Source organism: Pieris napi, chromosome 2 (genome assembly GCF_905475465.1).
Source record: "Pieris napi chromosome 2, ilPieNapi1.2, whole genome shotgun sequence".
Taxonomy (NCBI): Eukaryota; Metazoa; Arthropoda; class Insecta; order Lepidoptera; family Pieridae; genus Pieris; species Pieris napi.
Window position 1 is genome coordinate 1,173,698 of NC_062235.1, and position 144,179 is coordinate 1,317,876.

General features: G+C 33.8%; 12 protein-coding genes and 1 long non-coding RNA gene across 32 annotated transcripts in view; 4 read left to right on the forward strand and 9 right to left on the reverse strand.

The window, feature by feature from the left end:
• Nucleotides 1–7,028: 7,028 nt before the first annotated feature.
• Nucleotides 7,029–10,234, reverse strand: LOC125060503 (allergen Tha p 1-like). Its single transcript, XM_047665460.1, has 3 exons — nt 10,144–10,234; nt 8,830–9,024; nt 7,029–7,358 (listed from the first exon to the last, which is right to left on the reverse strand). Exons 2-3 carry the CDS (start codon nt 9,017–9,019, stop codon nt 7,174–7,176), a joined length of 375 nt encoding a protein of 124 aa, XP_047521416.1. The 5' UTR covers nt 9,020–9,024; nt 10,144–10,234; the 3' UTR covers nt 7,029–7,173.
• A 1,529-nt stretch (nt 10,235–11,763) lies between these two features.
• Nucleotides 11,764–13,697, reverse strand: LOC125060506 (allergen Tha p 1-like). Of its 2 annotated transcripts, none has more exons than XM_047665472.1 (3): nt 13,646–13,697; nt 13,052–13,238; nt 11,764–12,035 (listed from the first exon to the last, which is right to left on the reverse strand). In XM_047665472.1, the coding sequence occupies exons 2-3, from the start codon at nt 13,230–13,232 to the stop codon at nt 11,854–11,856; spliced, it is 363 nt and encodes a 120-aa protein (XP_047521428.1). In that variant the 5' UTR covers nt 13,233–13,238; nt 13,646–13,697; the 3' UTR covers nt 11,764–11,853. The 2 variants fall into 2 exon arrangements, with proteins under 2 accessions (XP_047521428.1, XP_047521436.1); XM_047665480.1 differs by having other exon boundaries at nt 13,642–13,664.
• Nucleotides 13,698–16,075: 2,378 nt separating this feature from the next.
• Nucleotides 16,076–19,100, reverse strand: LOC125060482 (allergen Tha p 1-like). 2 transcript variants are annotated; one of them, XM_047665427.1, is made up of 3 exons: nt 18,973–19,100; nt 17,579–17,777; nt 16,076–16,315 (listed from the first exon to the last, which is right to left on the reverse strand). In XM_047665427.1, the coding sequence occupies exons 2-3, from the start codon at nt 17,766–17,768 to the stop codon at nt 16,122–16,124; spliced, it is 384 nt and encodes a 127-aa protein (XP_047521383.1). In that variant the 5' UTR covers nt 17,769–17,777; nt 18,973–19,100; the 3' UTR covers nt 16,076–16,121. The 2 variants fall into 2 exon arrangements, with proteins under 2 accessions (XP_047521383.1, XP_047521388.1); XM_047665432.1 differs by having other exon boundaries at nt 18,969–19,099.
• Nucleotides 19,101–23,177: 4,077 nt separating this feature from the next.
• LOC125060593 (allergen Tha p 1-like) lies at nt 23,178–25,082 on the reverse strand. The gene is made up of 3 exons (XM_047665538.1): nt 24,947–25,082; nt 24,590–24,780; nt 23,178–23,448 (listed from the first exon to the last, which is right to left on the reverse strand). Exons 2-3 carry the CDS (start codon nt 24,777–24,779, stop codon nt 23,258–23,260), a joined length of 381 nt encoding a protein of 126 aa, XP_047521494.1. The 5' UTR covers nt 24,780; nt 24,947–25,082; the 3' UTR covers nt 23,178–23,257.
• Nucleotides 25,083–33,659: 8,577 nt separating this feature from the next.
• On the forward strand, nt 33,660–36,621 carry LOC125060474 (ejaculatory bulb-specific protein 3-like). Of its 2 annotated transcripts, XM_047665396.1 has the most exons (4): nt 33,660–33,715; nt 34,643–34,859; nt 35,733–35,859; nt 36,446–36,621. In XM_047665396.1, exons 2-4 carry the CDS (start codon nt 34,652–34,654, stop codon nt 36,525–36,527), a joined length of 417 nt encoding a protein of 138 aa, XP_047521352.1. In that variant the 5' UTR covers nt 33,660–33,715; nt 34,643–34,651; the 3' UTR covers nt 36,528–36,621. The 2 variants fall into 2 exon arrangements, with proteins under 2 accessions (XP_047521352.1, XP_047521342.1); XM_047665386.1 differs by lacking the exon at nt 33,660–33,715 and having other exon boundaries at nt 34,628–34,859.
• A 108-nt stretch (nt 36,622–36,729) lies between these two features.
• On the reverse strand, nt 36,730–40,112 carry LOC125060522. The gene is made up of 3 exons (XM_047665490.1): nt 39,620–40,112; nt 38,829–38,955; nt 36,730–37,700 (listed from the first exon to the last, which is right to left on the reverse strand). Exons 1-3 carry the CDS (start codon nt 39,909–39,911, stop codon nt 37,532–37,534), a joined length of 588 nt encoding a protein of 195 aa, XP_047521446.1. The 5' UTR covers nt 39,912–40,112; the 3' UTR covers nt 36,730–37,531.
• Nucleotides 40,113–42,310: 2,198 nt separating this feature from the next.
• Nucleotides 42,311–53,311, reverse strand: LOC125057873 (glutamyl-tRNA(Gln) amidotransferase subunit B, mitochondrial). 4 transcript variants are annotated; one of them, XM_047661809.1, is made up of 5 exons: nt 53,255–53,311; nt 45,071–45,247; nt 44,586–44,738; nt 43,381–43,553; nt 42,311–42,968 (listed from the first exon to the last, which is right to left on the reverse strand). In XM_047661809.1, exons 1-5 carry the CDS (start codon nt 53,294–53,296, stop codon nt 42,320–42,322), a joined length of 1,194 nt encoding a protein of 397 aa, XP_047517765.1. In that variant the 5' UTR covers nt 53,297–53,311; the 3' UTR covers nt 42,311–42,319. The 4 variants fall into 4 exon arrangements, with proteins under 4 accessions (XP_047517765.1, XP_047517782.1, XP_047517774.1 ...); XM_047661826.1 differs by lacking the exon at nt 53,255–53,311 and adding an exon at nt 46,446–46,815 and having other exon boundaries at nt 45,060–45,247; XM_047661818.1 differs by lacking the exon at nt 53,255–53,311 and adding an exon at nt 46,446–46,814.
• Nucleotides 53,312–71,588: 18,277 nt separating this feature from the next.
• On the forward strand, nt 71,589–72,920 carry LOC125063011. Its single transcript, XR_007119447.1, has 3 exons — nt 71,589–71,610; nt 71,799–72,046; nt 72,806–72,920. It is a non-coding gene; the product is annotated as an uncharacterized LOC125063011 (long non-coding RNA).
• LOC125063010 lies at nt 72,914–75,929 on the reverse strand. 2 transcript variants are annotated; one of them, XM_047669201.1, is made up of 2 exons: nt 75,731–75,929; nt 72,914–74,385 (listed from the first exon to the last, which is right to left on the reverse strand). In XM_047669201.1, the coding sequence occupies exon 2, from the start codon at nt 74,299–74,301 to the stop codon at nt 72,940–72,942; it is 1,362 nt and encodes a 453-aa protein (XP_047525157.1). In that variant the 5' UTR covers nt 74,302–74,385; nt 75,731–75,929; the 3' UTR covers nt 72,914–72,939. The 2 variants fall into 2 exon arrangements, with proteins under 2 accessions (XP_047525157.1, XP_047525156.1); XM_047669200.1 differs by lacking the exon at nt 75,731–75,929 and adding an exon at nt 74,895–74,949.
• A 9,151-nt stretch (nt 75,930–85,080) lies between these two features.
• LOC125058572 (putative glycerol kinase 5) lies at nt 85,081–93,251 on the reverse strand. Its single transcript, XM_047662684.1, has 11 exons — nt 92,792–93,251; nt 92,052–92,145; nt 91,793–91,962; nt 90,830–90,919; nt 90,241–90,355; nt 89,120–89,322; nt 88,496–88,727; nt 88,130–88,224; nt 87,337–87,500; nt 86,129–86,262; nt 85,081–85,697 (listed from the first exon to the last, which is right to left on the reverse strand). The coding sequence occupies exons 1-11, from the start codon at nt 92,891–92,893 to the stop codon at nt 85,474–85,476; spliced, it is 1,623 nt and encodes a 540-aa protein (XP_047518640.1). The 5' UTR covers nt 92,894–93,251; the 3' UTR covers nt 85,081–85,473.
• A 247-nt stretch (nt 93,252–93,498) lies between these two features.
• Nucleotides 93,499–114,838, forward strand: LOC125058529 (CREB-regulated transcription coactivator 1-like). Of its 8 annotated transcripts, XM_047662621.1 has the most exons (15): nt 93,499–93,733; nt 94,129–94,293; nt 94,991–95,169; nt 99,855–100,009; nt 101,677–101,776; nt 102,652–102,826; nt 103,040–103,189; nt 103,856–103,903; nt 105,904–106,005; nt 107,258–107,353; nt 109,358–109,366; nt 110,408–110,476; nt 111,733–111,828; nt 112,416–112,581; nt 114,218–114,838. In XM_047662621.1, exons 1-15 carry the CDS (start codon nt 93,620–93,622, stop codon nt 114,382–114,384), a joined length of 1,791 nt encoding a protein of 596 aa, XP_047518577.1. In that variant the 5' UTR covers nt 93,499–93,619; the 3' UTR covers nt 114,385–114,838. The 8 variants fall into 8 exon arrangements, with proteins under 8 accessions (XP_047518577.1, XP_047518585.1, XP_047518592.1 ...); XM_047662629.1 differs by lacking the exon at nt 109,358–109,366; XM_047662636.1 differs by lacking the exon at nt 103,856–103,903.
• Nucleotides 114,839–119,338: 4,500 nt separating this feature from the next.
• On the forward strand, nt 119,339–121,972 carry LOC125063077 (myb-like protein X). Its single transcript, XM_047669318.1, has 4 exons — nt 119,339–119,457; nt 119,681–119,747; nt 119,851–119,934; nt 120,069–121,972. Exons 1-4 carry the CDS (start codon nt 119,375–119,377, stop codon nt 121,848–121,850), a joined length of 2,016 nt encoding a protein of 671 aa, XP_047525274.1. The 5' UTR covers nt 119,339–119,374; the 3' UTR covers nt 121,851–121,972.
• A 1,093-nt stretch (nt 121,973–123,065) lies between these two features.
• Nucleotides 123,066–144,179, reverse strand: part of LOC125055947 (titin) — a 31,759-nt gene continuing 10,645 nt past the window's right edge. The window contains exons 3-5 of one of the 6 annotated variants that reach the window (XM_047658749.1): nt 130,141–132,578; nt 128,215–129,927; nt 123,066–127,605 (exon numbers count right to left, since the gene is read on the reverse strand). In XM_047658749.1, coding sequence (XP_047514705.1) covers nt 123,311–127,605; nt 128,215–129,927; nt 130,141–132,578 — 8,446 coding nt within the window. In that variant the 3' untranslated portion in view covers nt 123,066–123,310. Of the gene's footprint in view, nt 129,928–130,140; nt 132,579–132,932; nt 133,053–144,179 lie in introns of those variants that run through there. The other 5 variants (XM_047658731.1, XM_047658721.1, XM_047658739.1 and 2 more) reach the window with 5 other exon arrangements.

Sequence of the window (144,179 nt, forward strand, 5' to 3'; positions counted from 1 at the left end):
GAAGTTAGTTGGACTTTGAACCTCTCAAATGTGTAAATGGTTATCCATTATCATATCTATAATATTATAGTAAACAATTAACATCGATTTAAATGGTTATGGGATGGAATCAAGTTGGATTTTTAAGGCCAACCGAACCGATTTTTTTTCCTGACCAGAGCTCTTACTCTGCAACTTCCAATAGGGATAACCACCGATCCTGATTCCAATGAGTTTTTGAAGGTTGTGAAAACAGCGGTAGTATTGACAGAACTACATCAGACTTGCATTCAAAGAGGGCGCTGTATTGCTGTTATAACACCAAGTTACAGGGTAAGGGTGCTGTGAATGAACCAAGAAACTCAAGGTTATAGGCAATAACATGACGTTTAAGCAATAATTTCAAAAATATGAAATAACAGGAAATACAGCCTGAACGCTCATTGTTTTGTAATTTTTGCTGTGATTCATATCTTTGAATTCGTAATTAACACAGTTTTATTGTATTAATTAATAATTGAATTACTGTAGTTAGTGACGTTGATGACAGCACAGGGAATTCACACAAATCATTGTACGTCACAATGTACTTAGATTGAATAAAAATAATTTGAACCATATTATTGACTTAGGGTCCAAGAAAAGAGCGTATCAATTATTAAAAGGCCGGCAACGCACTCGCGAACCCTCTGGCATTCAGTGTCCATGGGCGGCGGGCTTTGCAATTGGGCTAAGACCTGTTGCATCCCCCAAGTTTTCTTCCCTGCATACACGCATAGAATCTCATATCAATGATCGGGACAATTACGGGCCACTGTCTCCTTAATAAACATCTTTTTGTCCTAAGGGCAACAGACAGCCATGTGCAGAAGCTCTTTCAGCTCAAGGGAATCAGTCACCGTAGACCTGGAATGCGAGGCTGTGGCTAAACAACGTGCAGAAATCCTCGGTGCAGTGATGTCGCTCCGTGAAGCCTATGAAGTGCCCAGGAGGCTTCTGTGCTTCTGAAAGGAGCTAGGCTGGCTAAATTAGCCAGGACGCACAACGGACCAATTATGAGTCTAAAAGCGGAAACTGTGTCCACCAACCTATAATGCACAGAGAAAACTCCACGCCCAGTCGGCATTCATATGCAATACTTACACCGTAATTCTTTGCCTTCCGGTGTGCATTGCGCTTGTTCCAAAGTGCAAAGTATATAAGGAACCAGTAATCTTCGGTTACTTAAAATGTCGCGTAAATTTACACCATCGTATTTGTTGTTATATGTCTCGGGTCGGGCACAAACATATGCCAGGAAACATAGTAGAATTATATATTTCATTCTGAAAATAATAAATGATGAAACACTGTTCTCAACTTTGCGACAATAATTATAGAGTGGTATATGATATTTACAAAGGAGAAATATAGTAATAATAGTTTTTAAAAGTTATTTTTTGTTTGTCCAGGGATCCTAAAGTTATAACACATTTCGCGGTTTTAATAATAAAACATAATTTTTAATTAGCTCTAGAAGGTTGAATTATTCAACTATAATTGAATATACGTTAATTGGTGATTTAAAATAAAAATATGAACAATTATCTTGAAAAACATCCATTGTATATATAATATTATTGTTAAAGATATTTTTGTTTTACTCGATTTATGTTATCTAACATTAAATCACTTTTCGGGCTGGTGCCCGCGACTTCGTCTGCGCAGGATTAAAATTATATTAGTGCAAATGATGTAGCGTTAAGGACATACTCGTATTTTATCTACTTTAAATACCAGAACTCACTTATTATATATATTTACTATTTTGGCTATAATGGCTTACACATAAGATATATACTGTAACGGACTTGAAGAACTATTTAAAATAAATATTTCCATCCTACATTACATATGTGTAACTCTAGCGGATTTGGCAGGGCACGCCAGTATGGCTCGCAGATGGTAAATTTTTTCCTACTTACTTGATATTTTGGACAATTCACACAATATCTTAATAAATAGTAGCCTATGCTATATTATCGTAAAGTTTTATTAAAATCCATTCAGTAGTTTATACGTGAAAGAGTAACAAACATCCATCCATACTTACAAAGTGTCGCGTTTGTTATATTAGTAGGATTTTAGTTAATAATTAGAAGCGTAAACAATACGTAAGCAATCGTCGCACACTTGAAGCCAAAATGGGCCCTTTAGTTTTTACCACACTCATAAATTGTAATCTAACATTCTCGTTTCCGATAATGTCCAATAACATAAGTGTCATTTAGATTTATAATCCCTTTGATAAGCCAAGTTAGTTTTTTGTTAGCATCGCAACCCCACTATCCCCAATGTTAGTTATAAGCTCATCTTTCAAATAATTAAAGTTAGTTGTTATCGAGCTTCAAACAAAATGTTTCATTTAAGATATATCTGAGTATATCCGTACGAAAACCGCCACCAATTTAACTCACGCCTAAACCTAATATAATACTTGTAAATTTCGAATATGCAGATATTTTTCTATTGCCTTTTCAAAGGTGGCCAATTCAAACTTGCATTTAGATAATGGTTGATAATTTCTATAAACTATTATTGTTGGACACTAAATACACAAGTTATCTACGTACCTCAGATTTTTTCTTTAGCAATTAAAAATGATTCCAATCCCTTTCAATGCAACGCACAAAATACTTATCCCGAACAAGGCCAAATCCTATTTATAATAAATAGTGAAGCCAAACCTGTTCCCATTACAAGAAAGGAAAAATTTTCAAGACGCTTACTGCGTCAGCCATTTGTCTACCCTTCAAGGTTTCTTGGAATTTCGTTCGGAAAAATATGTATTAAGGAAATGTCATCTAACATAATTCGTAATTACGCCATCAAAATAATCTTGATGAATTTTATAAGTTATTAATAGTGAAGTTTTAATAATTGTGATCGGTGTATGAAATAATTTAACTCAATAATATCTACAAATATATATTTCATTATACTTTAAATAATGGCAGTTGTCATACTACTAAATAATTAGTAAACATTATGCAACTTAAATATAAAATAAAATATAAAATAAAATAACATACTAAAATTAAGAGAGATGGAAGATAAAACTCTTCTTAACTCAGCGTCCGACTTTCATCCCTGAGGTCGTCGCTTCGATTCCCAGCTGTTCACCAATGGACTTTTTTGCTTTGTGCGCATTTAACATTCGCTCGAACGGTGAAGGAAAACATCGTGAGGAAACCGGCTTGCCTTAGACTCGGTTGTAACGCGACTGACTTATTTGTTTTTTATCCTTAATAAGAAATAATAAATGAAACCCTCTTCACAATAAATAATATGTTCTTGCCTGCTACGAATTTCTTCATCTAGAGACTCTTGGTTGTTTAAATATGCTTTCATTTATTTATTAACACTTCGTTGCAGGAACATAATACAATTGACATAATTCTATGAAAAAGCCATTGGCCTTATCGCTTTCGAGCGATCTCTTCTAGGCAACCACTGTAAAAAAAAATTTAGATAAGATAAGCAAGAAGTGCAAAAATACATATTTAAAATACATAATGAAATGTTTCTCACTTTTATATTATTTTAATGGAAAAGTAATTATTTATTTAATCTGACTAAATTAATATATTCGAAGCGTGTCGAACCTTATCTTTGTCTTAAAAACGTAATGGAATGTTAACTTGAACTACAGACCGAAGCGGAATCTTATTGATCAAATCTCACTTAAAACTAGTTTCAACGGATCGACGCGGACGCTTAAAATACATTCTTGTAAAGTGGCTTGAGTAGCAATCTGATTACAAATGAAGTTTCAGGTGAATTTAGATCTGGAAATATGGAGACTCCCTTTTTTACACTATTATTCATTCATATGCAAAAAATATAACGCCTGATACTAGGCATATAATATACGAATTATAGAAGTAACGTTATAAAAATAATCGTGGTTGGTGATTTGTCGGACTTGTGTTATTGTCTATACGAAGGATTTTTTTTAAACGGTTTTATTTAGCTCACCCCGTTTGTTTTATTCTTGGGTCAAATTTAGTAATTCAAATTTCACCCTCTTCCTGTCAACCGATTGATCTGAAATTTTGTATACACTTTGGATTTTGGTGACAATACAATAAACTAAATAAATAAAATAAAAATAACTAAATATTATAAAATATATATTATAGATATATATATATATAACATTATATTAAAAAACTGTATCTATTTTATTAATTAAATATATATTATAGAATTGATTTATTTATATAAACTAACGGGCAAGGAACCTTGCAATAATGAAGCACTAAATGAATTAAACAGAATGCGAAATAAAAACTAAAAACTAGAAAATAAAAATAGGTAAAAAAACTTTTTAAGTTAAACGGTTTTATGTTAAACATACATTGCAATGTTTAAGATAAATGTACTAAAAACCAAAAAATAATAAAATAGATACAGTCGTGGGAATTATAAACATATGCATAGACTAGACTAAAATAAAACCGTAGGGCACGTCAATTGTCTACAATCGTTGATTAAAATGTTTGTTTTGTAATGTTACACTATAATTAGGCAGTTGTTCAACCGACAACGATGGACGTGTGATAAGTAGGGCTAGAATGTGGAAACAAGCTAGCAAACTCGATTATAAGCGAGTTTTAGGGTTTCATAGTGGTGAGCGAGTAGTACTTTTATCATATGTTTTGTCAATTAAAGACAAACTACGAGCAGTGAAACGATTCCTCGCCAGCCGCGCAGTGTGAATGTCCAACGATAAACTAGTTGAAACATCTCTTTTATTTACATGGAGTGTATAACTATTGGAATTTCCATGAGCAAGAAAATAGTAAGTAATTTCCTGACCGTCTGCGGGCCAACTGCCTATTTTAACGACGAATTAAACGATTCTTCTATCTCACATTAAGTCGATAATTTGTAGACAATTGACGTGCCCCACGGTTTTATTTTAGTCTAGTCTATGCATATGTTTATAATTCCCACGACTGTATCTATTTTATTATTTTTTGGTTTTTAGTACATTTATCTTAAACATTGCAATGTATGTTTAACATAAAACCGTTTAACTTAAAAAGTTTTTTTACCTATTTTTATTTAATAGAAGCAAACAGGCTCATCTGTTGTTAAGTGATACCATCGCCCACTCTCATTGCCAGAGGGCTTGCGTCCGTTGCCGACATAGCCTTGATTTACCTTTGCTTTTTTTTTTTAAATTAATTGCTTAAACACGTAATTCGAATTCAAATGTTATTTATTCATCTAGGTACAATTTTGCCACTTATGCATGTCAAATTTACGACATCTCACTATCGTTATTTATCATCATCTATGTATTCTTGAACTGTGCAATATGCTTTTTTTTATTATGGTTTCCTACTATGGTGAATGTGGTAAATCACAGAACAGATTTTTATTTTTTTTACTTATGTAACTTTAATGACGTTGTGGTTTATGACATTTTCCTTTGAATAATTGTAATGTAAAGGGAGGGCAAAACTTGCTGAGTTTCTTGCCCGTTCTTCTCAGAACAAGGCCTCCTGGTAGTTTTGCGAACGGAAGGCGTAGTCCTGCTCTTTCGTGAATTTTGTAAACGTTGTTGACATTCATAAGCATGCTCTAAGAAGCATCTAAATTGAATAAACGTATTTTGATTTTGATTTGATTTTTGATTTTATATCAGCGCCCCTAAGAATGAGAAATGTCCATTTTTGTGATGTTTGTCATTTTATTCACTAAAATTATGAATTTCAACTATCCATTAGTATTATAATACATTTTGTTAAAATTTTGGCTGTTTTCAGTAGCGTAACTATACCATCTGGGGCCCGTGGCAAATTCTTTTAATGGGGCCCCATCAGTAAAAATCGTCACGTTGTACTCAGTTAAATTTTTGTAAACTTCGAGATTTTCAGCGTACTCAATTACACGTTGTTTATGTCCCACTAATGGCCATAGGCCTCCTCTCTTAGGCGAGAAGGAATGGTCAGTAGTCTCCACGCTAGCCCAATGCGTATTGGAGACTTCACATTTATCCATAGAACATAATATCTCTTGGGCAGGGGCCATCTAGGGTCAGGGGCCCGTGGTATTTTGCCAGTACTGCAGTAGTAATATTGTTACGCCACTGGCTGTTTGTAAATTAAGTTGTCATCCATTTAGTGGACAGCAAACTACTTCACAATTGTAAAATATTCCACTTGCTTGAAGTTAACTAAACAAATTGAGATTGTAAATCTTATGAGATAACACTTTTAACTTTTTGTATAACCACGTAAACGTTGAGCCACAAAAACTGATTTCGAACGTCATTCACACAAAACTAACAAATATTAATTCACACAACTAGAATCATCTTTATATTTTATTTGACGTTCAAAAGTGCAATTTTAGGTGGTCTAATTGAATTATGATATAATGTAAATATAGTTTAAAAAAACTATATTTATTTTTTAGTTTAATTTTTTTAATTTTTTTCATTTTTTTTTTCGGATTATTGCATTGTCATCGATCTTTGACAGGTGCGCAAAGTTTGAATTAAATGTGTCCGTTAAAAGTGGGTCAAAATCGAGTCCGAAGGAGTCAGTTACATGCATACATACATACATACAGGTGAAGCTAATATAAAGCGTGTAATAATGACGCTGGACCGGGCACGTGACAAGATATAGCAGGTTGAAATAAAGAAAAATAATTACAGAATGGCAACCACGCGATGGAAAAAGGAAAAGAGGAAGACAGAGCAAGAGATAGGCAGACGATATAAAGAGAATAGGAGGCACAACTTGGAGAAGAAGAGCTAACATCAGAAAAGAATGGAAACAGCTGGAAGAGGCCTATGTGTCACAGAACACGCTGCCTATCTAAAACGGGTCAAGTGACGTATTGGATTAAGTTTGAAATAGTATTAGAATTAAGTTTTTTTTATGTAACTTAAATAAGTGTTATTATATTGTACTGGCTGTCAGCAATAAAGGCTTAATAATAATAATAATAATTGAAATAAATGACTTGACTTGACTTGAATAAAATAAATATATGTCTGAAAGTTTATTACGAAAAAAATTAATTTGCTAATTTAGTGATAATATTTGGTTGTAAACTCGAACTGATTACATTTAAAATAAGTTATAAGGAACATAATTTCTATGCCGTTATTAATACAATAATTTAGTGATTAAATTAATTTTTCTTCAACTCCTTTTCGTATTTAGAAGAGAAGGCATTCTTTGGGTCGTATTTAGCCTTTATCTTGTCCCAGTAAGCTGGCTCTTCATTTATCACCTTGGCCATTACTCTGTTAGAGTTATTCTTTTGGAATTCCGTGCACTTGGCACAGTCTTCTTGAAGCGCCTCCTTGATATGTACTGAAAAAAAATATTGGTTGTTTGTAAAGTAGGTTTACGATCGAGATGTTTACGTGATAACGTCTTATATAAGGATAGGTGATATAAGTTTTTGGGAAGTAAGGAATTAATGAAGATAACAATTTTTTCAAATTTTAAATTACATCTATCGTTTTATTCACACTTTTGATGATAAATTTAATCTCCATTCGTTTGTATGCCGCTAGAGTGAGAGAGACGGAAGATCGGTCCACTCACTCGAACGCTATGCCAGCCTCCGCACGTGAGGATTCCGCGTGACAAGTTTCACGGAATGACTGGCAGCGCTCGAGATGAGACGGGAGATCGGTCCGTCTCTCTCTCGTTATACCTGCGATCGAGCTCGTGAGGTTTTGGTGTGACACAAGTTTCTGAACATGTCACCCGACTAAAACGATTTTAAAGACGTTATCACGTCAAAAATCATAATGATATACTCTCTTCTCAAATTTTTACTGTTTTCCAAACTACTATTATATATATGTGTCAAAATAAATACAGCCAGACTTATCAGTAGTCTTTAAGAGATTGCAAAGCAAATTCGCTTAACTACAAGACAAGAGACAACAGAAGACAAGAGCAGACAACAAACGCGGCTCTGACAAAAGCTTCATAGCCCCAATGTCACACCCCAAACACAGAATGTACCATGACTTATACGAACTAATGGTTCAGCAATGTCAAGTAAGAAACAAAAATGAAACCGTTTTGTTGCGACACCAGCCTTGCCATTCTGTAACTCACTTTTCGCACTCACACATCGGTTTTCACAGCGGCGGACGCGCTCAAATCAGTCGTGAAGCAGTCATTTTATGATTTGGCATTCTGATAAGGAGGGAGTTTATAGTTTATTGTCTTGAATGAAATCTTATCAAAATAGTATAGATAATCGAAGATGAATTGAACCGCTACACTCTTAATAATGTTGCGTCTGTGAAATTGTGTTTACGCTGTGATGAAAAGAGATGGATAAATAATTAAAATGGCACAATTGAAGTGATTAAATTTTAAAGGCAGATAAGCCGAAATAATATTAAAAGAAAACATCTATATTACGCGACGATTATTATGAAAAACAATGAGAACTTGGAGAAACTGATCGTGATTGGTAACACAGAAAGCAACGAAGGCGGTTCACCAACCAGATGGACCGATCAAGTGAAAGACTCATCGTTCTAAAAACTGGAGAAAATAAGAGAAGCTCTGGACAGAAACCGGCATATATATATAGGCAAGTAGGTGATCAGCCTCCAGTGCCTGACAAACGCCGTCGAGTTTTTGTGTCTAAATCATGTCGGTTTCCTCACGATGTTTTCCTTCACCCTTAGAGCGAATATGAAATGATTGACATGAATGACAGCCGGGGATCGAACCTACGTCCTCAGGTATGAGGGTCGCACGCTGAAGCCAATAGGCCAACTCTGCTCTTATGTATGCTGCCTTAAATACTTACTTTTTAGTTCCTTTGCATCTGGAGTACATTTTCCTTCATCAGTGATACATTTGAGGTAAGGCATAAGAAGGCGTCGGTTGCTGAGAATTTCGTCCAGGTTGACGTTGTCAAACTTGTTTGTGTATTGCTCGGGACGGGCGGACACCATAACAGCAGCGGACACCAAACATAGTAGGATCTGGAGCTTCATTGTTACTGTAAACAAACTAAGGTTTACATACTTCTAGTTCTTTGAGAGAATTTTTATCATAGACAAACAGTGATGTGTCAGGCTTGCCAGCATAAACTAGAGATGTACTAGTAATATGAGTTGGTAAACTAGGGTTAATTTTTTCTATTTCAACAAGTCTGTTAGTTATGGTTTAATACGTATTTTTTTGCACTTTGATATTCCCTAGATCGCTTATAAAATGAAGTCTGACTATGCAACGAAATTACTACATTATACTATACCCGTTAATATTATGATTGAATATAATGAACACATTATTGAACCAAAATCTCCATGCAAACCGAATAATGAAAAAATATAGAAATTATATTCAAGTTTCACTCTTTATTCTTGGTCTTACCAGCCACATCCAGGTATCATCAATGGTGATAATAAGCGGTTCGACCGTCAGTGAGTAATTTATATCATTGAAACCAAATTATGGAATTAAAACAATGAATAAATTTAGTTTTTGAGGAGCAAGGAAAATAGTAATCCTATTTAGCACAGTAACACAATATTGAGTTTGTGATATTTCATATACTATATATATACTATACTATACCACTCAATTTAATATATATATATATATATATATATATATATACTAGCTGACCGGCAAACGTTTGTTTTGCCATGTATATTATTCTAGGAATTTTTTTTTTAGGTCAAAAAAAATAACTATCTACAATAATAAAAAAATAGGGGTCGATCGTAGAGGGTAGATGAAAATTAAGGGTTATATGTATTTTTATATGCTGTATCATAACAAAATATAAAACATTTTTTTTGTCTATAAATTAAAAAATAAAATTTGGGAGATAGTAGGCGATTCTCAGACTTACTGAATATGCATAAACATTTCATAGGAATCGGTTGAGCCGTTTCGGAGAAGTATGGAAACGAACATTGTGACACGAGAATTTTATATATTAGAAGATATTAGTGTCAGGTTTCAAGCGTTCAGAAACAACACAAATTGTATGACTGAGCTATATGGGCCTAGAATACTAATTTTAAATAATTTGTAATGTCCTAGAATCTTTCGAATTATAAATCAGATAGATTAGAAGAGAGACTAGAATTAATAATAGGCAACTTACCGTTTATTAATCACACTTACACTCAGCTGAAATTTAGACACATATCATTTTATATTTACTTAAATTTGAACAAAAAAGCCAAAATTTTACTAAATTACTAATAAAATATCAATTAACATTTTTTGTATGCAGTTTACTGACCATATCCGTACTTGATGAGAATCAAGGTTCAGTTTATAATGACTTTGTACACTACTTTGGCTGCGTCAAATTATTTTCATTTCTTCTTCTAATAAATCACGCGGTCTTGATCGCTATGCAGTAGTAATATTAGAAGGGGCAGATGTGATACGCTTCACGATGTTTCGCCATCGTTATGGCTGTGTAATTTTTTACAGACATTAAGTATTTATAAAAAATTTAAATTTCTATTTTTTGTTTGTGAAACTTATGTTTACGTTAATTGTCACACATTTTAGATGTAAGATTTTGTAAAATAATTAGGAGATTAAGTACTGTGTGTGATGTCGTAAGCTTAATAACTAAATAAATATGTATTTGCGTGTTGTTCCCACGAGAATGTAAGTGCGTGCTCTTATTTCACCATGCCTCCTGCTGATAGAGGACAAATATTTTCTTTTAAATTTATTTTATTATTGTTTATGACTTAGGATGTCATGTGGAACATGGTGTAATGGTTGCAGCTCCTTACCAACGTTGTGTAAAACAAAAAACTTGGCGATTAAATAGAGTGGCGGAGAGTTTATTGTCAGTTCTTCTCTTCCGTTCTACGCACTTGATTGGAGAACTGGCAGTAAATGTAAAATTAGAAGCATTACTGATAAGGAGGGAGCTTGTAGTTTATTGTTTATCAGAATGCCAAATCATAAAATGACTGCTTCACGACTGATCTGAGCGCGACCGCCGCTGCGAAAACCGCTGTGTGAGATCGAAAAGTGAGTTACAGAGTCGCAAGGCTGTTCGCAATATATTCAAGATAAGAATGCTTGGAAACATGCTAGTCCTGCTTCATAGGACAATCGTAGAGCCTGGACAAAATCAAATTGGTTGCTGATTTTTTGCTTTAACATATTTTTGTAATTTTTTTTTTTAATTTATAGTGCTACAAATGTAATTATTTTATTGTATCTCACACACTGTTTTGTTGTGTTTTTTTAAATATTTTTATTACTCTTTAATGTTAATATTCTACGGTTTCGATATTTGTAAATATGTGAGGAACATGTATACTAACTTTTTTAGTATAGTAGTTTATTCTAAGAGTACATTGTCTTCACATATAATTATTTAACAAATGTAACAAAATATTGTAAACCTATTTTAAAAGAGTAAGTGTGGAGTTTTGTGCCCATTCTTCTCCACACGAAACTACCTTTTGGAAGGGGCAACTAGAATCTTCTTTGTATTTTTTTGACGTTCAAAAGTGCCATTTTAGATGGTCTAACTGAAATAAATGATTTGACTTTGACACTTCTCCATATTTGTGTCAAAGACAAGCCTTTAAGCAAGTTCCTTTAGTGCAGTGCGAGCGAATGATAATTGAGCAGAGATAAAAATCTACTGCACACAATACCTTGTGGCTGAGAAACAGTTTTAACTACACCTGGAGGTGTTGAGGTGATCTAGGGTTTAAAAAGGTTTTAAATTAAAACACATATATATTATATATATTTGTATTACCTTGTATTACCTTGTATTACCTTGTATTACCTATTACCTATTACCAATTACATTACTGCTTGTACTGCATTACTGTTTGTACTGTTTCTCGTATTTTGGCGCGTACTTGTTATCTGGGTCGTATTTGGCTTTAAGCTTCTGCCAAAACTCAGCTTCTTTGTTGATTACGTGTGATAACACCCGTCCCGAACCTTTCTTTTGATTTTCCGTACATTTCTGGCAGTCGTTGTCTAACGCCTCAGTCAGGTGTCCTGTAAAAAAAAATTATTTACTTAATTGTGTAAACTCCAAAGCTACAATTATTTCTTTGAGTCTTTTCGATAGTTTTTAAAGCATTAAGCCTACTACCCCTACTATAATTATTGTTTCGCCGGGATCAAAGTTCGAATTCAGTATATTCAGCTTATACACCTTGCCTTGAATTTTTATTTTATGTTCAAACATCATACACGTTATAAAGGATACACGCGTAATGACATGAAAACTTAAAAAGGCAGCGCTAACCAGATCCATGCAACTTCCTCACAAATGAGTAGCCCGCAATACCGCAGCACACAACGCAGGAGAGGTCTCTTTGTATCGAAGTAGTCGCATGGATCCGCCAAGCATCCGCGAGTATACAACGTAAATGCAAAAATATCAATCATGTAGGAATATAACAAGGCAAAAGAAAATAATAATAGCAATGCTAAAACATTTCATCAAACCCAGTAATTACACGCTTTATATTAGCTTCACCTGTATGTATGTATGTATGTATGTATGTAACCGACTCCTTCGGACTCGATTTTGACCCACTTTAAACGGACAGATTTTATTCAAATTTTGCGCACCTGTCACAGATCGATGACAATGCAATAATCCGAAAAAAAATAAAATAAAAATACAAATAAATAATAGTTTAAAAAAACTAAAAAACACGCTTTTAAAGCACATCAAACTAAAAAGTGAAAAATAATTCCTAATTTAGGCTGAAAATGGTAATGAACAAAAAATACTGGTATTATTGTGAAAAAGCGTGGGGCGCTCTGTGCCATATTTTTCGTCTATAGAGCAACCCATTTTTTAGTTTTTTTTAACTATTATTTATTTTTCATCAAAGATTTAAGGAAAATGAACTGATGCACATCGCTATTTCCCGGTCAAGTTCGCAATCAATGAAAAACTAAAAATGCATTCGTTTCAGGTTCAATGCACTAGTTGGGCCCCTGACTAGTGGTATAATTTATTTTATTTTCGCCTTATTCAAAGATAGTTATAACCTCACCCTTTAGCTCCTTTCCGTCAGCTGAGCACTTCCCTTCGTCTAATATACACTTCATGTATGGCATCAGAAGCCGCCTGTTGCTCAAGATCTCATCCAAATTGATGTTGTCATAGCGATCTGTGTACGTTTCGGCTACGGCCAATGCGACAAAGGCGAACAGGCAAACACACGTTGTCTTCATTTTACTATACAACAGAAATAATAATGAAATACATTATTTAATTTCGTCGAAGCATATCTGAATTGAATTTCACAAGTAAAACCTTAATGATTGCAAGAGATGAAATCTGTTAAGCAAAACGGTATGTCGTAATGTATTAAAACATTCTCGTGACAATTCAAAGTTTTCCCTTAAAGCGTAGAGTATTATTCAGGCGACTTAGCAAGAACTATGTTTCTTCCCGGGTAAGAAGTATCAGCCGGGGAGGATATCTGAGTCTAAGGAAGAATAAGGCCGGCTTCGCAGTTTCTAGGTAAAAGTGAACCGCGTTTAGGTTAGAATTCAGCCCTAACATTGGTAAAGTCCTCAGTGAGCGTAAAAGGGGTTGCCTTCGGTAAATTCTTCCGTTTGCTTTTGAGAAAATATAAACCTACCTACTTGTTTACTCACAAGTTAAAAATCCGAGACTGAATTAGTATTGTGCATAGATCTTTATATATTGCTTACTTACATGTAAACAACGTAATAAAAACAATGCTTCCATATTATTTTGGTGCTTTTTAGGTAATTTTTAGTAATTCATGGTCAAAGCATACATCATGCTTATAACTTAATATTTTAACGTGATAAACATTGTAATCAGGGCAGTTTTAATTTAATACTCATTCGAATGTAAATGTGTTACAATCAGCGTAATACGAATGACTTATAAAAACTATCCTTTGGCTACAACTTATGAGTAGTTCGCGATCCTATAATATTGAGTTTCAAACCGCAAAATAGTTGCGATATCAGCGCTTCGGATATTGAGGGAACTTTTTAGTATTGATTTATTTATTAATACTTACATGACAGAAATATAGTATAGTTGAAATTATTAAATAAAAAGATGGTGACTGGCGGCTTATCGCTTTCGAGTGATCTCTTCCAGGCAACCACTGTGAGAAAAATTAAAATTACATAAGGTGAGCGCTTGAAGTGCAAAACTACATAGGACTTATTATATTTATACAATATTAAACAATAAAAAATGACAAAAATGGCTTAACTTATTATTATGATAATTTAAAAAAATCAGTAGCGTCTGTGTCTCAGATTTCTGTATTTGTTTCATGATCATTTGTTAATTTAATAGGCAAGTAGACTTCGTACCACCGTGATCACATTATGTTATGATTTGTAAGTATTGTAAAGATATTAAATAAATTGTCATTTGTCATTCAACTGACATTGAAATTTATTCGAGTAATTGTTGTTACAAATTAGAATTGTTTTTCCGGTTTTTTTTTAATTTATCCCAAAATTAATTCATGTACACAAACATGTAATACAAATTTAGACGTTTTTTGTTACATCATTAGTGATAATTCCTATTAATATATTCACATGAAATTGTTTTAATAAAGCACCGGATCCTATTATTACGCTTAAACGTCACGCCAGCTTAATCTCGTAATTACATCAATTAATCTAAACTAAGTTTAATGTTTAGTTTTAATGATTTTAGTCATGTCAGTTTACACAGTTTAGCGGGAATTTTTCAATTACAAACACAATACTAAGGAATTTTTAAGCAATTCAGTTTGTAAGTTATTTCCAACCATACCGAATTAATAGAAGAGAAATTTAATATTGTTTGATCTAAATTAATAATTATCAGTTTCAACATAAATCAAACAAAGTTATTATTTGAACTATTTTAGTATATTCTGATGCTATTTGGAAAAGATCGCTCTCTCTTTAAAGTAGTATAATTTCAATAGCAATGACAAGAAACCTTTTTAAAAGAGTATCTCTGTTTGTAGTATCCTTCCTCTAAATGAATGGAGATTACGCCAAGCTAAAAGGTAATAACTTATTTATATAGGAAGCGTTATCTATTAAATGAAAAAAAAAACAATCTTCAAACTAAACTTTATATAGTTACTAGCTGACCCGACAAACGTTTGTTTTGCCATGTATATTATTTCTAGGAAACATTTTTTTTAGTTCAATAAAAATAACTATCTACAATAATAAAAAATAGGGGTCGATTGTAGAAGGGTGAAAATTAGGGTTTGTATGTATTTTTGTATGCTGTGGCATAAAAAAAATAAAAAGAAAAAAAAAATCTTAACAATAAAAAACAAAAATTGGGGTGGACACCCCTTATCACTTAGGGGTTGGAAATATAAATAATAGGCGATTCTCACTTACTAAATATGCATGAAAAAATTCATAAGAATCGGTCGAGCCATTTCGCAGGAGTATGGGAACGAACATTGTGACACGAGAATTTTATCTTATATATTATATAGAGATACATTATTCTAAGATATATTAGGTTTAAAGACATTTATTTTCTCATTACAGACAATGGTCACTTACATGAGACTTATAGACTAAAAATACAATTTATCACGTCGTGTTTAAGCGTCAAGGATCAATCATCGAAGTATAACTTGGGTGGACTGTCATTTGCGTAGGTAATTAGGATCATTCAGAAGATGGTCTTTTAGTTTAAGTTTAAATATTGCCAGGCTGTCTGCACTTTTTATATTTTGTGGTAGTCTATTGTACCGCAGCACTCCCCCAACGCTCAATGTTTTTCTACCGTTATTAGTTCTAAACTTCGGTATAATAAGATTGTGGGGGCGTCGTGAAGTGCGCTTCTGAATTTGGCTTATTTTAGTGAAAGTAATGTTAGTGTGTATAATGTATATGGTCATTTAGAATTTTGTAGATTAATAAGCTGGTATTGCTATAAGACACAGACTAGAAAAGACTTATTGTGATTCAGCAATTCAGTTTGCACTATATCTTGATCTACAATAATATATAACTCACTATTACCAAACGTTTAGATTAAAAATGAAACGAGAAAATAATATGAAATCAACACCTTTAATTTGAATAAATTAACATTTCGATTTAATGAGCAGCTACTGTGCGTAAGTCCGCTTCGTACTTGAGCACGAACTTGTGTTCTGGGTCATATTTGGCCTTCAGCTGGTCCCAGTAGGCGGCTTGCTTGTTGATCAGATGTCCAATCACGCGCCTGGTTCCGGACTTCTGTGTGTCGGTACATTTAGCGCAGTTCTCTTCTAATGCTTCCCTGATATGGGCTATAAAAATATATATACGTAAGCGACTACAACACTTATTATGACTCTGAAATTGATTATAAATTATTGTATAGTATACAGGTTAAATACAATAATTTATGAAACTGAAATTTGACGGACTGAAATTGGCTAGGCAAATATGGATTATATTTATTGACATATTAAATTAAATATAAAATACGTTTCATTAAATAAGCATCTCGGTGAAGGTCGTTGTATATCGGTAGTAATACTTATGCGAACCTAATGAATTGTTTTTAATTAGAAGTTTAATATGGTACATACACATTTATTTTAAAAAAAATTAAAGCCTACGGGACGCCCATTAGTGAGTGCGTTGCCGGCCCTTGAGGGAGGAGTATACTATTTTTTTAAAGGAGGTCATCCCAGGGACCAGCAAAAGAAAATTTCTTGTGAAGAAGACTGTGGAAAACTTCCAGCCATCAAGGTGATGCGGATGAAATGTGGAGTTATAGAATCAATCATCAAATAAGAATAAAAATATTACATATTAGCTATTTTGTCTTCTAACAAATAATATTATTTATAAGATTATTTTTCATCATTCTGGATCAATTTTCTTTTGTTTTCCTACCAGCCTTCAAATACAACGCATTACTAGCTAGAAAAAGTTTGATAAAATTATTCAGAAGAAAATTCTGGTACGAGAATTAATATAGCACTTGTTGGATATCAAAGTAAAACATTGAATATTAAATGTGTTTTACAATTGTTTCCTTGTACTGCAGGTCAAGATCAAGTCTCGTATTTACTCCATAACATACTGTTCCGCGAAACTTGTTTACTATATGTCCTTTAATGATTTCTAACGAGCTACTTTGAGAGCGCTTGAGTACTCCCTAACGTTATCTAAAGACGAAACCCAAATTGCCTTCGTAAACTTGCAATAACATGGACAAACACTTAATTGCAATCAAAATTTCGAGTTAAGCATGCAGGTTCCACGGCTCAGGAGTTGGCTTTCTAAAAGAGTACAGACTAGTTTGTCCGCCTTTTTTATGTAATAGGAGGCAAACACGGACACTCACATTGCCAGAAGGCTCGCAAGTGCGTTGCCGGCCTTTTAAGAATTAACCTTGTTAAGAATTGGAAGGACCCTAAGTCAAATTGGTTCGGAAATACTTCAGTGGGCAGCTGGTTCCACTCTCAGTTGTGGAACGACGGAGGTCGACGTGATACGGGTGGAATTTCGTATTTTGTCTCGAAGTCACCTACTCTCGATTCAAAGGCAAACATCACTACCTTTCAATTCCTTTCCATCAGGTGAGCACTTGCCCAGTTCCAGGATGCACTTGAGGTATGGAATTAGAAGTCTCTCATTGTCGAGGATCTGGTCGAGATCCACGCTGTCGTACTTGTCAGTGTAGGTGCTATCGGGACGTGCCGATACAGCCACAACGGCGAACAGGGCGAATACAATGAAAGTCCTCATGTTGAAATTCTGAAAGAAGAAATTTGTTAATTTCTGTTTTGTTCGGTTACATAGTGTATGATTTATTTAATTAAAAATATGTCATACACCACGGAGCTTTCCAGTCACCCATAGACAATAGTGGCTATTCCCCAAACAACTTTTAAACTACGTTTTGTTGAAAAATTCAAAATTCTAGTCTTGAATATTGAATACACTTGAATCGCGTAGTAAACACACTATCTTGACGCTAGTTATTGGAAGTTATAAGTATAGAATAAATATCCAATACGACTATGAGATATGATGGAGAGGGCGCAACGATAGTACTGCGAAACAATAAACCAGATACCCTTATTTAGTTAGGTAGAATTTGGTTTCTTTTTTTTAATTCAAAGTGGCGTTATGTTATAAGCTAAATAATAATGTTACACAGAAGGATAAATACATAAGAAAGAAGTGGCTATTTGATACCTTATTCGTTTCTTGCATCTTCATAGGACATAATATGGACAAAGTTCTTCATTTTAAATAGTTACAATACAAGTTTTTTTTTGTTATCTTAATATATATAAATTACGTGTCACGCTATGGACTCCTAAACTACCGAACCGATTTCATTCAAATTTGCACACCGTGTGCTGTTTGATCTAACTCAAAAGATAGAATAGCTTACATCTCAATTTATACCCGCAATATTATTTTATTGCAAAATATTTGTTTATTATTTGATAGTGACAATTCTAACAGATGGTGCTGTTGAAAGTACCAACGTTTCACATAAGCTACAATTTAATGGCCTTACCACCAAAAAAGCATGGTGGTCCCCATGACTGGTGTTCTCCTACCGTTTTCCTTGAATAGGTTACTAATAAATTATATAAAGCAAGTGATGACATTTGTTTAACAAATGTTTGACGCTGTATATAACCTATTTCAGTGCAGCTAGCATTTGGTTAGGTTCTATACTTGCTCTCTATGGATTGCATAGCCAGGTAATACTAAAGGATCGTGAAGGCTACTAGAACAGACCCTAACAATAATGTCCCTAATAATTACTGGTTCAAAGGGACAAAATATTTTTTTAAAACCATTGACACAATAGCCTTTTAACGCTATAAAGCGAGCTGTCAGGCCACCAATTAATAAAGAGATAACTAAATATAAATCCCATGATAAACATTTCTTAAAATATTTAATCGTCCTATGATATTCACTTACTTACTTAGATGTGTAGGCTCCGTTTCACTTCAAACAACTGATAATCGTTACGCTTCATAAGTCAATATATATAGTTTTAAATCTCGTTACAAAAACGAACAATTTGCATTTTCTACGTATTTTTCGACGTGACATGAGTAATGGGAGCTTTTTTATTAGCTTTAAGAAATTGGATTTGAAATTTACTTTTCCGCAGTAATTAATGGTAGGGTTCAATGTTTTATTTTATTTATTCTATGACGTATAATATGTTTTATTTTGTTTTTAAGATTTCTGCGTATGTGTGTGTAACATGATCTGAGAATTATAGGGAAGCTGGACAAGGGACACGTAAAAAGGTTCTTTTGTATGTAACCAAAAATCATTTGTCAAGATAAGATAACAAATTTCTAATTAAACAGTACGTTTACAGTATTATATGTAATTAAAGTAATTTTATTTGTATGCAATTAAAGTATTATGTAATTTTAGGCTCTGGTTACTGAAATAAACATATGTCTATATTCTGTGCTTTTTTTTTAGAATTAATTTATAGACGGAGTAAGGGATTTTTTTTTAATTTTTTTTGTTATTTTTTTTATTTGATTGGACAATTCACACCAATTAACCTAGTCCCATGCTAAGGTGAAGCTTGTGTTATGGGTACTAGGCAACGGATATACATACATATTATAGATAGATAGATATATAAATACATATTTAAACACCCAAGACCTAAGCACAACACCAAATGCTCATCACATCGATGTTTGTCTCAGCCGGGGATCGAACCCGGGACCCATGGATTCGCAGTCACGAGTACTAACCACTAGACCAATGAGCCGTCAAAATGTTTTAAGATAATGAATCAATAACTATAATCTTAATTTTGAGATTAACCGGGACGTTCAGACTCAATAAAAAAGTCTCTTTTTATTTTCGAGTTATAATATTACTATTATTATTACTTATAACATTACATAGATAATACTAACAACTCCAGAATTGACCAAGAAACATATTAAAGGACCGAGTTGTTTTTATTACGACTTGTTAGAGCTGTTTTAACCTCAGCTCAACTCTGAGACCAGGCATTCGAATCCTTGCTGTGCTCTAACCCTTTACCATATCCTTGATCAGATTTTAACTAGTTGATGCGGTGGTCATATTGTGAGGTTTCTCCGACCTAAAATTCAACGTCGCGTATCAGTCATAATCCCTCTGCCCAAAAATAAAAATCAAAACTGCCCTGCGATTCTGTAACTCACTCTTCGAACTTTCACAGCGGTTTTCGCAGCAGCGGTCGCGCCTAAATCAGTCGTGAAGCCGTCATTTTATGATTTGACATTCTGATAAGAAGGGAGCTTGTAGTTTATTGTTTATCAGAATGCCAAATCGTAAAATGACTGCTTTACGACTGATCGCCGCTGCGAAAACCGCTGTGTGAGTTCGAAAAGTGAGTTACAGAATCGCAAGGCTGATACGAATCAAAAACCAAGAACAAGAGACAAGAGATGACGAAGATTTTTATTTTTTTATTTTAAAATAATACCCAAATGAAGAATCAAAGTTATAGTTGCGAAAGTTTTTAAACGAATACATAATAGTATGCGATTTATTCGTGTGACGTAAATCACAATGTCATGCAATATCTTATTTTTGTCCGTTTACTTCGTGATTACTTGGAAACTGTTTGCGTCAAAAGTATACTGTATAATTACATTATTATGCACAAACACCTCCATAAAGTAGATTCTGGTAAATAATCTATATGAGAATTAATATATCAATTTTAGAAATATGCTATGGAAAAAAGAGATTTTTTTTTTAAGTTATGATGAAACAAGACCAATTACGACAAAGTTAGACGAACATTCATGTGTTTTTTTTTTGTCTAGAACATCAATACTTTTTAATCATGGGTTACGGTATAAACCCTTAAATGTTCCTAGAATATAGGGCAAACCCTACAGAGCATTAAGTCTTCGTTGCTTCTGTAATACTCTTAGATTTTAGTTTTATAAAATTTTCTACGATAATATGTAATCCTTTATTTTTTATTTTTATTGATAAAAGCTTCGCAACGCTCGGCACACTGATACATTGGTAAAACCACAAAATACAATTTTTAATGTGACAAGCACTTAAAGGGCAAACATGACAAACATGTAGTGATCATACAAATATTAATCAAAACAATTATTTAACAAAACAAACATTATAAAAAAATACAAAAAACTAAACAAATATCGATTTTAAAGTGTGAGGGGAGCAACTATGGATCTCCAGACCTAGCTCGTTTATCAGAATGCTTAATCTGGACATCGGTGAGCTTTGACCAAAACGCGTTCTACGGAAAGGAGGGACAAATGGAATAATGGGATGTATCGAAAGGGTACACGAAATTTAAATTTAGATAGAAGGTTCGGGCAATCAATCTGATTATTAAATATCTAAAATGCAAACGATATATCAATTAATTTTCTGCGATTCTACACTGACAAGCCAGGTTTCATATGTTGGGTTTTTTTTGAGATGCCACTGTAGAAACGCAGATACCACTACCTCTTTTGTAATATAACAGATATTTTATTTACAAACCTAATTATTATTTTGAAAGTTGTGGTTGGACTCTACCGCTGTTGCTTCACGATGTTTTCGTGAAGTACGTAAAAATGTAATTTGGCAACTATATTATAGTAACTATCGTTATCTATCTTACTAAAAAAGGTCAACGAATAAGTATCGCAATACAGCGAGGAAATGCTGCCAGCGTTGAAGGTACACTGCCACAGGGACCAAACTTATTAAATTTGGACTAAATTTCTTTTCATTAATTTTTAATTATTATTAATATTACTATGTAGGCTAAGAATATTGTAAAAACTGTATATTTGATTGTTATTTAGGTTTTAATAAATGTATTGAATCTTTTTATAATTCATATACTAAACTAACACTTTTTATAATTGAAAATCAAAATATCATTTAAACAGGTAATATAATTTGCCCTTATAAACGTTATTAAAACATAATAAAACACTGTTACCTAATGTAGAAAATAATATTTTATTTAAAAGGAATTATTTTAACATCGTTACTAAGGAGATTTTTTGTTCCGTTTTCTGATTTCAGACTTTGAGTCATCTGACATCACATAGGTTAAGGCTTATGCTAATGAATGTTTAAATTTTAAATTAGAAAATATATATTTGCGTACAATCGATTACACAAGATTGTATTGAAATGAACCTACTTTTAATACTAAACTCCAAACGGAACAAAACCGAAGTTGGAGGAAAGACTCTTATAAAAAGTAATAATAATAATCAGTGGCGCAACAACCTCTATATGTCTGGACCTCAGATTTCTCAATCTGTTTCATGATCATTTTTCAATCCAATAGGCAAGTAATCAGCCTCCAGTGCCTGACACACGCCGTCGACTTTTTGGGTCTAAGACATGTCTCACGATGTTTTTCTTCACCGTTCGAGGAAATGTTAAATCCATTGCACAGCCGGGGATCGAACCTACCACCTCAGGGTTGAGAGTCGCTAGCTGAAGCCACTAGGCCAACACAGCTGCTTATAAAAAGTACTTTAATAACATATTATTTGCAAGTATCACTTTTAAACACAATTTTACATAAAAAGAACCTGTTTATTTATATGTTTAAGCTTAATTTATCAAACCGTAACATGTTAACAACATAAAACATTATATTTGAAATATTATGCTTTAAAACTTGTTAAGGTTTTAAGCAAGGTTCCGGGTATATATTAGCCAGAGTAAATCTGACTAATATTTTTTTTTCTTATGTTACAGGAGGCAAACGGGCAGGAGCTCCCCTGATGTTAAGTTACACCGCCGCCCATGGACACTCGCACTGCCAGAAGGCACGCAAGCGTCGACCTTTAAAGAATTGGCTCTTTTCTTAAAAGACCCTAAGTTGAATTGGTTCGGAAATACTTCAGTGGGCAGCTGGTTCCACATAGTGGTAGTGCGTGGCAGAAATTGCCTGAAGATTTTAAATGATGATCAGCCTTCTATGCCTGACACACGCCGTCGACTTTCTAGACCGAAGGTTTTCTCACGATGTTTCCTTCCTCGTATTAAATGTAAAAATAGAAAAGAAATCGAATCTTCGCCAACACAAATCAAAATTTTATTTCACAACAATTACATTTAAGTGTCTGCTATATATACGAAGGACGAAATAAAAAAAACCTGTTCAACTTAAGTTTTATTCAGTCATAATAAATAAAAATGTAAATCGGTTTACAAAACAAAAACATGACTTAAAATCTGTTCTAAGCCTTGATAGTTCTCAATTCCTTTTCATACTGCGTTGAGTATTTTCTTTGGGGATCGTATTTGGCTGTTAACAATTCCCACTCTTGAGGTTTGTTGTTGATGAGATGGCCGATGACGGTACGAGTTCCCTTGCGCTGCTTGTCCGTGCACTTCTCACAATTTGTCGCTAGAGCTTCGCCAATGTGAGCTGTAAAAACATTTAACCTTTAACGTAAAAATCGACGCGTCGTAAATTTGCTTGGAGCAGGCTTGCGATTCTGTAACTCACTTTTCGAACTCACACAGCGGTTTTCGCATCGGCGGTCGCTCTCAAATCAGTCGTGAAGCAGTCATTTTATGATTTGGCATTGTGATAAACAATAAACTACAAGCTCCCACCTTTTCAGAATGCGAAAAGTGAGTTACAGAATCGCAGGGCTGATCATAAATTAAGAGAGTGACTCTTTTTTATTCTGTTTTAGGATAGTACTACTACTTATACATCTATAAAACTTGTGAGAGACTCTTGCTAACTACAACTGCCGTTCAAAACTTTAAATTATGTTATATATATTTTTTTTTAAAGACAATTCACACCAATTGACCTAGTTCCATGCTAAGCTGGTGAAGCTTGTGTTATGGGTACTAGGCAACGGATATACATACATATTATAGATAGATAGACATATAAATACATATTTAAACACCCAAGACCTAAGCACAACATCGATGTTCGTCTCAGCCGGGGATCGAACCCGGGACCCATGGATGTCAGGGGTACTAACCACTACACCAATGAGTCGTCAAATCGTTATTTTATTTCTACTCTCAAACATCACACGTTTTAAAATTAGGACAATCAGATACTTATAACAATATGTAATAGAAATGATGTGCACACGTGTACCCAGATTCATGGAACTTCCACATGGCACATAACTATAGCCAGAGTCTATAGGCTATATTTATATACAAAATGGCTTATTTCTACCATATAGTATCAAATTATTAGCTAAATTCATTATTCTCTATTCCATTGATTTTCATAATGATTATGTATATTGAAACTAATTTTATTATTCTCATAGCAAGGAATTCAATGAAGTCCCCTAGTATCTAGCCGATAGAATCTCATTCTTTTCATACTGCTAAGACTTTAAAAAATATAAATAATCAGTGGCACAACAACGCTTGGCCTTGGAGCTAGATTTCTGTATTTGTTTCATGATCATTTATTTTTTCTAGTAGGTGCCCTTTTGTGGGTCATAGACAGGATGGTTTCTGAGAGAAAAGGGAGATTAAAAAGGAAGAAATACTCCAGCGTCAATACTAAATATCTATTAACTTACATTTCAGCTCCTTTCCCTCGTTGGTACACTTTCCCTTTTCTAACACACAATTGATGTATGCATTGAGGAGCCTTGGGTTATTCAGGATATCATTAATATTGATATTGTCAAAGCGATCTGTGTAATGGTCCGCTGGTAACGCCGCGGTAACAGCCAACACTCCCAAGACGCAAATTAATAAAGCATTCATTCTAAAAAAAAAATATTCAAAAAACTTCAATAAAAAACACACATAGCTAATAAATTAAAACGTACTTTGCTAATCAAAATTTAAGCAATTTTTTTTCCTTTTTTAATAATCTTACAAAGTTTTTATTATATGCCAATTAAAAGCTCTACAATTTGTACAAAAAATACCTTAATTTTTTAAAACACTCGGCTAGGATCACAGGTGTCAACTATATTGGCCGGACGTCAACTTTAGTTTTTATACGACGAAATATCATGATCTTTTCGTCAATGTAAACTAGTTTTGGGCGTTCTGGGAAGACATTTCGTCATGTCGCTAATTATATTTTGGTTATCCACAGACTAACACTCGTAATACTGAGATTAAACTTAAGTAGTTTTCTGTTTACTCTATAAATAAATTAACAAATATTGACAGAATTTTGATTAAATTCAAATTTGAATTCAATTATAGATATTTTTAATTAAATTTATAATTAAAGACGCGAAAAGTTCATTAATCTAATTTTATAATATCAATTAAATTATGATAATAAAAATAAACACTTTATTTAGATGTTATCTAAATAAAGGAGAAGAATAAAAAATAACTAAAGAGTCTACACGGTATTGCAGCTAAAATTAAAATCCTAAGAACGTGACAGTTTTTAATTTAAGCATATTTCATGTGCTATTTCTATTTCAAGTCTAAAGTTACTCAAACATCGTTCTGAGTTACTGTGTATACGGGTCTAAATTTACATATATATGTTATATGTTAGTGGAGAACCGGTTTTTTATATAATAGTTCAACTGCTATAGAATTATAAAACTATTTTGTTACGTGCGGAAGACAAAATTCAGTAGAAAAGACATAAACGCGTTTGCCGAACCTAATTAATGTTATTTAACATTTATCCGACAAAGTTTTTTGCTTACAATAATTATAATTAATACAAATTAAACTAAATTGTACTTTTTATGAATATATAGTTATACATACGTTTTGTTTGATATGCACATTACATATTACATTGTATTTTTTTATCTTAATTTTTATGTTTAGGCTATGTAATATATAAATTTTTTTGTTCTTAGAAACTAAGTGTCGATGTAAAACTGGGGTAAATAACTAGTATACAAACAAAGCAACCTTAAATTAAGGATAGACAAATGTAAACAAATAAAATGCATAATTTGACCTCTGCCGTCAGATTCAAGGCGAGGTTCATATAAGGAGTGTAAATCTTAGAAACAAATTATTTTAAATTGAATACTTTAAACACAGGATTTTCATTCGTATGTAAATAGAATAAAGACTATTTTTGTGTGAAAAAATTAAATATGGTAGGTTAAAATATGGTCTATTTTAGATAAAGGTGTTTAAACCTTATCTAAAATAGACCATATTTACGACTTTGACGACTTTGACTTTTTATTTTTTGACGACTCATTGGTCTAGTGGTTAGTACCCCTGACTGCGAATCCATGGGTCCCGGGTTCGGCGAACATCGATGTGATGAGCATTTGGTGTTGTTCTTAGGGTGTTTAAATATGTATTTATATACATATTTCATATGTATGTATATCCGTTGCCTAGTACCCATAACACAAGCTTCACCAGCTTAGCATGGGACTAGGTCAATTGGTGTGAATTGTCTTTAAAAAAAAAAAAAAAACATTTCGGAATGTACGAGATAGCATAGCTTTCTTTCCTTAGCATAGATTCCTTCCTTTCTCCTTACTACGCATCTTTTTGTCCTAGGCGCGACAGACAACCCCTTGTGCAGAGGCGGTTTCAGCGCAGAGGAATCAGTCACCTTCGTAGTCCTGGAATGCGAGGCTGTGGCTAAACAACGTACAGAAATCCTCGGCACAGTGAGGTCATTCCGTGAAGACTGCAAAGTTCCCAGGAAACTTCTGTGCTTCGGAGCTAGGCTGTCTTAGTTAGCCAGGACTTTACGCACAATGGACCTAGTGAAAGTCTCGGTGCGGAAACTGAGTCCACCAACCTTTAACCTTTCCACCCTGTCTTCGACAAGCCTTAGCACATAAATAATAGTAAAGGCTTTTTTTTTATTTATAAATTACATAATCTCGCCGACGCATGCGGTGCGGGACCTTATTTTATTTATACACATATTTAGTCCAGAAAACTCGCAAGAGCGTTGCCACGTCTCCAATCATATTCCATATAATATAATAATATATTTCTATTCCTACATATTTATACTAAAGCATGCTAGGACCATAACTTCGTCGATCCAGCGAGTAGAGGATCGTTCTTGGTGTCTCGTGCCTCTCACTTTACTCACCACAAGGTCCTCCAAGTTATCGGAACCTTTGGCAAAACACTGGGTTGTCACTTGTATTTGGTGGATAGATAACAAAAAATTATGAAATTTATAGACATACGTAATCCTTTACTTCAACTTAAAAGGTACCAGAAATATGAAACTATTTTTTCTTTAAGTTTGACATATTTGATATTGCTAAATAGGAGACTCTGACTTGAGTAAAGGACAAAATACGGATTGTAGATTTAGAATTAAACTATTTTTTTTTAGGATTTCAATTTCTCATGTTTTTTACCGCATGAGGGGGCCAATATTAACTTATAAAATATAAAATAAGTTTACACAAAAACATAATAATATTTTTCGCCATTATTGGCATGGAATAAGGTAATGTTGTCGAGTAGGTACACATGTGATAGGGACGGCGCCATTTTAATATTTTGTACGTAAGTCTATTTTGTATGGCACGTGTTTGTCGTAATTTTGTGGTCTAACAAAAAAATTATCTAAAAACTAGTGGCGCTACAACCTTTTAGGTCTGGACCTCAGATTTGTTTATGTTTCGTGATCATTTGTTATTTCTAATAGGCAAGGTAATTTGCCTTCTGTGCCTGAGACATATTTCCATTGGTTTCCTCACGATGTCTTCTCGCCTGAAAGTCCATTGGTGCACAGCCGGGGTTCGAACTTACGATTCCTGAAATGTCACACGCTAAATCCACTTACCTTCATTAAAAAAGAAGCACATAGAAATGTATTAAACATTACACAAATGAATTAATTTTTTCGCAAATATTAACATCAGACCATATATAATTAAACTTTATAGCCACGAACAGTCTGAACTCGTGTCACCTCAAGTTATTTTCCTTTGGCGTTCGCAGAAAATTGCTATGACAATAACATTATGGCTAAGTATGTAAATATGTACTAACATTACTCATTTGTGGTACGCCGAGGCGAACTAGATATGATATGGTTTGTTTAATGTTTCGTAGCTAAGTGTTTAATACACGGTATACTGCAACCTTAATGTAACGTACCTCAATATAACGACTTCCTCGATTTAAAAAATTCTTTGTAACCCCTTGAATTGGTATAAGAGTCAATGTAAAATATGCCTTTACATTACGAATTTTTTTTCGAACCTCTTTATAACGATTTTTTAACTATCAAGAAAAAGTTTAAATACCTCTAATTAACAGATTTTGTCTACCCAAAACCTTTATATAAAGTTCCCACCAATGTATGACCCATAGTCTCATAGTATGTGATTCGTGACAGGTTTCGAGACGCTTTTGTTCGTAAAACGATCGTTGTTGTTTGTTTTTTCATCTTTATAACGAATTTTAGACCAACCTAACCTCAAAATAACAAACCTCAGTTCAACGAATTACTTGTTCCCTTCCGAATTGTTTTATCCAGATTGCGCTTCAGCTCCAATTTAGAGGATTTTTTTAATAGTTTATTGCTTACATCTCATAAACTACAGATACACAGACAAAAACAGACATTTTGAATGGTCTTCTTGCTTCACAAAAAATATTGCTAATTTGCTATTTTTAAAGGTGAATATAATTTTTTTTTTTATCATTCGCTCAAACTGTGAATTAAAACATCGTGAGGAAACCGGCTTGTCTTAGACCCAAAAAGTCGACAGCGTGTGTCAGGCACAGAATGCTGATATACTTGCGTATTAGTATTTATTAGTATTTCATAGATTGAGAAATGATAATGAAAAAGAAACAGAAATCTGAGGCCCAGATCTAAAAAAGATTGTAGCGCCACTGATTTATTTTTATAACATTTATTTATAATTATTTTTTCAGGCAACAATAATTTAAATAGATTTTTTATTTAAAATTAAAATCATGAATGGTTTTGTATTGTCTGTATAATAAACCACGGAAGAGTATCTGATCACCCACAACACATGTTCTTAAGGTTCAATTTAAAAAAAGAAGTGCATATAAACATTTCGTAATGTTTTGATTTTGTAACCAAAAATAGATTAGATTTTCTGATCTCTGTATCACATTAAAACAATTACTTTTAATAAGACAAAATGTTACGTAGCCTCTTTTTATTTTTATTTTTAATCCATAATATAAAGGATTTTTTAATACAATTCAGTAATTCCCGAAGTACATCCAACTTACAAGTAAATCTTCAGTTCACAATATTATGTATAAATCCACCTAAAAACTCGTATATAAACTTTAATTATATTTTAAAATAACGCAGGCCGCGAGCTGTGTAATAAAACCTGTTCTACTTGTGATTGTCGTCACAAGCAAGGTAAAACCCAGGTCTGGAAACCCCCGATTAAATAAACTAAAAACAATGCAACAGCGAGAAAATTCCACAGCAAAAAATTTATTCCAAAATTATTAGTTTTAACAACTTCATTCGACGAATGACGTTATTAAGGTAAAAAGATGATAGACTAACTTTTGTTTTTTAAGTTAATTTATGAGTCGACATCGTTATTAAGCAAGCGATAAATCACTATACGAGAATAATATCACATTTTTTCCACAGGACTATTTATTTCGGAACCTGAATTTAAAGCCTTGGGAAGGAACCTTTAATAAAATATAAAGTTTAACGTGACAACGTCATAATAAATGATTGCATATTTTAATTAATAAAATTGAATCATTTTTTATTGAATTATCGCTATTTTGTATGATACAAAGGAGTGAATCCTCGGACACATAGACCAATAGAGTGGAAGAGAGATAGATGCAGAGCAAGCGTACAATGAGTCATGCTTTTTCGTACGTGCAGCCGTCGTCCGTCGATTTATTAGACATTCTCACGTCAAAAACTTTGTTTTATGCACAAAAATGCGAATTTAAAGAGGAGGTACGGTTAGCGGTCTTCAATTGCGTTTTTGTATTTCATTACATTGCTACTAAGTGGTGGTAGTGCGGATTTCTCACCCTAGCTCCTTCTAGAAGCTCAGAAGTTTCCTTGGCGCTACGCAGGCTTCACGGAGCAACCTCACTGCTCCGAGAATTTCAGTTCGTCGAGGATTACTTTTGGGAAGCCCATTACTTTTTATGGCCATTATTTTGGCTGTATGCACATGTATTGAAACAATGGAATGGATCACACAGAAAGTTGATTATAAATAAATTGTGAGAAAAAAGTCCAGATTATAGTAATATTAAGGTCTACTGCCCCGGATTAGAGTTATTTTTATTAATATTACTATGTAAATAAATAAATAATGAAGAAAAAGCCCGTTTAATTTCCAATCATGATTTTCAAACAAATGATAATATACGGCTTAGATTTTTTATATTTTATTTTTATCTTATTATCTTATATCCTAGCTTCCTTCAGTACCGTCGATCGGAACCCTTTCACTGGTTGTTTCAGGCCTCCTCCAGCTTTTTCCAACAGACTCTGTCCATGGCTTTCTTCCTCCTTTCGCTTCCTGCTACCGCTACTTTTTCTTCTATCCACCTTTTTTGGGGCACTTTCTTCTCCTTCTTCCCCTTGGTCCTTTCAAATTATCCACCTCAGATTTCAAATTATAAGTTCTTAACTAACAAATAAAAAATAGGGGTTGATCCTAGAGGGTAGATGAAAATTAAGGATTGCTATATCATAAAAAAATAAAAACTTTTTATAAAAACATTTTTTTCTATAAATTCAAAAAATACTTTTTGGGGTGAACACGTTCACAACACGAGAATTTTATATACATAGAGATTATTTCATTTCCTTACTATAACTTACTGAATGTCAACGACGAGAGCAAAGATCAAAGTTAATGTCGTCCTCACTCCTTATAATGATGATGTGAAGGGTAAGGTCGATTAAGTGCCGTTTTATTATGGAAATTTCCTCGTTGAAACTATTATTACTTTATGGCTGTATAAAGGAAATACTTACAAAATTTGAGCTGTGTTGGCCTAGTGGCTTCAGCGTGCGACTTTCCTAAGGTCGATGGCTCGATCCCCGGCTGTAGAGTAGCTGCTTTTTTTCTATTATATGTGCATTTTTTAACATTCGCTCGAACGGTGAAGGAATGCATCGTGAGGAAATCGGCTTATCTTAGTCTCAAAAAGTCGACGGCGTGTGTCAGGCACAGGCTGATCACCTACTTTCCTACGATCATGAAACAGATGCAGAAATCTGAGGTCCACACATAAGAAGCTTGTAGCACCACTATTTTATATTTTAATGGATTGAAGACAAAATATGTTTTATAGTAATTTAAAACTATACCTACGTAATTATGAAATTATTGTTTTGTTCTTCTCTATGTCATTATTAGCTCTTTAAAATGGGTTACCTGTATTTAATGAAATTGTTAATGGTATTGCCGGAAGGTAAGGCTTTTTTCCAATACTGAGCGTTTTTAAGGCAGTTTCTGCCCCGCACCACCACTATAAGGAAACAGCTGCCCGTTTAAGTATTTCTGAAATACTTCGACTTAGAATCCATCAAAGAGCGTACCAATTCTGAAGTCCGGCAACGCACACGCGAGCCCTCTGGCATTGAGTGTCTTTTGGCGGCGGTATCACTTACGGTCAGGTGAGCCTCCTGTACGTTTGCCCCCTGTTCTATAATAAAGTATTTTAATATAAATACGAAGGTATGTTCATTGTTATGGACAGATTCTTATACTATTTTATTTAATATCATTAAATTTCTATATCATGTTCGGTAAACAAATAATTGGCGCCAACACTATCTCAGTCACAGACTACTATAACAACGGAACGCCTTCTATCAAAAAATATAAATGAAACTCACTTCTTGTTAACTTCTTGGTATCGTAAACTTGCTAGAGTTATAATCTATGTTCTAATGACGAATTAACGCACCTTTGCCCCTGTGCTATACTTTTTACTACATTTTTTTCCCATCATTATGAGCTGCAACAAGTAACAATTATGACGCACAACGTGTACGACATATTTGGTAGACAGAAGCAATAATTTCACAGCTATATATTACATTATATAGCTGTGAAATTATTAATTACTAGCTGGCCTGGCGAACATCGTACCGCCTAACAGTTATTTATTTTAACAGATTCTTTATTTTTTTTAAATACTTATTCTGCTATTCGGGACACCGGTCTAGCTAAGATAAAAAAAGAAAGTTGATAATACAAGAAATACATTATGTCAAATAATAAAAATTTACCTTCCCGGAACCCCTCCACTAACACTTGAACTTTATGATATGGTATCAAAGTTCAAATTGCCTTTAAATATTATTACGAATATTTTGTATGGGAATATAAAAAAGTGCTGTTTTTAGACTTTTTCACTCGTTTTTTTTAATTTTTCTCCGTAAGAACCATCCTCGTACTTCAAGGAATATTATAAAAAAAGAATCAGACAAATCGGTCAAGCCGTTTTCATATTATGTCGTGACAACGGAAAACGAGTTTCATTTTTATATATATAGATAACTGTCATAATGATTTCTTAAAAAATATTATAGAACTCACCAGGAGACTCGAAGTGATATCGCTGCCCATGGACACTCTATGCGAAAGCCTCGTGAGTCTTTGCCAGCCTTTTAACAATTGGAACGCATTTTCTTGAAGAACCCCAAGTCGAATAGGTTTAGAAACAGAGAGGCAGCTGGTTCCACATAGTGGTGGTGCTCGGAGACTGCCATTTCTATAGGAAATCGTATCGTATAGTCCTAAAAGTAAAAATTTATAGCATAATTCCAAGTATAATCACTATTATTTATGTAAAGTTGCGTGTAACGGAAATTGATGTTCTACCATACTGAAATTTGTCGCATTAAACTATTTACTGATTATCTTCACCATAGATAGAACTGAGAAACAAACTTTGATGAAAATTAGTTTTTGTGTCTGTATTGATTCTTTTAACATATCTTCTATCTATATATCTAGGTTTTCTTTGATCTATCTTTTCTTTTTATATAACAGGGGCAAAACGGGCAGCAGACTCACCTTATGTTACCACCGGCCATAGACGCCACCCCTTTTCTTAAAGGACCGGTTGAATCGGTTGGGAAATACTTCAGTATTTTAGAACTAGAAAACCTTTTCGTCTAATGCCATAGCAGACATTTCTCCAAACGTTTTATTTTTGGCCGAACCGTAAGACCGTCAATTATACCCTAAGTCTTCTAAGTGTACACAATAATGTTAATTACGATTAGTTAAATTGAATAAAATAAGTCTTAATGTGATTCTTATTAAAGGAATTTATATGGAAAGGTTACTCTAAGCAAAAACAGTATGTGGAATTATATAATTATTGATATTAATGGAAAACTTGAGCTATGCTCCGTGGACAAAATAAAACAAAAATATTCTTATTCGTGTAGGTATAAATTGAATCGAAAAATCGTAACGTATTTACGTACTTGGCAAAACCATTTTAACTTACACAAAGGGTACACTAAATATCTTGACCTTTATTTATTCACATTTAGTTCAGGTAAAAGTATAGAAAAGGAGAAAGAAAATACATAGTTTAGCTTTTTCCACCCTATTATATCTATTGCTGTCAACATCCTATTTTCTTGCTTTTATTCTCGTCGGTCCATCCAAAATTCAGATACAACGTTATTCTTGTATGAGCTTGCTTATAAGTATACGAAACAATTTGGTTTTCTAACATTTTTTAAAGTGAACTATTGTGTTACGGTAAGTTGCGTTGCAATATTTTTAATAGAAAAAGCAAATGAGCAGAATTGATACGCTGTTCATGAACACCTGAAACGCCAGGTACATCGTAGTTAGCGTTAGTTATTTCGACTGTGTTTGCGTGTTGTTCCCACGAGAATGTAAGTGCGTGCTGCTATTTCACCATGCCTCCTGCTGGTAGAGGACTAGTCTTTGTTTTTAATTTATGTTATTATCATTAATTACTTAAGATGTCATGTGGAACATGGTGTAATGGTTGCAGCTCCTTACAAACGTTGTGTAAAAAAACATGGCGATTAAAAAGAGTGGCGGAGAGTTTATTACCAGTTCTTCTCTTCCGTTCTAAGCCCTTGATTTGAGAGCTGGCACTAAATGTAAAGTTAAAAGCATTTCATATACAGTACTTTTTTGACCTTCATAAGTGTACACTGTGTTACCTATATGATTAAATGATTTTTTACTTTTTAGTACAAAACGAATATCCGCGACTTCTAAAATAAATAAAAAAGTCAGTGGCGCTACAACCTTTTTAGGTCTGTGCCTCAGATTTCTGTATCTATTTCATGATTATTTGTCAATCTAATAGGCAAGTAAGTGATCAGCCTCCTGCGAGGACACACGCCGTCGACTTTTTGGGTGTGCGAGCGAGTGTTAAATGCGCACATAGAAAGAAATTCCATTGTTGCCTCCGGGGATCGAACCTATGACCACAGGGATGCATGTCACATGCTGAAGCCACTAGGTCAACACTGCTCCTAGTTAATATATATTTTTATTAAAATTCAACATACATTCCAGTTCAGAAGTCACACACCACGCAATAAAATATCTTAGACCCAAAAATCACGTACTTTGGACAAGCAAATTGGTTTTCGATTTAGTTCTTTTGGAGATACATTACGGTTAAAATAGATGTTTTTATTGCAGGCGCTATTAATGTGTGTTAATATTTTGAACAAAATGAAGATCCTGGCTGTTTTATTACTGATATTTGCAATCTGTTCTTGCGAAAATACAACGTATACAACCAAGTACGACGATGTGAATTTGGATGACGTTTTGGCAAGTGACAGATTGCTGACTGGTTATATCAACTGTCTTCTAGATAATGGGCCTTGTACACCCGATGCTAAGGAATTGAGAAGTATTATTTTATTTATTTAATTACGTTATATTTTGATTTAGTCTTAAATTAACTTTAAACTTTATATGCCAAAATAAGACCTCTGTTAGACTGGGGTTACATACCTTAGTAGATTGGGTCTTAAACATATATAATCTAAAGCACTATTCAGTATATAATATATATCACTAAATCGTATTTTTGTAACTATATGACGAAAAAAGGGTGCGTGTACTTATATACGCGCGTAAGAAGTTATGGCATTATTAAAAATAGTTTTTGATTGCATGCAAATAATTAATTACAATTAAATAATCGAAGACTGGAAAAGGAGTCATTATAGTCAATAAAGTTCAGTTTACATTTGAAAAATTAAATAAATAAATATTTATTATTATTCTCTTACATTAAATGTTAAACATAAATTCTATTATTATTCGAATGTTGTTTTTAAATTATGTCCAATGCCGTAGGATCGTTCGTGGGCAAATTCATTCTGTTAATTTTGTGTCACGGTGCGCGCGCATCGTAACATTTCACTCTCATCAATTTTTCATAACGCGCCTAAGGGCCGATTTACATTATCTTAGTGTTTAGGAGAGTGCTTTAGTACAACTTGAAAGGCAAGTTCTTTAGCGTAGCGTTTATTAAAGCAAGTAGCGTTTACATGTTTCAACTAAAGTACTATCCTAAAGCACTCTCCTAAACACTAAGATAATGTAAATCGGCCTTTAAGAAGTATAACTTCAAAAATTTCAATATCGCATTAGAAAATTCCTAAAATCTAATCTATTTTGAATATTAACACATTTTTAAACCTTTATGATATCCGATTTAATTTATCGTGGTATTAATATAGAATACGCGGATTTTACGTTCCCTTTTTTATCACAGAAAACCTTCCTGATGCCATACAAAATGACTGCAAGAAGTGTAGTGATCGCCAACGAGAGGGTGCTGATAAAGTGATGCAGTTCATCATAGACAATAGACCCGAAGATTGGCAAACCTTGGAGGAAAAGTAATTTTTATAGTTTTCTTATAGTATAGGATTAATTTTCCAGGCTCTTAAAGTTTTTAACCAAAGCTTTTTTACGCTGTTGAAATAATTTAACAACTAATCATTAATGAATAGATATCGTCATTGTTATAGGTATTTTATGTAAATGTGAGCTGTTTTGGCTAAGTGGCTTCAACGTGCGACTGAGGTCTTAGGTTTAATCCCAAACTGTGCACAAATAGACTTTATGTCTATGTGCGCGTATAACATTCACTCCAACCGTGGAGGAAAACATCAAGAGGAAACCGACTTGCCGTAGACCGAAAAATTCTTCGAGTGTGTAAGGCACAGGAGACTTATCACCTTCTTGTCTATTAGATTTACAAATGATCATGAAACAGATAAAGAAATCTGAGGCCCAGACCTAAAAAGTTTGTAGCGCCACTGATTTATTTTATTTTGTGTTTAACTTCAGTAGAATTGAAGTTAAGAAATTGAAAAAAAAAAAGATTGTAAAAGACAATTTCTCCGAATTATTAAACATATAATATTTTGTTGCCGTCACTCGTGTTATATTTCAATGATAATATTAACTATCTGTTTTCAGATTCAATCCTGATGGTAGTTACAGGCTTCAGTACTTATCGAGGAAAAACTTCTTAAACTCAACCGAGCCGTCAATAAATTAATAAAATAATAGACAGAAATTAAGACAATTGTCAATTTAATGGTAGAAAACTGTTTTTGTAGAATAGTAACTTAATAAAGAGTATTGGGACAGCATTTGAAGTTTTATAAAATAAATATTTCAAAAGAAAATACACTTTATCGAATAGAAAGCGTGGCTATCAAAAACACGATATTATCGTTATTACTTAATAATGCCTATAATCTGGTTACGTGTACTTTCTTTAAATTTAGTAATCACGATATTTAATTTTTTTTTTCTATTTCAATCAACAAATGTAAAACTTACAAAGATATTTAAAATGATCAACGCTATATAAAGACAACAATTGCGTATATTTTTTGTCAGGCGCCATATAAATTGCAACGATACAGCTGCATCTTTGAATTTTACGATTACTTAATAATACTATAAGTCATTACCGTATAATATACTTTCATACACCCATAAAATATTCTATATATTTATTTTATTACTATTATTCTATTATGAGCAATGAGGGTTTGATGAAATTCACACTGCCATTAACAACGACAGAAGTTTATTGCAGGCGTTAGGAAATTGGTACACTTTTTTCCTTGACATTTTTGATGACGGTGCTCAATACGAAAAATGTGGTGGTGCGCCGCAAAACGTGCTTAAAAATACTCAGGATGATGAGCGTGAAGGTATGGGAGGAATTTTGTATTCCTATATAATATAATATATAATTGTATATATAATAATATATATATATAATTGTGTATTGTAGAAGATGCAGAGAGATCCCACATTTCCACGCAACGCCAAGGGATCAAGCCGCTTGGAAAGTGACGTGAGTGGTCGTGAGTGGTCGTCGACGATTCAAATCGCTCTTCGTTGAATACGGTCAAGACATTATATGTGCGCGCTTGGTATTTCACTTTTATATATCTTAAGATATTCATTTAAATAAAACAATATCGAGCAATATTGATTAAAATTATGTAGTTGTGATGAGTGTATATTTACTAACATACTAAATTACTAATCGTAATTAACTCTCTCTACGACATATCTCTTAACTCTAACTTTTACACCTGGCATAGTGTATCTATTTCTAGAATTAACTATATCTTCAGCTGGTCCTACGATTTTATATTTATAATTTTCCCTTTTTGGCGGTTTTTTCTCAGGAAAAACTTGTAACGAAGACCTGAAAATTTAATTGTTTAATGTTATTATTTTTTTCATATCAACGATCCTAAAGTGAAGAGAAAGTTTGCTTCTATAGAAGAAATGTAAAAATGCTATCCTAACATTATACCTGTACGAACCAACACTGTACATTTTGCTCACTCAAGCTTTCTTAGTTTTATAAGCGTGGCGATTTCGTAAATCGTCGGAGTTACGCCCCAAGAGTATAGCCAGAAGTAGGCGCTCTTTTCAACTGCATTCATTCGTTACATAACAATTAACATTTCATAATTTCCCTTATATATTGTTTTAAGCGAGTGGTTAATATAGAGTAAAAATTAAATCTTCTATTATTATTAAAAGCACCCCGATGACGCAGAAACCGTACAATACCTGTAGCCTATAAAAACCCTTGGTCTGAGATTTCTATATCTCTCGTGATATTAATTTTTAGATTTTTTTTTTAATGGAAAAGTCGGATCCTTCACACGCCGTCGAATTTTGTGTGTTGGTGGTGTGGCTGGTTTCCTCACGATGTTTTCCGTCACCTTACCAGCGAGTGTTAAATGCGCAATTAAACAGAAAAGTCTGAGGATAGCCGGGGTTAGAACCTACGACCTCAGGTAGCCCACCTATTCTATGGGAATAATGCATTTAGAATAAAAGATTATTTACAGAAATTGCTTAGTGTTTTAGCTTAAGTAGTAATAGTTAGAGTTAGCAGCGATAATACTCTATCGATATTAAATAATAACGTATTATAAGTATATATATATATATATATATGGGTAAAAAAAAATTACATAACATAAAGTAATTTATGTTAATTACGACGAACACTTATACTTAAACAATATATATCATATATATATATGTTCTATCCATATTTTTTTATGTTCGGAAATAAAAATAATATAATATTATAGAAATTACTAACTATACCAATGACTATAACTATATTATAATATAACAGAAAAGCAATATTTCATTGTTTTAACAAAAAAAAAACAAATAAAGTTATCTACCTTTACCGTACTGTATATAGCTATTTTTATGTTATTACACAAAATGTATAATTGTGTTAAAAGAAGAAAGAAAATACATACACTATCCAAGAATCCTTTGAACTTTCTGGAGACCATCGTACCTTGTCAGGAACAATTTCCAAGCCGAAGGGTCATGCGCCATCATTGAGGCAACCACTCTCCCTGCATTTTCCTTCTGCTCTTTCGAACATTTCGCACAGTCATCTTTTAGGGCCTCTATTAAAACACCTAAAACATTTTTTTTAATACCTAGCTTATTCAATCCAGCAACAATTTTATACCAAGATAATTAAAGTTAATAGAAACAATTTGCACTTAAATTGGGTTTTTGAAGTTATACTTCTTTAGGCGCGTTATGAAAAATTTATAAGAGTGAAATTTTACGATGCGCACCGTGACACAAATTTAACAGAATGAAGTTGCCCACGGAAGGTGCTACGGCATTGGACATAATTTAAAAAGCAACATTCGAATAATAATAGAATATATGTTACACTTAATGTAAGAGAATAATTAATATTTATTTATTTAATTTTTCAAATGTAAACTGAACTTTATTCACTATAATGACTCTTTTTCCAGTCTTTGATTATTATTTGCATGCAATCAAAAACTATTTTTAATAATGCCAAAGAAGTATAACTTCTTACGCGCGTACATAAGTACACGCACCATTTTTTCTTTAGCTTTAGATTTGATGCAAACAAATGTTGCATATAGGTCACCAAATCACTAGTATGTATATGTTAGGACCTCACCCATTTATGTGACTAGACAACTGAACATTTTATAGTTGAAGTGAAAATATAACACAGCTAAGGATATATTTAAATCCTTGAAAATACGATTTAACCGACCGATAAATCTTATATAACGAAATATATAAACATACTCTTCATCTCCCGCATACTCTTCGAGCAATATCTGTCAACGGACATCAAGCATTTGACGTCCACAGCTGGCAATGGAGGCAGCGCTTCGTTTAAATTGAACCTATTCTTCAAAGCGTTCATTTTCTCCTCATTTTTCACCACCTCGTTGTACACCTGAAAATCTTCGTCTCCATACACTAAATTATAACCGACACTTGTTACACCGTCACTCATGATTCTATCGATGCCTGGGGCTGTTATTTCAGCTGATAATATTTCTAGGAGGCTTAAAAACGGTAAGAAACTCCACATTTTGAGTGCGACTTTGGGTGGGTTTGGTAAAGTAATGATGGTGATGAGGTTTCGGTAGACATAATGACATAAGATGTATTGCTTTCGCCTTGTCGGTATGCTAAAGATTGCCAGTGGTTGGTAACTATTAGGATTTTATTTTCTACTAACGCCCCGCGAACTTCGTTTTGACTTATGATTTTTTTTGCCTACCTTTTTAGTAGCTACATAGAAATGGGGTACATAACAACGAAGTTCACGAACACCTTAAAATGAGAGCTATCAAAGAGGAAATCCGGAGACTGGCAGCTAAAGTCAACGTGTGAGTCGACTAAAACATCATCATATTCTAGAGATAGAAGACCGGCAGTAGCTCTAGGCAGAAGATAAGTATATGTTTCCAATGGGAAGTCACTTCTTATGACAGCATCTCAGAACAGATTCGCTTATAGCCTGAGGGCTGATTGCAAATACCCGCAGAGAAAAAAAAACATAAATATGGAGCACTTTATGTTCTAAGAAATTTATCGATGTTCTGGTTAAAACAGGTTTTTAGATTTTTCCATAATTTTCTCTCCATAAAAACCATCAGAGTTCAAGGAATACAAAAAAAATACTCGAATTGGTTTTGCCATGTTGCTATTCATTTTTATTTATATAAATATTATTTAAAAAATTTATGTAGCCTGCCGCACTAGGCCGTTCCACTTGAGGTGGTACGGAGTACTTGTGGAGTACCTAGTTGAAGTCGAAATTCCTAGAAGATGAAAATAATATAATATATATAAAATAAAGCAACATTAACCATTAATTATTCTTTTCCTACAATTTTTTACTAAACTTAAACAGTCAGATAAATTTTGTGGATTAAACGCTCAACCCTAGCTGTAACTGTTATTTTAGAAATTAGAAAGGAAAAACCGAAAAAAAGGTTTTATGTAGCCTACAAAACCTCTGAGATGTTTTTTATCTTCGCCAGTTTTAGCTACTGTATATTTTTATTGAAAATGTTGGTTAGCCCTGATGTTTGTTTTATTCAGGGCGCACGATCTACGATTAAACAATCAACCTTCGTACGTGTGGCCGTAAATTCAAAACGTAAGCGTACAATAGCATTCTCGAGTGATTCATTACAATTGAAAGATGGCATTCTAAATATTATCAATCTCGTTACTGCGTTAATGGGCTTCAACTGCGCCGCGCGATTGCGTTATAGTCCAATGCTGTAGCGCAATATTTAGGGTGTAACAATTTTTTATTTAATTTTTTATTTTATTCCATATCATTATTCTATCTTTACAGTAATTACTAATTCGATAGAACGACACAATATTTATACCCACACCAATTAACCTAGATTAATTTTTATTAATTAATTTATATTTTTTTGATTTAATTTTTTACCTGACTCCGATAACCTTATAAGCTTGATATCAGATTCCAAACACTTGACAAATATATATATAGATATATCATCATCATCAATGGTTCCACAGCCCCTTATGGGGCTTTACCTCCGCAAGTATATTTCGCCTCGCAATATTTCGTGCTTCTTGCGTCCAACTTCGAACACTTATTATTTCGAGGTCCTTGACAACTCCATCCCACCAACGCCTCGGTCAACCGGGTTTTCTTCTGCCACCAGGTTGTGAGTTCAGTAAGGACCTTGGGGTTCTGTCATCTGCCATTTGGTCACAGGTCCCAACCACTTGAGCCTGTTCCTTTTCATGGATTGGACAAAGTTACCGTCATCAAGAATGTTTTAAAGCTTTCACTGAAGTAGATACGCCAAATATAAAACAATACAAATATCTATGCCCTCTAAATCGATAACTTTAGTTTCCCACAGTATCGATCCATGCTTATCATCTTATCTATAAGACGAAACATACCTACCAATATAAAACGTCGACAATACAATTGCGAAACACTTTGCCTATTACCTTATATCAGGCGTTAAAAATAGATTTAAATAGTTTTCTAGCGCAAACATTGCAATACCGCATGTTAAAGCACTTTCTGATATACTTACATGTTTTGTTTTATGCGACGCAAGAACAGTGGTAGGTTTCTTTTATATGCGTAATTTTGTCAACAGATGGCACCACATGCTGTTTGCATTTATAAAATTAATTAATTTATTTATTTTTATTCGATAACTTATCAGATATTAAATTACTTATTCTGCTATTCGGAGCGGAAAAGAATCCACCAAAAAAGAGATCACTAACATCGGTCCAACCGATCTTGAGTTATAAGTGGACTAACTAACACGACTTTGTTTTATATATTTAGATATTATTATGTAGTTCTTAGTAATCAGTATATATGTGGGAGAATAATAATAAATCAATTTAATAAAAATTATTTACTCCTGGAGCACACGAACATAGGAACATAAGTAATAAAACAATAAAACATATAAACATTTATTTCCTTAACAACTCCTCCATTTTCTTAGACGCTAGGGACATGTCAAGTTTATTATCTGACGTTTTACTCAATACACCTAATAAAGCTCGCAACACTTTGACCTTCCCATCTCTAAACTGTTTAACTAATTTTGGATTATCTTCGATAACCCTCCTACATTGCTCTGTTATCTCTTCGTTATCTGTGACAAGGGACCATCCCTTCTCGTTGACTACTGCAAGAGGAGATTTCCTATTACCTATAATTTCTTCTAGAACACTACGACAAATATCCAAGTTAATTTTCTTTTCTAGAAGCAAGTCGGTTAGTTCGTCTAGCTGCTCGTTGTTTATGGTACAATTATTAACATCGATTTTCCGTTTATTAAGTACAGTCAGGAGATCGTTTAATAAGAGATTGGCGACTTTTGTTGGATTTCTCTTTTTGTTCATCAAATTGTTAAAGAAATCAAACAAAGTCGGTTCGTTGACGAGTTGTATTGCTATTTCTGGGCGGAGATCATGTGTTTCGATCAATTTCGTTCTTGATTCTGCTGGTAATTCTGGTATTCTATCGCTGATTAATGGTACGCTTATGATGTCTTGTGTCTCTTCTCTTGTCGTTAAATTCACACGGAGTGGTGGTAAATTGGGCTCAGGCATATATCTGAAAACAAAACCTTTATTAAGAATATATATTATTACTACCTGACCCGGCAAACGTCGTTTTGCACTGTATATTATTTCTAGGAAACATTTTTTAGTTCAATAAAAATAACTATCTTCTATAATAAAAATAGGGGTTGATCTTAGAGGCGACAATGAAGGGTAGTATGTATTTTTGTATGCTGTTTCATAAAAAAAATAAAAATGAAAAATGTAGGGTTGGGTAACTAACTTTATATTCAACTTATGGAACAGTACAAGTTTGCATCAAAATTAGTTTAGCAGTTGAGGTATCCACGCATTTGTGGGAGAATACATGTAGGTTTAGACAATTTTAAGTTCACAGGTTTTAAATTACTTTAAGTCGTTAAAAGCTCGATCTGCCCTAAAAACAGTAAATTTTTGTCACCCACCTGTAATCCTGGACCACTTCCTTGTCTCGCATTGGCACTGTGACCTTCGCAGCGGCATCCCACATTCTGGTCTCGTTGATAATACTCCCACCATCTTCGAGTACTGACTGCTGTCGGTCAATCTCATAACGGACCGCACTGGCCACGCCACGAATGGATCCGATATTTTTTATCTGAAAAGGTTAAGAAATTTGAGTTCATGTCTTTTTAAGAGAATGAGAGCCTACTCACGAGAACAAAGATGTTTACATAAAAAATACTTTAAAACATATCCGTTTTGTTTTAAGACACAACACCCATTGAACTGATAGACAATTTTCAATGATTTTAAGGCAACTATACAAAACCTAGTCTACCTACCAACGGGATAAAAAAATGTTATATCGCTGGAAATTAAACACAGTTGCTACGGTACGTTAAATACCAAAAGATGAAGATTAAAGGAATTTATAATAGGAAATTAAAATTGTCACATTTACAAAACAGGTTTTGTTCATTACATTAGGTTATCAAAGAGTTCTTAATTGAAATTCACAAAAAGTTTTCATTAATTTACATTGCTATATTTCTTAGTGGCCACTAAACATTTTCAGTAATACATTTTCATTCTATATTTAAAATTTTAAAATATAATTACTATTAGCTATAATAAATTCCACAAACAATGGATAAATTTAAATTTTATTTATTAATAAAACTATGTAATTATCTATATATATAAAAATGAAACCCGTTTTCCGTTGTCACGACATAACATGAAAACGGCTTGACCGGTTTGTCTGATTCTTTTTTTATTATATTCCTTGAAGTACGAGGATGGTTCTTACGAGGGAAAAATTTAAAAAAATTGAGTGAAAAAGTCTAAAAACCACACTTTTCTATATTCCCATACAAAATATTCGTAATAATATTTAAAGGCAATTTGAACTTTAATACCATATCATAAAGTTCAGTGTGTTAGTGGAGGGGTTCCGGGAAGGTAAATTTTTATTTTTTGACATAATGTATTTGTTGTATTATCAACTTTCTTTCAAATAAAGAATCGACTGTTAGGCGGTACGATGTTCGCCAGGCCAGCTAGTTTACTATATAAATTATAAATTTAAAACTTTCTTGTATATCCTTTAAATACTCTCCATTTGATGAGATAGAGCCAGTGGTACTGAATTGACCCCTTTAACAACTAAATAGGTTTGTAAAATTACCTCAGTCCGTGTTGATAGTGGATCACCTTCTCTTCGTATAGAAACATTAGCATCTACTCTCAGAGCACCTTCTTCCATACGACCAGAACATACGCCCAGGCGTTGTACAATTAATACCAATTCCTTGACTAACGCTGCAGCTTCTTCTCCATCCTGGAAGAGTTTAAATATTTATTATTTTCTAAATGTGATGTTATAGCTAAAGTAGCGCTGTTTATTATTATGCCTTGTTAATCAGTACATTAATGACTTTATTATATTTATGAGAAAGTGGACTTTGGAATAGACAATATACTTTGTCTTTGGCCAAATCAATTTACCAGTCCTGCCATTTCTATAATTTATAGAAACTAACTCCTAAATTAAAGTAGTAAACTAGTGATAGTAAATAAGACAACTTTTCACTAAATTATTACAATTAGATTTAGCAGTTTTTGGTTTTATAGTCTAGTTATCTTAAAATTGAGTATTCACCATATATTCACCTCTAAATCTGGTTCAAATACAATTTCTATAAGTGGCGCACCAGCTCTATTGAGATCAACAAGACTTTGTTTTAATTCTATGTCATGAAGTGATTTACCACTATCTTGCTCCAACTGTATTTGTTTAATCATTGAGCTTTTGTTATATGGCTTTTTATGAACTCCTGGTGTATATACCTGAAAAAACATGCAACTTATTAATATAATAAAAGATGGAATCTGATTTTGAGTTATGTATATTCATCATTATAAGAATATGATTCAAGATATCAAGATGAAAACTTGGTTGAAATGTCTACTCTAAATAAACACCCAAGAGTTTTGAAATTTAATAATTTGACAAGTTATGCAATATACCTGAAAATTAATAACACCATCATTAGCTAAAGGAGCTCTTTGTTGTGTTATTTGATACCCTGCAGGCAAATCAGCGTAGAAATAATGTTTTCTATCAAAACTAGAGACTTCATTAACTCGACATGAAAAGGCTAATGCAGCTAACACACCAAGTTCAACGCATTTTCTATTAAGTACGGGTAATGTGCCAGGTATAGCAGCATCAAATAGGGACACACAGTTATTAACTAATCCTCCAAAAGTATTTTGGGCGCCGGAGAATAACTTTGATTCTGTATTTAGCTGAGCGTGAACTTCTAACCCCACGACACTTTGCCATTTCTTCGCAATTTGCGACGAGTAACGCTTATGTATTTTTAAATACTTATATAAAAATTTAGTCCGCATTTTTATCTTACAAAAAATTTATACCACATTAATACCTATTTGTTTTGTTTTTACGCGTAACATTTGAAAATTGAATGCAATAAAACTGTCAAACGAACCACCACCTGACTGATATGACAATTTACATTTGATAATCACCGGCGCAACTAGCGTCGTCACAACTGTCAAATTAATTATTACCGCCTTATGATTTTAAAATCCTTATTTTAGTTTAGTAAACTTTGTGATCGACAATAATTTTATTTATTAATAAAACCTAATTACCATGAACTCGTATATTTATTAAATTCGTTATGCTGATTAAAAATCTCTCTCGATGACACGCGTAATTTATTAAAAAAATATTATCTTGTTATAAACAAAGCTTTGAATGTTATATGCCTTTTTATTTATGTAAAGAAAAAAGTAGAACAATTTTTAGGTGAAATATAAAGTCTCATAAAAATTTAGCATCTATCCAGATATGTCAAATGTTTAAACTTTCATTCATTTGTCTATAATTATTCATTTGGAGCGATATCTGCTTTAGTGCTTTTGGAGTAATAAAAATTCGCTAAGCAGTTGCCAGCCTAAATAAGAATAAATTTTATAATTATTTATTTACACAAATTATTTTACTCTCAACACTCACCATTAAATGCTGTAGTCGAGATGGTGAAAGTTGCACAAATAAAGGTTAAATGTTTCACTTAATAAACGAATAAAAGATTTTATATAAATTAAAATTGCATTGATTTCCCTTAAAACTAAAACCTTAAAACTTAAATGCTATCACAATTATTTTATTTTATTCATAATTAACTACGACACTAGCCCCGTCACAACTTCGAAAAGGAAAGAAAATAGATATAACACTATAAATGCCAACGTGACCTCGGCAATGGAGTACATTTTTATTGTTAAAAAGTAAAGCGCAATAAAGACGAGGTTACCGAACGGAAAATTAAATTATACAGGTGCGTGCGATCAATATCAATCACTGGTTAGGAATGAGTGCGAACAGCGATGGGTGTGCACAAAACCTTGACGACAGACAACGTAAACATGCGGTAAAAAAGTATACCGTAACTAAAAATATTTATTTTAATTATAACAAGTACGCAGTAGCGTTCTTGTTTTTCAGTAATTGGCTGATGTATGGTATTATTTTTTATAATTTGATTCTGATCCACAAAGTAACAGTGCGAAATTTTTCGCTTTTATAACGTTAAATCTATTTATCTCTTTACCTATTCTGGTTTAGAATTTGGTCAAGTTTATTATTGTTATGTTAGATTTATGTTAAATATCTATGTGTGATTATGTATACGTTTCCCATGCGCAATTAATTTAATATATAATTAAAGATTACACTTTTTTCATGCCTGTGCGTCATATTTAAGAGATTTTTTAAAAACTATATGTTTTTTATTTAAAGTGAACTGAAGTTTTTATTTGCTTTTTGCTAGCATATATATTGCGTTATTAAGTAGTTAATATAAATTGTTTTACTTTTAAATCGTGAATAAAGAAACGCTTAAATACTAGATTTATACTTTACGAATTTTAATTATTGAACGTATTTTATTACTTAGACCAGTGTTAGCCTAGTGGCTTCATCGTGCGCATTTTACATTTCCCTCGAACGGTGACGAAAAACATCGTGAGCAAACCTTGCCTTAGACCCAAAAAGTCGACGGCGTGTGTCAGGCACAGGAGGCTGACCTACTTGCCTTATAGATTGATAAATGATCATGAAACAGATACAGAAATCTGAGGCTTAAACCTAAAAAGGTAGTGCCACTTATTTATTACTTTATTTTAGTACGATTATCAAACATACAAAATAAGATATGATTTGCCCCAACATTTTCATATCTGTAAATTGAATGACGTGCGTAATCAATTTCTTTATCGATTATTAAAAAGTGCCTATAGGCCATGAATATTAAAATAAGAATATATTAATCTGTTTGAATTTTCTTTTTATTAATTTTTATTATTACTTGATGTGAAAAATAAAATGATCTGTTAAAATATAAATAAACTCACAAACGTTCTGTTCAAACATATTTACCTTGTAAGAACAATGAAACGTAAATGATCGGAATTGAATAATCAACAAGTTATTCATGTTAACCCATTTGTTCAAATTTGTATAAATTACACTTGTATCGCCGGATATACCTAAAATTGATTTCGGAACTGAATTTTTATAATTATAAAATGTAATCCTAGAAATCTTAGTTATGTTCCTACTGTTACGAAGGGTTGACTGAAATGTTTCTCGATTTTTCCACAAGTTAGTGACGTTTTCAGCAAGAAATGTGATTTATGGTTGTTTCATGAGAGGCTCAATCACATATAATAAAAATAATAATAAAAGCCTTTATTCAGATAGAAAATTTTACATCATTTTAAACTTAAACTATTATCAGTAGTGAGTCGGTGACACCGACAACCCATCTGTTTTCCCAACTTTGGCAAAGACCTCCTCCATTTCTTTCCACTCTGCTCTGTTCTGAGCTTTCCTGGTCCAAATTTTCCCAGTTACGGATTTTATTTCGTCTTCCCACCTTCGAAACTGTCTACCTCGTTTTCTTTTCTTATTTCTTGGGTACCAATATATGATCTTTTTGTTCCACTTTTCTATACCTCTTATTATGTGACCAGCCCATTTCCATTTCAATCACATATAAGAAAATTGTAATTTGCCAATGTGGCTGTAACATTGAAGAGATAAAGTGCGAATAGTGAAGACAAGTGATAAAGTACTGTGTCAAGTGCGCGTAATTGAGGTAACTAGTGACCGCATTTTGTGTGTGGTAATTTCTGTATTTCTGCGCGTAATTGTTGTTCTTTAGTGTAAACATTCCCCATTGATTTATTTGAAAATAAACCCTTGAAGAGATCTACGGCGTTTTCTATATGCAACTTGTAACAATACTATAATATGTATATTTTTATTTATTTAACACCTTGTTGCGTAAACGCATACAATCCAACCATACATATATCTAACAGATTGAGGCAGTAGGCGATTAAGACGAAATCTCATTGAAACCTATAAAATCCTTACTGGCCTCTATAGTGTTCCAGGAAGCAACTCTTCGTTTTAAGTCAGGACACAGATTTGAGGGGTAATTCTATAAATTAAAGACCACTCAATATAGATATTCCCTGAAGAATCTCCGAAACTGAGAAGTGACTGGAATAGGCGTCCGGAAAGTGTAATTAGTGCCTCTTTGAACTCTTTTAAAAATTTCTCCGAATCCGCAAATACGCGCGCATCACCTTATTAAGCTGCTAGTGTGTTTATCTACATAATAAAGATATCTGTAGTACATCGAAGACAGGAAAAATTTTATAATAATGGTGCGAAACTTCGAGAAGTTTTATTACTTTACATTAATTCGACGTCGTTTTTTAGAAAAAGTAGAAGTGCACTACCCGTTTGTTCTATAAATAAAGTCTTTTGTATCAACTGTGTACTGTGTAGAGTAAATCACGTAGGTTTTGATTTCGATTGCTGGTCAAACAAAATTGTATAGTAGTTGCCTATTTAGTAAACATATATAAACAGTTGATAGTAATAATAATTTATTTACAAGAATATGGTACAAAAATGTTTTGATGGTACAATCTATAATTTGCATCTGCCACACATAATGGCGTGCAAATTTGTCGTAAAAGGAATTTGACATAGAAGTTACATACATTATGAGTCATATTAATTAGTAAATTATATTATTTGTAGTGATAAAATATATTATTGCGTTATCAAATTAATATCAATTATAATGTTGCACGTAAATAATCATTAATAGAATAATATTTTCTTTACAAAAGTAGTACATTAAGTCGATTTTTAAAAACTCGTGGGAATATCGTTTACTGTTTTTGGTAAATTATTATAAAAAAATCATATAACATAAAAATAAATTATTATGTTTTTGTGAACGTGTCATCTACTTGCCAGAAACACCGGCAGCGCACCTACTAATATGGGTGTCCATAAGATGACTGTCCTATTTGGGCGTCCCGTAAGCTCCTTTGCCCCTAATCCTATAAAAAAATTATGGGAACCGTCAGATTTGCTGGCTGATCCTACGTTAAAATTCAGCAACAAGACTTAGCGCCATGAACCTATATATAGATAACCATGATTTTCGTATGTTTGACATCAAATAATATTTTGACACATTGGATTCAGGGAGTCAGATTTAGCGCTGGTGACTGCAGCTCATCCCTTGTCCCATCAGGCTGCGGTACTTCAAAGAATATCAGACTTAACGAAACCAATATTATTTTGTACAATGTGTGTTGTTATCTAGAAAATTTCCATTTGAAGTGCATACAGCTGCGGATGTGAGGAAATAATTAAACTGAGGTAAATCTGATTATATGATCCTTACTAATGATAATTTATGCGTCTGACCTAGCATTCATTAGCAGGCAAGTAATCTTACTTTGAATAAAATTCAGTTTACTCATAAAAATCTCTATACATATTTTAAATACAATAATTATACAATCAATACACAACTGTGCAGGATAAAGCAAAACATCTCAAGGCAATCGGCAACATTCAAAATGAGACATAACTTCCGTAAGTCAAAATCAAAACGTTTTTGACATAATGCAGACTATGCGATGTCTCGTTTCTGAAACAGGCTGCCCATAAAGAAATTATCTATGGAACAGATATAGAAATCTGTGGCCTAGAATTAAAAAGGCTTGCAACCCCACTGAACGTTCTTATTATGTTTTTTTCATAACCTCAATAAGAAACCTCCACGCAAGTAATTCAGAGCGGCCGGTCGTTTCTTGTATGCTATACAGTCTTCTGTTCCCAGGAAGCCATGGTTTGCCAGATGTCGTTTGGTAAAACCGCCACTTCTACTATAATTCGTATGCGTCTGGGACATAACAGCCTTCTAGTTCATTTGCACAAACTTGGTATCGTAACTAGTATCTTTTTCCTAAATGTAATCATTCTTCCTTATATACTTCTTTAATATCTCTCTCTGTTCCACTTCCTATCAACATTTCTTTACTTCTTCGAAATTTAATCTCCTTGTATTATAAGTAAGTTTATTGTAAATAATAACATACAACTATAATTTTGATTTCTTTTTCCACTTATGTAATTATTCTGATTTTTTATAAATTTTATTCGTTTATGTTATGTCGCGATTAGTTTCCTTCGTTTTTTATTATTCATAAACTGTTCCTAAGAATCCCTACTTGATGCTGGCTTATGCACAAACCGTGACGGAGCCAGAAAATTAAGAAGAAGAAGTAATTCAGAATTGTAAACCTCGTTGTATATACATAGGTTAAATTGATTCCATACAGCTCTCAAGACACCTTTAAAACAATAGATTGTGACATTAGCCGTAAATGTATCAACGCACACTCTTGCATTTGAGAAAATGAATAAAGTTTCAAAATAAGAATTGTAGTTCCAATCTACTTGTGTTCCCACTGTGCAATACGTAAATCCGAATAGTTAACGTTATAGAATAGTAAAGCTAAATGATTTGTATGATCTTCAGAGCTCCGTGGGCGTTTAAAGTATATATTTATACGTCACTTATCTGATCATAAATATAGTGAATCACCATGTGCATATTATATAACATAAACAATTTATTACAATGCAGGACATTTATTAATAGTAAATAACCTAAGCTGAATTTAGACTAAAGAGGATTCCTTGGACAGCGACAAGAACGAATTTGTTAATTTTCAGACGACTCCAAGTGACCCGTCTATCTTCCTTTTACCAAAGGATCCTATGTTTCATTCGACATATAGCACGCAGATGTCCTGATAACTTCGTGAAGCTAAGGGTGACCGAGAGAGTGAAGATCCCGAGGCAGATCCTTATAGGTATTAATATTACACATGCGGCCAGGATTGCCAAAGACAGTGGGATCGGGTGAAGATATACAACACCAACACGATATACAGTAATGAAGAATGCGACTAAATAAAGTGGGAGGCTGTAAGCACCTTCTCTAAGCGACCCACCTACTTGTTAATTGTTTGCCCCATTAAAAAAATGCAATGACATGCGAGGCTGATCTCTAGGTACAAAAGGTAAACTAGGAAGGGAAGGAAGGAAATTACCATAAAATTAAAGTTAAACCTTCAAAATGTCGTCGATTTTTCCGATTCCAATTAAACTAAATACCAATGAAGATGTGGTTATGTGCTATACAAGCTACAATATCCAAACCGGAAATATACAATATTAGACACGTCACAACCGGTTATTTGTAAACGAGTTATCTCGATATACTTTGTCACTAATCGATGTCCTAGTTTTTGCGAATGCTCTTCAACAGAACTTTAATTCATCTATTAGGAATGTTTATAGTGGATAATTAATGTCGAATAGATGACTTGCGAACCGGAAGCCTTAAGTAAATCCTAATTAGCTTTACTAGAACTAGCAGTTCACAACATTGTTGTACTTAAATCACTTACACACACACAGATAATAAATATGAAGAGATAAAGCATGCATCAGTTTTAAAAAATATTGGTAATATATCTATGATAGAATTATTATTAAATTCACATTCTCTTATTTTTTCAAGGCAAGAAGCTAGAATAATATTTATGCTTTATTCTAGATTATTCTGGAAATATTATTTGTTAATTAATTGTGTATGAAATACATAAAACACAGAATGGGCAGCCCAGCAACATAAAAATCATCAAAGTTTTAAAAAATATCTTTCGGTAGAAATGTGTTCATTTAAATATTTCATATATAAATTGATGATTACTGATGCGTATTCGATTGTTTTCTGTTAATTTTGTTGTAATCTTAATTAAATTCAGAATATTTATTTTATCCAGGTCAAAGTTACATTAATTTTAATTATAAGTTGATTTTGATTTATATAATCACAGGAATTTCTGGTTTCAAATGATAATTCTTATGTTGGAAATTAAACTGTAAATTTATCGACAAATTGACCATCACGCTACAATCGACTTACAGGATGAAACCGCAGTGGTGAAAATTATATTATAGGTTCGGTTACAAATCAAAATATCATTAATATACGTATATATTAGACTTATGTAGACTAAGAATAGTTTATATATCAATTATTAACATCTTTGCATTCATTAAAACAAATTTTTGGTTCAATTTTTTCGGCTTCAAACGCAAGTTTCAGAAATAATACAAAGTGACGTAAAAGTTCATTGCGCTCAAAACAAAGCACAATGTACATTCGTGACGTCTGTAATCTTTGGTTTTAATTACATACCAAAGACGAAATCATTACATTACGAGACAAGAATCTCACAGATACATAATTAATTCGTACATAATTTTGAAATGATTTTGTAAGACTTAAAACCTTGAAAATGTTTTTTAACTGTCTGTATAAATGTTTATATTTAATAGAAAGTCCAATCAATAATAATGTCACTGACCTCTGTGATTTTATTGATAGTCTTTGGTCCTCTCGTATACATTTGAAATTTGAATACATTTTGACGGATATAAATGCGAATTTTTCATTTTGACATAACACTTTTTTAGTGCTTTTCAGAAGTCATCAGTCATGTATATTTGTGTTAAACCGCTGAAAATAAATCGTATTTTACAAGACTATACGTTCAATTGTAATTTAACCACACTGTGTGCAACGAGAATAACATATTTCTCCCCAACATATATTTATTTATAATGTTATAAACAATATCGAAAGTCAATATTAATTACTGCAAGCACAGGTATCTACACACACACACACACAGTACTGTATATTAATATACGATTTGTCTTGATTTCGTTCGAGATCAAAACATGCGAAAAAATGCTGTTTGTATTACAAAACGTGTTTGAGACGGGAGTTCGGGCAAGGCCGGTCAAAGTCCACCAGATTTGCGCTTTGTAGTGACGAAACATAAATATCACTGTGTATTTTTTAAGGTGTGATTTTTAGTATAATACTCAAATTTACTCAATATCATTATTAATATTATAAACAGGACAGATTTGCATGATACGACTAAAAATCATCAAAATCTGCTGAACTGGTGTAATAAATTGTTTCACTATGATACATTCATAGTGACTTACGTTATTTGTTTTAAAATAAGTGTTGTTTGACATAGTCATTTTGTATGATGATTTCCTATTTTAAAAGAGTACCGAGAGTTTCTTACTCCGGCTTTTTCTCTCGGCCTACACCCTCTGTCTTCTTTGCCGATGAGTAGGGATGTCTACCGATTCAAACTGTATCTTATATTCCATAATAAACATATTTTATTTTTATTTAATTTATTTTAGTGATATTTATTTAAAAATATTTGCTAGTATAAATTTGTTTGAAAAGAGTTATATCTCCAGGTTTAAGCGTACAATTCTATCTGGTCCTATATGTAAACCTTGGACCATACACAATTTTAAGTGTGTTGAAAATAAACAATATTTTCCCACCATGCTTCCATTTGCTACAGCAAGCATTAATTCATTATTACACACAAAGAAAGAAAAATCTAATATTAAAAGCTATACCGGGATTTGAACGCACGACGCCAACACAGCTGAAAGAAGCCATTGTAATCCAATAAATGATTAACATAAATTGAAAATGATTCCAAGTAGACTAAAGATATTTATTGACCCAACGCTAAGCTAAAACTACTGAATGTATTACGGGACTCACATTCTTTATTATTATCAATGTGTAAAACAGTCAACTGTTGGCCCTAATTCTGCGCTGACGCGCTGTGCTATTTCTGAAATTTTGTACTATCGCTCTGACCTAATTCTAGCAAGTAGCAGTTTTCATAATACCTCAGTTTACGGACTCATCATAATATTGAATCCATTGACACACATGTATAACTATGATACATCGTTTAATCAAACCTAAACATAAATAAATCAGTGGCGCTACAACCTCTTTAGGTGTTGGCCTCAGATTTCTGAATCTGTTTCATGATCATTTTTAAATCTAATAGGCAAGTAGGTGATTAGCCTCCAGTGCCTGACACACGACGTAGACTTTTTGGGTCTAAGACATGTGGGTTCCTCACGATGCTTTCCTTCACCCTTCAAGCAAATGTCAAATGCGCACATAGAAAGAAAGTCCATTGGTGCACAGCCGGGGATCGAACCTCGAAAAAGAAAATTAAAGCAGATTTAAACCTTAAACGCTGGCAGCATTTTCTCGCCGTATTGCGATACTTATTCGTTGAGGAAACACCAGCTCTGGGGTCACCGGTACTATCTACCAGGCGCCAACTTAAATCTTTAATTAGCGGCTATGCACTCACACACACACGAACCCCACGGTTCAAGAACCTCTACTATAAAGAGAATAAAATCGAAGAAAAGACTTATATTCGAGCTGTTCTCTGCGGCCGCCTCAGCTTTTTTGCTTGTACGAGAGAGGTGAGACGGGGCTAACGTGTCCACACAAGTAGCATCCTATATAAAAGCCCGTCCCATCTTACAAGGGATCAACGACATCCCATCCACCCGCTTGCTATCGTTCTACATAATTCGATTGTTTAATTCAAAAAAGTCAAAATCATTTATTCATATAGGTAACACAATGTACACTTATGAACGTCAAAAAAGAAATATTATACATTAAATGCTTCTAATTTTACATTAACTGCCAGCCCTGAGATTCTGTAACTCACTTTTCGAACTCACACAGTGGTTTTTGCATCGGCGGTCGCTCTCAAATCAGTCGTGAAGCAGTCATTTTATAATTTGGCATTCTAAAAAGGTGGGAGCTTGTAGTTTATTGTTTATCAGAATGCCAAATCATAAAATTACTGCTTCACGACTGATTTGAGAGCGACCGCCGATGCGAAAACCGCTGTGTGAGTTCGAAAAGTGAGTTACAGAATCGCAGGGCAGCTCTCAAATCAAGGGCGTTGAACGGAAGAGGAGAACTGGCAATAAACTCTCCGCCACTCTTTTTTTTGCAATACTAAGAACAGCAGTCAGTCAATTGTGGAATACTAATAGGTCCCTATTATTAGGTAAATACCAGTAGAAGGTACATATTCCTATATGTACCTACATATTTATATTTTCCGATTATAGGAAAAATTAAAATTGTGAATACATTATGTAAAAAAGAATTTAAAATCTTATCATATTAAGATAAATAATAAAAGTAAAAATGCGTAGGTGTGTCTGTTATCAATAATGTACGTGTTTAGATAAGATTAGGTATATTTAGATGATTTTATCATTTAGCAACCAAATTGACACCGCTTGTGGCCTCAATTTGATTTATAGATAAAAACACGGAACTTGTTATCGATTAGCTAATGGTTTTAACCTATTGTTTTTTTGAAGTGAAACTTCTTTAGGCGCATGAGGGTAAAATTGATTGAGACCGATTGAGAGGGAGTGGGAAGGGGTACCTTATAGGACACCTATTTTTAAAATTAAAATTTCGTAATAACATATTCAGACACAAATTTGATAGTTGTATCTTCCGACCATTTAGCCATCTTTAAAAATCAAATAACACGCACGCGTTTCACGGCACTTATGCACTCTCCTAAAGATTTGACTAAATTACGTGTTTACACTCAACGAGGGAAGATCTCGGGGTATCTCTTGAAACAAAAATAAAAAGCTATTCTATTTTGATTTAACTTGAAAGTCAAGTAGAACCGTACTAAAGCAAGTAGCGTTTACATGTTTCAACTAAAGTACTATCCTAAAGCACTCTCCTAAACACTAAGATAATGTAAATCGGCCTTAAGATGTGGCGAGGACACGCCTGTCTAGTGTCTATGCCTTTTAATTATCAAAAACTCCTTGCTTCTATGCTCCTGAGTCAAACTGTCGAGTTTTATAATCATTTTGGTGCCCCTATAATATAATAAAATAAAATAATAAAATAGCCTTTATTGCTGAACTTATTTTTACAGTAATTTTTCTTACAAATACGTTTATAACTTTTAACAGTTTCTTTTCTTTTCATAAATCCGGTATCGGTAAACGGTCGTTTCTACATTTCAGCTTGTCTTTCGACATAGGCCTCCTCTAAAGATTTCCACTCTGTTCTATTTTTCGCTATGCGCGTCCATATTGGGCCCGCCACTTTTTTGATGTCGTCCTCCCATCTTCTAGTCTGTCTGCCTCTGTTTCTTTTACTATCTCGTGGTTGCCATTCTGTTATTATTCTCGTCCATTTCTCCTTCTTCTCTCTTATCATATGTCCAGCCCACCTCCACTTTAAGCACCTGTATGTTGTGTATGCATTCTTAAATTTTGTTTTGTTTTTGATACATTTTAGTTTAACTCGGTCTTTTCTTTTAATTCCTATTGTGCTTCTCTCCATTCCATTCTGACAAACTTTTATTTTCCTTGCTTGTTCTTCTGTCAATGCCCATGTTTGGCACCCATATAGTAAGCATGGTAAGATACACATATTGTATATTCTCCTCTTGTTCCTCATAGACATATCCTGGTTCTTCATGACTTCACTGAGTGACCAATATCTCTTCCAAGTATTAGTTATTCTTCTTTCTATTTCTTTTTGCATACATTCCTCAGTAGATATTAACTGTCCCAAATACACATACTCCTTTACATACTCTATTTCTTCATCATTTACTGTTATGGACTCTGTTTGTGAGGAGTTAGACATTACTTTTGTTTTCGTTAAGTTCATTGACAGGCCTGCCTTCTTACTTTCTTCCGCTAACTGTTGCAACATTTCCTTTAGGGTTTTCGGGTTTTCCGAAAATAAGATTAGGTCGTCTGCAAAGCGTAGGTGACTCAGATTTTCGCCATTTATATTTAGTCCTTTATTCGTCCAATCCAGATTTCTGAATATCATTTCCAGAACTGCTGCAAATATTTTTGGTGAAATTGGGTCTCCCTGGCGTACACCTCTCTCAACCGGAAATTCTTCGCCTATAGATTCTAGTTTTACTTGTGCGGTGCTTTTTGTGTATACGTTTTTCAGTATCCGTATGTATTTTGCATGTACGCCTTGATCTTTTAATGCGTCCCAGATAAATCTATGTTCAAGTGTGTCGAATGCTTTGTTGAAATCCACGAACCCTATGTAGTAAATTTTGTTATATTCTTTAAATTTCTGGAGTATTTGTCTAAGGGCGTGTATGTGGTCTATTGTTGAAAAATGTCTACGGAATCCAGCTTGTTCTTTGGGTTGATTTTCTTCAAGTGTGTTTGTGATTCTAGATAATATTATTTTTGAAAACACTTTGTAAATATTGGACATTAAACTGATTGGTCTGTAATTTGCTATATCTCCTTTGTCACCTTTTTTATGTAGTAGTATAATTGTAGATTTTGTCCAATCCTCTGGAATGTTTTCCGTTTTGATAATTTCATTAAATATATCTGTAAGTCTTGGAGCGATTACTGGTAACGTTGCTTTTAGAAGTTCGTTTGTAACAAGATCAGATCCAGGGGCTTTATCGAGTTTTTGTGTATTTATTGCTTTTATGGTTTCTTCCTTCATTATTTCCGGTATATATTCTTCATTAGTTATTTCGTCGTTTTCTTTTATAGTGTCTTTCTCTTTTTGACTTCGGTATAAGTTTCGGTAGAATTCTGTAGCGATTTTTAATATTTCGAGTCTTTTACCTGTATTATTGCCATCTTTCTTTCTCATACTTGGTATCCAGTCCTTTTTGTAGTTTAACTCCTTCAATGCCTTTTTTATTCCTCCTGTCTTTTCTATGTAACTTTTCATTGTATTAGATCTTTTAGTTTTTCTTTCTTTCCTAAGTTGTTCACTGATCTTTTTGCTTACTTCTGTTACTCTTTGGCGGTTTCCTTTAATTTCCTTTTGTCGTAAAAGTTCTTTTCGTTCTTGTAATAATTGTTTGATTGTAAGTGAGACTTCTTTCTTGATACTTTTGTTTGTTTTTCTGGTTACTGTTTTTAGTTGATTTAGTAATAGGTTGTATTTTTCTTGTATCGATGGATATTCTTTCTTCTCTAATTCCGCGGCATCTAGAGATGTTTGAAGATTATTAAGTAATAGTTTAGGGTCACCTGAGTATTGTACCGCTAATTGTTTATTTTGAAATCGTCTTGTTTTCTTGAACATTCCTGACATCGCAACTCGAACCATCCTATGGTCTGTGTGGAAGTTTAAATTGTTTATGATCGAAATGTTCTTGAAGGCTTTTCTATTATTAGACATAATAAAATCGATTTCATTCCTATATTGTCCATTGGGTGAGATCCATGTCCATTTTTTTGATGGTTTCCTTTTATAAAAACTGTTTAGAATACTTAATCTGTTTTCCAGTGCAAAGTTTACTAGTCTTGTTCCGTTTTTGCTTCTATTTCCATACCCATAGTTTCCTATGGTATTTTCTTCCCCACTATTTTGAATCCCAATTTGTCCATTAAAGTCTCCCATCACGATGACGTTTTTGTGTGCGTTATCAATAGCGTTTTGGAGATTTTCATAGAATTCCTCAATTGTTTTTACGTCCTCTTTTTTATCAGATTCAGTTGGTGAATATGCCTGTATAATAGACCATCTCTCTTCTTTATCTCCGTTCACGGGCAGTTTTATATTAAGGATTGCAATACGTTCCGAGAATCCACTAAGTTCTTCTATGTTGTTGACTAGATTTGCTTTCACCATGAATCCAACTCCATACAGCCCGGGCGTCTCCCCTTTATAATGTAGTACGTATTTGCCATGGTTTTCTATACCTTCTCCAAATCTGCGCATTTCGCTAATACCTATAATATCCCACTTTAACTCTTCTATTGCCAGCTCTAGTTCTTGGAGTTTTTCAGGTGTTCTAAGAGATCGACAGTTAATAGTTGCTATGTGGATGTCATTTACTTTGTTTTTCATGTTAGTGTTATTTTTCATGTTAGTGTTATTTTTTTCCTTTAGAGGGTCGTGGTCATTTTTCCCCACGATGACCAGTCGGCTTGGGGAAGTATTTTGTTTTGTTATTTTATGTTGGTTCATGTTGAGCTGTTTATTTTTCCGTTTACCGACAGTTAATTGTTATTCTTTGTTAGTTGTTGTCTTAGCGGGAAAAGACGAAAGAGAATTAGCTCTAATCCTCATTACGTCGAAAGCATTTGGTCTATTGTTAATCGGCGGCATTAGAGTTTGTTGTTTCCTTGGTTGAGCATTGTTTTGTGGGGATGATGACGTTTCTCTTTTGCGCTTTTCCTTATTTATGTTAGTATTTTTTTCTTTTACTACTAGTTTGTCAAATTTCAGGTACGCGATATTTCCCTTTTCTCTCTCCTCTTTTAGCTGCGCCTGCAACGTTTTCCTTTTCTCTATTACTTCCTTTGTGTAGTCTTCTGTAACATATACATTTTTGAAGTTTTTCTTCTTTCCCATAACTTCATTCTTCTTCCATTCGCTCGTAAAGGAAATCAGAATTGGTCTTGGTTTTCCAGAAGACTTTCCCTTTCCTAGACGATATATTTTGTTTATCTCATGTTCTTGTAATTGTATGTCAAGGTCAGTTTTGAAAATATGTATTGTATTTTGTATTAATTCTTGTGTAGACCTTTCGCCTTCATTTACTCCAAACATTATCAAATTGTTTTGCTTCTTTCCTCTTTTTAAACTTTCTACTTCCTTTTCGAGATTTTCTACTTTTATTTTTAAGTTTCTATTTTCTGTTATAATAGGTTGAAGTTTTTCGTCTAATCTCTCCATTATATTATTTGTTATCGAATCTTTCAATTCTATTGTTTGGTTCAAGATTTCATTCTTCATTTTATCAAACAATAGTTGAAACTGATCTTCCATTCTTGTAAACTAAATCTGCGTGTTATGGAACGTAATTAGTGGTAGTTTTTATTTACTTGCTCTGGCAACACTAGTTAGCTGTTGCTGTGACAAGTGTCAATGTCATTGATCTTTTGTCTATGCTCAATATGATTGGTGAATTTCTAACCTCTAATTATCACTTTTTGGAGATACTTTTGTTGAAATTCAAGAACTTACGTGATATTGTGTGAAATCGGTAGTTCCACTACACGGACGACACTTCGATTTGTGTTTTGTGACGTCGCAGTCTCAAGAACAGTGTACGAAATTATTTTTTAGCACTCAATATTACGGAGCTACACAATTACGATGCTTACAGTATGACAGCCGGAAACGAAATTTCCGTTCCCCCTATAATATATGATTCTGTAAATAAACACGGAACCTCGGTTAGAAAAATAAGTTTACCACTATTTCTCAAGAGACTAGAGAAATAGTATGTATTAAATGTTACTAAAAAATGCTTTATAAAAACCTTTGGTATACTTTATTGGATATAATGGGTTTGTTATATTTATATTTAATATAATATTATAATGATCAATGTATATTTGTATAACTAGGTAATAATTGTTAACTGTGTTTCATGTTTATGTTTGAATGTTTATTCCATTTCTGGCTTTTGTAGCTGTGGAAATACTGATAAATAAATAGTCATAAAGAATAAAGGGATTTGAAAATCGAACCCGAGTTGTCTCTGACCCATTGCGGCATACTCTGTAATTTATAAATTACTTCTAATATAATAAAGTACCTTTTTTAATGTCATTATCGAATTTGGTAAAATAAAAATATTTATGAGGTTTTAACAAGAAAATCTAAGGCTTCTAAATCGATTGCTAGGGAATGTTTATTAGGGAGTCATTCACTAGCACAGCTGAATCGTAACGTCAAACTTTGTAAACAGAAATTAGCGTTTACATTTAAAAAAATTGTACGTACATATGTAAACACGCATAATAGCGCTAGAGATCCAGCTGTTCCACAACAGTTTAAGGCAGTTGCCGCGCACTATGTGGAACCAGCTGCTCACTGAAGTATTTTCGAACCAATTCGACTTAGGGTCCTTCAAGACAAGAGCGTACCAATTCTTAAAGGACCGGCCACTTGCGAGCCATCGGGCATTGAGAGTGTCTGGCGGCAATATCCTTCAGCATCAGGTGAGCTGCCTGCACGTTTGCCCCCAGTTCTATAAAAAAAAACTAAAGTATACTATCCTTCCACAGAGAAAATTTTACCACTTTTCTTTTAAGTAAAAGTATCCGATCTTTTGAGTAAAAATATAGTAATTTTCTTCAGTGTCTTAAACCTACATTTTTATATATTATTAACGTATATTAATTGATTAATTTAAACCATATAAGGTATAAATAGCACGGCTTGAAGAAAATAAAATTAATAAATCAGTGGCGCTTAACCTTTTTAGATCTGGGTCTCAGATTTCTGTATCTGTTTTATGATCATCCTCCTGTGCCCGCAAACAGGCATGACATTCACGATGTTTTCCTTCACCGTTCGAATGTGCACATGGACAGAAAGTCCATTGATGCACAGCCGGGGATCGAACCTACGACCTCAGGGATGAGAGTCGTATGCTGAAACTAGGCCAACACTGCTCATACGGCTGGAGGTGGATAAAGTTCAGTAGATTAATTTATTACTGTTAATTTATGTCTCATTTGAAAGTCAAAATCGTTCTTTGTTACAAAGAGAAGTTGACCTAAAAGATTAACAAAAAGTCGAGTGACGCACCCGCGACTCTAAAGGCCGATTTACATTATCTTAGTGTTTAGGAGAGTGCTTTAGTACAACTTAAAAGGCAAGTTCTTTAGCGTAGCTTTATCCTAAAGCACTCTCCTAAACACTAAGATAATGTAAATCGGCCTTAATTCCTAGCTATCACGTTTAAAATTCACCTCTCAATTTTTGATAACAACTCTACAGGTTTTATTATTACTTTGCACCGGTTATCGAGGTGAATAACTGAATAATCCGTATTTAAAGAATATATTTACATATTTAAGCAATATAAATAAATTATATATTCATAAGTGTTTTGTCACGTATCCACAAACACAATTAAAATAATGGGACCCGCGACTTGGCTTGTGTATTAATAAAAGTAACCGAAGTCAATAGAGCACTGTTGGCCTGGTTTCAGCGTACGACTCTCATCCCTGCGGTCTTAGGTTCGATGTCGCAAATAGAATTTCTATGTGCGCATTTAACATTTTCTCGAACATTGTGAGGAAACCGGCTTGCCTTATACCCAATAATTCGACGGCTTGTGTCAGGCACAGGAGGCTGATCACTTCATAAATGATGATGAAACATATATCTAAGGCAAAGTAAAAAGGTTGTAGCGCCACTGATTTATGTATTTTATTTTTAACCTATGTTAATATCATAGTTTGTTTATTACATTCATTCTTCTATGGCGCAATTTGTATACAAAGTAATAATTTTAATTAATTTAGTACCAAAATGACTGCTGCCTTGCGATTCTGTAACTCACTTTTCGAACTCACACAGCGGTTTTCGCAGCGGCGGTCGCGCTCAAATCAGTCGTGAAGCAGTCATTTTATGATTTGGCATTCTGATAAAGAGGAAGCTTGTAGTTTATTGATACCTATATATGATTTATGAGCAGAAACACGGATTTATAAGTTGAATTTTGATTAGTAAATAATCAAATAATTAGGATATTTGACTTTATGACTGTCAAAACATAACCAAGTAGTTGTGTATTCTAAAATACAAACAAAGCAATACGGACATTATAAGTACTTATAAAACAATACTGCTTAAACTTTTTGTTCTTAATTTTTGCGTCGCAAAAACAATGTTTACATTTACTATTGATATATTAATACATATGTACTTATGCAAAACATCTAAGTAGAATAAGTGTCCATGAGAACAAAGCTATTTACAATTGTAAACATTATTTTAGTAATAATAATATTATTATATTTATGTCAAATGTAATCCATATATAGTTTTAGAGTTGGTAACATTTCGTAGTTTATTCATTAGTATTAATTAGTAAACAACAAAAAAATATAAATAATTAAGGCCGCCAGTTGCCCTCCTATTCATTTAATTATGTAAACTGTGTTGATAGTATTTGATGCCAAATATAATATTTTAATTTATTAATTTATTTTTAACACTTCCTTGCTCTAGAATACCGAAATATAGTACACTTAAAATAATCAAATAAAAAAAAAGAGACGAGTGATCTCTTCTAGGCAACCACAGTGAGAGAAAAAAATTACATTAGATAAGGTGAGCGCAAGAAATGCAAAACTACATAAAGGCCCATTTACATGATGCCATTTTCTTGTACATACCAGAGCAATAATTGAATGCAATAAATGAAGCGCAATAATTGCCGTTCAAGAATTGTATGCAACTGTTTACACTTGAAAACTTGAATGCAATTATTGTATTCAAGTATTGACAAGGAAATAATTGCACATGCCTTTTGTTTACACCAATGCAACTATTTTAAGGAGATTATTGCTTTCAAGTATTGTCTTGTCTAAACACAGGCTTGTACGTGCCTATACCATTAAATGGCGCTTTCGTGCAAGTATTGCACGTATTTGCATTGACAAATTTTTCATTCAAGTCTTAAATATTTTAGAAGAGTGTTGGAGTTTGAATATGTAAATATTAATGTAATAAAGGCAGGTAACACTTGTCACATGTAAAGAAAAAGTTTTAGTTAAGAATATAAATAATACCTGTTTGAATTTTATATAAAAAGATAGTTTCTGATTTTTGTTTTTAGTACTTCTATTCTAGACGCAGATAGTGTAACATCTTTGGCTCTTTATAAACATAAATTATTATTGTTTTTTTTAAAATAGACCCTCACCACCAGAGCTCAGTCTTCTTAAAAGATTAGAACCATCCAACAGAGAGGTATGAATATGAGTAAAAAGGTGTTTAAATTCAGTTCTGCTGATATAATAAAGTTCATTGAGATTTATCGCAGTCATGAGTGTTTATGGGATACCGAAAATGTAAATTATAAGAACCGATGCACGTAATGCTGCGCTAGTAGCATTTTCACAGGAATTTGAATTTGACGGTTTCGGACCGAAGGAAATAACAAACAAAATAAAAAATTTAGACTAAATTAATTTTTAATTTATTAAATTTTTATTTAATTTAATTTAACACACCCTCACTCACTGCACTCATGTTTGCAAATGAAGAGATAATTGCGTACAAGAATTGCGTAAGAAATTATTGTACGTGCTGTTTACATCAATAATAGTTTTGAAAGGAAACTTTTCCCAATGATCAAGAATGTTACGTTTTGTTTAGACTATGCAATTCATTTATTGCGTTGATATAATTGTATGCTACAGGCAAGAAAATGGCATCATGTAAATGGGCCTTAAGACATATAGTTATTTAGACAAAACTATTGGAACAAAGCAAAGCGATTAAAACATACGTAAACAGTGAAAGGCACAATAATAGTAAAAAAGGACACACGAAAAAACGAAGTGCACATTGCGAATTACTATTATTTCAGATCAGTTAGTACGAAAGGTATATTAAATATATTTATTTATTAAAATTAACCACATGATACATATATCATCATATATGATATATATCAGGCATATGTTACAAACTCTTATATTATCTTAAATATATGACAATTTGAGTAAACATAAGTATTAAAAAGAATCTGTGAAAAAAATAGAATTAAAATATACACTAGATAATATCAGCATACAATAAGAATATCAAAACATTTTGTTAAGCAAAAAGAAATTAAAAAAGAAGAAAATTATCTTCAAAACGGCGAATTAGGTTCGAGATAGGCCCCCAACAATGCTTTTTCTAAAACCGATCAGCCCACTACCGAATATATCCAGCTCCGAAGAAGTACTGTTTAATCCGTTAAAATCGCGAAGAATTCGAAAGAAAAGTGCCTGATGCCTGAAGTGAATGAGTAAGGAACGACAGTTTTAATTATGATGATGAGATTATTCAGCAATTTATACAAGAAGGTAACAGCGGCTAAAGATCCGATCGTATAGTGATATCATAATAAATTTCTTAAGTCGCTGATGGTACCTCTATGTGAAAATCCTCTACTAATGAGTGCTAGGTAAATCTAAATAATAACTTAAATTCGGGTGTATATTAAGATTCATGCTCTAAAACTCCGATGTGACGTCATTAACCTAGTTTATTTATATAAAATATTTAACTTTAATATTCATACTAAATCACTAACCTTCTTGCAAAATTTTCCTTTCTTTGTAATCCTAGAGTTACTAGATCTAAAAGCCTTCTATACCTACCTACGGCTTATATAAAATTCACAATGTTCGTTCCAATACTCCTCCGAAACGGCTCGACCGATTCATATGAAATTTTTTACGCATATTCACTAAGTCTGAGAATCGGACAACATCTATTTTCCCACCAACATTTTTATTTTTTAGACAAAACTTTTTGTTTTTATATGATACAGCACAAAAATACATACAACCCTTAATTGTTACCCCATTACGATCAACCCCTATTTTATATTTTATTAGATGGTTATTTTTATTGAGCTAGAAATAATATAGATGGCAAAACGACGTTTGCCGGGTCAGCCAGTATTTATATATTTAACAACAATCTTCCAACTTACCGTAACTTTGTTTACCATGCTCTGAATGAGGTAAAAGTTTCTATTTAGTTTTGTTTTTTTTTTATTTTATTTTGTGGTTGCTTGGTTTATTTTTTTCCCTTGCTACCTTGCTTATGTTCTAATATAATTTATATGTATGTGTGTAAACTTTGTGATGTCATATTTTCATGTATATATGCATGGTGTTTTAGAACTTATAAATAAATATAAAAGTGCGCTCGTTTAGACATTTTTTTTCATTTTTTTTTTTCGCCCTTAGTCTGACTCTTGTACGTCAAAAACGTATTACATTTTGACATTCGAATGTCATTGTTCCTCTCTGAATTTGATGGTTGGTATTTAAGGCTACTATAGTACCTAGCTACTTTAAGATCCTCGTGTGGAATAATAAAATTATGTAAATATATAAGCAATTTACGTCAAACGTTCACTAACAATAAACAACTGTGCATGACACGTGCTCTTTCGTTGTATAACACTTGAGGGGTAGCTATTTGTATTACTAAATACGTCATCTGTAAGAGATGGTTAATAGTTGCGTACCTTTATATAAGAAGCTCAAAATTCTCTCCATGTCTTTATATTATAGAGATATCCTTATTCTTGCACAGAAACATACATATTTTTAAGTCGAAGTTAGACATTGGGAGAAATTGGCTGTGCCAAAAATCAATCTGGAACTCTTTCGGAAAAACATATTTTGTATGGCAATTAAAGTTTACAATAAATTACCAAAAGAATTAAAAGATCTTACGACTAGAGTCTTTAAAAAGCGACTTAGTGTATTACTTTTGGAAAAAATGTATGATTCAGTAAATGATTATTTGCATGAGACACTGTAATTGATATAAATTTAATAAAGTATGATATGTACGATACAGATAATATAAGAATTGACTTTGACTAATAATGTAAAATTTCTTAAGACAAATTTCCGCCACCATAACATTTTTATACCATATTCTTGCAATAAATAAATTATTATTATAATTAAACGTGTTGTGAGTTGTCTATATTTATATATCTACTATTATTGTAAAAAAATCTGTTTTTTGTAGTGAATATACTGAACGATTTAAAAAATATTTCACCATTAGAATGCTATATTAATTCCCAAAATATTCAAAAACATAGGCCCCCTGAGGAAACCAAAAATGCCAATGAACTTATTTTTAACTCCCATAGACAAGAAATATATTAAAACATTTTTGCACAATTACCCGAGGATCTATCAACAAAGAAGAAAGTTTTATGCCGTCACTTGACCGTTAAACTCCGATTCAGAGTTCTTCTTTGTCACAAATGGCCAATTGTTTTGCACTGCTGTGAAGCTTGGACAATTAAAGAAGATACCCACCGGCGCTTAAAAGCATTTGAGATGTGGTGCTATCGTCGCATGCTCCGTCTACGCTGGATCCAAATGGTCTCTAACGAGAAAGTTCTTAATCGAGTTGGAATGTCAAAGAACTTATGCAGAACATTAAACAAAGGAAAGTTGCGTATCTGGGCCACGTGTTGCGCCATGACCGCTACCACCTCCTTCAATTAATGGGTATAATCCACAAAAACGGCGTGTTGGTAGTAGGAGAATCATGGCTTTCCAAAGTTAGGGAGTGGACGGGTGTTGCGCCTGCGGAATTGTTGCTGCATCTGGCACAGGACAAGACACGCTTCAAGAGACAGGCGATCAACCTCCAGTTATGGAGAGACACACAAGAGAAGCTTTAGAATAATAACTTAAATTATTCATAATTTGGCAAATGAATCTAGTTTATTCTTTATCACAATAAAACTTCACTAGTTATCATAAAATCTAAACAATACGCTTTTAATTATACATATGTAGTTGCCACAATATTCCACATACGCAAATTATCCACTTGTTCGCATAATTTTAATATTTATTATGTTAACATTGTATACTTTTAACACCTAATAAAATATATTTAAATTCAATAAAATTGGTAGTCTAGATAAAAATAGTAAATATTAGAGACAAGATTTTAAATTCACAGGCTAGATATAATTTAAGAAATTACTTTTTTACAATTAGGAGTTTTCTTTTATTGTCGGAAGGTGTTGTGGAGAAGGTTCTTGTGCTCTTGTTATGAGCTAAATGTTGCTCGGCCAGTTTTAAGACTGTACGTCTTATGACGTCAACGAAGTGTCAAGTGTCTCTTTATGTATTATCTAAATAATAATAATCTAATGTTATTATTATTATTTTCTACTACTATTTCTATCTTTTCGTAATTTTTGTGCGACCGAGGCGCAAACTAGCAGCTGTGGTTTCTGGCAGAATTACCAGCGCAGTGGAACATTCTGCTCCTCAGCATAATGCTGAGCCAGGGCCAGTTACAGCCACAGTACACACGCATTACACACTTGAAACGAACCGAATGGGAAAATGAAAAAAAAAACATGTTTTTTATATTTCTCATGATATTTTTACTTTATTTTTTTGTGTATGTGTGTGTTTTTGTTTGTAATAAATGTTATGTCTATGTCTAATCCCTATAGAAGCGCAAACTATGACTCCTACTTGCCAGATATATCTGTCATACGGCAAAATCAATTCTAAATCTTACGCTACTCTTTTATCTACAATATACTAAGCAAAACATTGTTGTTTCATTTTGGTCGGATTATTTTTACAGGCGCAAAAAAATTCATATAACCTACTTGTGAGAAGAAAAAGGTTATAACCGTTAAATAAGTGTATCTATTACAAATTTTATTCGTTTAATACGCATCTAGTATTTGGAATTATTACGATGTAGAGCAAACCTAGTGCGTCAGGGTCACACAGTCATAGTTATGATTTATACATTATGCTTTTATGATTTACATCTTCCTGACAAGGTAACAGAGGAAGTCATGACCCTACGTGGGTCCGATTATCCGATATTACCAGCCACTAGCATTATATTATCATATTGTATACGTAATGTTACATTGAGGAACTCTCGTACAGTTTTCATGTAACTCGATTGATATATCGATGTCAGTCTACTTTAGTTTAAAAATAATAAATTGTCAATCGTCTTTCTGACAGCAGTGTTTACGCTGCACCACAGACAATTAAAGTAATTTACTTTTATTGTCTTTGGCTGCGCTAAAATGTCTTTAGTTCAAACAGTTTTCAGATAATCTAGTCTGATTTAGGATAATATAGACAGTAATTTGAAGAATTACGTCGACAACTGTAAAATTAGTTTGGATACTGAATTAAGTATTCATTTATCGAATTAAATAATATGCTTACATACATTAAACACTGTTCTTTCTTCTTATAAATAAGTACCAAAATAGCCCACATCACTATATGGGCTATTTTGGTTTGGTGAGTGGAGCAAAATACATCACTTTAAAATGTAAAACAATAATGTAATAGTTTATCAATAAAAAATATATATCGTAATAACACTAAAAAATTTAAAAATATGGTATGAAAATACTTAAATTTCGGCTTTATTGTAATCTTGATATATTAAGTTTTTTAACGTTTCATCGTTTTAATTATACAAGCAAAAACTTAATTAAAACCGCAAAAACGCCTATTTTTAAATGACAAGTGTTTCGTACATTTACATATTCAATAATAAATTTCTTAATTACTTAACTTATTAATTTCTTTCTGGCTTTTAGAACCTGTTGTTATAAATATTAAAATATTATACATAGGAAATTTGATACAAAATTATCTTTCGTAGCATTTAAATTCGAGAAGAAGTTGCTCCCAAACAACGTGTTACAAATATAATCAAATAATTATATAGTATTTAAGACAATGATTTATGTGAAAATGACATAACAACTTCGTAGCACTAATCATATCCTAATAAAGAAGAACATAAATAGTACCTAAGTAGGTTGTATCTTATTTCCGCCATACAATGCGTGAAACTGATAGTGGTTGATACACAGAATGACAGAAGGCAAAAGATCACTTGGCTGTTCACCAACCAGATGCACCGACCAAGCTATTTTAAAAAAAATGTTTATTTCACAGAATAATATGATAAAATCATAGTAGAACACATTAGAAAACCAATGTGGTTTGTATAAATGTAACAATAGCAGACAAGTTTAGGAGCGCGACAAATGCATATTAAAGTAGATTTTCAACTTATTTTTAATGTTGGTTAACGTTAGGATGTACTGAGCCAAATTTGCCCTACCGCTCAGCCCTGCGATTCTGTAAAGCTGCGTATAAATTAAGCGCGGCAGCCGCGCGAGCCAATGTTCGACCAGAGTTGACCTTCATTTGCCGCGCGAGCCAATATGTAGATATAAATTTAGTTGGACGTGGCTGCCACGCGCGGCAGGCTATCCATCACGAACAGACCGCGGCGGATAGTCAGACCAGTTCACTCTTGTAAACCTGCGAGTATGGACGCGCGTGGTCGGGCGGCTGCCGCTTCCATTGTGATTCACCATCTAATTTGTAAAAAAAATAAAAGAAAAATAAATATTTATTTATTTAATTTTTCAAATGTAAACTGAACTTTATTGACTATAATGACTCCTTTTCCAGTCTTTGATTATTTAATTGTATGTAATTAATTATTTGATATTGATATTAAACAAGTATAACTTCTAACGCGCGTACATAAGTACACGCACCCATTTTTTTGTATCTAATTAATATATAATTGTTATATTAATTACTTTATAAGTTATAGCTTTAGCATCAATATTTAAATCCAACTTTATATATGTACAACTGTATATGTACGCACCTTATTTTTACATATTCGCCGCGCGAGCCAAATCACCAAAACTATCCCGCGATAGTAGGCTATCCCGTCTACATAGAGCGCGGCCGCCGCGCGCGCCAATGTTCGATGGTTTGCCGCGCTTAATGTATACGCAGCTTAACTCACTTTTCGAACTCACACAGCTGTTTTCGCATCGGCGGTCGCTCTCAAATCAGAAATCAGAAATGCCGCTGTGTGAGTTCGAAAAGTGAGTTACAGAATCGCAGGGCAGATCTGTACGTCATTCTCAACTCGTTTTTTTATGTCAAAGACTCGTCGTCCTCAAAACTATACGCTCCAGATGCTTCCATGCCAATTGGAGAGAGAGAAATATATGACAAAGCTAAAACACAATTAAATTAAATTAAATAATTCATATGAATTAAATTATATGAAATGGTTATATAGGTTTCCAATGGAACCCAAAAATAAAGAATAAGTTTCTTATGGCAACTGAAGGTCAATTAATCAATATTTTCCTCTAGAAAATACAGCATTTGAATTTATATATAAAAGAGATATTTATTTAATCGCATTTAAAACCTTTATCATTTTTAATCGACACGCAATATGGTTAGAACTAAGAAATGTTTTATAATTTTAAATTACTTTAACAAAAATGTTCTGTCAGATTTTATTATAAATGGAGAAAAAATTCATCTAGCAATATAATATATACGTTTATTTATTATAAGCATTTGTGATTATAATTTGTTTCTACTTAAGAACTGAAAGTGTAAATAAAAAAAAAATAATTTCAGATTCGCTTCTTGATTTCTCTATTACTGGCTGGATACGTCCTCAGTGTCCCAGTCGATCCTGAAATCAAAGAGGCTTCAGAGGTCTCAACTCCAGCGCCGGCAGAAAATGTTGACGCAACAAAAACGCCTGCTGCAAAAACTGCCCTGACCAAAGACTCTGATTTGGAAACCGAGCCCAGTGTGTGGTTCAGCTACCATCACAGCATCCATAGTGTTCCACCCCCACCTTTGATAATTCCTAGGCCACGGTAAGTTATATATTATAGAGAATTTTGTGAAAATCAATAGCAAACCAATCAATAACTGAAGTATTTCCAAACCAATTCGTCTTAGAAAAGAGTGTACCAATTCTTAAGGCTGGCAACGCATTCGCGAGCCTTCTGGCATTGAGAGTGTCCATGGGCGTATCACTTAACATCAGATGAGCCTCCTGCCCGTTTGCCCCCTGTTCTATAAAAAAAACCATATCCCTTAGCTCTGCTATGTTGCCGATCATAGAGACGAAATTTGTTATTGAAGAGCTGGGAACCCTGACACTGTAATTTTTTACTTAAAAGGGTTAATTACACATTTGAATTGTTGTAAAATGAATAAACGCATTTTTTTTAAATGTTTAGTTAATGTTTATAGGTATTATTTTCCAAATTTTATACATTTGAATTGTTGTCAACTGAATAAACACATTTTTTTTTTAATGTTTAGTTAATTTTTATAGGTATTGTTTTTGCATTTCGTGATAAGGTTACGTGTAATATAAACAACAAATACTGTTAAGTTAATATTATTCACGCCTTCTCGGGAACGGGAATAAGGTTACTAAAGAGAGGGCGTGGCGGTTATGCGATATACGTCAAGTATAATTATTGTCGAACTATAATGACGTAGTGTTGTGAACGTAACAAAAATACCACGACGTTTCTCTTTCCGCTCTATACCAGTTAAAAAAAAATGTCTAGGGTAGTTGGATACCTCTGTCATTCAATCTTTAATATTTTTATTTGTTCCAGAGTTTACGCGTCATACTACGCTGATTACGCGCCGTATTATTCATACTGGAACACATGGTAATTCTACTAACGACATAATAACTAAGTAATTTTTAAATAAAACATGTATTAACGTGCTGAGTTTTTATTTATGATCATGATGGTGGTTTTACGTCGGTGGCTTGGTACAAAGAATTAATCGCAATATCGGATGACACAAAAGCCATAGACTTTGCAAGTGTTGCCAATGATAACGTATCCATAACAACTCTATTGGCAACGTGATTCAATTTTGCACCTTTTGATTGCGCAGTGTATTTTAAAGCTAGTTTTATTACCCTTTCACAAGCTAGAGACTTCGATGTTGCACTCTTCGCTTCTTTGCCCGCTTGTTGGGCTGCCGTTTTAGCCAAATTCATCATTAGATCTTGATGGTTCGACATACCATTTTTGGCATATTTTACTGACATCTGGACTTCAATTGATGCGGTCAAAGCACGACGCATAGCCACGACGCTCGCTGCAGTCAAATACGCTACATCACCAGCGTATAATATTGCTTTTTTAGCTTTTATTTCTAATCTTTCGAGCTTTTGTTTCGTCTTTTTTTCGTTCGCTACATCATCTTCTACTTCTGGCTGATCGATTTCCATTTCAGCTATGACATCTGGGTTAAGGGTGTATACTTTTTCTTTTGGGTCGACCCAATCATCTATTAAATTCGGTGCACTCATTTCCTGGTTGTCAAGTGTTTGACTGTCTTGTGTAATGACATGAGTGTTATTCAATTTATTCTGTACTATAATTGCATCTGTATCATTTATATCATCATTCACTAGAGCATCCAGGACTGTCTGATTTAGAAATCCTTTCGGGGGAGATGGTAGAGCTCGTTTTTTGCTTTGAATTATATTTACGGACTTCTTTGATAAATTAACAGAATATCGGGTAATATTCAGTAGCCTGCTTGGTGCTACTGTTGAAGATATAGCGATGGGTCTATTCAATATAATATCGTAAACTGTAGACTGGCTAGATTGTGGCGTAGAAGCTACAACGTTAGCATTGTTGGGTAATATAGATCTCTTTTTACGCAGGGAAAGATCAACTGACTGTTTTTTCGATAGAGCTGTAGCGTAAGTTATGTCTCTTAGTGCCGATACAATTGACACTTCTGCGGCTATTTGAGCCAAACCATAAACTAATCTATGTAATTCAGGTTCTGTGGAAGCCCTTGTGATAGTTAGAATATGACCTGATAAAGTTCTTGAAATATAGTCAAGTATTCGTCGGGTCTCTATGGCAGTCATACCCTTGGTTTTTCCTGGAGCGTCTAAAGCTTCTCGAGTTATTCTTGTGAGCTTATCTTGAATCTCGAGTTTAGAAAGTATAGCTGATACCAAATCCTTTGATAGTTGATACAGAGTTTCTTCCATTTTTGGATTGTGAGTGACATTTTTTGTCGCTTTCATCATGGAATTATCCAAATGCTTGAGGACATTGTATGGTGAAGTCATTGGTAATAATTTATCTCCAACTTGTGAGGTTAATTGATTTCTAAAATCGTGGACTGGTGATATTCCTGCATGGATGGTCTTGACCTATAGAAAATGAAAATCATAATTAAAATGTAAACCCCATGATTCCATCGAAGATGGGCCGGGTGCTGGTATGGGATGCAACCTGTTCAGACACGCACCCCTCTTCCCATCTACATGGAACCAACAACAGAGCTGGTGCGGCTATTGTTTTACTTCAGTTAGTTTCTACGACTGCTACGTACTACAGTGCCTATCAAACAAATCATTTGTCTTGAGACTCGAACCAAGGATCAGTCGACTTAGTGTCCTTCAAAAAAAGAGCGTACCAATTTTTAAGGCCCACAACGTTCTGTGCTCTCTGGCAATGTGAGTGTCTATGGGCAGCTGGTATCACTTATCTTCAGGCGATAGGTAGATAGAAAATATCAGTCACGCATAAAATACGCATAAAATTAATCAGCTTCAATGTGCTCTTCAATATCTCGAAGGTACTTAGACTTTAGTGTTTATACATAAATTATCATGGATATGTTGAAATAACAAATTGACACCAAATTTGGATTACTCACAAACAACAAGCCAAACACGAGTTTCAACATTTTTATTCCAAATGGCGAAAAATACGTTATCGTTAGGTAATAAAATTATTTTATACAGTCAATTAACTAAGGTGTAAATTAATTGAAGTAATAAAATTATGAAATATTTTAGAAGTAGCGGAAACTCGAGCGGGAGCAGAAATATTTCAGGGTCTAGTTTCGTGGTAATATTAAAGTTTGTTGGAAAGCACTGTCCTTCTTTTGGCCAGAATCATGAATTACAATATGTCTTTATAAGGTTCATAGAACAGGGTGCCCACGGACACTCAATACCAGAGGACTCGCGAGTGCGTTGCCGGCCTTTTACGAATTGTTACGCTCTGTTTTTCAGAGTTTTTTTTTTATTTATTTTTTTCTAAGTAGAATTGGTTCTAAAATAGTAGGCAGCAGGATTCACATAGTAGTGTTGCGCAGCAGAAACAGCCATAAAACGCTCAGTTGTGGAACGGACATCGAGGTGATACGAGTGGAATTTCGTATGCTGCCTCGACGTACGAGGATGAAACTCAGCTGCAGTTAAAACCGAACAACTCCATAGATCACACTCCGTGTTAAATGCATAAAAAAAGATTGTAAAGGTTTAACAGAACAGATGTTTTTATTATGTATTCAGTATTGTATTATCTATTATCGTACCTATCACCTATCACCGAGACACTCCTATTTAAATACAACCATCTTTCAGATATGCGTGACAGTTATAGAACTATCTATATTCTTCATAGTCTATGTTTTACGAACTAATTATTAGTGAAACAGGCGCAAAAATCGCCATAAACTAAAGTTGCGGATAAAATAATATTTACCTTATCTATCCTGCGAACGAATTAAACATCGTTATACGTCGTTTGCTATGTTCTATTTTTCTGTACACATACAAGGGCCGATACACATATTCACTGTCGGCTGTCTCTAAATCCTTTATATTCACATTTTCCATATTAGCTGTGACCAATGATATCAAAATCAAAGACAATAAGACTCGCATGATTGAGTGTTTGCGTATAAGGAAGAAGTATATATAAATGTATTGGAAATATGGTAATTAATGACATTTCATATGTAAATAGATTAACACAGTTAGCTATTTAGTGATAATTATTTCCGACAAAGAGTGGTTATGTTGCCTGCTGATACGTGTTCGATCTCCGACTATCTCCGTCGGAACAATTTATTATGATAATACTTTATTTTCTCCCATATAACATTTGCAACAAACAATAAGATTACTGTTGAGAAGGTATTGGGAGACTGGTTTCCAAACTAGGTAAGAACCTGTGATATGGATAACCAGGCTTCCATTAAAGTCATATTGAGTGGTAACAAAAAGTACATACATATATGGGTAGACAAACAAATTTAACTAAAAATAACTTTACTCATATAGGTAAACAAGTTCACTTATGAACGTCACCAAAAAAGATGTTGAATTAATTATAAATTTACATTTACTACCAGTTCACAAGTCAAGGGCGTAAAGCGGGCAACAAGAACTGGCAAGAAACTCTCCGCCACTCTTTTTAGTCATACAAATTGTTTGAACTGGAGTAAATCGATCCCAAGGATTAGGATAATTTACATAATCGTAAAATGTATAAAAAAGCTTTATTTATTAATTTACGTTTAACGAGAGTTTTGAATTTATTCAGTGATAATTCTCTAATTTTGCTTGGAAGTCTGTTGTAAAAACGAATACAATTCCCATATGAGTAATGAGTGGTTTATCTTTTGGAGCCTGTTTGGTCATTCCATTTCGAGTATTATACTGGTGAAAGTCAACGTTTGATTTAAAATCGTTTATATTTTTTGTACATACAACAAGACTTAAGAATACGTTCAGATAGTGTCATAATATTTAATCATTTGATAGAGATCAATTAAATAGATACTGTAGGGTTAATGTCTCGGTAAAATGTGTTAGACAATCGTAGACACATTTATGTAGTTGAGATTTTAATTATGATTTTTCATTTTGTATGGGCCTTCAGGAATATCATCAGTCAACGATTTAGAAATCAATTAAACTCACAGTCACACTTGTATCAACTAGACAATCGTTAACTTTATAGTAAGCCTTTTAACACAGCTTTTCTTTAAAATATTTCTTAAATTTATTAAAAGGGAGAGATAAAAGAGGCTCTGGGATTTTATTAAAGAAGAGTATCCCTTTTCCCAAATGTCACTCACAATCCAAAAATGGAAGAAACTCTGTATTAACTATCAAAGGATTTGGTATCAGCTATACTTTCTACACTCGAGATTAAAGAGAAGCTAACAAGAATAACTCGCGAGGCTTTAGACGCTCCAGGAAAAACCAAGGGTATGACTGCCATAGAGACTCGACGAATCCTTGATTATGAATAAAAACAAACTTTACTAAATAAACGTTTATTCATTATCTAAATTACAATATTTGTTAACTTAAAACTTACGCAATTTTAAAAACTTATAAAAATCGGAGTCATTAATTCATGCTTTTATTACTTAGAATCCTCTTAATGTCATTATAATCAATCAGCCTAGAAAAGCGGGTAAAACCTTGATCCGTCCACGACCAATCAGCGAATTCTCTCCAAACGCCAACACGTCATGATCAGAAGGAAGCAAATCACTTTCTTGGCCGCCTAGATCCCTCTTCTCCCTTTCCGGTTCAGAAGATCCAGCATTGTTTGCCGAAACACCAGATGCCGCACCTTCTTTTTCTGTAGCTGACTGTGTTGCTTCTTGTTTTGGTATGTGTTGGATTGCATCGTTTGGTGCGCAGACGCACGCCGCTAGCAATGCCAGCGACGCGACGGCGAAGAACATTAAACGCATTACCGACTGATTCAATCTTGCTTGCTACGTTCAACTATAGTTTAAACATAAATCCTTACATTTATAAATCCCGCAGTGATTGCAGAAATGATTAGGGCTAAATACATATGACAACCGGATATTGTTTGTTCATTTGAAACTGACGCATTATCAATAAACATCATAATTTCCTGCGCACGAGCGGTGGGTCATGTGATGTACGACGCAGATCAAGAGCGTTACTATATACATGTACTTATTATGTTAATATAAAATTGACACGTAGATGATATTATATGATAAATAATTCAATTTATTGATGATAAAGAAACTAGCTGACCCGGCAAACGTTTGTTTTGCCATCTATATTATTTCTAGGAAACATTTATTTAGTTCAATAAATAACTATGTATCTACAATAATAAAGAATAGGGGTTGATCGTAGAGGGGTGAAAATTAAGGGTTGTATGTATTTTTGTATGCTGTATCATAAAAAAATAAAAACAAAAAAAAATCTAAAAAATAAAAATTTGGTATAAAGATAGTAGCCGATTCTCAGACTTGCTGAATATGCATACAAAACTTTACGTTTTATTCACAAACATTTGTAGCATCAGAAATGCCATTAGGCCTGCTATTCTTCTTTTATAAGTATAGTCAAAAATTCCGCCATCATTAATTTTTTTCCAAAAAGAAATCGATTTGTAGTTACTTAAATCTAATTCTATTTTTATAGAAGAGGGGGGAAACGGGCAGGAGGTGATGTTAAGTGCTACCGCCGCCCATGGACACTCAATGCCAGAGAGCTAGCGAGTGCGTTGCCGACCTTAAATACGTGATAAACAAAGGCGCAAGGTTTTTATCCACACACTTACCTGTGAGTTAACACAGATTTTTATATAATATCTGTCACTACTTCAGAATACATAATACAAGTCTAAATAGAAAAATAAACATAATATAAACCGTGCCCATGAAACTAATAAATTGTCCTCAGTTTTCATGAAAGGACATAGGTTCATGGCTATCAGAGGACTGGTATGAATAATATTCACAAATGTATGATGGAAATGGCGGCTGTCTCTATATAGATTTGCCATATTCGTGTACTTGTAATACCAGAAAATAAGGTAACTTGAGAACAGTTCCTGGATATGTATAATATCCCCTTATGGGGCAAAGAAAGTGCGTCAATTTATTTATATTTTCTTGATGCAAGAAGGTCACGTTTCATTTTGGGTATATTACATGTTTTCTTCCGATGGTTTTTCTTCGCCGTATAAGTCTATATAGAAGGAAAAATTAGAGGGGCATAGTCGGGACTCGAAGGTTTTAGAATAGTTTAACCACTGCTCATAAGCCTTCCCTGGTCCACGGAATACATTTTCATTTGATTGATACAAAAGCAAGAGTCTGTCACTTCAAGGTGGCTGGCTTTTTACGAGGGGAAGTAAGGGGGGGTAATGTGGGACGCCCTTAGTGCAGAACTAAACCCGCACGGTTCCACCAACACTCACACTAGGTGGGTTATACAGTGTAAAGTCTTTATAACGAATTTCAAGGGACAGAGCATTTTTTCGTTATAAGAAGTGAATAGAAAAAAAAACAAATTGAACCAATTACAATAATTTTTAATTTTATTACAAACAATAGGGAAGATATTCTAAGCACATAACGCTTTTCTTCTACTGGCCATCTTGACAGTTTCAAAGTTTGTTTACGACTGATAACACACGATAGGTGACGGTGGTGCGTTTAGTAACTGAGATCAAAATTTCAAAACAATTACACTTAAGTATGTTGTTGATGTCTAAATATTAAATATTTCTTTGTTATAGAAAATGGCTGTTGCGTTATAAAGAGCGATTTAATGTAAGGGTTTTCTGTTAAACCAAACAACTGTAACTATTTTACGTTATATAGAGTATTCGTTAAACTATTAACGTTATAAGGAATTTACATTGTAGTAACAGCGCAGGCTTGTCCGTCTCCCATCACGCGATTTTCCTTCATACCTCGGCTCTCCGCGGCCAGTTGTGAGAGCTTCGAATGGCCGCGAGAGGTCGAATGTAAAGATTGCTGTGCCTGCATTGCTGTGCCCTGTAAATGTTTCAGCTCCGACGAATACGTCCCGGTTTGTGAGTAGTATGGAAATGTTATAAAAAAGTAGGTAAACAAGTTATGTAGCTCTAGTAATAATGAGTACCAGTGGTTACACGCTGTCAAATTGTGCATACTCGGCGTCATGAAGACCTTGAGACCCTTTAGCATAGATTACTTAGAATTTAGTTATCATCTGGATTTGTAAAAAAATGTGTGCAGCATCAAGCTACGATGCTTTGTAATGATAAGTTTTACTTTTTTAAAATAAAATAGTGTATCCAACATTTTTTAGACCCGGCGGCATCCAACATATACAATATTTATTTATTTTCGTAGATCAACATATCATTATCGCATTTTTAAGTTGTTTACAACTCTGATAGATACGAGGTCAATTATAACTTCAAAATTAGCAGGTTACATGTTTGATCTGTATGTGATATTGTTTGTAGGTATTTGATATTGAAACATGATAAATTTAGGCTATTAAGCACATCGGTTCAATAGCTTATGAGATATGGGTTCAATGCATTTAAGTAAATAATATAGTACATAGTATAGTATATAAAGTAACATTTCATTAAAAGCTAAACATAACAATCAAATATATTGTATATTTGATTGTTAAATAGTTTGCTTATTAGTAATCATAACAATAAAATGTGCAGTATTTATAATTTTTTTAAACTACATAATAAAGATTAATAAAAAGAAAATTTAAACACATTTAAAGTTTGCTTCCTGTGGCAATGTACCTTTAACGCTAGCAGCATTTCCTCGCTGTATTGCGATTCTTATTGGTTGAGCGAAGAAAGCACCAGCTCTGGGGTCACCGGTACTATCTACCAGGCTTAACTTGAATCTCTAATTAGCGCCTCTGCACTTGAACCCCACTTCCCAGGAGTCTCTACTCCAAAGGGAAAATGCTTGGCGTTTATTAATCTTCTTTAAACTTGTGTGTATTGTAACAGATAATGTTTATCAAAGGGACCATCTCTAATGGATGCACTGCATAAATAATTCAAAAGTTTGTCACTTGCAAGTCTCTATTCGGATTTTTCAAAAATTATAAGAAAGTTACCACTTACCTGTCTACAAAAAAATCAATAAAACACAAAATAATAATGAAAAACACTGTCATTTGTCTAAGGCCTCGCGATACGGGACTTCTTAACAAAGTATGAAAAAAAAATCCTGACTCACGTTTATCAAAATCGCAAACACATATCCAAAAATAAATGATTCTTCCGAAAAATATTTATCTATGATTCAAGTTAGTACCTCGTCAACTGATATTCATGGTCATTATCAAAATATTTACTCAAAAAATTATCATGTCACGCGTTCAAAACTCTGGATGAGTTAACACAATTATTTACTATATATAACGACAAGTTCGATTATAAGGTTATTATTCAAAAATCGTTCAAGTGAACAACTCGTTAATACAAACCACGTAAATATGAATCCAACATTATTATTGTTGCTAGTCACGGCGACAGTTTTACACGCTCTACCAACACCAGACGACAAGGAGTCAACAGTTATAGAAGTGATTGGTTTCATTCCTGTTGCGGTCCCGTTGAACGAATCGGAAACAGACAGTACCCCATCACACGACGTCCAGAAGAGATCTGCCGTACCTGAAGATTTAATAAACAACGATCTTCTTGGAGAGTCCGAGGCATTGCAAGCCGACAGCGACGTTGAAGGACTTGTTAGAAGAATCAAGACGTTACCGAGTTGGGTTGGGTAGAAATTAAGTTTCTTTTAATCAGTCCGAATTGCAAAAGCGTCGGACTTGGAGTACGGAAGTTATATCGGTATGTCTTGATCCTAAATAGAATCCCTTTGTTCGTCTTATGGGAGATTTTTTATATCTAAGATACAGCACAGCTTAACTACAAAATTCATTGGCTCAATACCCTTTTGTAAATCCGAAACCTTTTTAAATATTAACTTTCATAATGTTAGGTCTGTTAAGACACTGTTAAGCCCAAAAATATTATTAGAACTTTACATAAGCAACAGTAGTATAAATCTAATTTATCTTAAGCTAAGAGTTTATTATGAGCTTTAGGTATTTCATATTATGTACGATGTTACCAAAGTGAATTTCTAAATGCGTATTTATTTATTTAACTATAAGTATATTGTAAATATGATGTTTTAATAAATGTAATTAATTTTATTTTTTGTTTAATTTTCTAGTCTTTTTGAAGAACTAACGCGCCAAAATACTTCTTTTGGCGCGTTAGGGAAAAATGATTGTAGTGTGTTTATGATTGAGAGTAATTTTTTTACATTGTTAGTGTCGTTTTTTTCTACACACATGATTTTTTTTAACTATTAGAAAGCTTACAACGAATAAAACACAAAAATAGATATATGATATATATTTTCCATATAAAACATTTCACTTAAATAATTGCGTCTTAAAATCTATTTGGAACCATAACCAATCAAGACTGATAATTCAAAGCGTAAAAGGAAATAACAATTCAGCCTCAAATAGAAAAGGCAAGGTAAAAACTTCAACAAAAAAAATTGTCTACAATACAATAAATAATAATAATCCAGTAGCGCTACAATCATAAATGTAAATAAAAAATTTTTTTTACCAAAAGTGGTCAAACTTCTACGTCTGATGATGCCCACCTCAGAGATTAGGATCGCACGTTTGAGGCACAAGGCTAATACTTTTTGAAGTTATACTTCTTTAGGCGCGTTATGAAAAATTGATGAGAGTGAAATTTTACTATGCGCGCGCACTGTGACACAAAATTAACAGAATGAAGTTGCCCCGGAAGATGCTACGGCATTGGACATAAATTAAAAACAACATTCGAATAATAATAGAATTAATGTTACACTAAGAGAATAATAATAAATAATTATTTATTTAATTTTTCAAATGTAAAGTGAACTTTATTGACTATAATGACTCCTTTTCCAGTCTTTGATTATTTAATTGTAATTAATTATTTGCATGCAATCAAAAACTATTTTTAATAATGCCAAAGAAGTATAACTTCTTACGCGCGTACATAAGTACACGCACCCTTTTTTTTTTCACGGGGATATGTACAACCCTCCCGAGGCGTGACTGCCTTCAGCCTTGTGATGGTATGTTATGTGGGACTCTGCATACCCACTAAAACCCCACGGCATCGGCAATCGCCAGAGGCACGGTAAAGGCCGATTTACATTATCTTAGTGTTTAGGAGAGTGCTTTAGTACAACTTGAAAGGCAAGTTCTTTATTACTATTCATGTTTCAACTAAAGTACTATCCTAAACACTAAGATAATGTAAATCGGCCTTAACATCGTAGCCTTTTCCGCATCACGACGCACTAGGTCTAGGCTATGCTTATGTATGCATACAATTCTTGGTACTTACGTTAATACGCCACCGCGCCAAAAATTTAATGGTAAGAAAATAAAGATAGTTTTGAATCCATCTTGAATTCTTTATCGGTTCATTTTCCTTCAAAATCGTAATAAATACAAATAAAACCTATTATTATTTATTGTTTGGTTAGGTTAATAATTAATATTTTATTTAAATAACTGTTTCCGGTGCGTGAAAATGGTTAGGGGTTATTAAAAATCACTTGGAGGAGTTCCGAAGACTATATAATCAGTATCATCAAATTCGGGCGACGGAATTCTAAATCGTCACCAGAATTATGCCGCGGTCGCGTTAATACGTAATTACCCAATTTTTCTACAACTGAGCGTTTTTTAATGCAGTTTTTGCCGCGCACATCATTTATGTGGAACCAGCTGAAACCACAACCAACCGAAGCAATTCGACTTAGGGTCCTTCAAGAAAAGAGTGTACCAATTCTTAAAAGGCCGGCAACGCACTCGCGAGCCCTATGGCATTGAGTGTCCATGGGCGGCGGTATCACTTAATATCAGATGAGCCTCCTGCCCGTTTGTCTCTCCTGCACATTTACGCTGCTTTTTATTGTTGTCTTTCTCTGACATTATGTAATGTTATAAGCGGCTTGAGACAAAATCACTGCGACAGGTGAGTCCATCTAATTTTGTCTCAAACCATAGACGTTAGTAAAACCATAGACTTTGTTGACTAGTCTATGACGACATTAAACCAGTCTAAATTCAATTATTTCCCTTATTTAATAACTTAAATCTATTGTAAAATCCGATTTTAATAAATAAACCTATTATATTATATTCTGACTTATACACAAAGTTCTTTGATGACAAATAAAAAGAGTATGTATATATATGCATCTCTGAATGCTTTAGAATATATAAAAAATCCAGCCCAGTAGACAGACTAGTTTAATATAAAATAATTTATCTACTAATGTCATGTATTAAATAATAATACCTTTGGCGAGAATAAATACATTTCTCATGACTCGTCGTAGAGATCTTAAAAGATTCGATACTGTCACCTTGAATAGGAATCCTACACCCTCATAAACCAGTCAAAGTATCATCTGTCCCTATTCAACATAACGTAAACATAATTTGACGGAAAGGGACGAAAGACTGCAAGTAGACAATATGATAATTTCGTCAAGTTCCTAAAGCTTTTCTATAGTCTAAATACGTTTTTTTTAATACTAAAATAATCTACTTGGTTTCACATTATTTGACGCATTGCCCGTTCTTGACAAAATTGGCTTCAAAATAAAAGTAAATTGTCAAAGATTAAACATTTTTATAGTCTGTGGGGACCGAAGGAATTGAGGTCTCTACTACTAAATTATTCATCATTATAACATCTTTTGTGAATAAATGAAAAGTTACATTACTTCGCAGGTTTTTCCACACAGATTTTACATCTTATGATTTATAGAGAGCGATATTTTATTAAATAATTTTGGAACGCGCTTGTTTACGAATTTTTACGATACTTTTCGTATGTTTTCGTGTATATCGTCAACTATATTATGTCATAACATAATATAGTTATCATAACACATTTAGATGAAATACAGTCTTATGCGTAATTTTAAATAACTTTTTACTAAACACCGGGCCTATGACTCCAGTTTGTCAAAATCCGATACGCTTTTGACGTTCGGGAGAGTCCGGTAAGTCTCGTTTCTGAACATCTTTGGTCTATTGATAGTTGACACAAACGCCATCTAGTTTGCAACTCTGAACTTTATTGCTTTACTGTTATTCAGTATCTCTACGGTTAATCCTTTATTTATTATCAAGTCAGCCCGGCAAAGTAGTTTTTAGATAGTTTATCGAAAACTTAAGAAAAACCTTGTATAAGAAGATTTGAAATAACGCCATATGTTGTCAACTTTAAGAGATTGTAATAGAAAAAAATCTGAAATCTATCGTGGGCGCCCCTCTTTTGTGGGGGCTCTAGCCCCGGTTGCCCTCCCCTAAATCTGACCGAATTAAACATTAAACTCGTATATTGAGGTATTGTATAGGGGAAAAAATACGACTGTATTTCATATAAATGTTAAATCTTATAAAACTAGTACAAAATACGACCCAGCTAGTATAAACACTAATCCCACCACAAAATCGATTCTATTCACTTGACATAAAGTCCATAATACCTTACACATATAACAACAAATAAAATTTGTCCCTATATCATCTGAGTCCGTGTAAACTCTTGAGAAATAGGTACAAAAACCGATGCTATTTCGCCTTGCCATTCTTGAAGCTGTTTTGGGGCGTCACAGAACTATCGGAAATACTATTTTGGGACGACTTATTGTCTATATACCATCCACACATCCGTTTGACGGCGTTTTCCCAACGGGAAATCGTGACGTCGTACGATTTTTTGACGTGCGCACGTGGTGTAAATACAGTACCTATTTTACGGAGGGATTTAAGCTCCTCTTTCGATTTGAATATACCTGAAAGATAAATAAGAAAAAAAATATAAACATTTAACTTTTTTAAAGTTATTGCATAGATTTTATCGCGGGCTTTGAGCGCGGCGACTGAATCAAGAAATTCCGTAACAAAAAAAAACCTAACAAATAGTAACTTAAAATCAAAATGTCATAATATACATTTAGTACCTATATAAAAACACATTTATATACTCTTTAAAATAACAAATGAATACATGAGCGATCGAATGAATTAACAAATTAACAAATGAACGAATGAATACATAAATGAACGATCGAATGAATTAACAAATGAACGAATGAATAAATAAATGAACGATCGAATGAATTAACAAATGAATGAATGAATAAATAAATGAACGAATTAACGAACAAACAAATGAATGAATAATTAAATAAATGAATGAATGAAAGAATGAATAAATTCTTACCTAAAGTGAGTCCAACTAAATGAGCACATCCAAGCGAAGACATTTCAACTTCAACCGGTCTTTCCACTTTGAGCCCTGTGAGGTCCGCTACCAATTGGGCCACGAAATCATTGTTAGACACGCCACCGTCCATACTAAAATATGTTCATTTGTCTTTACTAACACATACAGCCCATAGTGAATGAATGATACAAAATTTATTTACGAAATATTCTTCGAAATTGACAAGTTTATTAATTGAATAATAAACATATAAATTTCTTTTAAAAACTAAATAAGTCAAATAAACAATTATTATAGATTAAATATATATAACATTTTGATGTATATCTCGTCATAGTCGTAGAATAGTGACGGATCTGACAAATAGTAAACTTTACAGGGCAGCCATTTCAAAATAATATAATCACGTTAGTTTTTGTCATAACTAATTTAATTCATATTATGTTATTATGAAAATTGGCATACAAGTAAACAAAAGGGTTTGTTTTGAAATAAAAATAATAACATTAAATTACACAGTTTTCTAGAAAAATCACATGTTTCTATCAAATACGTCACTTTACCGACTGATTAATTTGAAATTTAAAATACATGGATTTTTTTTTAATGTAGCCGTAATATTTAGTCAATGTAGTATCCAAATATGATAAAAACTTGATTTTGTTTTTTTTTCAAATCCGACATTGTTCTACGATCATGACGATCTGTAACAAAACACCTCCGAAACGGATTGTTTTCATAAAATTTTTAGGTAAGGTAACCATTATTTATTAATGACGCGATTTTTATCTTATCTTAAGTTGGCATTAAAGTACACCCTTCTAATACTCGGGATAGGAGGCCTCGAGACAACAAAGAAGTGACCAAATTATTTTCCAAATAAAATAGACTTTTTTTCTCAGTTAAGTTTTTCAATCAATAATTTATTGTGAAACCAATTATTTTAGTATTTAGCAAACATAAAAATATGTATATCATAAAAAAGTTGTTTATTTTTCTAGTCGGAATTTTAAATATTTTATCTAGATTATCTACATTTTTTTTCAAAGCCTCTATAATTGTTAAACCTAAATCCGGCCCCGCTAATACTAACCCCAATTTTTTAATATTTACTAATATTACCGTAATGATCTTTAGATAACAAAAGATTGCCGCGTCAGCTAAAAATCGATAAATTTTTCAGATGTATAGAACAAAATAAATACCGTATAGTATTGAACGTATAGTTCGTTTCCTTTCGTACACAATCGTACAACTGCGCCGTACGGAAGGCTATCGCCTCCAAAACCGCTCGTACTAGATGCGCCTTGGTTGTCGAAGGCTTCATTCCTATAAAGCCTGAAGCCGCCGTACAATCGTTGTATGGGGGCTGTAAATAAATAAATTTTAATTATATCCATAAATTACAAAATTAAGTATTATTATATAATACTAACGCGATATATACGCGCAAAAACTACGAAATAAATCAATACGAAAATGATTTAAATTTATCGAATGAATTTCTACCCTTTATAATTTATTTATTCGTAAGTTTATTCTGCTAATGAAAAATTTAAAAATTAAATAATATCTTATTTTGTCTTAGTCAAAGATAGACATATATAAAAAAAAGGGTGAGTGTACTTATGTACGCGCGTAAGAATTTACACTTCTTTGGCTCTTTTAAAAATAGTTTTTGATTGCATGCAAATAATTAATTACAATTAAATAATCAAAGACTGGAAAAGGAGTCATAATAGTCAATAAAGTTTATTTATTATTATTCTCTTACATTAAGTGTAATATAAATTATATTATTATTCGAATGTTGTTTTTAAATTATGTCCAACGCCGTAGCATCTTCCGTGCGCAACTTCATTCTGTTAATTTTGTGTCACGGTGCGCGCGCATCGTAAAATTTCACTCTCATCAATTTTTCATAACGCGCCTAAAGAAGTATAACTTCAAAAATTTCTAGACTGTTTGTTCTGTACTAAGCTTCTGAATTGTTCTTACCCCTAGTCCACTAAAAGCCGGTATGAAGAACACACCATCCGAATCCGGGACAGACATCGCTATGTCAGCTGTATCTTCTGGTTTTTCGAATAGGCCTGGAAATGGGACAATTAATATTAAAATAACTTATGAATAGGTAAAAAAGTAAGAACTAAAATCCAATTTATGAGGTATCAAAAAACTATCGAAATCTCGAATTTAGTTTCCGATGTATTTGTGGACATACATGCATATGTAAGCGCAAATATTAAATTGCGAACACATACATACAGGTCAAATTGATAACCTTTCTTCTGAGTTGGGTTATACATTTTGTAAAAAATGTCAGCTGTCAAATTTGACATTCTTGCTAACTCAAAAACTTACCCAAATTATGGGCCCATTTAATAATACTAGCGGTATCATTATTGGCCCCTTCCGCCGAGAAGACCAATTCCTGCCCCAATCTCCACCCCACTACAGGATAAAGCCCCGACACGCTGGCGTGGGGCGAAGAACCGGTGTTTATGTTGAAGAATGTCCCAGTCCCCATCGTTAGCTTCACGTCTCCAACGTCGAAGCAACATGAGCCCCACATGGAAGCTGTTTGGTCAGCTATCTGGAGGAAATTATTGAGTCAGGAAACTTAGGTTTTTATTAAACCATCTCAAAATTATGGTTACGTCTTTTCTGTCACATTATGTATGATGACGTCACGTATACGTAACTTTTTTGACCAATTACAATCCTTTGTCATATTTTATAAACGGGTATATAATGCCCTGCATGGATATGTAATACCCTAGGTGGGTATATAATACCCATGTTCGTTCGTGTTGTGGAAACATAAATTAGACATAGTTGCTAATATTATAGTTAAATTTTAAAATCACATGATTAACCATTATTCAAGTAACTAAATTTAAACATGTAGTACTTGCGTAAGCCATAGATAATAGTTTTGTTAGTATGTTCCATAATTTATTCAATAATTCACATAAGGTCACTCACACAACTCTTGATGGGTATAGCATGCCCCCATATCTCCTTCGCTGTACAGGTAAAGTGGTTGCCTGCAGTGTCCACAATTGTGGGCAACATGTCAAATGATATTCCAAATATGGACATGGCCCACCCGGCCCACTGCATAGTGAACGGGTCGAAGAAACCCGTCGCTGACGCTGAAGATACATCAGTCATGTGTATTTTCTTATCTGGAATTAAAGCGATAAGGATTAATCAAATGAAATTCCTAAGCGATAAGGAGTGCCAGCGTTTGTTGTTTCCAGTGTTCGCCAACTAGCGCACTCACCGCACGAAAACTTTAATTTAACTTAATAGAGTAGTTCACTGTATAGTGTATATGTAACCGTAAAATTGTAAACACCGTTAGATTGTAATCTATCTCGCGAGATTATAAACTGTCGAAAGATTGTGAACCTCAACGAACTGCTTACAATTTAACGTATTATTATTCGGTAGTTAAATGAAATTGTTGGGAAGTAAAATTAATCTGTAATTGACCAAAGAAGTTTGAATGATAACTAAGTTAGTGTAGTACAATCTACCGAATAATAATACGTTAAATTGAAGGCAGTTCGTTGAGGTTCACAATCTTTCGACAGTTTATAATCTCGCGAGATAGATTACAATCTAACGGTGTTTACAATTTTACGTAAACATATACATATTTATTTGAATTGGACACAAACGAAAAGTTTAATTTGAAAAATTCAAATTAATTTTTTTTTCAATTGACTGAAACATTTTTTAGTTCAATAAAAATATCTACTATAATAAAAATAGGGGTTAATATTAGCGGAGTGAAAATTAAGGGTTGTAGGTTTTTATGCTGTATCATAAAAAAAATTAAAAGTCAGGTAAATTTGGCCTTCATTTAAATTATACATACTTAACTATAAAATTCTCGTTAAATGGTATACTGAAAAAGTTCAAGAAAAACTGCCAAGTTTTGTATAATTTAAACATTGCAGGTAATTATATGGCACAAAAACATGTTTTTCCAGTTGTTTCAGAATTTACCACCATGATATAACTTATACAAATACTTAAATCTATTTTATTAATTATTAGGTTCTATATAGAAATTTTATCTTAAATAATAATATTACCTGTCATTTTATATAAAAGCCATGTATCTAATGTGCCAAACATTGCATCATTTTTCTCAATTGCAATTTTCAATTCGGGTACATTCAGTAGAGCCCAATAGAGTCGCAGAGTAGTCTAAAAATAAATTTTATTGAAAAACATAGAGCATTATTTAACATTGTTACAATTACAACAAGCCTAATACAAACTGTTTAGTTTCAATGCTAGGCGTTCAAGTATTACGTCACGCAATTTCTGGAGATTATTGGACCCCCACCCCCGTGTATCGCGCCGTAACGTTTTTCTGTACCTAAGTACAGTACTGTAACCAAGTATAGTAAAACGTTTCGTGACCACCTAGTGACTCTTTATACCTAAAAGTTACCATTATGTGGTGTAAAGTACTGGAAAGTCGAAAATAATATTAGCAATAATATTAATTAATCCGTAATTCAATCCCCGCCCCACATCGTAACGTTTTACAAAACGACCCCTCCCCCAAAATTTGTAACGTAATACTTGAACGCTCCCTTTCAGAATAACTTCTAAGTTTCTGAACTAAAAAATATTTGATGTTGCTTTAATTTTGCTACAATAGAAAAACCTCACCTGATTATTTGAAAATTTAAAAACACTTCCAGCCTTAAATCTTTTACTTCTTGATACCATATATAATACATAAGCACCAACCTTTATAAACTGAAAAAATAACAACATAAGTCATAAGAGATTTCAAAGCATTATACAAATGCATTATAAAACTGTCCTATTAGCGACGACTCATTGGTCTAGTGGTTAGTACCCCTGACTGTGAATCCATGGGTCCCGGGTTTGATCCCCGGCTGAGACGACCATCAATGTGTTGAGCATTTGGTGTTGTGCTTAGGTCTTTGGTGTTTAAATATGTATTTATATGCCTATCTATCTATAATATGTATGTACGAGTATATCCGTTGCCTAGTGCCCATAACACAAGCTTCACCAGCTTAGCATGGGACTAGGTCAATTGGTGTGAATTGTCTTTAAAAAAAACGAGTTGGTACTAGAAAATTTGGGAAAAGGACTTTGTACAGATCTTGGCAGTCCATGACAGTGAAGCGAGTTGGGATGTGACAAAATATAAATAATAATTAAATACATTCTGGATCAGTAAAACTAAATTTACAATAAGTCCATTCATTCATCTTTAAAAAGTTTTATCTTAAGATGAAAAGAAAGATTATTGATAAGCAAGAAGGCTGCTCGTAGCACATAACTTATTTTTTGAAATACAACAAAAAATAAAAATTAAATACAGGAAACTCTTTGGCGATAGACTTTATGAAATTAACCCTGTAATGATGATCATTATAACTTTTTGTGTACTATGTCTGTCATTATGGAATAGTTTTGACCTTCGCATTTAAATTATTAGTATTGAAGATTACATAAATGTTTTTCTTTCACTAGATAATTAGAAAATTATGGTAATAAAAAGTCAACATTGTAACATCTATCGTGAAGTATTCATGTGAGGACAATTAAATTTATGGCCTGATTATATATACACTTAAGAATGTTTTATACACACACCTTCCACAAATATGAATTATTCCAATATTTAACTAGTTTATCGGCTCTTAAATCCTTCCATGTGATGAATCTATGAAATGGTCTTCCTGTTACTCTAGACCATGTTGTAAAAGTACTCCGCTGTGTTGAAATTCCCATCGCAGTTATTTGTCTAGGATTTAACTTGGCACCTGAATTTGCGAAATTGAATTTTAAATTAAAAATGGCATGTATCATAAATATTATACTTTTTAAGAAAAACAATAAGAGTAAGACATACTTTTTAAAGCCTTATTAATGACGTCAACAACAGAGTTCCATAATTCATCAGGATCAATCTCTACATAGCCTGGTTCTGGATAATGCAGTATTACCTGAAAATATTATCATCTGTCACATATTGCAGACTATCATTTAAGAGCTCCAAATAAGTAGAGTTTATAAAACCACCAATGAATGTAATGCATTAAATACAATATTGTAATATTTATAAATTAGGATGGGTGCTCAATGGCGACATGCATTTTGTTTGTATAAATAAAATAACTAATCTATATATATATAAAAATGTTGTTGGTTTGTGTTAGCTTCAAAAACTCAAAAAGTTCTACACCAATGCAACTGAAATTTTATCATAAATATATTTAGCACCAAGGATTGTTTATATCTATTTTTTTTGATTATATATTTTTAATTTTTTCTCCACAAGTATTGCAAAATTAAACTTATATGAAATGTTTTATTTGTTTTGTTTCTCATTTCTCAACCATTCATTCCCAATGTGCCACAGCGAAGCATAGCAGGGAACAGCTAGTAAATAATGAAATAACTACCTCATAGAAAAAAAATATTATTTTAATGACAAGATATAAAGTTATTTAAACATTAGACTTAAATAACTTTAGCAGCATCACTATAAGTGCACTGAGATTTCATGAAACCTAAGCTGTGTTATAAGCATTATAATTTGATTTAAGTATGTGTTTCATATAAATTTATTTTATTTAAAAAAATACATACATGATCAACTGCCTTAGCTATAGTTTCTGTACGAGAATTATAAATAAATGCTCGTATGGTTGTAGTTCCAATATCCAATGAGAGAATATATTTATCTTCCATTATTTCCGAAAATTGCAAGATCAGAAATTTACAGAATACACAAAAACATTGGTATTTTATTTTATTTCACTGCGCAATGTTTATATTTAACAGCATTAAAATACTAATTCTATTTTCACATGGAAAAGCTGTACACAACAGTAAAAATATTAATTTTACTATAACTGTTGTATTATTTCTATTATAATTATTAAATTGAACTATTATTTGTTTTTGGCACTGGATACTGGATAGTGGACAACGGACACTGAACTTTACTTGCATAAGTTACACAGAATATGAAAATATCTAATATTTTCTAATCGGTGATTATTCGAGTTTTTGCTGTCAGCGACCAGTCGTACGTACTACGTCCACGTCCGCGTCGTTACGATTATTGCTAGTGTGCTAAAAGAAGAAATTCGCAATCTCTTCCAAGCAAACAAAGAATGAAGATAAAAAAAACGTAATTCAACTTAAATTATGTAACAAATACACAAACAAAGAAAAAATAACAATTAAATACTAATGTACTCAGTCTCAAGTTCTTTAGTTAGTTAGCTGTCAAAGTATATATTTATGTTTTAACTGTGAGAAACCACAGTAATTACTTAACAGTTTACTCCTTAAATTTCTGTCTGTCGTCTGACACATATAGTTTGACAAGTAAGCGCGTTTTGGTTTTAGGAAGCAGGAACGCAGAAATTTGTGATGTAAAAAGAGAATAATAAATGTTTGTTGATAATCATGGCGAATCCTAGGAAATTTAGTGAAAAAATTGCCCTCCATAATCAAAAGCAAGCTGAGGAGACGGCTGCCTTTGAAAAAATTATGCGTGAAGTTTCCGACGCAACCAATAAGGTATGTCGCGAATCGCCTATTTACTCAGGCAATCGCTTCCTGGCCGTCAAAAGCGCTAGCCGACGTAAACAATAATTGCTACACTATAATGCTTTTTGCGACTTAACATCGTCTCGAAATGATAATACATCAGAAGCTAGAGAATTGGATATTCTTGTTGTATGTACACACACTAATAAGATGTGCTTTACCTTACTCTCTACTCTAACATTAGAAATAAATGTTATCTGATACTTGTTTCATTCATATCATCAAATTATTATTATTGAACATTACATGTTTCTCACATAGTTTTTTTATTATGGTGTGATGTATAAACAGAATAGGTACCATTCTTAAATATCAATCCTAGCCATTTCAAAAGACAATGGTATCTTGAAGCTAAATGATTACAGGTGAATACAAATAATAGAAGAGCAAGAATAAATGCTACAATAGAACTGAGTGATAAAGATTCGGAGACTGTTCAAAACCAACAAAATGTGGGTTCGTTCAGAAGCGGTTCACTACCTAATGTTGCCGCTCCACAACTGCCCACCTCTGAACCAGAGATTGTTAAGGTTTCTCTTTTAGAAGCTGAGACATGTAGTCTTGTTAGATTGTCCGTTTTTTTATCCCATGTTTGAACAATGTTTATTTTTTCTCTTTTTTGTAATTTTAAAAACTTATTTAGTAGATTATGCAAATCCACTTATTTTGAATGGCTATGAGACATGTTTAGTGTGTAGATAATTCAGTAGGTTGCTAATAGCGTTATTGTTTTACATCAGTAAAGATTTATTTATTATCATTTTAAAGACAGTCCTTGAATGGGTTATTGGCTGAACATGAAATTTATTCTATTTGTTTTATAACATGTGTTCGAGTCAATATGGGTTACCATGTGTTAAGATAAACAAACTGAAATTATTTGCTGGTCCTTATTTCTAAAGGCATAAGGTCTTTATAAATTAAGTACTCTGTTGTTGTATTATTAAAAAACTATATCATTTCATTTACGGATCAAATTTGAAAAGACTTGAATGGGAATGGTTGTTTTGTATGATAGTGCATGGGTAGAGAATGGAGTAATTTTATTTTTTAGTGTCAAATATTTATATTTAACAAATCTATTTAATATTACATATAAATAAAAATGAAAATTTTTTCAGCCAATGAAGAATAATCTTCTTTAATTCATTTAATTAATCATTTAAATATTAATAACTGTTTTCTAATAACTAAAGATAATTAATTAGTAAATTTTCTTGCCAACAGCCAGAGGAAACACCATTAGTATCACAATACACAATGTCCGGGGGCAGGAGTGGGGGTATGTCTCCCTCGCCCCGATCCCCGGGTCAAAGAGGACGAGCCTCATCATCTGTTGGACCAATGAGACGGCCGGCAGACCGCAAGCATGACACTAGTCCATATGGTAGCAATGTATATCTGAGGTAAGATTATTATCTCTATCAGACATATTATGGCAAATACTTATAACAATATAAAAGAAAATCATTTCTGAAAAGTTTTCAAATAATATCTACTATTAAGGTGACTGAAGTTACAATATTGCTTAAAACTAAATTGATATTTACTAATTTAAACAAACTGACCATTAAGTTAATTGTTTGACTGCCACTCCTTCCTCTCAGAAGTTAGGAAGGAACCGAGTGTTAGAAATTTGCTTAAAGAAAATTACTTTTCCTAACTAAACCAACATGAATTTTGGCCTTAAAACATCAAGTTGAAAGTTTATCCAAACAAAACACAGAATAATTGTTAAAAATACTTTTAAATGATAATTAGCTGTAGCCCAAAGCTTCTGCTGATATCTTATTCTGAAATATTTATAGCTGAGTAAAAATTCCTAAGGAATGCTCAATACTATTTGGTGGTAACTTCTAAGATGTTCAATTGTAGCTATTTGAACAGGCAATAATTTAATTTAATAAGAATCAATGATTTTTAGGGTATCTATTGATATTACGGGACCCAATCAGTTACTTTCTGAGACATTTTAGTTACAATAAGGTTTCATCATATTTATGATACAAAAAAAATAATTTTATGTTAAACTACCCGACAAACATATATATATATATCATGCATTATTAATTGTACCATTTTCCCTGATTTATTTGTAAGATCATGTTCAATATGAACTAAATTGGTTTTACCTCGACTGTATTTCCTATTTAATGATATTATTTTTGCCACATTGAAAGTAAAAGGTAGCTGAATGCCAAGGATGGCCTGTAATTAAGCTTCCAACTACAAAGTTTATTTATAGAATGAAGAATTTGTATCATATTTATAGTAAAGATTTCAAGTATTTAAAATTATCTTAAAATTTTATTTTTTAGATAAATTAATTTATGAAAAATTACATTTAAATGTGCATTATGACAATATAGCAATGGCTGACTCACTGAAATGTTTATGGACAAGTTTTCCAAGCCGAAATAATATTTAAGTCACAGTTCCACAACTGAGCGTCATTTAAGGCAGTTTTTGCCGCCACCACCACTTTGTGGAACCAGCTGTCCACTGAAGTATTTCCGAACCAATTCGATTTAGGGTCCTTCAGAATACTCGTGAGCCGTCTGGCATTGAGAGTGTCCATGGGCGGTATCACTTAACATCAGATGAGCCTCCTGCCCGTTTGCCCCCTGTTCTATAAAAATAAAAAAAGGTGGCATCTACATTTAATTGCCTGGCAAAACAGCTATGTACTAGCTGTACTATCCTTGGATTTGTTTAAATATAATTAAAAACTGCCCATAATAAATTCTACATAAAAACGTCATTTAAAGTTGTTGATAACATTGAAATACGGAATCTTAACTATACTAATACAAATAAAGCTTTAATAAAATACAAACAGACATTACAATACAATTAATACTGGTAGCGAGCTGGTGCGAAGTATCAAAAAGTTAGATAGGCTTTTACGCACAACGGAAAAAATGGGTGTCTAAGAGCGGAAACTGATTCCACACCACACTACTACAACTGGTACACCCAAGCGTAAAAGCTCCGAGTTTAGTTTTCACTTCGTTTTTTTTTTTTATCCGACGTGGAAATGGATTTGCCATCAAACGTGGGCTATATGGAACTAGACCCACACCGGAATCTCTGCTATTCAGAGACTGGGTGATACCCACTAAAACCACCTCGAGTAGTTCCTACAAAGCCGCGTCACAGAGGCTCCGGCGTCTCGCATTCTATTTCTACCGGGACAATACAATATTCACTTCGGCTTACGTACAAGATTAGTTTTTGCTTATATTTAAACGAAAAACACATTTTGCTACGACAATCGAATTACTTATATAAGAAAAATTTGAGATTAAAATTAATTCATGATTTAACAGTCTTGTAAATATTTCGTCTAAACCGGTACAACTCGATGGATATGCAAAATTTATACGCATAACCTGTCGTAAGGCACTTTGACATTTCTTACGCCTGATTTATAAATAGTATAGAAATCGTAGAATTTATTACGATAATGTTGCTAAATGTATGATGATTGCTGATATAAAGCGCAAATTCGGCCCCACATGAAGTACTGTTCTCACCTCTGAGCTCCCCAGTACCAGCTCCTTCCACTTGACCGTATTCAACGAAAAGCGGTTCGAATCGTCGACGACCAATCCCTCTCCCAGCGGCTTGATCCTTTGGCGTTGCGTATAGATGTGGGGTCACTATGCATCTACCATGGAGAGTGTTCTAAGTAGTTGTTCGGATTAATACCTGCAGCTGAGTTTCATTATCGGACATTGAGGCAGAATACGAAATTCCACCCGTGATACGGGCGAGCTTTATTTTATTATATTTAATTTACACGACCACCGATGGAGTGTAGACCTCCTCCAAATTCTTCCATTTGTCTCTCATCTTCGCGACTTCTTCATAAAGATCAAATGTTGTCCATATTATATTCTTCGCGCTGAACGCACTTGTAAACGAGCGGGTTGCTTATAAGCGGCGCTCGTGGCTTGATAGAATATCCATTGTCATTCATTTGAGGAAATCTCATTCATAATTAATAAATATATTGTTTGCACTGCGACAGATATGTACAGGAAACAATTTGCATCGGCATTGGTCAAGCAGTACTTGGAATTGGTTTAATCTTCTAGTCAAAGTTTTGGGTCAACGGACTTTGTACTCCTTGGCTATATAAATAGAGAAGGAAACCGCATAGCATGCCATCATTTACGTCATAACTTGATTGTATTGTTCACATAATTATCAATTCTGAATTAAAAAGAACCTAATTTTCCTTCCTTGGTATGTTTTTATTCGTATATATGATTTCATGAATAATTTAATTTTTCTACGTATTTATGGTATAATTAATATTACATAACGAATGGTTTTACAATTTAAGTTTGTCATGCTTTGAAGCTATTGAAACCTATGTATCTTTAGATAATATAGAATAAATGTACTATGAAATATGTACAAAAATAGAATAAATAAATTTTATGTATTTATTAATTGCGCGTTACTTGCAGGTGCGAGAAAAACTTGTCTAGACTTCTAGCACTGGATTCCTTTAGTTTAATACGTAAGCTATCACGAGGCTTATAAAATGAAAAGCCAGTTAGAATGTACGTGGATGTTGTAATAAAAATATGTGATGAAATTGAATACAATTTATTCTGGGACTAAACAAGTAATAAAAGGCCCTCTCGTGACAAAATTAGAAACTAAAAATTGGCTTATCGAAAAGCACTATATCTGTATCGTAAATCTCGTTGAATGATTGGAAAAAATCTGTGTTCAATTTAATAGCTTTATTAGAAGCAACAATGTATAAACAACCACTAAACTAATTCTGCGTAGAATTTCGTAGGAATTTCTGATGAAATTTTCTTTTGAATCTTTTAATGGTGAGACTCGTAAGACATCATGTAATCTGCTTTTATCTAATATTTACACATATTTTATATTCGTCATGATGTGAAAGTTTTGACTGTTACATAATCAAGGAAAAACCAATGATTTAACCTCAACCTTATACAAAATATTATGTACTGCGCAAATGTCCGTAATGATTTATTGTTATATTAATTATATTACCTAACTATTTTTAGCTGAAATATTTATAGAAAATCCTCGTGTTTTAGAAAAGGATTTTTTTATTGGTACTAAATTGAATATAAGTTACTTTTGGCGAAGTCAACATATTTAGGGAAAATGGGACTTTTTTTATATTGAATTTCGTAATTATTATAAATTTGCAGAACCGGTAGTAATGAATAAAAACACGATCCAAGACAGCGTTAGTAAAATCTTATCTACTACTAGCTGCCCCCGCGAACTTCGTTTCTCCTTAATGTGATTTTACATGGACCAGTTTGCAGTGCTACCCCAGAGACTGTTCGGTTTTCTGGAATGAAAACTTTTTAGGTTTTTCTCTGAATATTTCTCTATAATAAACCTCAGAGTTTATGTCATAAGTTTTTAATTAACAAATAAAATATAGGGGTTAATCGTAGAGGGGTGAAAATTAAGGGTTGTATGTATTTTTTTATGGTGTATCATAATAAATAAAAATATATATATATGTATATATTTTTTAATAAAAATAAATATATTTTTTTAAAACAAAATAAAAGCTTAGGGGTGGACCACCCTTATCACTTAAGGGTTTAAATTTAGATAGTAGCCGATTCTCAGACTTACTGAATAGAATATGCATAAAAAAATTCATAAGAATCGGTCGAGCTGTTTCAGAGGATATTAGGTATATATTATTTATTGGTTATTTATTTATTTATACATTCTTAAACAATGTGTATGCCTAAAAAAATTTACACAATATGACATCACAAATTTAACACACATACACATCAATTACATTAGAACATAGGCAATATATCAAAGAAAAAAAACTAAACAAACAACCACAAAATATAAAAAAATTAAACAAAAACATAATAATAATAACTAAACTAAAAGATAAAAAATAACAATAAGTATATAGTAATATAGTTCTTTGACGGCAATTAATACGATTTTGTACATTATTTACATTTTAAGTGCTACAGCAGGCATGATCATAGGTTATCGTGTGAACCTGATCAACGAAACCCTGCTCAAAAGTACTATTATACATTTGCAGTCCACCACCAGACAGCAACTGGCGCAGGACGAACAGTGACTCGGCACTGCACCAGTCGTGTGGTGAGCAGCAATCCACCGCGCCGCCACTCTCACCCCACCACCCCTTGCATTCCCATGCGCACCCGCATATGCCTCACCAGAATCATAGACGAGGTAAGTTTCAGATGCGTGAAATACAGTACGATTTTGACGTTTGGGAGTCTTAGCGACGAGATCTCGACTCTCAATTTTACCCAAGTCTTTCTAACTGTATGTTATTTAATTTGTATGTAATAATTGTATTCGCGGTTTATAAAATTTGTGGCGCTATAACCTTTTTAGGTCTGCGCCTCAGATTTATGTATATGTTTTATGATCATTTGTCAATCTAATAGGCCAGTAGGTGATAAGCCGACTTTTCGTGTCTAAGGCAAGCCAGTTTCCTCGCGATGTTTTCCTTTACCGTTCGAGTTAAATGAACATAGAATGAAAGTCCATTGGTGCACAGCCGGGGATCTTACCTTCGTGTTCAGGAATGGGAGACCCACGCTTAAGCCATTACGGCAAATACGACCAGTATCCTTCTTCGATGTTACGTGATAATGCCCATGGACACTCAAAAAAAAACAAAACAAACAAAAATTTTCTTTATTAAGTAAATAGTCTTAAATCTATATTTTAGTACATCCCTTTTAGGTTCAAGAACCTGTGTTAGGGATGAACGCTCTTTCCTATATGTTAATACTTAATCTACTTAACAAAGCAAAACAGTAAAGGTACTTAAATAGTTAATTAATTATATTACATACTTGAAAAACCAAACTACTGGCGATTGTTGATATTAAATCGTAATAACAAAACAAGTGAGGTAGATTGAAATCAATCACACCATCGTCTTTCTTTTAATTATGTGAGTGAGACATGAGTGTAAACACTCACATTCCTAGAGGACTCGCAAGTGGGTTGCGTGCGTTAGAAAAACAAAAGAAACCTGTTGTTTTTAATTATATATATTAATACTAACTAATGACAACTAAATTTATGATACAAATAACATTTATATACAGGAAAATTCTTTGGATAATTTACGTCGATTTAAATAATACCTTATCTCTTCGGCTAAGAGTATGTTTTCAAATAACACACGATAACATGTTATCTTTTATCTTAGAAAAAGTTGCAAATGTTCTACGAAATAATTATTGACCATTTCATTGTAATATTTCATAATTGGTTTGTAGTACTATCATAATCAGTTGTTGTGTTTACATACAACATTCAATTCTTCAATGCAAAACGATAATTTCTTTTTTCTATATTTTTATAGATATCTCTAAGCCTTCTCTGTTAGAGTACAAGATTTCTGTGAATTAAATATGAATTTTCTGTTTTCCTGCTTGTCTCATCACGTGACAGTACATTAGTATCAAAATTCATACAATTCAGATGTTTATATTCGCTAGAATAGTATAATCGTCTAGCATTTTTGTGAATTAACATCTGAAATTTGGTTATTCCTGCTTCCTGCCTCTCATTATAATAATAAAGCCCGTTTTATTTCCAATCATGACAATAACAAATTATAATACACATCTTAGATTATTTTACTTTTTTTTTTTGCATGTTATCCTATATATCCTAGCTACCTTCAGTACCGTCGATCGGAACCCCTTCACGGGTAAAGGCCTACTCCAGCTTTTTCCACCTGACTCTGTCTATGGCTCTCTGCTTCTCTCATAGGACGTTACAATACATTACTATCAAAATTCATCAAGGTCAGCACTTAAATAATGTAGTCTTGTGAAATTCTAGCGATTTAAATATGTATTTTTCTTTTCCAGCTGCAAATATCCATTTAGATGTTCTAGCAACGTTTGGAATGAGTCCCTCGAATCGTCCGAGATCGTCGTGTGAAATCCCACGGATACCAAATAATAACAAGTGAGAATATTTCCTAGTTAGTTAGTTAAAGCAAATGTCTTTTGTCTCTTTCTATTGTCTTGTGTTTACGCTGTAGTGAAAAGAGAGATGAGTACTTTATAGCAATTTCTTGTCAATATGATGGATGTTATTTTAATAATGGTTTTAGTGAATGTTATGATGCGATACACTACAGGGGTTTGAACTACGCGTTGAGGACTCTACACTACATAATTGACTTTAAAAATGGTGACTTGACGGTCACGTAACGTTTGACTCGGGGGAGAGTGGACACTACAGAAATTCCTTACAAGAAGGAGGAGGGCAAAAACCTCAAAAAAATTGCGTCACGTAATACTAGAACGCATTCATATTTTATTTATACTCTGCTATTGGTGAGGTGTTTATATTATATCCTTCCCTTAAATGCACCAAATATTTTTGAAGTGAAACTTCTTTAGGCGCATGAGGGTAAAATTTTTACGGAACGTCACGAAGATGTGCAGCGTTTTTGTCGAAGAAAAAGGGAGAGACCGATTGAGATAGAGTGAGAAGGGCGAATTACCTTATAGAAATTCTATTTTTAAAATTAAAATTTCGTAAAGAGAATTTATGAAATATTAGTATTTTATATTTTATGCAAAAAAAATTATTGAAATCTCAGATGACGAATTGTATAGTGTAATTAAAATGCCACGTGTTTTTATTATCGAAGAAATAGATTTAAAAAATAATTTATAATTTGTATTAATTTTCGACACCTTTAATATTTCAATGATAATTAAATTCCTAACATATCATCCTTTTCCCTCTAACATGTGTACTTTATCTGACATGTGTACTTTGTACGCACGCACGTAATGGAAACGTACACTCATACGTTGATTATGAATCAGCGTGTACGAGAGCGGCGGGGACGGTGGGGGCGGAGGTGGAGGCGTTGGGGGCGGGGGCTTAGGGTGCGGCGAGCTGCAGGTGCCGGGGGGCTCGCTGCCCGACCTCACCTCCGTGCACTTCCCTCCGCCGCACTACCTGCCGCTGCGCACCTCGCCCGACTACCACCACAGTGCGGTTAGTATTTCATTAAATTTCTGTATAAAAAATACATAATTATCTGTAATTGTGATTAATTTTTCTTTGTTTAAATAATGTAATGTTCAAGTGTTATTTGTGTCTGTATGTGTATTGTCACTCATCATAATCAGAAACAATTCACTGAAATTTGAATTGCTGCAAAGTGGGAGCACGTTTGTGTGTCCATTATTCTGATTTCTACGATTCCAGAGCCCCAGTTCCCCTGGAGCGGTGTCCCCTGGCGGGGGTAGCATCTCTCCCGCCACGGGGGGCCTCTCGCCCGCCTCGGGCTCCCCCGTGGGGGCCACAGTGCCCCTCTCTAATATGCACCCACCGGACCACTCGTTATACGACACGCAAGTACGTATACGCTTAAATACGCACACGTATACGTACGCATCGAAACAATTTATTTTAGATATTAAAGACTATGCAATTTCTTTAATGAAAATTAGCTCAGCGATTGCTATATATTAATATTAAAATATAAGTAACGCCTTTAATAGTTCTGTGTTATTTAGTCTATGGTTTATAGAACCTGTAGTTACCATAGGGATACACTAGGTATCAGGGCTTGTTTGGCTATGGACATATGTGTAGGCGCATCGGCACAATGTAATGTCCCGTGTCTTGTGTGTAGACAGTAGATGCAAAAACGATCCTTTAGGGATTATAAGACTTTTTTTTTCAAAGAATTCATTGCGTCATTGGGTGAGACCTATGTTAAAAACATCAAAATCGGTTCAGCAAAATATCGAATTTAATCTGTAATAGGTTAAGTACTAAAAATGGTGCAAAAAATACAGTTACTGGTCTATTCTAGAAATGTTGTAGATCGCTTTTTGTAGTTTAACCTTCATAAAAAACTAAATCACTAATTGCATTGAAGTAGATCTTTCGTCTCTTTCTGGTGAATCGTATACGCTGTGGTGTAAAAGAGATGGAAGAGGTCTTTGATTTATTTTTTATGAAAGGGATTTTGTTGTATCGTTTTGCTTTCGTGTCATATTGTTTTGTTTATTTCAGAATCACTTATCTGTACCAAACACAAATAATTATCTCCATCATAGTAAGGTTCGTTTTCTTTTGAAACGTTTTGAATAATGCTTTTGCTTAATTAACATATCTGCATGTATTAACTAATTACTTTGAAAATCTTTGAGATTCTCGGCTTGTTCCAATATTAACTTATATGTTTCGAGGTGTTTTTACTAACATACACAATCTATATACAGAAAATTTAGCAAATATAATGCTAGGGCATTAAAGATGCTTATCAGAATGAGCCTAGTAGACTAAAATTGGGACGGCTGATGGCGACGTGTATCTCGTTCGTATATATTAAGTTTCTCATATGAATAAAATACATTTTTTTTAATGAGAAATAAAGTTCTTTAAACTTTAGGTAACTTAGTTTCTGGAATGTACACTATTTCATAAGTTCGTCGGTCAATAAGGCGAGTGTTGGAAAGGAATAATCGCCCATATTATTTGTATACAGCGTGTTAAAATTATACATAACAGTTTAAATTCAGCCAAGACTATATTGAGCTGTGTGTCGCCTCTGTATATATATATACTCAAATTTTTTATTCAGATTCCTTTTTAAATTTTAAATAAGACTAGAGTTTTTTTAGACGGCGATTATTTCTCTCTAACATCTCGGCAAAATTTCATATTTAGACATATTTTGTATTATTGCATGATGGCACGTACGTACACGTCCGTGCACGTGATCGTTAAACTTGGTTTTATTTGGTCCTTTTAAACGCTTTGCCAATTTAACGCTTAAAAAGCCACCGGATTAAAGGGGCTGATTCATATAGTTTTTATTGTATTTTAAACTGGCTTTTGCTGAAATATTCCCAATTTAATAATATCTAGTTAATGCACGATTTTAAATTTTCACTAAAATAATTAATTTTTTAATTAACAATGATTAGGGTTTTATAAAAATATATTTAAAAAATTACTAGTATAAATTTAATAGTTTTGATCCGATTGTTTTCAGTTACTATAGTAACCGTAAGATCAAGGGTATGAATCAGAAACGAGACTTAGTGCTAAGTCTGACTCTCGTACGTCAATAATGTATTGGATGTTGACATATAGTAGTAGCAGGGCTGGATTAAGAGGGCTGGAGGCCTCGGGGCAACAAAAGAGTGGGAGCTTCTTTCAGATTATTTTCCAAATTAAATAAACAATTTTTTTCAGTGGAGTTTTTTCAATAAAAAATGTATTGTGAAACCCAGTAGATTCTTGTAGTATTTAACAAATGATTTCTGTTAATATTTAAGAACAATATAATCATGTTTGAACAAAGGTACAGGTAAAGGTAAGACAGCGAAAAAATAGTGTTAACTAGTCGAAATTTAAAACATTTATTTTCCGAAGACTATCGTGGGCGCCCCTTTTTTTTGGAGGCCCGGAGGCCCAGATCCGGCCCTGTATAGGAGTCATAGTTTGTGTCTTGTTTCTGAATCTCACCCTAAGTTTTACGTATACTATTGTAAATATGGAAAAAGGGGGCAGGAATCAGGTACTGTATTACTAGCGAACGTCTGGTAGCTCAATTAAATCGTACTTTAAAATCCAGTTACGATTGAAACAGTGACAAGTCTATTGCGAACCATCAACAGTATTGATGGTTCATTTGGGATTGGAGTAAACTTAAATCTTAAGGCTTAAACCGCATTTTATTAATTTATTAATATTTTTTGACGTGACAACGTCTAATAAATCGATGAACGACGGCTGCATGCACGAAAAAGCATGACTCATTGTCCCGTTACGCTTTTCGTACGCTTACGCCGCATCTATCTCTCTTCTACTCTATTGGTCTATGCGTCCGAGGATTCACTCAAACATACATAATAATTCATGAGTATGCAATAATTTCATCGATGTTTTGTTATGACGTTGTCACGTTAAACTATCGTCCGTAAACTGACTTTACAGACAATTTTTTTTTTATAACTTTAAAAATCTTCAGAAACTTAATATACGGGTGTCACGGGGAACGCAAATTTATAAATATAAAATTGATTGTTAATATATAAATGAATATATTTCAGAACATGTCTCCTTTGGATCACAGCTGGCTCGCATCGAGCTATCAGCCACACTGCAGTCCGCCTTCACAATATTCTTCGACATCGAATATCCCTTCACCAACGGTTAGTTTAACACTTTATGTCATACATTTGTAGCATATTCTTTCATAGTTGCCTTCTAAACAATTCTTAGCAAAACTATTTCGCATATATATATAGGATTTGACATTTATCTTACATATAGTACTGTAGTAGTGTAGTAATTCGGTCGCATTAGACGTTGTGTGTTGCCATGGTTACGTACACGTCCGTGTACGTGCACGTCAAACAAGGTTTTACGGGCTTTTTAAACGCTGGCAACCTACCTCTATAGATTTAAGGGGCTAATTAACATAATTTTTTGGTTCATTGCGTGTTAGTCTGAGTGCAGAGTGGTAGATTGAATTAATATCAAAGAAAAAAATTATAATTGCATAAGTTGATAAAAAATGTTATGCCATATCTTTACCGCGACAGACCCCGTTTTTTTTTTCAGACACGTTTTTTTTTTATAACACAAGGCAGAGCAAGGTTTATCACCTATCACAAAGATTATGACGTAGCTGACCACCGCGGACACTGCTCCAACCACTCTGTGACCATTGATATACAAAAAACCCAAGATGCACACTCAACGTCAAAAAAACGTCCTGAACAAATGAGCGCAACATTCTAAATTCTGCGCTCATTTCAAATAGTCTTGCGTCTAATAAGTGGAGTCGATGTTATTATTGTGTTTTTTTATAAATAAATTTATGTACTTTTTAACTTTTTTGTGTGTAGTTTTTGACAAATATATTTACGCTATATAAAGTGAAGAAACATTTTTTTTTTAATTTAAAGAAAAAACTTTTTAATCGGATTAAAGTTATGTATTATTATAAATTTACAACTATTTAACATACAACACCTTTTGTCTTCAGTCACCGTGACCACGCACGCTGTAAGGCACCCGAAAAGTCGGATACATTTAAAATTATGTTAAATAGTTGTAAATAAAAAAGTCATGTTCGACTCCACTCAATACCTTGTCCTACCGACCACGGTCGGTCGTAAAATTTTATTGCTTTAAGTACGTATACACTGCGTTGTAATAACAACTTTAAGCAATTCGCGTAAGGTTGATTTTGCAATAATATATGCTTGTAACATATACTGTTATAGACATACTGTTAAGAAAGAGACAGAAATAGTGTCTCGGGACACTTTTGAGCGTTACTTTTATTCGAGACTGTGCATCTTGGGTTTTTTGTATATCAATATGTCTGTGACCTAAAAAATTTAGTTTCTTTACATAAAACTAAAATTAGTAATAATTTTTTGTGTTTTTTTTCAGATGGTCCACAGTCCCGGTAGTCCGGTAGAGTCACCGCAGACAGACTACAGCAACCTCCACCAAGTGCTATTACAACCCTTCGAGCAAATCACGATGGTGAGATATTTTGTTTAACCGACTTTCAAAAGAAAGTATAAATATATTTTTATATCTCTATAAATGCAATAATAATACTCTAATTACTCTTTTAACAAATACGTTAATTCGTATAGTTAACGTAATAAAATAGTAATTTAACTTGAGCAGCGCTCTGTGGCCATATTTGGAACTAAATTAAAGGAAACTGGTGTATTTTGTAATTAAAATCTAGTTAAATTAAACTACTTTACCAACTAATAAGTTAACGGGAATTGGGAATTTATTTACCTTCGTTGCCATCATACAATTACAGTGTAAACTCTTTATAACGAATTTCAATGGACCGAGCATTTTTTTTCGCTATAGAGACGTTTCGTTATAGGGAGGAAAGAGAAAAAAAAACAAATTTGGCCAATTAGTTTCAAATATTATTACTATCTAAATTTCGACACCTCAAAAGATTAGTTTTGTAGGCTGATTATAAAAACACTTAAGTATGTTGATGTCTAAATATGAAAATATTTCTTCGTTATAGAGAATGTTTACTGCGTTATAAAGAGAGTATTAATGTATGGGTTTTTGTTAAACAAAACAAATGTAACCATTTTACGTTATAGAGTACGAATGTTATAAAGAGTATACACTGTAGTTTAATTAACAAAACTAATGGCCATGTACGACCTACCATAGCAGCATTCTATCTCGGATGCGTGTGCGCACGTGTGTCTGTTATTTCACTATATACAACACGACAATAATTATGATTCAAGGGTGGGATTCAGAAAGGTCACAAAGGTCATTCCTATATGTAAAAAGCCAATAAATTTTTACGTACGGAAGCCAGACATAAAAAACTTACGGTTTACTTAGGGTCCTTCAAGAAAAGAGCGTACAAATTCTTAAAAGGCCGGCAACGCACTCGCCAGCTGGCATTGTCCATGGGCGTCCATTTTAATTTCAAGATGTTTTTAATAATCACGTATCATTAAAAAAGTATCAAAAAATGCTTAATAATGGGCACTGAAAAAAGTACTAAAAATCTTAAATAGCATAATAAATGTATCAAAAATGCTTGGGTATTGTAATTTATATAGTAGTGTGTGTATATTTTCATTGATTAAAGCTGAAAGTTAACACATATTTAATAATAATAATAATATAATAAACATTATTTATATTTTTTATTATTTAATAAAAAAAAAGTGCGTGCGTACAAAGTACACATGTCAGTCAGAAGTGAAACTTTTTTTGCAAACAAATTTTTAAGTCTTGTTCATATTTATACAAATCTAAAACTTTAGATTTCCGAGACTTAGAGGGAAAAAGGAAGATATGTTAGGAATTTAATTAATTTAATTGTCATTAAAATATTAAAAATGTCTAAATTAATACAAATTATAAATTTAAATTTTTAAATTTATTTCTTCGATAATAAAAACACGTGGCATTTTCATTACACTATACAATTCGTCATTTGAGATTCAAATAAATTATTTTGCATAAAATATAAAATACTAATATTTCATAAATTTTAAAAATAGAATTTCTATAAGGTAATTGAATTAGCCCTTCTAACTCTCTCTCCATCGGTCTCAATCTCTCTCTCCCTTTTCTTCGACAAAAACGCTGCACATCTTCGTGACGTTCCGTAAAAGTTTTACCCTCATGCGCCTAAAGTTTCACTTCAAAAATGCGTGTTTTTGTGCTTTTAGTGAGACAGACAAAAATTACGTAGTAAAAATAAAAAAAAATATATAAAAATAAATAATTCCGTTTTTGAAGGCAAAATTCACCTTCGGCACAATACAACTGAATAATTTAATGACATAAATCCAAAAATAAATGATTTCATCACACATATATTAATAATTAAACAAAAATGTATATACATTATCTTTAGTCTATGATAATTATGATGTACTCCATTCTAAAAGTCATTTAAAATTCGTCATATAAATAATAAAATCGTACATCAAAATTATCATAATATTTTACTAAAATTTCAATGCTTCAATGGAATAGCAAGGAGTTGTGAGTAATTTAGTTAATTAAACGATGCTTATAATTGATAGAAATAAATAATAGTGATTTTCTCACAGCCGAGATCGAAACACTAAATAGAATCGCACAATGTAAGCACATTAAAACGATTTTTGGGTAAATAAAACATATGTTTTACTTGCCTTGTGATGATAATCTGCTGAACTACGTTATTATTTGTTTGCGACTAAGATAATAATTATTATTATGTTTGGTACACTGTTTATGTAGTAGAAATTTGCGGGTTATATACATGGATTTTTTGAAGTCTAACAATTTGATAGATTCGTTACTGTTTTGGCATTAGGGGCTGTCCATTAATCACGTGATCTTTTTTTAACATGTTTTAACCCCTCCCTCCTCCATAGTGATACGTGGTGAGGTTTGAGAATACCCCTCACCAAAAAATCACGTGTATTTTTTAGAACCTACAAAGAATCTTAATTTTTTAATAATATTATTTTTCAGTACTGGTCTAAAGTATAGTCTAATCCTATTCTAGAAAATTTAGGATGATAAAAATGTCTAGACAGAAAGGTTGCAGGTTGTTTTTGACTGGTATAAAAGTAATGTTAAAGGAATGGTGTAATCATGCGAAAAACATATATAGTACATGATTATATTTAATGTACATTGCCACGGTATTGCTATACAAATACTTTTGAGGGTAAATAAATATAATCTTTCGTATCTAGATTCCTAGAATCTTTATGAATAATCTCTAGAATTATAAATATATAAATTAAAATTAAAATTATTTGATATAATTTAATTGTGTAGAGCAAGCAATTTCTCGAGTCGAATGGCTAATAAACTAAAGTTTTTCTTCCATACATTTTTTAGACAAATAAGTGAATTATAAATATTCACCAAATGCAGCAATAAAGACTAACTTAGCCAGAAAAAAACGCAAATAAATTCATTCAAGTGATCATAAAAGTTCATGCCGTATTAATCCGATGTAAACAAATAGTAACGTAGTAGTTATATGTGGCAAAGTAAATGTGTAACATTGGTGTAACGTTGGCCAAGGACTGGGCGCAGTTGGTGCAGAGTCTCGTGGAGTCGGGCTGGACCGCGCACGTTCAAGTCGCGGAAAACGTACGACACACACACACAATATTACATTATAGTTTTTTTTATATATTTATATCGGATCTTGAACGAATTTAATAAGAGAAATAACTTTCGCTTTTCAAGCTTATTTAATCTGTGGATTGACAGTTCGAGTTCGCGAAAGTGACTCTGTATCTTGCGTCAGATCTACTAATTGACAAGACACAGATAATAGAATACATACACAGTACTCGCAAAAATATTCAAAAACATCTTTCTCGTTCATTTTCTGCTTTTGCCGCTAAAACACAATTTCAGATAGAGAAATGAGTACTTATAAAATAGTGTTATAGAGTAATTGCATGAAGTATCAAGAAAATAAATCATACTAACCTAAGAAATTCAATGACATTCTGTGTTGCCATCCGAAAGTTTTCAAATAATTCAATTATCTTCTTTCATTAGCCAGACTCTAACTTGTTATATAAAGGGGCATAGGGTTTACAGAATTTCCATAATAAATTTAAATATACATTTCAAAGTGACCAAAATATATAAAATTGTAGCGTTCGTTCACGATCCCTTTAAGCGTACATAAAGACACGTACGTTTCACTGTTTCTTCTATAGACCACAAATTCTTACGTAGTTAAAAGGAATGAATTCTTCCAACAAGCGGGGCCATAGATAAAAAATGTTTCTGTACAAAGACTATCTATAGCCCAGTTTCATATAGGTTTTTACATATTTTAAATCAAGCATGTGTAGCAATAAGCAGATCTATTTGAAGCTTCTACTAAATGTTAATTGTATTTAGAATTATTTGCCTTTGTTAAGTGATTTAAAAGTTTAATAGTTTAAGTTATAAATTGTGTTTATAGACACATGTCATTTGCACAAGCATGCATTATGAATATCACAGCTTTGTCTATGGTACCTTTTGACCCTTGTTTGAACATTGCTGGCATCACACGTGGGTCAATGGTATGTTCACTGACTTTGAAAGTAAAACCAATTATGGTCTGTGGTAACTGTGTTACTTTGTGTCGGTATTAATTTAAAACTTCAGGAAAGTTTCGTAAAGTAATATAATCTTACCTCACGAGATCTAAGCAATAATTATTAAGTCACAAGTCAAAGTACCAAAGCCTTGTCTTAAATAAAATAATAATTTAATAATTAAACATTAGTTCATGGTACGGTCAGTGAACGTACCGAAGGGTTTTTTGTTATTGTTTTACAGGCCTTTATATGTGTGTTATATTTTTGTGTGTGTGTTTTAGAATAATTTCTATTTTCCAGCTGGATCCACCGACGTCGAGTTACAACACGACGTATATTAATCACAGCTCACCTCACTCACCTCAGACAACGAATACGCAACACACATATTCAAGGGTGAGTAGAGAAAGATAGATTCTCTTTTTATTAGTTTTATTATCAAAGTCAAATCTTTTATTTCAATTAGACCACCTAAAATGGCTCTTTTAAACGTCAAACAAAATACAAAGAAGATTCTAGTTGCCCCTTCAAAAAGGTAGTTTCGTGTGGAGAAGAATGGGCCAGAAATTCCACACTTACTCTTTTAAAATAGGTTTGCAATATGTATTTTGTTTACATTAGTTAAATAATGATATGTGAAGACAATGTACTCTTAGAATATAACTACTATACTAAAAAGTTAGTATACATGTTCCTCACATATTTACAAATATCGGACATCGAGGCACAATATGGAATTCCACCCGACGTTCGTTGGTCCATAACTGAGAGTTTTTGTCACTCACTACTATGTGGAACTGCCCACTGAAGTATTTCCGAACCAATTCGATTTAAAGTCTTTCAAGCAAGCGTTCAAGTATTACGTCACGCAATTTTTGGAGATTATTAAAATGTAACGCGCCGTAATGTCTTTCTGTATCCATGTATACGTAGTAGTATAGTTTAGATTACTAATAAATAAATATTATTATTATAATTCGCAGTCGTCGACGTCACCGGGAATCCATACGCAGACGCACACGTACCCGTCGTCGGGTGAGAGCCGGGCGAGGGACCCCGTGGCCGGGGGCTTCCCCCTCGCCTCACCCTCGCCCGCCACCCCCGCCACACCTGCCACGCCCGCCTCCATCCCCGACATCATACTCACGGGTGAGTTAATAATTCGCGTTTCGTATTTTTCGTGGAGTTAATATAATGATTTAGAAGATGAATAACGCCAATTTAGGAACTGTAAATATATAAGATTTTATTCAGACAAATAAAATCCATTAAAATATCGATTTGTCGAATTTTGGCGATATACTGCCACACATGTTCGCAAACACAATCTTCACAATGGGTTACTTACCAGATTTTTAAAATTTTGAGTGGCTATGGAACCTGAACAAATTGTTATTTTTAATTCTCTTAAGTATTGGCTTTGAAAATTCAATAAGCATTAATAATTTCAAGAATCCGCCAAAACGCTTGTCTTAGCAAGATGGCGTCCAACTGTGACGTATCATGCCGTTAACACGTGTTAATTATCAGCCTTAAATTACACAAATACATTTCGATCAAAATCAGTGTCTGACGAAATCAAACACCAAGATATTAATATTATATTATTTATTTCCTGGATTGGACAGGCGAAAACACATTACAGGAATGCTATCTCATCGTTGATTCGACTAATCTATGACCGTTTTGTAACGCGTGACTGACTTAAAAAAAAACAATATGCTTACTTATGGAATTTTTGATAAATTTATGAATCTTTACAAATTATTTTACTCAATAATTGTGTATTGTGTATCTTATGTATTTAATATATTTTTAATTTAATATTTTTTCACATTATCGTATTGGCTTAGTACTGTAAGGATAATGTATGTAATAAACATTGATATACAAAAAACCCAAGATGCACAGTCTCGAATAAAAGTAACGCTCGAAAGTGTCCCGAAACACTATTTCTGTCCCTTTCTATAACAGTATATGTTACAAGCATATATTATTGCAAAATCAACCTTACGCGAATTGCTTAAAGTTGTTATTACAACGCAGTGTATACGTACTTAAAGCAATAAAATTTTACGACCGACCGTGGTCGGTAGGACAAGGTATTGAGTGGAGTCGAACATGACTTTTTTATTTACAACTATTTAACATAATTTTAAATTTATCCGACTTTTCGGGTGCTTTACAGCGTGCGTGGTCACGGTGACTGAAGACAAAAGGTTGGATGTTAAATAGTTGTAAATTTATAATAATACATAACCTTAATCCGGTTAAAAAGTTTTTTCTTTAAATTAAAAAAAAATGTTAAATTGACTACCTCCTGACCTACACTTTATATAGCGTAAATATATTTGTCAAAAACTACACACAAAAAAGTTCACAAGTACATAAATTTATATATAAAAAAAAACACAAATAAATAATATCGACTCCACTTATTAGACGCGAGACTATTTGAAATGAGCGCACAATTTAGAATGTTGCGCTCATTTTTTGAGGACGTTTTTTTGACGTTGAGTGTGCATCTTGGGTTTTTTGTATATCAATGGGGGTCACTCTGCATCTTCTACCGCATTTACCAAGGAGAGTGTTCAAAGTAAAAAAATAAAAGCAATATTTTGGGGTGGACACCCCTTATCACTTAGAGATATGAAAAAAATATATATTCTCAGACCTACTGAATATGCATATAAAATTTGACAAAAGTCGGTTGAGCCGTTTCGGAGGAGTATGGTAACTAACATTGTGACACGAGAATTTTATATATAAGATAAATAACTTTCAGATTACTCGGGTGAACTAGACGCGAGCATATTCGGCGGCGAGGAAGCCCAGCTCCGGGCGGGTCTGGACCTGGACGACCTGAGCCTGTTGGAGGAACCTAGTGCTTTACTACCTGACTCTTCCGTGGAACACGAGTTCCGAATGGACCGGATCGACCGCATGTTATAAGTAATCGCTGTTTTGGTGTCGTCGAAATGGTTTTTATTAAATTTGGAAAATTGTGGCTGACGATTCTTCATTCTTAGCATTTACGTCGTTCGATGCATTTAACATTTTCAAACAAGTGCAATTACGATGGGAATTACTGATTTTTTTTTTGGTTTTTTTTCATGACAATTTGTATAGTTTCAATGTGTTAGGATTGCCTGCTCTGGTTTAATTCATAATTGCTACTGTCGGAAACGGCTCGTAGCAATTACGAATACCCGGGCGTAGACGGATTGTGGTATTACGCCGGTACTCATCACACATTCCCTATCGTTAGTACTGACGGAACAGGTTCTCAGATAGTCGATTTGAGAGCAGGACAGGGAAATGACCATACGGAAATCATTTTTATTAAGTCAGACCCCTCTGTTATCTATGATAGATACTATTTTACTTTCAGGTTGAATTTCATTTATAAAAAATTTAGCTTTCTATTTCAAACTGAAGTAAACGGGTTTAAAGTAGTTTAAATACATTTGATTTTGGATCTGTTCCGAACGTATTAACAATACGCGTACGTACGTACATGTACGCATACGTACGTACGTGTACGCGTGCGCGTACATTTCATTTTAGGGTGCAAGTATTTTAATGGGTTAGGTACTTCGGTAGACGTGTACTCGAATATCATTTCGTGTAAATATTGAAGATGTTCTACGAAATTGCATTTAAGCTGTCATTTGTACTTTTTATATCTTTCATCGTTAAGCCGTTGCTCAAACGAGTATTTTTCCCAATTCGCAAGAGATGCTTCGTCCTGTATATTTTCATGTAAATATTGAGATAAGCTTTTGTCGCAAACATATCTGTGTGTGGAACTTTGAGGTCAATTTTACGGATCGGTATTTGGCCAATTTACAAATATATAGTACATAGACTAGTGACGGAATTTCAGGAATGTGGGACATTGTGCATGTGATTTTCGTTTGTCACCGTCAGATTTTAAATGCCATGATAATCTGTGACGATAATGTCAAAAAATTTAGCTTTTTCTTGAGATAATCCGTCAAATCGCGTCTAATAACGTCTAACTGTGGGATTATAATCGAAAAACAAAATAAGCAACATCACAATTTCACGGTGACATACTAAATATAATTGTGACGTCACGTATTGTAGAAATTATGACGTCACTACGATTTTACATATACTTTACTGAGATTCTCCTTCTCAAAGAAACAGGTTAATTTCCAATAATTCATTCAATCAATTGGTTTCAGGAATCCCTTACAAAAATGTCGAATTTAATATTTCTATTTTTTGTTGATAAGATAACCTCTAAATACGAAAAGTTACCAGAGTTTGCTCACAAACATTAATCAAACACACACATATAAATGAAATTTTATGAACATATGACGTTCCGGTATAACATCATTAGATTTTGCTAAACAGTAGAATTTACTACTGGTAATTTCAATATAAAACCCGGGCGTCTTATTCAAATATTTAGATTTACGGTCGCACTCAGAGTTGTGGATTGAAACCTCTAAAGGCCAATCAATAATTATTCATTTAATGAACAGTGAATGTTATAGACTAAGCCAAGAGGATTTTATTTTTATCTTCAGAATTAATAATACTTAACTTGTCAAAGACTCTGAGTACGGCTGTACCTAACAATTTCATTACACTGGTTGTAATTTCATATACATTTGCGCTTACAGTGTCCCAAAATAGATGTATGTATTGTTTCAATGCTCATTCTACGTTAAGAGTCTAGTCATTACGACTTAAGAGTTCAATTTGACATAATATTTGCCCGTTATCCTACCGATGTTGATTTTCTGTTTATCTTGTTACTTTGCCAGGTTTGTATACTTTACGAGTACGTATTTACATACGAGTATACGTGCGTACTTATACGTATGCGTACGCGTACGTAAAGACGTACATATGTTAGAATACATCGTTAAACAAGCCCGGCATTGGTGATATGTAAAATTTATTATATATTTAACGAATATCCAAAGATGGTTTATTATTCAAAATTTATAAACTTAGTTCAATTAATTTTACAGTGTTGACATATTAAAAAATTTAAATTTCCTCAAAGGTGATAAAACTGTATGACAGATGCTTGTTTTAATGTGATAAAGGAAAAGCACAATTAATGCCTAATCGGCTTTATTACCCTACGAAAGATATATGAAATGTTATGTTAAAACAAGAATTATTTAAGATTATATATTTTAATTTGTTGGAAAATGCCTTCCACGGCGTTTGTATCGGACTTAGATTCAAAAGTATTAAGAGAGGGAAACCAATAGATTTATTAACGTCTTCAACGAATGATCAGACAGGTCTTAAGGGTAATTCGGAATCGTATTGGAATTTGGTATGAGGAAATCATTATTCTAGAACGTTGCTCAATCTATGTTCTGAGCTGTCAAATCATTTTTTCCATTTTAACTTTGACATACTTGACATGCTGTATCTAAATTGAGGCTTAGATGACACGTATGTCAAAATCGAATACGTATTTGACGCTGCTTCAAAGGCCGGTTACTCACTGGCTCCGGTTTCACTTAGATTCAGATGAGCCTCCTATTCAGCCGTTCTAATAGTCCGGGAGTCACATTGATAAGTCGCTCTGAACCTATATTTTAGAGCAGTGTTTCCCACGAATTATTTTTTTTGTTTTTAAAATTTACTTACTGTAGTGAACTTCTTTCAGTGAACAATTAAATTTTTTAATATTAAAAATTATGTATGTTGCATAAGAAATGCTAAGGTGGGACGAAAATGGTTGGCAAACACGGGTTTACGGTTTTTTCCTTTGAATAATTGTAATGTAGAGGGAGGGTTAAACTGGTTGAGTTTCTTGCCCGTTCTTAGAACAAGGCCTCCTTGTAGTTTTGCTCTTTTGCGAATTTTGTAATCGTTTGACATTCATAAGCATGCCCTAAGACGCATCTAAACTGAAAAAACGTATTTTTTTTGATTGAGTACTGAACACGTTGGTAATATTGGTTTCTCTACCTTTTATAACAAGGTTGTGACATCAACAAGACTAACTTTTTTACGCCATACAAAAATACGATCTGCGCGTGGAAAACATTTTTCTTCACATCGTTTCTCGTCTTCACCTTTCGAAATAAGTATGTAAGTGATGTGCTTTAACGCAAACACCAAATTGTGGATGGGGCCTAATGCTATTGCAGTTTTGTTACCATGGTAACGGTAGACTCGCTCGCTCATTTGTGATTGGTTAAGAAATGGATCAATAGTAAATAAGCGATGCGAGTTATGTATCGATTTTTACCAATATCTCAAGTTTTTGATATTTTAATTCCTAAATTCTTTATAAAAACGAAATCAGTTTAATTGCATCGCGTTTGTTGACGTACTAGTCTTGTCTCTTTTTATAACAGCGTAAACACAATGTGTCAGAAAGGGACAGAAGCATACCTTTGTTACAATAATGCAAATCAAAATTTAGCCATTACGAGCGATGTGTGTGTGTTTTTTTTTAATAAAACTGCAAAAGCATGCGTAGGTCCCGGGCTAGGTGTATTTTATATGACATTAAATTTAAGACATAAATGTTTTTTCTCAAATATGCACAAACTTATTGAGGAATTTTTCAGTAAAATGTTTCAGTGGTTTGTTTTATTAAAACCAAATGTACATATTAAGTGTGATAGAGATGAAACGGTCTCATTTAAAAAATAAATTTTGTTGTAAGTATATCTGCATTTTGATTATTTTAACGCGAAATCTTTTCCCTATATTTAAGATATAAATTTTCCCTATTACTAGGCTTTTTTATGGCTCTGGCACGATTTGTGCATTAGCCAGCGTCAAGTATAGATTTTTTTATAATTCGTGCTAGACTTTAGAAATTCGACCGTGTCCGACAACATGTGCGGTTTTAGGCACTCGCTCAGTACCGCACAACCCTCCCAAAGGCCGAGAACAAAATTAAATTAAAACTTGCCCTCGAACCGGCAATCGAACCCGGTACCCCTCACCTAGCTGCCACTTAATAAGACCGCTATGAGGCCCCTATTACTACGTTATTATAACACTCGACAAATAAATTGGCCAGAGATGAAATGCGCTAAAGTCAGTGGCGTAACAATAGGGTGGCAGGGCTGGCAAAATGCCACGGGCCCCCGACCCAAGAGGGCCCCTGCCCAAGAGATATTATGTTCTATGGATGAATGTGAAGTCTCCAATACGCATTGGGCTAGCGTGGGGACTACAGACCAGTCCCTCTCGCCTAAGAGAGGAGGCCTATGGCCTTAGTGGGACATATACAACGTGTAATTGAGTATGCTATTTATCTCGAAGCTTATTTAAATTAATCTGAGTACAACGTGACGATTTTTACTGATAGGGAATTTGCCACGGGCCCCAGATGGTATAGTTACACAACTGGTTGGAGTATGTTTGTTTATATATATTAAAATTGAGCAGTGTTGGCCTAGTGGCGTCAGCGTGCGACTCTCATCCCTGAGGTGGTAGGTTTGACCCCTGGCTGTGCACCAATGGACTTTCTTTCTATGTGCGCATTTAACATTCGCTCGAATAATTTGATAAATATAACGCAGAGCAGGCGAAAAATTATAAACGGCTCAAATGACCTTCAATTAGATTGTGTTTCCTTTGAAGACTTAGGCCTTGGGGTTCCAGTGCACAAGCGCTAAATAAAGATTTAAGTTGGGGCCTGGTAGATAGTACCGGTGATCCCAGAGCTGGTCCTTTCCTCGCTCAACGAATAAGAATCGCAATACAGCGAGGTAATGCTACCAGCGTTAAAGGTAAACTGCTACTATGTTGGTTAAGAAAATTAATTAGTTTTAATAAAAAATATATTTAAAATGTAAAACCTTTTTACAATTCCGTTTCGAGTTTCGTCACTTCAATAAATATCTGGCCAGTTAAAAATTAAAAAGTTGATTGTCAAACGTCGTTTCGTTTATTTGCAAGTCATTGCCGTATTTGCATGATGCGATTTATAAATCTATTGTTTGTATTTGGATTAGTCGCAAATGGAGCTAGTAGGCCATCCCAGGCTGAAAATGAAAGGTAACAATAGTACAACGTTGTATTCATACCTGCAATTATGTTTGCAACGCTTCTGTGGAATTTTATTCCTGGGTTCCCAGCGCAACAATAATTACTTTAAGTCACTCCTTATTGAAATTAATTATCAATAAAGCAAGCTAATTATATATAACAAAATATTTAAATAAATACTTTTCTTCTTACGTAATATATCTACTTATATTTGTGCTATTTTTCATTTTAGAGAAGTATATGCGGAATATGAAGAAAAAGAGCCCACTGCTGATGAATATATAAATGAGAAAGATAAGGTATGCTTGTCTTGTCTAAAGGCTCGGGGAAAAAATCATGTTGTTTTGCATATCAGCAACTATTTAAAGTAGTATAAGTACTAAACATTTCGTTATATTATAGGACTCGCAGGAAATAGAAACAAGATCTGAAACTCAAGACGAGGGTGTTCGCAAACAGGCTCTGACAAATAATGAGTATGAAAATGTGTGTATTCCATAGCGGGTTTTAATTTTAATTTATCAATGTCACATATATATTTTTAAAATCACCAAAGTATGCCAACGATTCTATACATTCATTTTAAGTACTCCTAATACCATAAATTCCCTTATTTCCAGGCAATGGAGAGAAAACTATATAATAATAAAAATATGGATCACGCCGAAGAAATGCCATTATCTGGTCGCTATAAATCTGATTCAGGACATGACGAAATCGAAGAGGAGGGAGATTTTTCACAGCCAGCGCCAAACGCACGCTTTAAGACTTTTAAAAGAAACCAAAATAATGAATATAAATCTGGTGATTCAGACGTTAGCTCAAATGATAATAATATGGAAAGTGATCGTCGCATGATAAAGGATAAGAGCGATTATAATAACGAAGCCATAGAGCCGCGAGATCAACCCCTGTATAAACAGATAACGTATTACAATAAAGTACAGGGCGATTTGTTCCACAAAAAGAAACCAAATAGCGTTTTCAGTTCAAATAGGGATAGACGGGAAACTATTCTTAATCAGCAAGAAAATCTCAATGATGATAAAAATATAGAAAAGAAAGGAGTAGAGAATAACAATGAAGATAGTGTGACTGCTATTAAGAGAAACATTAAAAAGCTTTCGAGAGAAGAACTTGAAGATCTTCTAAACTCTCTATCGGACGATAAGAGAGCACTTCTTAATAAAATAATTAGTAACAAATTTACGAACGATAACGTGAATAAGAGAGAAATTACCAAAAAAGCCGGAGCCGTCGAGGAAAATAATTATCTAGAAAATAGCCGTTCGGATTTAAATAAACTTGAAAGTGGAAGTTCTGTGGACTCACTTTCATCTTTATCTCAAAGTGAAACAACTGAAACTACAAAACAATCGGAGAGTAGTGAAATTTCTAAAACAAAGGCTTCAGAATCTGATGATAATACTTCACCAAATAATGAAAGTAAAGATGAATTAAATGATATTAACTTAAACAACAATCAAGAATCTATGCAAGATAATGTCGCTCTGTCCAAAGACATTAAAGGGAACGAAAAATCGAAGAACGAAAATAAAAGGGAAATAAATGTTGAAGAAATGACACCAGATAAACCCGACGTGATTAACGAACCCTCGAATAATGAAAACTATGATTCAGATAAAGATGCTAATTGGTCGGAATTGATGAAAGATGAATCTGATTTGCATGAAACTTATAGCAACCTTTATAAACGAGGTGTCGAAGATTATTCCAATGCAGCCGATGTTAAATCACTAGAAGACTCGTTTCCATTGAACGAAGCAGAGAATACAATATCATCCTATTCTCAAATGGCTCCTCTTATCCGGGTAAAAAGAACAAATAATATTAAGAGATCTCAAGACCGTAGTCCAGGTAATATGAAAGTTCCATATTTCCCTGGTGCGGCCAATGACGATGACAACGAGAAAGATGAATTTGACGATGGATTCAACTTTGAAAATTCATACAACTATGAAAAAGTCGGAAAGGAGGACAATAAAAATATCGGGTACTATGATATGCGTTCAAATAGGAACTATCAATATACTAAACCAAGTCGTAAGTCCGAGAGAGATTCCGCAAAGATTGGTTCAGATACTGATAACGTTCTTTCGAACGTTGAAGGAGTTGATGATAATTTGATGTACAATAATAATGAAATACGTAAGAAACGCATCGCAGACGACGCTGATGCAAATAAATTGCAACAGGAATCTCTGGATTCTGCGGAATCTTTTAACGAGAATAAGATGAGCGATTCACTATCGAAGAAAGATTTACATTACCAAGATCAGGACGCCATTGGCGCCATACAACGCGGTGCTAATGAGGAACTTGGACGATATAAAAGAATACGAAGATTAAACCAGTCGCCTCCACAAGAGAACACACAGTAATATTTAGTTATAGATAGACCTTTTATTTACTGTTCAACATTAAGAATTTTATTTTAATTTTTGTTATTTATTTTTGTCCGCTTGTTTGTTTTAGTGACGTATAAGTTTAATAAAGTATTACTTGTAAAGAAAGTTTATATAATACTAGTAGACTCGGCCAAGCGTTGCTGTGGCTAAGATTTTTGTTATATTACATAGTAGTAAACTATTCAAGAGAAACGGCAGTAGAACACCAATCCACCATGTTTTTTTTGTGATTATGCCATTAAATTGTAGCTTATGTGAAACGTTGGTACTTTCAACACAGCGCCATCTGTTAGAATTGTGACTATCAAATAATAAACAAATATTTGGCAATAAAATAATATTACGGGTATAAATTGAGATGTAAGCTATCCTATATTTTAAGTTGGATCAAACTACACACGGTGTGCAAATTTGATTGATATCGGTTCGGTAGTTAAGGAGTCCATAGCGGACAAACAACGTGACACGTAATTTATGTATATTAAGGTGGGAACTGACCAACGTTACGAGGTGTAATGTAACATGTAATGTACTGTTACACAGCGAGCATTCGTGCAGTCAGTACGTCGTGTAACGTTGTGTTTCCCCGCAACACGACGTACTGACTGCACGAATGCTCGCTGTGTAACATTACATTACATGTTACATTACACATCGTAACGTTGGTCAGTTCCCACCTTTAAGATTAAATTATAGCCAAACGTACTTTAAGGCTAAATTAAAGAATGTTGGGGCTTTTTTATTATCACAGACTTGGACACAGTGATCAGGGACATGTTCAATATAGATTTATAGATAGTACTTTCATGATTAAGAGTAAATGCTAAGAAAATTGATAATAACATCTGTACGTTTAAACGTGGAAGAAAATATCAGACACATGTGAAATAGAATATACGCTAAAAATATTATTAATGTGGCTCTGGTAAGGTAAGCGTCGATTATTATAATTGTATGAAAGTACAATGAAACTGGTTATAGTTTACTTATGAGACTAGAGAGTTTCTTGCCGGATCGTCTCGCCGGCTCTACGCCCTTGATTTGGGAATAGTAAATATAAATTTAGATCTTCCTTTTTTAAATATTGACAAAGTTACCAACAATGATTAAATAAATTTTGATTGAATTTATCCCTTATTAAAATCATTATTAGTTCAGATAGAAAGTTAAAATAAAAAAATATTTTGTATTTTATAACGATTTTATTACATGGCAATTTGTTATAAATATCTTAATTGTCATAAATTATATAAAAATTCGCAACATTATTATTTTAAACATTGTTTAAAAGTTTAGTTAAAGGCACATTATAGTCTTAAAATTAGTATTAACTCGCGGTTTTAACTCAAAGCATAAGGATATAATAATAAGGAATGGTAAAATATAAAAAAATAAAATGATAAGAGTAAATAGTTTTCTGCATTTTAAAACGTTTACGATAACGATTTTTTCTCTGTTATTTTTTCAGTGTAGAACTTGTGTTCTCGAGAATCACGAGAGTGCTTGAACGGAGTCCTCGTAGATTCTAACAACGTTGCGGGGCAAGTTCCATGAACGTGGCCTCTAAATTCTTGTTTATAGCTTGTTCCACTCCCGTCTCCGAGAACGAAATGTGAATTAGATCCGTGTCGCGAGTGTCGCTCAACTCTCTCGATATGTTCGGAGCGGTCAATCTTTTGAGAATGTTGCGATTTAGAAAAGCTTCCATACCGGGCTTCTGATTGACCATAGAACTCACCGCCAACGCGTAGATTATCTTTTATTACGACACGAGGTTGTCTCTCTGTAACAAACGTGGATTGCCCGTCCCGTCGTTGTTGACGTCGAGTATCGACACTTTCAGTGTGCTGAGATGTAACAGCTGTGTTGTCTCTAGCCGATCTATGCATTGAGCTGATACTCTTCCTGTCTGCGCTTTGAGTCGAATTGCTTATATATTCCCCACGCTCTGACAAATTGCTGATACTTTTCCGTTGTGCCGCTGCGGTGGAACTTGTAGTGTGATACGCTTCTGTATTTGAAGTAACTCCTTTGCGATGAAGAACAGCGTTACTGGAATTGGCATCGGATATAAAGTCGGAAGTACGCTTATGATATCCACTTCGGTTGGAGTGATCTTGTTGGGAAAGAGAATTGTCCCCACCATGCATAGCTCTTTGAAACTCAACGCTAGTTTTAGTTACACTGTCGCTTAACTGATTTCTGTTTACTGTATGGTTTTGATTGGAAACGTGAGTATGTTTTGTGTTATGTTCGTGGCTTACAGTGGAAATATTTGAAACATCTGCACCCTTTCGTATGGTTGTTTGATTGTCTTGTTGGTTATCAGAGCCTCCACGATTATTGATAATTCTTGTAGTGCCACTTTTATCATGTATTGACGATGTTTGATGGTCGTGTTGGTGATCAGAGCCTCCACGATTATTGATAATCCTTGTAGTGTCACTTTTATCATGTATTGATGATGTTTGATGGTCGTGTTGGTGACGAGATCCTCCACGTTTGATAATCCTTGTAGTGTCACTATTATCATGTATTGATGATGTTTGATGGTCGTGTTGGTGACGAGACCCTCCACGATTATTGATAATTCTTGTAGTGTCACTATTATCATGTATTGACGATGTTTGATGGTCGTGTTGGTGATCAGAGCCTCCACGATTATTGATAATCCTTGTAGTGTCACTTTTATCATGTATTGATGATGTTTGATGGTCGTGTTGGTGACGAGATCCTCCACGATTATTGATAATCCTTGTAGTGTCACTATTATCATGTATTAGGTGCTTTCCAAGGATTTGATCTCCACTACGTATATCTGAAACGCTCCGAGATGTTTGAGAGATCTGAGAACTGTTGTCGCTGATATGTGTCGATTTAATTTGTTTCGTAAAGCTAGAAACTTGTTTGGATGACGAAATATTCTCATGTTGTTGCTGGCTGTTATCATTTTGCCTTTGATGTCGGATATTGTCAGATTCAGTCGTGCCTTTTACAGAGTATGTTGTATTTAAAACATCGCTATGATTGCGATTGTATTGATTCTTCTGTGAAGAATGGAATTGATTTGACGAAGAATTACTTTGTCCGTCAGGTAGGGTACCTGTAATTACGCTTACACCTGTTTTTAATCCAGGCGCCTGGTGAGGTTCAGAATGTATGGGATGTGATTTTCCCGTATCAGCAGTAATATTATTTACTTCAACCATCTTAGTTACATTTACCCATTTACCCCCTCTTAATTTCTTTTCGGTTACTTGTTTCATTGTTTTCGTAGAGGTTGAAGATGTTGACGTATTTTTGGTTGATCTAGAATCGCTCTTATTAATTATATTTTTGTCATTCTGTTTAGTTATTGAACCTGAAGTACGATTTAATTTATTTTGATCGACTGAACTCGCCGACGACATGCGATCAACACTACCGTGTCTAATATTCCTTTCGTCTTGACTCAACACTTTAGAATGCTTTACGTCTTCTGAACGGTAAGTAGAGTTATCGACGTGTGAATGCATAACTTGTTTTGTCGTAGCTCCGTGATGATGCTGAGCGTATTGATTGTGATTTTCATTACGTTGATGCTGCTGGAAATTATTTTCTTGTTGCACATTCTGTAGATTATTGTGTTGAGTTCTGTTTACATCTATTTCATTCCTATGTATACGATTAGAATGATTATGATTTTCAGTATGAAGCCTAGATTCCGTCACCTTGCTAGTGTGAATATGTGTATCACTTTGATTTACCCTTGTGTTGTGAGTTGTATCTGAATCAACGACTTGTCTTTCATGGGAATGCCGATCTTGTCTATTAGGGCTTTCGCGGTCAGGTTCTGTAGGAGATTTATATGTTGGTTTACCTGTTTTACCAATTGGTGTTGAAAAATCAGTTGGCTTCCACTTTGATTTGTCGGTTTGATCTTCCTCAGGTTTCTTTCTATCAGACGGCTTTTGCGAGTAAGGTTCAGATGGATTTTCCTGATGCTTTGGAGAGGAAGGATGTCTGGACCGTGAACCAGGTCGCTCATCAGGTTTATGGTGTGGTGCCCCGGGACCTCCCTGACTGTGTCGATAAGTATAGTTTTGCTGATCATCAGTGTCAATTCTTTGAATCGAAGTTTTATGTTCTGAGGTAACATGTGTGTTTCTGTTTTCTACATTTGTCTGGTCTATTTTTGTGAGTTGTCTTGGTTCACCATTATGTGGTTCATTCTCAATGCTCTTAATCACTGGTTTACTACTTTTAATTATATTATAGTCATTTTTTCGTGAAAGATCTTCAAAAACTCCTTCAATTTTCAAGTTATCTTCCCGGCGCGTTAATTTAACTTTTTGCCCTTTTACGAGACGATAAGCATCTGAAGAGCGTATATTTTCCATTTTGCCTTCCATTTTCAAATTATCTTCATGTTTCACTATCGCTGACCTTTCACCAGTAACTACTTGGTAATCATTCTTTTGTTTCATATCTATAAATTCGCCTTCAATTCTTAAATTGTCTTCTCTTCTTATAATGTCAACTCTGTCAACTTTCTGACGTAAATCTAGATCATGTTCAATTTTAAGATTATCAACATGTTTAAATGGTTTTCTTTTTTCAGCTGGTTGGGACGGAATAATTTCAGGCTTGTAGAATTTTCCATCAGGTTTCAAATTATCCTGTGGCTTTACAACAGCTGCTCTATCCCCTTTCGTAGCATTGTAATCATTTCGAATATGCAAATCAATAAATTCACCTTCTGTACGCAAGTTGTCTTCATGTTTTTGAATAACGATTTTCTCAGTTTTTTCTATGCGTTTATAGTCATCTCTTCGGTGCATGTCCATTTTACCTTCCATTTTAAGATGATCTTCATGTTTCACAACGTCGACACGATCACCTCTGGTAGCTGTATAGTCAGTTCGCCGTATAACTTCCATATTACCTTCTGGTTTAAGATTATCCTCTGGTTTCTTTTGAACAGGTCGCTCGCCAATTGGTGCAGCCTTGGGTTTATCAGGACGTTCAAATTTACCTTCAGGCTTCAGGTTATCTTGAGGTTTTTTAGGTGTCTGTCTCTCACCTGGCTGCCATTTTTCTGTCGTCGGTTTTTCAAATTCGCCTTCTGGTTTTAAATTATCCTGTGGTTTCTTTGGCTTTTGACGTTCAGCTGGTTTCCATTCATCATGTTTTGGCTTTTCAAATTCACCTTCTGTTTTTAGATTGTCTTTTGGTTTTATTATTTCAGGCTTTTCTGCTGGTCTCCACTGTTCTCTAGTAGGTGTCTCAAAGTGACCCTCTGGCCTAAGGTTATCTTGTGGTTTCTTTGGAGTTTGGCGTTCAGCAGGTCTCCACTTATCTTCTTTTGGTTTTTCGAAGTCACCCTCTGGTTTCAAATTATCTTTTGGTTTTGATGGCGATGGGCGTTCAGCTGGCCGCCATTCTTTTTGTGTTGGTACTTCGAAATCTCCTTCCGGCCATAGGTTATCTTGTGGTTTCTTTGGAGTTTGGCGTTCAGCAGGTCTCCACTTATCTTCTTTTGGTTTTTCGAAGTCACCCTCTGGTTTTAAATTATCTTTTGGTTTTGATGGCGATGGGCGTTCAGCTGGCCGCCATTCTTTTTGTGTTGGTACTTCGAAATCTCCTTCCGGCCACAGGTTATCTTGTGGTTTCTTTGGAGTTTGGCGTTCAGCAGGTCTCCACTTATCTTCTTTTGGTTTTTCGAAGTCACCCTCTGGTTTTAAATTATCTTTTGGTTTTGATGGCGAGGGGCGTTCAGCTGGCCGCCATTCTTTTTGTGTTGGTACTTCGAAATCTCCTTCCGGCCATAGGTTATCTTGTGGTTTCTTTGGAGTTTGACGTTCAGCAGGCCTCCACTTATCTTCTTTTGGTTTTTCAAAGTCACCCTCTGGTTTTAAATTATCTTTTGGTTTTGATGGCGATGGGCGTTCAGCTGGCCGCCATTCTTTTTGTGTTGGTACTTCGAAATCTCCTTCCGGCCACAGGTTATCTTGTGGTTTCTTTGGAGTTTGGCGTTCAGCAGGCCTCCACTTATCTTCTTTTGGTTTTTCGAAGTCACCCTCTGGTTTTAAATTATCTTTTGGTTTTGATGGCGATTGGCGTTCAGCTGGCCGCCATTCTTTTTGTGTTGGTACTTCGAAATCTCCTTCCGGCCATAGGTTATCTTGTGGTTTCTTTGGAGTTTGACGTTCAGCAGGCCTCCACTTATCTTCTTTTGGTTTTTCAAAGTCACCCTCTGGTTTTAAATTATCTTTTGGTTTTGTTGGCGATTGGCGTTCAGCTGGCCGCCATTCTTTTTGTGTTGGTACTTCGAAATCTCCTTCCGGCCTAAGGTTATCTTGTGGTTTCTTTGGAGTTTGGCGTTCAGCAGGCCTCCACTTGTCTTCTTTTGGTTTTTCGAAGTCACCCTCTAGTTTTAAGTTATCTTTTGGTTTTGTTGGCGATTGACGTTCAGCTGGCTGCCATTCTTTTTGTGTTGGTACTTCGAAATCTCCTTCTGGTCTAAGGTTATCTTGTGGTTTCTTTGGAGTTTGACGTTCAGCAGGCCTCCACTTATCTTCTTTTGGTTTTTCGAAGTCACCCTCTGGTTTTAAATTATCTTTTGGTTTTGTAGCCGATGGGCGTTCAGCTGGCCGCCATTCTTTTTGAGTTGGTACTTCGAAATCTCCTTCCGGCTTTAGGTTATCTTGTGGTTTTATTTGGACCGGCCTTTCAGCTGGTTTCCAATCTTCTTTTTCGGGTCGCTTGAAATCTCCTTCAGGTTTAAGATTATCCTTGGGTTTTATAGGAGTTTGTCTATCGGCAGGCTTCCATTCGTCTACCTTTGGTTGCTCAAAATGACCCTCTGGTTTTAAATTATCTTTTGGCCGAGTTTGTACGGGTCGTTCTGCCGGTCGCCATTGTGTCTTTTCAGGAGTCGTAAACTCACCTTCCGGTTTTAAGTTATCAGAGGGTCTTTGTACCTGTGCTCTTTCACCAGGACTCCATTTATCAGGTTTGCGTTTTTCAAATTCACCTTCAAGGCGTAAATTGTCATCTGGCTTTGTAGGCAGAGCTCGTTCTGCGGGACGCCACTCATCGGTCTTAGGTTTTTCAAATTTACCCTCTGGCTTAAGATTATCTTGTGGTTTAGTTTGAATACGCTTTTCTGCTGGTTTCCATTCTTCGTGAACGGGTTGAGCAAATTCACCCTCAGGCTTTAAGTTATCTTGAGGTCTCTTTTGTACAGGTCGTTCAGCGGGAGTCCATCTAGTTTTCTCAGGTGTTGTGAAGTCACCTTCTATTTTTAAATTGTCTTCAGGTTTGTTAGCTTTTGGTCTTTCCGATGGACGCCATTCTTCTCGTTTCGGTGTTTCGAAATCACCTTCAGGTTTAAGGTTATCTTGAGGTCTTTTAAGTATTTGTTTCTCAGCAGGCCGCCATTCCTCTTGCTGTGGCTGTTGGAATTCTCCCTCTGGTTTAAGATTATCTTTAGGTTTCTTTTGTATTGGTCGCTCTGCTGGGTGCCAATGTTCTTTTTGGGGAGTAGTGAATTCGCCTTCTGGAAACAGATTATCAGTAGGCCTTTTGGGTTTAACTCGTTCTGCTGGTTGCCAGTCTTCCTTTACTGGGGTTGAAAATTCACCTTCTGGGACAAGATTATCTTTAGGTTTTTTAGGTTGTTGCCGTTCATGCCATCGTTCATCACGAATCTTATATTCTTCTTGTGTAGTTGTAGTTGTTGTCTCTGTATTTTGAGTTGAATAGAATTTTTCTAAATCTTCTTTCGTCCACGTGCGTCGCCTTTGGGGTCGTGTTACTACAGTATTTTTTTCTGTATAATCTGTTTGATTTGATGTAACGAAGTCTATCTCACCTTCATGAATTAAGTTATCTGTTCTTTTCGTTACTAGAGTTGTTCTCTCTACAGAATCTGTAAAATCAATGTATTCTGACTGTGAAGTTGTTTCTGTTGTCATGTCTCCTTCTAACTTAGTCCATGTATTTCTTCGTACAGGTTTTAGTTTTTCTAGTGGCTTTATTGAGTATTCGCTGCGAGAAGTTGTAGTATCTGTAAAAATATTATATTTTTTAATGGTAGATTAGAGAACCCAATAGGTAATTAAATATTTTGTAAACAATAGAATATAATGTTGGTATAAAATAAATATTTTTTTATTTTTTATTTGTTGGTATAAGATAACTACTCTAATAATGGAATAGACTGACGAAGTTAAGAAAATAGTCTGTACACTACTAGTATTACTCTGAACAGTATAATTACCTGTAAATTCTCCTTCAGTGATAATATTATCAGTGCGCTTAATAATTTTAGCCCTTTCACCGGTAACGACTTTGAAATCATCTGTTATTGAGCGCTCAGTTGTAAAATCACCCTCGGGTCTTAAATTGTCAACTGGCCTCTTCTGCTGTGGCCTCTCTGCTGGTTGCCATTTTTCTTTTTCAGGTGAAGTAAATTCCCCTTCAGGTTTAAGGTTATCCTCTGGTTTTTTTTGATGAGGACGATCGGCTGGACGCCATTCTTCAGGCTTCCTGTTTTCGAAGTCTCCTTCTGGTTTTAGATTATCTTCTGGTTTTTTAGGCAGCTGCCGTTCTGCTGGTTGCCATTTTTCTTTTATAGGTGTAGTAAATTCACCCTCGGGCCTTAAATTATCTTCGGGTTTCTTTTGTTTAGGTCGATCAGCTGGTTGCCATTCATCAGGTCTACGTTTTTCGAATTCTCCCTCTGGATGCAAGTTGTCTTCGGGCTTTGTAGGTTTTTGGCGCTCAGCCGGACGCCAAACTTCTTTTTCGGGTGTAGTGAATTTACCTTCTGGTCTGAGATTGTCTTCCGGACGACGTGTAGGAGCTCGATCACCGGGACTCCATTTTTCAGGGCGCCTTTTTTCGAAATCGCCTTCAGGTTTCAAGTTGTCTTCTGGCCTCTTGACTGGAGCTCTATCACCTGGTTTCCACTCTTCTGGCTTTCTACCTTCAAATTCACCCTCTGGGAATAAATTGTCTTCGGGTTTTTTGGGTTTCTGACGTTCTGCTGGTCGCCAAAGTTCTTTTTCTGGCGTTGTAAAGTCTCCTTCCGGTCTTAAATTATCTTCAGGTCTACGAGTTGGAGCTCTATCACCGGGGCGCCATTCTTCAGGCCGCCTCTTCTCGAATTCACCTTCAGGTTTTAAATTATCTTCAGGGCGTTTAATTGGAGCTCTGTCTCCGGGTTGCCATTTCTCTGGTTTTCTATCCTCGAAGTCGCCTTCTGGTTTTAAATTATCTTTAGGCCGTCTCACTGGAGCCCTGTCTCCAGGACGCCAATCTTCAGGTTCACGCTTTTCAAATTCTCCCTCAGGGAACAAATTATCTTCTGGCTTTTTAGGTTTTTGACGTTCTGCTGGGCGCCAAGGTTCCTTTTCAGGTGAGGTGAACTCGCCTTCTGGTCTTAGGTTGTCTTCTGGACGACGCATAGGAGCTCTATCTCCAGGACTCCATTTTTCAGGTTGTCTCTTCTCGAAATCACCTTCCGGTTTTAAATTATCTTCAGGTCGTTTCATTGGAGCTCTATCTCCAGGTTGCCATTTTTCAGGTTTTCTATTCTCAAAATCTCCTTCTGGTTTTAAGTTATCTTCGGGCCGCTTTACTGGAGCCCTTTCTCCGGGACGCCAATCTTCAGGTTTACGCTTTTCAAATTCTCCCTCCGGGTATAAATTGTCTTCTGGCCTTATAGGTTTTGGACGCTCAGCCGGACGCCATGACTCTTTTTCAGGTGTAGTAAATTCACCTTCAGGTCGAAGGTTATCTTCCGGACGACGCGTTGGAGCTCGATCTCCAGGACTCCATTTATCAGGGTGTCTTTTTTCAAAATCACCTTCCGGCTTCAAATTATCTTCTGGCCTCTTGACTGGAGCTCTATCACCTGGTCTCCATACCTCTGGCTTTCTACCTTCAAATTCACCCTCTGGGAACAAATTGTCCTCGGGTTTTTTGGGTTTCTGACGTTCAGCTGGCCGCCAAGTTTCTTTTTCAGGTGTTGTGAAGTCACCTTCAGGTCTCAGATTATCTTCAGGACGACGTGTTGGAGCCCTATCTCCTGGTCGCCATTCTTCTGGCCGTCTCTTCTCGAAATCACCTTCCGGTTTTAAATTATCTTCAGGTCGTTTCATTGGAGCTCTATCTCCAGGTTGCCATTTTTCAGGTTGTCTATCTTCAAAATCACCTTCTGTCTTTAAATTATCTTGTGGTCGACGTATTGGTGCTCTGTCACCAGGCTGCCATTCGTGTGGCTTTCTCTTTTCAAACTCTCCTTCTGGTCTCAGATTGTCTTCAGGACGTTTAACTGGAGCACGATCTCCTGGATACCACTCATCTGGCTTACGTTTTTCGAAATCACCTTCAGGTCGTAAATTGTCTTCTGGCTTTGTAGGGCGTTGTCGTTCTGCAGGCCTCCATTGTTCCTTTTCAGGTGTAGAAAATTCACCCTCAGGTTTCAAGTTGTCTTCTGGCTTTGTTGGCTTACGCCGTTCGATGGGCTGCCATTGAGGACGTTCCGGCTCTTGAAAATCACCTTCAAGATATAAATGATCTTCGTGATGAACGGCTGTTGTTCGACTGACATGTTTCTCGTCATAATCCTGTTTGTACGCGGAAACCACGCTCGTAGTATGCTCCACATCGAACAATGGCTCCGGGACATCATTGTGTGGGCAACGGTGGCGCCTGAAAAATTAGCTTGTATTGTAAATTTTTGTAAGCAATATTAATTTATAGCATCAGTACTACTACTCTACTTAAACGTTCTAAGAAAATATTGACCAGAACTCAAGAGGTCGTAGCTTTTGGGCATTATCCACGGACACACAAAGTGACATATTTTTACACACTTTTATTTAAATTTTTGCTAAGGATCGCCACAAGACGAGGTTCATTTCGTATTTCATTTCGGTTAAGATTTTTCATTCGGTAATAAAAATTGATAAAAACAATGATTCAACCATAGTAAAGTACCATCCCTTAAATACACATTTCACATAAAATGAAAGCAAACAGTATACAGTAATTGTCGACTATTACCTTTTTCTTCGATACGGATGAAGATACAAAGGAAAACGTCGTAGAATAGGTATTGGCGGTAAAGTTAACAATTTAGCCATCACACGGCGCATTCATTGCGCTAACTACATTTTACAGAAACACATTGAGTGAAACTAAGTCGATCTATCCTCAAATTTGACATTTACCAATTAACAACAATATCGTACGAGTGCGACGTTTCAACGCGCCAGGAAAACTGCCGTATCGAACGCATCAGACTGTTAATGCGAGACCTAAATACCGATTTTGTGATATAGTATCGACCAAAATTATAAATGCTTTAAGCCTTCATAAAGTTTAACATTATTGTAAAGTTATCTATTGCCGATAGTTTTAAAAGTTATTTAAAAATATATAAACAAAAGCAGCTCGTTCTATCGTACTTAGATATTTCAGTCACAACTCCTTTCAATAAAAATTAATTACATGACATCGTTTAGAACAAGATACAAAACAAAATCAAAGGTCCCGGCTGAATTCTATTGTATTAGGTTCTTAATAACAACGTCATCGTCTGTTACGACTATCGGTTTTTACGACCAAATATGAGTAGTCCCTTCGATGTCGTTATAACAGATTTTGACTGTAATTGCATTTTACTTGAATCGAATAGTGACAGGGAACAAAATTTAGTTTTATATAATCAAGAGTATCAAAATATCTACTCTTTGATACCGATACTAACTGTTCTAATCATAACAAAAATTCGTAACCATAGCAACGGCTGCCGACCCCATAAAAACGAAGATAATTCCGACGATTGAGGCGAAGTTTTCATACAAATTCAACAAATACTACTGCATCTGTTTATTATTTAACTAGTTCTATAGTAGGTTAAAATTTGCATGAGTTCTGAGCTTGTAATCAAGTAAATTATATTATAGTAGTCATTCATTTTAAGTGCGAGGGTATTCACACCAGTCCCGATTTAGCTCTGACTTAGTCATTTCTTGAAATCCATCTCACAGACATAATTGCCTATAATAAGTAATCAACATGCAAAGGGGAAAGCTGTATTTAGATTTGCGTAAACTGACACCGAACACTCCCCACATAAAAGGAGTTAAAAAACATACGTGTCGAAATGTACCTGTTTTGTTTTTTGAGGCGGTCAAAAAGACACGTCCAGGTTGAATTGTAGATTATACAAAAAATAACTACTGTTATGATCGTTATTGAAATTTGAATATAGAATATAGAAATAAAACCCGACAGGGAAATTCCTTCACAAATAGCGATTATTATAATATGGAAAGTTTAGAAGATGCAAATAATATTACAAGTACATAACACGTTGTAAAGGGATGATGTAAAATTCTCTCGGAAGCCGTAAAACTCATCACATTATCCAATTTTTCTGTAACTTGTGCAGTTTTTATGTTATCGTTTAGAAGGTAAATTCATTTATGTACGTAGTAAATACAAAGTTCTAATAGAATATTTCAATAAATAGATACTGTTATTATCTAATCACTGCATATTGGTAAAACAAAAGCGTATTTCTGTTCGCGATAAACTTAAAACTGTTTTTTTTTTGTATTTTATAGATCTCATTTGTAGACATATGTTGTACTACGCGTGCTAAGCTACGTGTTGGTACTTCTGGAATTTTCATGAAACTACAATCTCAAATTTAAAACATATTATAATCAATGTAATTTGTGCGTTGGCTTTTCTGACTGATTGAAACGGTAATTTAAATGACATCATACTACCCTATGGGTACACAGTATCTTCTATTAAAAGAAATCTAAGGCCTAATTATTATAATTAAACGACTTCAAAAGACCCGAAGCAGGGGCTTACAATTAACATACATTAATTAACATTTAAATCTCTTAGATACAAGACCAATCAATACAAATTAATAATATTGTTATCTAATACTTATTGGTTGTTTTTAATCCAAAAAACGATGCTACGAAATTAAGGAATACAGATAAAATTAGTAAACCATAGATTTAACCATAAAGCATAGAAATACATTCCCCTTCTTTTGGTTCTATGGTCAGTTTATTTCTAAGTAACTATACTTTTATTACTAACAATGCTTTTAATTAATAAAACTGTTCGATTATTAAGTAAGACGAATAACTTTTTCTTGATGAGCAATAAATTAATGCTATTATTAGAGATGAGACGTGCTAAGATAAAGTAAATGCAATGTCACGACCTGTGAGATCAATTCTACAAATAAGCATTAAGGACAAAACAAGAAAACACGAGATAGGTCATTCGGCGAGGGTGTGAGTAGGCGACCGTGACACAAATTCTGAATTCTCAATAAAACCTCAGTAAGAAATTACGCATACATCCATAAATGTCTTAACAAAAGTCTATGTTCCAAAAATATAGATTACAGAGTTTGATGAATTTTAAAACGGTCAATTCGTCATAGATATTTATATGAATCTTCGTGCCCCTAGACATATTGCCTTGTTTAGGCGCAATGTCAAAAGAAGGATTGTGTGGAAAATCTTACTAAAAAACAATCAACGAAATAATAATTTTAAATGACAAATAACAGGAATAAGACGCCTAAAGAGAAGTAAACCTTTTGAGTTAATAAACCTAGTGTAGTGATAAGTGCAAGTGCGGTATCTCGGACACACGAACATAGTGTCAAAACATTATAGAATAGACTGTTAATGAACATTACCTTAGTTTAAGCTATTCATTAGTATTGTAGAAAATTAAGTAAACATAATATTACTTATGAGTAGTGTTGGCCTAGTGGCTTTAGCGTGCGACTCTCATCCCTGAGGTCGTAGGTTCGATCTTTTGTTCTTTGTGCGCATTTAACATTCTCTCGAACGGTGAAGGAAAACATCGTGAGGAAACCGGCTTGCCTTAGACCCAAAAAGTCAACGGCGTGCGTCAGGCACAGAAGGCTGATCACCTACTTGCCTATTATTACCAAATGATAATTTTTATTCAATATTACTTATTAGCCATAATTATTGTATAGGCTAGATTGTTATTCATTTAAAGTCGCACTCTTTTTTGCGAACTGTAGGAAAACAAATGACAAATTGTAATCTAACAACAATATTATATTCAATTTCCCTTTTATGTTAATTGTCGCAATCAACTGGACCCTCTCGAGATTTCCAGATGTAACATGAACCATGCTTTCACAAGATGCAGACATGACTCACTTGGTCACAAACGATTACTATATTGGGATGGTTACTCAACTCTGCTGATGAGTAACAAACTAAGACAATTTATGTATGTTTTGATAACTTGTACTTGTGAGATGTAATTAATGGCATAGACATTGATAAGAATAAAATAGTTTGATTAGGCTGAAAAGTTTGAAGTTGAAGCTGACGCTTGAAGGGCCCTATTACCCTTCAAGCGTCAGCTTCAACGGCCGGCAACGCACTTGCGAGCCCTCTGACAATGAGAGTATGGGCGTTACGTCAGTTAAGCCGTTTAAGTATAATTAGACTTTAAATTTAATTTAATGAAAGACAATAAGTAGGGACCATAGTGTGATGTCATTTGAATTACCGTTCATTTAGTTGTTTTTTCCATATAAGTCAGACAAAGGCCGGCAACGCACTTTCGAGCCTTTTGGCTGCCCCTGTTATTATAAAAACGAATACATGATTATCTTAACGCACTGATAAAACCAAAAAATAATTACCAAATATTAATAAAAACAATAATACAATAAAAAATTGGTTCCCAACTACCTTTGAAACGTCAAGTTCAAAGTAATCAACGCCCGGAAACAATTTTTATTTTGCGCAATTCAAGAACATTGAATAAAAAAGTTTTGCCTAAAGATTTGAGCGTCAGACACCATATGGTGGGTGACCTTTGTGTATAGCTGATTGATAAATGTGTTCAAACTCCTACACTTAAATTCTAGTATGCTTCATATAGAATAAGGAAAATGGCTGTTCACTTTTATAGAAAAAAGTAACAATATATTTAAATGCCTGTTTTACCATATAGAAAAAAACATTTATCACGTACTCGCTAAAGACTTCGTTTATATAATTGTGCATATATAATTTTTTGTCGTACAAAAACATATAAAAACTGAATGTTAATGCACTCGTAAAAATTGATAACGTTACTTTTATATTCAAAAGCATACTTTAGTATTTAAAATTGGTTTTTTGTATGATAGCTCCCCATTTACTGCATAAATCCTTATTTTTTTTAGTACGAGGCGCCCAAAACGGATACCCATTTTAGTGGGTGCCTTAGAGGGAATAAAAAGTTCGTTATTAAGTTATAAACGTTTTTGCAGCTCCTGCGAGCATAAATAAATTCAAAAGTCAAAAATCCTTTATACATATAGGTAACACAATGTACACTTATGAACGGCAAAAAAGAAATATACATTAAATGCTTCTAATTTTACATTTACTGCCAGTTCTCAAATCAAGGGCATAAAACGGAAGAGAAGAACTGGCAATATATAAACTGGCAAAAAATTCACATGTATGCATTTAAATAAGTAAGACACAATTGTAAGTTTTATAAGTCCTGAGCCATTTTTGGTCTGCGAACAACTTTCCTTATAAAGAGTATTGAGGTCGAGAGTTTTTTAAGCCTTATATGATAATGGGGTCTTGAGAGTTGCTACTCAGAATCGAGTTTCTCGAATCAATTTGTATTTATAAATGGATTATTTGGAGAAATTGAGCACAGATTATTGGAGATAAAATCGGCGCCGGTATTCTATAACTTTAATGAGTGAGTACCACGCGAAAAGACACTCAAACACTTAAAGAGAAAATCAATTATAACAACATCGAAGGGACTACTCATATTTGGTCATAAAAACCGATATTCATAACAGCCGATGACGTTGTTATTAACCTAATACAATAGAATTCAGCCGGGACCTTTGAATTTAGTCAATATAACTGTATATAGAAAGAACCAATGGGAAGAAGGAGAAGAAAGCTCCCCAAAAGGTGGATAGAAGAAATAGAAGCGGTAGCAGGAAGCGAATGGAGAAAGAAAGACAGAGGCAGTTGGAAAAAGCTGGAGGAGACCTTTACCCGTGAAAGGGTTTTCGATCGGCACGGAAGGAAGCTAGGAGATAAGGTAAACAAGAAAAATATGTATTCTATTTTTGTAATGATTAGATATAAACGGGTTTTTATTCTTAATTATAAAACCAAGTCATGAAACACTAAATAAATTGCTCTAGCTCCACAATTTTCCATTTAAAAAGTTATATTAATTCTCTGTGAACTTAGTAGTGTGAGACAAGACAAAGACTGTGAAACTATCTAGAGATAACTTAAGAAAGTAGGTGAAATACCAGCTGATCTTAGATAATGCGCGATTATAACGCTTCATTTAATCTAGACTATAATAATTCTTTGATCACCAGAAACATTGTTTCCTCGAAAGTCGAATCCAGGATTTTAGTTATTACTATTACTAGCTAGCATTGAACACCTTTAAATTAATGCTTGATTAATATCATACATTTTTTAACCTCAATTAGTTAATGAATGATTTAGAGAAAGCTAGAGCTGTTAAGACTTCTTAGCTTCGACTTAACATCCACAGCAGATTTCTGAATCTGTTTCATGATCATTTGTCAATCTAATAGGCAGATAAATGATTAGCCTGTGTCCGACACACGCCGTCGACTTAATGGGTTTAAGGCAAGCCGCTTTCCTCACGGTGTTTTCCTTCACCGTTCGAGCGAATGTTATATACGCACATAGAAAGTCCATTGGTGCACAGCCGGGGATCGAACCTACGACCTCAGGGATTAGAGTCGCACACTGATACAACTAGGCCAACACTGGTCATAGCTATATTATATATTTTTGTAATGTGATGATGTAGTGGTAAAATAATAATAGATTTGACTATGATGATATGATTGATAATGTAATGTTTTATGTAACTAGGTACTATGTAAAATTCATAACATTTTAGCACCATATTCTTGAAAATAAATAGTTATTATTATTACTATCTATAACCAAAGCTAAATTATAAAAAACTGTTATGACGTCAAATATAGAACGTAAAGTAAATGACCTTTTGTTTCCTATGAATCTAAGGCGACCCAAATCTTTACTAACACATAATTTATAACTCACGCAGTAGAGAACATCAATCCACGACATGGGGGAGACAACAAATTGACACTGGAGAAGACTGTCTGACAGAGGTCACTAAGGCAAACAGACACTACTTAGTATAATAAAAAATATATAGTTAGTCTAATATCTCTATATATATATAAAATTCTCGTGTCACAATGTTCGTTCCCATACTCCTCCGAAACGGCTCGACCGATTCTTATGAATTGTTTTGTGCATAATCAGTAAAGTCTGAGAATCGGCTACTATCTATATTTCAAAGCCCTAAGTGATAAGGACATTTTTTGGACAAATTGATTTTTTATGATACAACATAAAAATACATACAACCCCTAAATTTCACCCCTCTACAATTAACCCAATAGGGGGTAATAAGTTTTATTTATGAAATACATAAACTTATGACTTGAACTTGGTTTATATAGAGAAAAATTCACAGAACAATCTAAAAAGTTTTCATTCCCGACAACCGAACAGTCTCTGGGGTATCATAGCAAAATATTCCATGTTGGTTATGTACTAAAAAGGTAGTCTAAGTAAAATCACATTAAGGAGAAACGAAGTTCGCGGGGCAGCTAGTAACTAAATAAAAATCATCAAACAACGACTCTGAGTAAAAGTTATAAAAGAAATAATTCGAAAGTCAAAAATTGAATGACGTAATTGTATCCTGCGTTGGTTCTTGCAAGTAAACATGTAAGAAACAAGTTTGCGAGGACGTGGGCCCGAGCGGTGAGATCACCGCCGCGAATAGCTCCAGTGAGGTCGAAGCCTGCGCGTCTTTCTAATTGCCATACAAAATGTTAAACTCAAGTGTTTTTATATAACTACAAAGCCACGTTATGGCAACTGTCGAACACAGGGAGAATCTGGTTATGCCAATAAACCTGTACTATTTAGAAAATTATACGGCAATAAAGACCTATTTAGCAAAACATTTAAAGATCTAAAGCAATGTTTCTAGTGGGGCGATGATTGGTAATGGTAAATCAAAAATATCCTAAAATTGTTTGTAATTTGAATTTCAGTTTTCCATTATATGTTTTGAAAAGTTACTAGCTGTGTCCTATAAACGTGTAAATATAAAAGAGTGAGTAGGAGTTAAGTGAACTATTCATTGTGTTGAACATAGGGGGGGAATAAGAATTTTAGATAGGCTGGAGGTGGGGCACAAAAAAGCTTGTTAAACACTGATCTAGAGCCTTGAAAAAAAAAATATTTGATTGAATGTGATGACGTAATTATGAGATAATGATGTAATATGTAATTCAAAATATTACGACTTTTAAGACGAACATCAAGACTGTGTGAATGACAGAATATGGAAACAAAAGCATATTTGTTGCATATACTTAAGAGCGTACCAATAACTAAGGCCTTCTTAAAAGACCGGCAACGCACTCGCGAGTCTTCTGGCATTGAGAGTTTCTATTGACAGTATTACTTAACATCGGATGAGCCCGTTTGTTTGTTCTATAAAAAAAATAACTACCATAAACGTGAAAATGTATTATTGTATAATTTCAATGTTTCAATTTTTTTGTTTTGTTGATGTTAAGTGTACCGCCGCCCATCGACAGTCACATGGCCAGGAGGCTCGCGAGTGCGTTGCTGGTCTTTTAAGAAATTGTACTTTTTATATTTTAAGATTTTCCTGTTTAAACTATAAATGTTCGTGGTATATATACTAGTTACCCATTGAGCTAAAAAACCTTAAATAACCATAAAATAACAATCTGCGCAAACTGTTTTTATATGTAACTATATATAATTCCTGTTTATTGTCCAGATTGGTAAGGTCAAGACGTATTCAATTGAGGAATTGTGGGCGAGAGCGTCCAATTTACTTATTATGCTATTACTCCAACAACTTTGATCATATAGAACTCGTTAAATACAACGAACTTTATTACTCCCTGGTACATGTATATTACCGCATCCGCCTAATTAACATCATTATATCGCTCTATATATTAGTGATTGTTGTTATATGACCCGTATTGTTCCTTAGTGAGAGTAAAGAGACTAACGAAAAAAAAACTTCTTCAACGAGGTTGTTCGGACGTCAAGGCAGAATACAAAATACCATCGTATCACCTCGACGTCCGTCGTTCCATTAAGCGTTTTTAAGGCAATTTTTGCCGCACCACCTCTTTGTGGAACCAGCCCACTGAAGTATTTACGAACCAATTCGACTTAGGGTCCTTCAAAAGCGTAACAATTCTTAAAAAGTCGGCAACGCACTCGCGAGCCTTTTGGCAATGTGAGTGTACAAACGGCGGTATCGGTTTGCCTCCTATTACATAAAAAAGAGTTATCATGTATATGTCGCAATACTGTCACTTGTTCTTATTCATTTGTTTCAACTTTTTGAAACTTCCTTTTTTAGGAATCAGGGTTTCGAATGTGTAGTAAAATTAGGGTTGCCTGGAAGAAATCGCTTGTTAGCGATAAGGCCGCCCGTTGCCTTATAACTTTTGTAACCTGTTTTTTTATTTTGGTTATGTGTATGTTTTTGAATAAGGTAATAAAGTATTAATAAATAAAAATAAAATAATAAAGCAACACAGAGAACTAAATTAATTGTTGAATTCGAACCATTCGAAAACTATTTCAATAGTTATAAAATATGTAGGGGGTTCTCACGACTCTCATCCCTGAGTCTCATCCACGCCAATGGAGTTTCTTTCTATGTACGAACATTTGAACGGTGAAGGAAAACATCGTGAGGAAACCGGCTTGTTTAAACCCACAAAGTCGACGTCGTGTCAGGCACAGGCTGATCACCTACTTGCCTATGAGATTGACAAATGATCATGAAACAGATACAAAAATCTGAGACCCAGACCTAAAGAGGTTGTAGTGCCACTGATTTATTCATTATTTTTAAAGTATGTAAACCAAAATGAAAGTGAGTACCAATCGCATATCGAAATATATTTGCTATTTAAAACCCGCGTACCGTATTAATTCACACTTATTTCCATACAATAACATGTATGTCGGAACGTTCTGGGAACGGATCGTGATGATAATCACGAAATCCAATGACGTCAGATGTGAAAACTTCTTTACATATATTAAAGTATAATTTATATGTCAATGACATATATGTTTATTTTCTTTATAACGTCTGTTATATGTGCATTATATTTTATATAAGAATAATAAATATTTATTACTTATATACAACAAAACAAAACACTGCGACAGATGAACGGTGCGCCGTGGTTGACACGGAATGCTCTCCATAAATATTTCGTAGTTACAACTGTCGAGGAAGTATTTAAAAGATCAACCGAATAATACCAAAGAAGACTTCAGCAAACCTAGCTTCGGGCCTCTTGGAAACGGCGGACTGCGTGTTTCGGCTGAGAAGTACTTGCCATAGTTTAATAGTTTGCAAGGAGGGAGAAAAATTGGATTTGCATTCCCTAAATGCCTCAAAATCATCTAATCAAAGTCATAAAAATATTATAAAATCCAAGAGGCTGATTGCAGATGGGAGAAGAAAAAAATACCTACAAGTGCATGAGGCTCGTTTTGAGTTGTATTGACGATAAATTAAATATAAAAACTATATAAGCCATAGATAATAGACGTCTTATATATAACTTATGTGAAAGCATTAAGAAGTCATTAAGTATCCCCCTTCTTATATAAAAACAAGGAATATTCCTTGTTCCTTTCTGTCAAATTGTGTTTTCGATGAAAAGGGACAAATGATGGGAAGAAGTAATAAGTAGTATTTATGAATAATTGAATTCCATGTTTTGTCCTCTAGTGCTATTCAGAAAATAAATATTACCATTATTTTATTTTATTAATAGTAGATACGTTTATAAGACTAGCTATATTGATTTATGAATAAAAGGGTTATGTGGTTATTATTTATGAACGTAGGTAATACATATAAAAAGTTTAATTAAATGTTTGGTCTTATTTAGCAAATAAATATTCCCAGGTCTGCCACAGGGACCAAACTTTTAAAATTTGTTTTAATTTTCTTGTTATTAATTTTAAACTAGTTTTATTATTACTATGTTGATTAATAAAAGTAAATACTGTATATTTGTTTATCATTTTAGGTTTAAATAAACGATAATTCCCATTATTTTATTTTATTAATAGTACGTTTATAAATAAGTCTTTAATTATATAAATTTATACGAATTTCTCAATGACTATGGTGTTTTAGCTACAGACATGAAATACAGATTCCTCATTTCGCAAAATTAATTATGCTTCCGACAATTTAATAATAAAATTTACCCTGATTTTAAAACAAAAAAGCATCGTAAACCTCCTCGTGTTGAAGAAATTAAAAATAGCTTTAGATTTCGGCCAAAACCTGACTGGTACAGCCTGCAGCGTTTGCAAGTTAACTAAGTTAGAATATAAAACAGGCTATCAAACTTGTCCAATCATTTCGCACTAAAACGTGTTCAGAATGCCCCACAGGTAGTCTGATCGGCGATTGAAGTCACGTCTCTCCACCTTGTAATTTAATTATTTATTACAATTACACGCATAGCTTACAACAATCAAAACGGTTTATGACAGAACTATTATATTATAATATTCTTAACGTACATAGTATAATAATAATGTATAATTAAAAATTAATAAATAGGAAATGAAAACAAATTCCTCCTCAAAGTGTCGGAGAGTTTCTTGCGAACTGGCAAGTAACTCTCTTTCTTGCCCTTCTTGCTTGCGAACTGGTAGTAAATGTAAATTTATAATCAATTTAACATCTTTTCTGTCGACGTTCATATGTGTACTTGGTTAACTATATAAAGTTATTTTGAGTTTGAGTTAAGAATTTAGTAAATACTGTAAATGTGTGTTGGAAATAAGTGTTGTATTTTGTGTTTAAATTTTTTGACGTACGAAGCTACAAGATAATGAATCTAGTTTATTTATTTACACTTCGTTGCAAATAAAAGAAACACAATACATAAAAATTATAAGGGATGCAACCGGCGGCCTTATCGCTAATAAGCGATCTCTTCCAGGCAACCCTAGTTAAAGAGAAAAACTAAAAAAAAAGAAACATGATGCGTGCGAGAAGTGCAGAACCAAATGTTATATAAAATATATATATTATATAGAACCTAGTTTCTTCTTG

What these genes read in the sequence shown, in the direction of transcription:
- LOC125058529 (XM_047662621.1), top strand. Translation starts at nt 93,620, where the DNA reads ATGGCGAATCCTAGGAAATTTAGTGAAAAAATTGCCCTCCATAATCAA. An exon ending in TCACCAGAATCATAGACGAG is followed by an intron (nt 100,010 to 101,676) that starts GTAAGTTTCAGA and finishes TTTCTTTTCCAG; the next exon opens with CTGCAAATATCCATTTAGAT. An exon ending in CCCCGACATCATACTCACGG is followed by an intron (nt 112,582 to 114,217) that starts GTGAGTTAATAA and finishes AATAACTTTCAG; the next exon opens with ATTACTCGGGTGAACTAGAC.
- LOC125060482 (XM_047665427.1), bottom strand. Translation starts at nt 17,768, where the DNA reads ATGAGGACTTTCATTGTATTCGCCCTGTTCGCCGTTGTGGCTGTATCG. An exon ending in TGATGGAAAGGAATTGAAAG is followed by an intron (nt 16,316 to 17,578) that starts GTAGTGATGTTT and finishes ATATTTTTATAG; the next exon opens with CCCATATCAGGGAAGCATTA.
- LOC125060474 (XM_047665386.1), top strand. Translation starts at nt 34,628, where the DNA reads ATGTTTTTATTGCAGGCGCTATTAATGTGTGTTAATATTTTGAACAAA. An exon ending in CGATGCTAAGGAATTGAGAA is followed by an intron (nt 34,860 to 35,732) that starts GTATTATTTTAT and finishes TTTTTATCACAG; the next exon opens with AAAACCTTCCTGATGCCATA. An exon ending in TGGCAAACCTTGGAGGAAAA is followed by an intron (nt 35,860 to 36,445) that starts GTAATTTTTATA and finishes ATCTGTTTTCAG; the next exon opens with ATTCAATCCTGATGGTAGTT.
- LOC125060593 (XM_047665538.1), bottom strand. Translation starts at nt 24,779, where the DNA reads ATGAATGCTTTATTAATTTGCGTCTTGGGAGTGTTGGCTGTTACCGCG. An exon ending in CGAGGGAAAGGAGCTGAAAT is followed by an intron (nt 23,449 to 24,589) that starts GTAAGTTAATAG and finishes ATGTTTTTACAG; the next exon opens with CTCACATTGGCGAAGCTCTA.
- LOC125058572 (XM_047662684.1), bottom strand. Translation starts at nt 92,893, where the DNA reads ATGGAAGATAAATATATTCTCTCATTGGATATTGGAACTACAACCATA. An exon ending in CATTAATAAGGCTTTAAAAA is followed by an intron (nt 91,963 to 92,051) that starts GTATGTCTTACT and finishes TCGCAAATTCAG; the next exon opens with GTGCCAAGTTAAATCCTAGA. An exon ending in TAAATGGGCCCATAATTTGG is followed by an intron (nt 88,225 to 88,495) that starts GTAAGTTTTTGA and finishes TCCCATTTCCAG; the next exon opens with GCCTATTCGAAAAACCAGAA.
- LOC125063077 (XM_047669318.1), top strand. Translation starts at nt 119,375, where the DNA reads ATGATGCGATTTATAAATCTATTGTTTGTATTTGGATTAGTCGCAAAT. An exon ending in ATATAAATGAGAAAGATAAG is followed by an intron (nt 119,748 to 119,850) that starts GTATGCTTGTCT and finishes GTTATATTATAG; the next exon opens with GACTCGCAGGAAATAGAAAC. An exon ending in CAAATAATGAGTATGAAAAT is followed by an intron (nt 119,935 to 120,068) that starts GTGTGTATTCCA and finishes CCTTATTTCCAG; the next exon opens with GCAATGGAGAGAAAACTATA.
- LOC125063010 (XM_047669200.1), bottom strand. Translation starts at nt 74,924, where the DNA reads ATGTTGAAACTCGTGTTTGGCTTGTTGTTT. An exon ending in TCGTGTTTGGCTTGTTGTTT is followed by an intron (nt 74,386 to 74,894) that starts GTGAGTAATCCA and finishes CATTTTCTATAG; the next exon opens with GTCAAGACCATCCATGCAGG.
- LOC125057873 (XM_047661802.1), bottom strand. Translation starts at nt 45,814, where the DNA reads ATGCGGACTAAATTTTTATATAAGTATTTAAAAATACATAAGCGTTAC. An exon ending in TATTTGAACCAGATTTAGAG is followed by an intron (nt 44,739 to 45,070) that starts GTGAATATATGG and finishes AAACTCTTCCAG; the next exon opens with GATGGAGAAGAAGCTGCAGC. An exon ending in CACTATCAACACGGACTGAG is followed by an intron (nt 43,554 to 44,585) that starts GTAATTTTACAA and finishes TAACCTTTTCAG; the next exon opens with ATAAAAAATATCGGATCCAT.
- LOC125060503 (XM_047665460.1), bottom strand. Translation starts at nt 9,019, where the DNA reads ATGAAGCTCCAGATCCTACTATGTTTGGTGTCCGCTGCTGTTATGGTG. An exon ending in AGATGCAAAGGAACTAAAAA is followed by an intron (nt 7,359 to 8,829) that starts GTAAGTATTTAA and finishes ATTTTTTTTCAG; the next exon opens with TACATATCAAGGAGGCGCTT.
- LOC125060522 (XM_047665490.1), bottom strand. Translation starts at nt 39,911, where the DNA reads ATGTGGAGTTTCTTACCGTTTTTAAGCCTCCTAGAAATATTATCAGCT. An exon ending in GAGTATGCGGGAGATGAAGA is followed by an intron (nt 38,956 to 39,619) that starts GTATGTTTATAT and finishes AAAATGTTTTAG; the next exon opens with GTGTTTTAATAGAGGCCCTA. An exon ending in TGGAAATTGTTCCTGACAAG is followed by an intron (nt 37,701 to 38,828) that starts GTACGATGGTCT and finishes TTAAATTTTCAG; the next exon opens with GTCTTCGTTACAAGTTTTTC.
- LOC125060506 (XM_047665472.1), bottom strand. Translation starts at nt 13,232, where the DNA reads ATGAAGACAACGTGTGTTTGCCTGTTCGCCTTTGTCGCATTGGCCGTA. An exon ending in TGACGGAAAGGAGCTAAAGG is followed by an intron (nt 12,036 to 13,051) that starts GTGAGGTTATAA and finishes TTTTTTTTACAG; the next exon opens with GACACCTGACTGAGGCGTTA.